Source organism: Mauremys mutica, chromosome 12 (assembly GCF_020497125.1).
Source record: "Mauremys mutica isolate MM-2020 ecotype Southern chromosome 12, ASM2049712v1, whole genome shotgun sequence".
Lineage (NCBI taxonomy): Eukaryota > Metazoa > Chordata > Testudines > Geoemydidae > Mauremys > Mauremys mutica.
This window is the reverse complement of record NC_059083.1, coordinates 9,302,311-9,444,116: the sequence shown is the minus strand read 5'-3', so window position 1 is coordinate 9,444,116 and position 141,806 is coordinate 9,302,311. Positions and strand designations below refer to the sequence as shown.

Genomic DNA, 141,806 nt, shown 5'->3' with positions numbered 1-141,806 from the left:
CCCTCAGCTTCCCTGCCCTGGTGGCAGGGGTCTGTCTGCCCTCCCCCTGCAGCTCCCTCTCCCTCCTGGCCCTGCTGTGCTCTGAGAAGGGGCTGCTGGGCAGACAGTGACCTTGCAGCTCAGTTCCTGCTACACCCAGTAGGTGCCACAGCCCCAAAAAGGAGGGTGGGGGAGGGTGAAGGGTTAATACTTATCTGATCCCTTCACCCAGTAACCATGGAAGAGGCCTCCAGAAATCCCCTGCAGCCCAAGGTGGGGGAGCAGCAGAGTCAGGGCCTAACACAGCTGATGCTTTTATTGGGTTTCTAAGGGTTCCCTGCTGCCATACGAAGGCAAACTGAACCACTGGATCGGCCTCCAGAAGGACATGGGCCAGGTCTGGAAGTGGGTCAATGGGACCGAGTTTGACCGTCGGTGAGTCTTTTTCTCTGCGTTGGTCAGAGGCGCTGGAAATGCCCCACTGGCTGCTTTGACATCCCCTCCTGACGGGAGTGGGGGCTGGGGCTGGTGCAGGGAGGGGGATCCAGAGGGGCTGAGTGCGCAGCTCCCCTCCCTGACTTGGGGTGTCACCCCCTGGTCTGTGCCTGGTACACGCTGACTCTAGCTTCAATTGCTTCTGGGTTACAGGTTTCAAATACTTGGAGCAGCAGACTGTGCGTACCTGGACGAAGACCTCACAGTCAGCAGCTCCAGCTGCAGTACACAGAGAAAACAGATCTGCAGTAGACCGGATGCCCCTATGTAGGAAGAGGAGTGTGTAGTGGGAGGGGACTTGTAAGCTCAAGGTAATTGGAGACCAGACATGGCAAAGGCTGGTTTTCATCCCCTCCATGGCCTCTAGATGCTGCAGCCTGGTTCCTTGTTTCTTAGTCTGCCTCCAGGGTGTTTGTCCAGTCCTAGTCATCAATTACCCTAATGCTGGGGTCTGTGACCCTTCTCTTGGGGGGACTGTCACAGTTTCAGGGTAACTGGATCTCTATCCCACCTCCATCAGGTCAGGTCTTGACTCTCCAGCCCAAACCCCGGTGCCCTTTACCTTGGGGTTCTGCCCCCAGCAGTATCCCCACACTCTGATCTCCCCTCCCAGGGGAACCCCCAACCCTTTGACCCATCTTGCCTCAGTGGCTACTGCCAGTCATCATCTAGCCCCCCGTCACTTGGGCAGACGCAGTCTGTAATGGCCACTCATCGTTGGCAAGGGGGTAGGACCAGCTGCCTCTGCCTATTCCCAGGCTGCACCTTCCAGCCCCAGTACCTCTCTTCAGCCTTTAACAAGGCCTCAGCCTGGGGAATTGCCAGGCTGGAGCTCCCTGGCGCCTCTTGCCTCTGCTCTGCAGCTAAGCTCTTCTCGCAATCAGCCTAGCTTTTTCCACCAGAGCAGGGTAATTCTCTTGCTCCAGGCAGTGGTTCCCAAACTTAAACAACCCATTAACCCCTTTCATGAAAATATCAAATCTCGTGAACCCCCTCCTAAAAATAAATATTTCTAGGGATGTTCTCCCTTCCTAAGCACAAATTATAGAAGTAGTGATCTTGGAAATAATTTGGATTTTTTTGACATGCTTATTACACACTATTTATTAGTGCATTACTATTTATCGTTACATTATTAATTTTATTACATTATGAAAATGGCAACACTCTTCCAAGATTTCACTTATGTAGCTCATATCACTTTGATTAAACCTCCTACATGTTTCATCAAGGAGCACCAGATGTGAAACAGCAGGAAGGTATTTAAGAAGCCAGCTCAAATACAGAATTCCTCCCACAAGCATTTGGGTCTTGAGCAGTCCAGGCAGACAATGCAGACTACAACAAAGCTTAATCTTGTTCTTCATGCTAATTTTAAAAACAACACTAGTGAGGTGTGCAATTATATTGGTTTTAGTGCACTGATCTAGTAGCAAGTGACACTTCCAGGCCCTCCCTATGGGGTTGGGGTTGGGGTCCCCCCCCCCAACCCTGCATGGAGAGGAAGTCCTGTTTGAATCAAAATAAAGGTCATGAATCTGTTTAAACTCAGCCTTTGAGTGTCCTAAGTTCTTTCTCAGTCTCTGGAAAAACCCCTGTGAGCCAGTGTGTGGGAACCAAACGTTCCAGGGTGCGATCCCAGCCAGGGAGAGGCTGGGTCACCGCTTGTCCTGCGGCCTGGGGTGCCTCACAATCCTGTGCAGAAACTCCCAACCTGGGCCAAACAGCCTGCAGGTCACACCCAGAGTGGCTGTGCCTGGCCACAACCCTGGTCCAGCAGCCTGTCACCTGCGCCACACTGGGCCCACCAGCCTTGGTCAGTACTTGCAGGGTGACCCCAACACACTCCTGTTAGGATATAGATATTCAGGCCTGTCTGCAAAGGCCTATACTGTAAGAATTTAGGTGTATTCTTATCACTTAGCTAGTTATAAAAGAAAGAATAAAAAATCACTGTCTGTCTGTGTAATGGCCTTCTCGTACTGTGACAGTGTGAGGCCTGGTTCTTCAGCTAAGCAGCCATAAACTGGGAAGCGAATGGTCACATCCTCACATTCCAAACTAGTCATATTAAAATAAGGCAATCTGGGGCTGTTAGGAAGGTGATTCGATCTATCACCTCCAGAGAAAGGGAAGAGCCTAAAACATGTAAAAGGAAACTTAGTTTGATAGCATCCTGTCTGGCAAGAACTCACTTATCAATAGACACAGCTGGAGAACCCTTATGTCTGTATAGATGTAGTTGTGAAATCCTCACTTCTGTATTGCTTTGTATGTTTATTTGCATGGTCTCTGTCTGGCTCTGTGATTGTTTCTGTCTGCTGCATAATTAATTTTGCTGGGTGTAAACTAATTAAAATGGTGAGATATAATTGGTTAGCTAATCATGTTACAATACGTTAGCATTGGTTAGGTAAATTTTAGTAGAATGATTGGTTAAGGTATAGCTGAGAATATTACTATATGAATTAGGGGCAAACAGGAAGTAAGTTGGGATTTGAAAATAAGGAAAAAGGAACTTGGATTTAAGCTTGCTGGAAGTTCACCCCGATAAACATCGAATTGTTTGCACCTTCGGACTTGGAGGTATTGTTGCTCTCTGTTCATGCGAGAAGGACCAGGGAGGTGGGAGAGTGAAGGAATAAGCTCTCTAACAACTTCCAGTCCCAGACTTCCCCCCAAAAACATGTTCTGCACTGACCAGCCCTCTCCTGGACAGTCCAGATCTACTCGGCCCATTACCCCTCTCAGGGGAGCAACATACACAATCTGCTACCTTAAATGGAGTTACCCAAACAGGTCACAGCACTGGGTTAGTTAAATTAAAGACTAAAACACGTTTATTTAACTACAAAGAGAGATTTTAAGTGAGTACAAGTAATGAGGCATAAAGTCAGGAACGGCTGCAAGAGCAATAAAGATAAAACACTTTCTACGCTAAACAACTTAGACTCGGCACAAGGTGACGTCCCTCACCACAGGTTCACAGTGATGTTGCTGACCAAACTCTCAAGCCAGGATCTGCTCCCAAAGTCCAACAGCTTTTTCTTTTGTCATCTTAGGTGAAAAGAGAGAGCTGGGTAGGGAGAGGGAACATGGGGTGTTTTGCCCCTCACTTTTATAGTCCAGTCACTGTTTGAGCTGCTGTTTCCTGAAGGACACCCCTCAAAGCAAAGTTTATTCACAGTAAAGATGGTGACATGATGTCTGGTGGTGAAAAGTTCTGTGCTGTTTCTTCTCACCTCTGTTTCCTGAAATGCAGATTTCTCCTTGTCTCCTGTCTTCTCTCTCTCACTATCTGAGGACTGTTTACAACTTGTCTGTAAACTCAGTGGTGGATTTAGAGTTAGTGGGGCCCTGTGCTCAGCTTCATTTTTGGCGCACACACCCCGGACACAGCCAAGAAAAACAACATTCTCTCTTATCTCCCCCATCCCTGTTTTTCATTCTGTTTTTCTTCATCCTCCTCCTATATTATAAGTAATAAGCAGTAAATGAAAATAAAGTGAAGTACCTTGATTGTTTTTATAGTCTAACTTTTTTTTTTCACAGACCAGTTGAAAATTGCTATGGGTCTTGGCGGACCACTTAATGATCTTTCCAAATATTATTTGTACCGTTAGCGAACTATTGTAAAGCACTTTGGATGAGAGTGCTTTATGAAAAAAATGTAAACAAAATTGTGGTGCGGGGTCTGGCCAGGAGTTAGGGTGCGGGAGGGGGCTCGGGGTTGGGATGTGGGGTCTGGGAGGGAGATAGGGTGCAGGAGCGGGCTGGGGGTGCAGGATCTGGCCAGGAATTAGGGTGTGGGAGGGGGCTCAGGGCTGGGGCAGAGGGTTCGGGTACAGACCGCTTACCTGGGGCAGCTTCTGTTTGGTGCAAGGGGTGCAGGTGGGGATGGGGGGGCAGGAGCTCCCATTTGGTGTTCAGGGTGGGGATAGGGGGTGCAGGAGTCAGGGCTGGGGTTGTATGGGGGTGCAGGAGTCAGGACAGGCGGTTGGGTGTGTGGGCGCCACCCCAGTCCCCTGCCCTGAGCAGCTCAGGGGCTTGGGTGTGTGTGTGCAAGGGACAGTGCACAGAGCGGGGGGGAAAGCTCCGGGTTGGGGAAATCCCAGTCGCAGCCACCGGGTTACCTTACCTGGCTGGCTGGTGGACGCGTCCCTGCCCCGCCGCTGCTCCTGTTCGCTGCCAAAGGGAGCTGTAGCGGCAGCAGCACGTGAGAGCTGAGACCCCCCCGGCCTGCCGCTCCCTTCCCCTGGCCTTTTTCCAGGGGCCGCCAGCAGCAGTGCACGCCCGGAACTGCACCTGTGCTGCCAGGCATCCAGAGGAGCAGGGCAGCAGGACAGGCCCAGGCGGACACCCCAACAGGGGAGCGCGCCCACCTCCCCTACAGCACTCCCCCAGCCAGCCCCTCACCTCACCTGGCCACCAGCGCCGGCCTGCAGCAGGAGTCCTGGGAGAGCGCACTGCACACCGCACCTCCTGCACGGCTCTTAAACGGCTCCCTCCCTGCTCTCCCCCACAGCTCCTGCACCCCCCCACCCTGCAATGCAGGGGGTGCTGGATGGTGCTGGGCTGCCCGGCCCTGGGGCCCCCTGTGTGTTTCATTGTAAATCCGCCTCTGACATTAGAAATGAACTCTAGGGTAAGAATGGGGAGGTGAACAAAAGTGCTGAAATTCAGTGACACGAAACGGCCACACGGTGGTACCAGAGCTTTGGAGGTGGCCATGCTGGCAACTAACCGATAGAATTCTGTCTACTTTATTTACAAGAGCCAGTTGTCTCTCCAAATGCAGCAGCATTGCAAGGGTTAAATGGGAGACATGCCCCAAAGCACCCCCGGAAATGTAATGCTGTCATTGCCCCGAGGGAGCACCCGTCGGGGAGTTACCCAGAAATTATTTATTCTTCATATTCAGGGGCGGCTCTATGTATTTTGCTGCCCCAAGCGCGTGCCCGGGGCGGCAAGCCACGGGAGGTCTGGCTGGTAACACGAATTCGGCAGCATGCCCGCGGGAGGTCTGGCTGGTAACACGGATTCGGCGGCATGCCCGCGGGAGGTCTGGCTGGTAACACGGATTCGGCGGCATGCCCGCGGGAGGTCTGGCTGGTAACACGGATTCGGCGGCATGCCCGCGGGAGGTCTGGCTGGTAACACGGATTCGGCGGCATGCCTGCGGGACGTCCGCCGGTCCCACGGCTTTGGCGTACCCACTGCTGAATTGCCGCCAAATCCGCGTTACCAACCAGAGCTCCTGCAGGCATGCTGCTGAAGGTAGCCTGACTGCCAACCTCACAGCGACTGGCAGGCTGCCCCCCCCCCTGTGGCTTGCCGCCCCAGGCATGTGCTTGGATCACTGGTGCCTGGAGCAGCCCCTGTCCATATTACAATAGCACCTAGACCTCCCTCCCTGCCCCCATCAACCAAGATCACCTCCCCTTTCCGATTATGGCAGACAGCACACAGACCCACACCCTTCCCTGCACTCAAGATGAAGGACCTGTTGTGCCGGGTGCTGCCCAGACACACAGGGAGAGACAGTCCCTGCCCCAGCTGAGATCAGGGCCCCGTTGTGCCAGGCGCTGCCCAGACACACAGGGAGAGACAGTCCCTGCCCCGGCTGAGATCAGGGCTCAGGTTATCTGGCCCCACTGCCTGTAAAATCTTCCACAAACTTGTCAGCGTGTTGCAGGTTGGGGTTGAGTTTTTCGTTTCTTGTCCCAGTTCCTCTCCATGAGCTGCGTCGGAGGGCGGAGACGAAGGACTCGTGAGATGTAATCTATCCGATTGGCGCTGACAAGGGTGTAAAACAAGGGTGTAATCCCCCTTCCTGGGTGGGGCCTGGGGATTTCAGCCCAGTGCCAGAGGGATGTTCGTGCTGAGAGCAATGGCGAGGGTGACAATGGCAGGAAGTTCACTGTTGCGTCGCAGTGCCTCTCAGGCGGGCACGGACAGAGCCCAGCAATCAATGTGATTGGAAGCAAAGTCATTTATTTCTCTCCAGCATGCTCTTATATACAATTATGACAGGCAATCATGCAATTGCTAATTGGTTAATAAGATACACACAGGCACAGCTGTAACTTCATAGGGTAATTATCATCCTGTACTACTTTCTAATTTATTATCCTGTTTACTGCCTAGTTGGCAGATAAGAACCAGCCCAAGGTCAGCGTCCTTGAAGCCTAAACAACTCAGCTTCTAACATACCCATCTGCCAAATTCCCACAATTCCCCCCTTTTGTTAAAATCAAAAAGAAAAGGAGAGAAGGCATTAGCAGGACATTCCCAGCTTATAAAATCAATACTACAATCTACACAAGCCAAAGCTAAAAGGCAAATAAAAACACCAACTGCCTAACTAAACCGTAACAATATCTTCCGCAATGCCCTGCTTTGACCTAATACATCCCTCCTCCAGGTAATGGAAGTGGCCCAAGGGGCCAGGAGGGTTCTGCCAATGTGCGTGCCACACAACAGCAACGGCGGCCACACAAATAGCAAAAATACAAAAGGCAAGCAGCAAGGTTTACTGGTTGTCTCCTTCAACCCTTCTCTTGCGAACCAAATCATTATTTTTTGTGATAGCTGCAGCTGTCCTGGTTCGCGGTCCCTGTTGTGTGAAATGGTATCCAAATTTAAGGATATTTGTGTTCTCCTCAAGCATTTTGGCAATTTCCGTTTCTACAGGTGTTCCCAACTGCTGCCTCTGGTTATCGATTCTGACCTCTGACAGGGTTTCATTCTCTTTTAGTGCATCAACCAGTGCCATAATGCCAACCCCAGTGATGAAATTTGATTCTATATTTAGACTTTTCAATTTTTTGTTCACTCTCAGCATATCTGCAAAAGCAACAGCAACAGGGTCATTGCTTCGAGTGGCTGCAAGGCTGAAACTCTTCACATGGGTGTTGGTTTCCAAAGCTTTAGCAAATTCTTTCAATGTTGGAATCGGGATGTTCTTTATATTATTCAAATTAACTTCAACAAGACGAGAGTCATTATCTTTAATCCTTTGCAAACTCTCCTCTACATGTGTGGGATTTGGTGGTTCATCTGAAAATGGTATCGTCCTTTCACCTTTTACTATGTCTGTGAAGCTTTCATTGCTGACACCATTACTACTTCCTACTATGTCACAGAACTGAGTGTTTGTTATCAAGTTGTGCATTCCCAGGATAGCTGCAAGGTCACACAGTTCTGTATCTGTGGCACTTGTCAAAGCTTCCTCCAGTTCTGGATCAAGAAACACTTTTTCTTCCATGAAAGACTGTACAGGCTTCTGCTTGGGGATAAATATTTTCCCTTTCTTTTCCCCTGTAAAAGGAACAAAATCCTCCCTGTCTTCCTGTTCCAGTGCTTCCTTCTCCAAATAAGCAAGGAGTTTCTTTCTGTCAAAAGTGCCCGAGGCCTTTTTAGCAGTCTGGTCTTTCTGTCGGAAGCCTGCTGGCAAAAGTGCATTCTCAGGGTCAAGGTCATCCAGAACAGTTTCCAGTTATTTCAGTTCTTCTTCTGATAGCTTGCCAAGAATTTCATCCTCATCAAGATCCTTGTACTTGTCCAAATCTTTTCGGAATGGAAGCGTCATGTCTTAATAGTAGAAAGTCACTAAATTTTCAAACTTCCAATAAAGACTGATTTCTGTTCTTAAATGAAACTCCCGGCACCGGCAGGCACCCAGCGTCCTCCACCTCTCCTCAGCAAAACTGTCCCTCTCCCCCCCCACACACAAAAAAGGGCATGCAAAACAAAGCAAAAAAAAAATTAATAACAGGGCTCATCTATAACCATGCAATTCATAACATACAACACCAACAACATCAAACACAACAAACATAAATTAACAAAAATAAAACAAAAAAATGGTGTAAATTCTGCAGGATTCCCCCCTTCTCTAGTGTACACCAACCTGTAACAAATTTCTATTACCAATCCATCCCTCATGTGTCAGGTGATCAAACTGACACTGAGGGGGGGGGGGTCCTAGCAGGAAAAACACAACATAAACCACATAAACATTTTAACAACACCACAACAATTCTGGCCAGAAAACAAACACCACAAAACAAAACATAAAACACAAAACATAAATTACACTCTATAAATAAATGCATGGTACATTAAATGCTATGCAGCTAGCAACAATTTTCTATAATATCTAAAAAACAAAAACAAATCTACCCCTACTGGGCAATCAATCATTAAATAAAATATACAAATACCCTTATTAATATCAGGCAAAACAGGGGAAAATACTTCATCAGTAAATCATTTACATTAATACAATTGCTTCTGGCTTGCTTCTGGATTCAAAGCTATTCACAGCTTAAGGGTTCTTACTATTAACTTCTGCTTTTAAACACTAAAAAAAAAAAAAACCCATCACCACTTATATGCCCTTAAGCCTAATACAATTACAATTACATAGCACTATATACATTCTTCAGCTAATACAACAAAATTATTCATAGCCAAACAATTACAAACTAATATCTTTGCCTAAATTTATACACAAACATTTCAAAAATACCAAAACTTTTCTCTTAGCATCTTTACAAAATTCAACTGCTGTTCCCTCTAGCAACCACAAAATTAACTTTGTACTCTCCTTAAAAATTACTAGCTTGTCTTCCAACAGCCACCTTTCTCAACTAAATCACCATTCCAAGTATCCCCCGAATATTTGAAATTCCTAAGCTTGTGCTTAATTACCTGTTCTGTCCCCAACACCCTCAAAAATTTCCAACCAGTTTTCTAAATTCTTTGTCTCTTGCCTGCCGCCTGGGCCCGATCCTTTTTTCTTCTCCAAATTCTTTGTCTCTTGCCTGCCGCCTGGGCCCGATCCTTTTTTCCTCATCAAGTTCTCCGTCTATGGCCTGGCCGCTCGGGCCCGATCCTTTTTTCCTCTCCAAATTCTTTGTCTATTGCCTGCCGCTTGGGCCCGATCCTTTTTTCCTTGCAGAAACGTTCCGTCCATGGACACTAGCTTATCCCACCATCAATTTAGCTAGGAAGGTGTACTTCTTAACTAGCCCCTACCCTTCTGGTCTCTTCTGTGAACAATTATCTGTACTTTCCCACCGTGGGGGCTACATTCTCAAGAATATAACTTTAATTACAACATCTACTTTCAATCTATCTATTTCAATATAGGCTACATCTAGTAACAAGCAATCTTACAACTACCAATAATCAGCACATAACACAAAATTTACAAAAATCTAAAAAGGCTAACAAAAGCACTTTACATAAAGGTACTTTGGGTCACATAAATTCAAAGCCATTCTACCAAATTACCTAAATTTATGACTAGTAACCTACAACTCCCCCCTGTGAGAATACTCAACAAACCTTTTGGCCGAGTTTTCTCAAACTCTAAAAACAAAAAACAATTAGGCTCTAGAAAACTGGGGTTAGTAATGGGGGGGGGGGGTAATATCATTTACAATCCAGTTGGGGGGGGGGCAATACATGCTAAAATTTTTATCCAAAACACAGGGCGCAGCCTGTAGAATAAATCCCAGAATCCAATTAATATCACATTTCTTAGCAGGAGTCCCAAATTTCTTCCTGCCAGTGTACAATTCTTTGTTTCTTCACCAGGGTCAATTCTCAATGTCCTTTTAGTCAGGAATTTCTGGACTTTGGCAATATCAATGATGTGAGTATTTTTTCTTCTTTTCCAGCACCATCGTGGTTCAGCTTCTACGGGGGAAATTATCAGGACATTATTCTGTAGTGGTTTTGCTTCTTTCAAAAAAAAAATCCAATAACACAATGGGGGCTGCAGCGGACAAGGGAGAGGTTTGCTAGTACGTCACCTTGTCCTTTTTTCCTGCTGTTTAAAAGCACAATGGAGCTAAAAATATATATATATATATAGGCCAATCATCAGTAGCAGAATTCTCCTGATGTAAAGGGGTCTCTTTGCAGTAAGAAGCATGGATCCAGGCAGTCAGTCTCCTGGTTCCAAGGAGTGGGGGGGGGGGGGGGCTGCTAGGATCTTTGGGCAGCTCTTCCATACCTGTGAGAAGAGACAGCCAACACATTCCGTTAGTGCCTGGCAGGGTTTTTCAGCTCTCATTAGCTTTTTGGGCGGTTTTTCAGCTCTCATTAGTCTTAGCTGTGAGCAATATAACTCCACCAGAGAGGTCCTTTGGGGCCATCTGCCTGTCCCAAGTCAGGGTAAAGGAGGAGGGTTGGGCGTGGGGCTAGCAACTCCACCCCGTAAAAATCAGCTTGCTACAGAAACGCCAACAATAGAGTTAACAGAGACTTTTAGACTGGAAAAAGAAGGGTCTTCAACTCGAAGACGCATGACGCTGGGTGGTGAAAGCCGCGAGGAAGCCACTAAGCCGATCACCCTTCTTACAACCAGGAGGATTACCATCGGCACATGGAACGTGAGGACCATGTACGAGTCAGGAAAGACGGCGCAGGTTGCAGACATACACTACGCAAGCAGCCAACCAACATCACCAGACAGGCACTGCGGTGGAACCCCCAAGGCAAGCGGAAAAGAGGCCGCCCAAGAAATACCTGGCGACGCGACCTTCAGGTTGATAGAAAAAAAATGGGCTATACCTGGAACCAGCTAGAGCGAATGGCCCAGGATAGAAGACTCTGGAGATCTGTGGTTGGCAGCCCATACCCCAGTTGGGGTGACGGGCATGAATGAATGAATGAATGTGAGCAATATGTCCTTGACCGGGGCCAGAAAAGGATGAGCTGTCTCCTGTTAGCTCATTCTGTTCCTTTTCTTTCCCTGCTTGGCTTCTTTTAAACTGTAAATCCTGTGTCAGAACACCCAGCTGTTGCTGCTCATACCGGAGAAGCATAACGGCTTTCCCGGCACTGTCCCAGGCTCAGACCAGCCAGCGTAGGACGCCTTCTCCGGGCTCCTGCCAAAACAACTTACTTGCTTGTAGGTCCGAACGACCTCCGGGGCCACGGCACGAGCCTCTGCCTGCGCCGTGCACTCCAAAGTCTTCCCGTCCAGGGCTCGCTTCCAGCGGAGCACCTCCTCTTCGTATGCCCAAAGGGCGGTCCGGAGCCTCTCCAGCTCCCCCTCTTTCCACGATGATGCTGGAAGACCTTGCATTTGATCTAACTTATTATTAATGGCCTGCAGCTGTTGACACCGGCGCTCCATTTTCTTATAAAAGGCATTAAACTGGGTAAACTGAATAGGCGTAGTCAAATTGGGATAGACCTGTGATGGCACGTGTCTCACTTGAGCCTTCTTTATTTCCCCGCATTCGTGACACCCCCAGGTCCCGTGGACACGGCATGGCTTGGGAGGGGGTGCATACGGCAAAGCTGTTTTTGTAGGCTCGGGCGTATCGGGGGGTAGCGGGACCGTAGCCGGATTAGTTATATCGGGGCCGAGGGCCACATTGGAGGGTAATGGAACCATAACAGGGGCAACATTATCCAGGTCGGAAGCCAAAGGTATCACCGTGTCCTCGCCCCTGAAAAACTCCCTGGCTCCAACCAGCAACACAGAAGGCATTTCGGGCGTTGGGCGGAAAAGCTTAGAAAGGGCCGCCTGCACTCCTGCCTCGGCCGTGAGAGTTTTTACTATCTTCTTTGTCTTATTCCATACTGGACTCAGGGAAAAGGCTTCCTCATCGCCCTGAGCCACTGACTTCCAAAGCTTGGAGCCTAGCCGCTCCCACACAGTTTTATTAAAAATTGTACTCGGGTTAACAAAAAGTTCCCTTCTCTGTCCCCACCGCAGCAGGCGGGATAACGTATCAGAGGGGAGCTTTTCTCCCTGCCGCTTCATAATGTGCAATAAAGGCTTCTGTGTTATCTTTTCTTCCGCTGATGCAGCGGTTCCCATGTTAGCTGCTCTGCCCTTCTCCTCCGCGGCTTATAGCTGCCGCTTTCCTCCGCGGCTTATAGCCGCCCTTCTCCTCCGCGGCTTATAGCCACCGCTTTTCTCCGTGACTTATAGCCGCCCTTCTCCGCCGCGGCTTATAGCCGCTCTCCTCAGGGCTCAGGTGCGCCTCTCTTTTCGGACGCCCGGGGGCTTCTCCAGCACTCCCCGCCGCAGCTCCTCCGCCTGGAACAGGCCACCGACTCTAGGCCTCCGACACTATCATCATTCGATTCGAATCACGTCGGGGTCACCATTTGTTGCGTCGCAGTGCCTCTCAGGCGGGCACGGACAGAGCTCAGCAATCTATGTGATTGGAAGCAAAGTCATTTATTTCTCTCCAGCATGCTCTTATATACAATTATGACAGGCAATCATGCAATTGCTAATTGGTTAATAAGATACACACAGGCACAGCTGTAACTTCATAGGGTAATTATCATCCTGTACTACTTTCTAATTTATTATCCTGTTTACTGCCTAGTTGGCAGATAAGAACCAGCCCAAGGTCAGCGTCCTTGAAGCCTAAACAACTCAGCTTCTAACATACCCATCTGCCAAATTCCCACAGTTCACTAGCCCCACTACCGGTTTGCAGCAGCTGCTGTCAGAGCTCCGTGGCATGGATCTGTTTCCGGTGCTGGTCCCGCTGCTGCCTGGGACTCGGCGCTGGGACCCACCCACGAGACTGGTAAATTTCCACTGCTGCTTATGGCGGCACTCGGGCAGGGACCCCCCAATTCTTCCCCACCCGCTGCACGGCTTGGCCCCTGCAGTGCTGTCCCCCCTCCAAGGCTCTCCCTCCTCTCTGCCCCCCTCGCTGCCAGGGCCGAGCCTCCTCCCTGCGGGGGCCACTGTCCCCCAGTCTCTGCCCCCTTGCTGGGTCTCCCCCAGTCCCTGCTAGGGCAGAGCGCATCTCCCTGCCCCTCCCTCTGCTGGGTCTCTCCCCCCCCAACTGTTCCAGGCACTAGCTGACCAAGCACGTGCTTGGGGTGGCACCTTGGGGCAGGGGAGGCGCAGGGTTTGGGGGTTTTTTTGGTTCCTCGGAGCCAGGGCCGGCTCCAGGCACCAGCATTCTAAGCTGGTGCTTGGGGCGGCATTCTGCAAGGGGCGGCAGTCCCTGTTGTTTGTCCCCAAGCAGCGCGCGGAGCCCGGGTGTGGGGAGGGGGAGCAGTCCCTGTGCCCTTAGGGCGGGAGGCGCGTTTCCCGGCAATTCTGCAGCAGCTTCTATGTTTAGCTGTCCTGGCGGCTTCAGCTAAATATAGAAGCTGCCGCCAAATTGCTACAGCTGCGGAAATGCGCCTGCCGCTGTACCATCACATTTCGAAACCCTCCCGTTTTGCTACTAGTAGCAGTTTCTGCCGCACAACGTAACCATCTGGGTTCCTGCTCAGGACTTGCTGCCGCCTGATCCATGGGGTTGCAAATCAGGAGGGACAGAGTTTTTGGTCAAAAACACTCACATTCTGCTTCCTCCTGGCTAATGTGCCAAATGGGGTTGCAAATCAGGAGGGACAGAGTTTTTGGTCAAAAACACTCACATTCTGCTTCCTCCTGGCTAATGTGCAAAATTGACCTATTGCAGGGTTCTGGGGGTTTCTGCATTTTAATTTTATTTTAAATGAAGCGTTTTAAGCATGTTAAAAAACTTGTATACTTTATATACAACAACAGTTTAGTTATATATTATAGCCATAAAAAGAGACCTTCTAAAAATATTACAATGTATTACTGGCATGAGAAACCTTAAATCAGAGAGACTAAATGAAGACTCGGCACAGCTCTTCTGAAAGGTTGCCGAACCCTGATCTTTTGGATGCTTGAGGCATGCTCTTTCACTTTTTTGTGTGTGAATATATGAAAAGGGAGGTAAGGTTTGTGGGTACAGAGCACTCCCCTGACCCCAAGGTAATAACCAGAGTGGCCCCATTCATTTTCTCCACTGGTTTCCTCCATGATTATTTCTATTGACTTGGCTGCCTACACACCTGTCACTGGTCCGGGGTTGGCTGTGCTCCTGTCACTGGTCCAGGGATGGTTGCAAATCTGGAGAGATGGGGTTTGCGGTCGAAAACGCTCACGATTTGCTTCCTCCTGGCTAATGTGCCAAATTGACCTATTGGATGAGTGAGGCGCGCACTCCCACTTTTTTGAGTGTGAATACGTGAAAAGGGAGGTAACGTTTGTGGGTACAGCGCACTCCCCTGACCCAAGGTGGTAACCAGAGTGGCCCCATTCATTTTCTCCACTGGTTTCCTCCATGATTATTTCTATTGACTTGGCTCCCTATGCACCTGTCACTGGTCCAGGGATGGTTGCAAATCTGGAGAGAAGGTGTTTGCGGTCGAAAACGCTCACGATTTGCTTCCTCCTGGCTAATGTGCCAAATTGATCTATTGGATGAGTGAGGCGCGCACTTCCACTTTTTTGAGTGTGAATACGTGAAAAGGGAGGTAACGTTTGTGGGTACAGCGCACTCCCCTGACCCAAGGTGGTAACCAGAGTGGCCCCATTCATTTTCTCCACTGGCTTCCTCCATGATTATTTCTATTGACTTGGCTCCCTATGCACCTGTCACTGGTCCAGGGATGGTTGCAAATCTGGAGGGAAGGTGTTTGCGGTCGAAAACGCTCACGATTTGCTTCCTCCTGGCTAATGTGACAAATTGATCTATTGGATGAGTGAGGCGCGCACTTCCACTTTTTTGAGTGTGAATACGTGAAAAGGGAGGTAATGTTTGTGGGTACAGCGCACTCCCCTGACCCAAGGTGGTAGCCAGAGTGGCCCCATTCATTTTCTCCACTGGCTTCCTCCTTGATTATTTCCAATGACTTGGCTGCCTACGCACCTGTCACTGGTCCAGGGATGGTTGCAAATCTGGAGGGATGGGGTTTGTGGTCGAAAACGCTCACGATTTGCTTCCTCCTGGCTAATGTGACAAATTGATCTATTGGATGAGTGAGGCGCGCACTTCCACTTTTTTGAGTGTGAATACGTGAAAAGGGAGGTAACGTTTGTGGGTACAGCGCACTCCCCTGACCCAAGGTGGTAGCCAGAGTGGCCCCATTCATTTTCTCCACTGGCTTCCTCCTTGATTATTTCCAATGACTTGGCTGCTTACGCACCTGTCACTGGTCCAGGGATGGTTGTGCATGTGTCACTGGTCCAGGGTTGGTTGCAAATCTGGAGGGATGGGGTTTGTGGTCGAAAACGCTCACGATTTGCTTCCTCCTGGCTAATATGACAAATTGACCTATTGGATGAATGAGGCGCGCACTTTCACTTTTTTGAGTGTGAATATGTGAAAAGGGGAGGTAAGGTTTGTGGGTACAGCACACTCCCCTGACCCCAAGGTGGTAACCAGAGTGGCCCCATTCATTTTTTCCACTGGCTTCCTCCATGATTATTTCCATTGACTTGGCTCCCTATGCACCTGTCACTGGTCCAGAAATGGTTGCAAATCTGGAGGGATGGGGTTTGTGGTCAAAAACACTCACATTCTGCTTCCTCCTGGCTAATGTGCCAAATGGGGTTGCAAATCAGGAGGGACAGGGTTTGTGGTCAAAAACACTCACATTCTGCTTCCTCCTGGCTAATGTGCCAAATTGACCTATTGGATGATTGAGGCACGCGCTTCCACTCATTTGTGTGTGAATACGTGAAAAGGGGAGGTAAGGTTTGTGGGTACAGAGCACGCCCCAAACCCCAAGGTGATAACCAGAGTGGCCCCATTCATTTTTTCCACTGGCTTCCTCCTTGATTATTTCCAATGACTTGGCTGCCTATGTCCCTGTCACTGGTCCGGGGATGGTTGTGCCCCTGTCACTGGTCCAGTGATGGTTGCAAATCTGGAGAGATGGGGTTTGTGGTTGAAAACGCTCACGATTTGCTTCCTCCTGGCTAATGTGACAAATTGACCTATTGGATGATTGAGGTGCGCTCTTTCACTGTTTTGTGTGTGAATACGTGAAAAGGGGAGGTAAGGTTTGGGGGTACAGAGCACACCCCAGACCCCAAGGTGATAACCACAGTGGCCCCATTCATTTTTTCCACTGGCTTCCTCCTTGATTATTTCCAGTGACTTGGCTGCCTATGCACCTGTCACTGGTCCAGGGATGGTTATGCATGTGTCACTGGTCCAGGGATGGCTGTGCCCCTGTCACTGGTCCAGTGATGGTTGCAAATCTGGAGAGATGGGGTTTGCGGTCGAAAATGCTCACGATTTGCTTCCTCCTGGTTAATGTGCCAAATTGACCTATTGGATGAATGAGGCGCGCACTTTCACTTTTTTGAGTGTGAATATGTGAAAAGGGGAGGTAAGGTTTGGGGGTACAGTGCACTCCCCTGACCCCAAGGTGATAACCAGAGTGGCCCCTTTCATGTCCTCCACTGGCTTCCTCCTTGATTATTTCCAATGACTTGGCTGCCTATGCACCTGTCACCGGTCCAGGGATGGTTGCAAATCTGGAGGGATGGGGTTTGCGGTCGAAAACGCTCACGATTTGCTTCCTCCTGGCTAATGTGACAAATTGACCTATTGGATGAATGACGCGCACGCTTCCACTCATTTGTGTGTGTGTGACATTATTGATATAAACTGGGACCATATAGAACATGGTTTGCAACCAAGGTCCTGTAGTGGCACCAAATCTTAGGTAAAGGTGGTCATATACGGTGGCTAAGACCAGGTTATGGGTTGGTGGTTATGATTATGCTGTCTGTATGTCTGTGTATCACTCCCTCCTCTAGCCTTTGTATCTCTTCTGGACAAGGAGGCCACCTGATCTCTTTGTCCCCAACACCTTCAGTTGGCACCTTGCAGGGGAAACTGAGGCATCCACACAGTATTCAGAGAAAACATTAAGAACATTCCCAATTTGGCACAACAGGTGTAACAAAATTTAATACCGTATATTGAAGCAGGCAAGTGCTGCTTCTCACTTTCCACTTTTAAATGACCCTTGTAATCGTGTGTTTCTGATGCGTTGTAGCTTAATTTTATATCGGCTTACAGAGCGAGAGCGGGGAGATAGACCACCATTTTGGGCACCACCAAAAATTATACAAACCTGCCGTCTATGGGATTACAGTCAGTATCGACTTTACAATGGTGCCATGGCACCAGGGCCACCCTGCATCTCACTGCAGACACAGTGCTCAGAATTAAGCAATGTTCTCAAGGCTATTGTACTCAGTACTAGTTTTCAGTTGGCAGCTACATGCTTCAGCCAGGCCACTTTCTCACTAGGCTATATCCTGAATATTGTGACTGGGAATGAGGCGGGGGCGGGGAGTGTAGCAGATGCAAATTCGAGGTGAATATTATCTTGTCAATACTGTCCTGGGTTTATGATGCTTTATGCCATGGACTGAAGCAAAGTGGCTGGTGAATAACCAGGAATCTGGTTAATAATTATCTAAATTCAGCTTTCTTCTTTCTCTCTCTGTGAATTATCACTACTTCAAAATAGTGTGCAAGTTGACTGGATAATGGTAATAGAATAATCTCTTGTTAAAACATTGTAAACCATACTACCTGGTTTTTATATTAAACACCTACTATACATAATACAATAAATCTGACAAACAAAACCTAGGAAAATTTTATTCTTTCTATGTCTTATTTACAGTTTTACAGTAATCTCTTGCTTCAGAATGCCTCAAGGGTCACCCATACAGTTTGCAATAGGAATCCACATGTGGCTTGGCAGCTGACTCTTGACTGATTCCTGAACAGCTGGTAACTCAATATTAATCTGACATAGATACTATATGCAGAAGCACAACTCTGTATATATGGGGAGGGGGTGATTATTGACCTTTCTGCATATGTAATAATAGTTTTTGGTGTTTGTAAGACAAGGCATAATAATGAACTTTGTAAAAGTTCCTGTTTGGTGTGAGAGATGTTACTTATACCTAAATTCACTCCCCTTCCCCACACCCAGCCCTATGCATGCTGGCTAGGGAATATCACTACTGTAGTGTCAGCTTTTAAGAGAGCTTCACATGCAGAGCCGTCAGTAGGGATTTTTGGCACATAAGGCAAGGAACAGAGGCAGCATGTCTGGCTCTTCCCTATTAGAGGGAAGGATCCACCGACGAATTTCTGCAAAAGAGCCGTATGCACTGCCCCTCTCCATTGAAGACGACCAGCGGCACTTTGGCAACGAGTACCACAGTCCCTCTCAGAGGGAAGGACTTGCTGCCGAATTGCCGCTGAAGGAGAGACTTTCTGAGCCCCTCACTTTCCGTGCCCGAGGCAAATGCCTCACTCGCCTTGCCCTCGTTACGGCAATGTTCACATGCACCACTTCTAGTATTACGGTAAGTTAAAACAAGCTACAGTACATTGGGACATTAATGCTCTATTACAGTATTTGCAGTAGCATATTAAAAGCTATAACACTGAACAGACTAGTTAGGGCCGGCTTTAGGAAGTTTGGGGCCCACCCAATTCAAACATTTTCGGCGGGGCCCCAGCAGGGATGACTTTAAAAAAAAGGAAAAAAAGGTGGGGAAAAAAAAGCCTTTCCTTTCTTAGCAACCGGTTCCCTATAAAAAGTTCTGATTTAAGGGATGTGCCAGAACATGTATTTCTGGTACCAATAGGGTTACTATATTTCCAGATTTAAAAATTCCTCCCGAACAGGAATTTAAAAACCAAAAAGTCTGACATGTCCAGGAAAATATGGCTGTATGTTAACACTACCTACAGTTCTTTTTTAAAAAGATGGGCCTGAACTAGAAATGAACTCCGCTTCACATGTGTGGGTCCCCGCCAGGGGCGGCTCTAGAAATCAGGCTGCCCCAAGCAGCGCGGTGCGCTGCGCCGCCCTTCCCCGGTCCCGCGGCGGGTCCCCTCTTCCCGCGGCTCCGGTTGAGCTCCCGCAGGCCTGCCTGCGGCAGGTCCACCGCCGGAGCCAAATGCCGCCCCCCCGGGAAAGGGCCGCCCCACGTGCCTGCTTGGCGCGCTGGGGTATAGAGCCGCCCCTGGTCCACGCCACTCCCTGGGAGTGTGCTAGGGTGACCAGATGTCCCGATTTTATAGAGACAATCCCAATCTTGGGGTCTTTTTCTTATATAGGATCCTATTAACCTCCACCCCATCCTGATTTTTCACACTTGCTGTCTGGTCACCCTAGGGTGTGCACATGTGTGTGGGTACCAGCTGCTCTCTTCTCCCATCATTGAAGCAGGTATGCAGGGTTACCGCCCAGGGAATTGCAGGGCACCAGTGGACATGGGGCTGGCTGCAGGCAGGGCAAGGGGTGCAGCAATGGCTGGAGACAGGGGTGTGTGGGGTGGGGTGGGGTGGGCTGGCTGGCTTCAAGCAGGGCCATAGGGGGGTGTGGCATAGATTGGCAGTGCGGCATAGATTGGCAGTGCTGAAGACAGAGGAGTGCAGGAATGGCTGGCTTCAGGCAGGGGGGGTGCAGCAGGGGTTGGCTGGAGACAGGGCAGGGGGTGCAGGTACAGGGGGTACAGACCACCCGGTATGGTAAGTGCTCCCTCCTCCTCCTCCCTCCCCCACCAGAGTAACAGCAGCCACCTGGGGCTCCCCTGCTTCCACAGCCCTGGCCATGTACACAGCTGCCGGAGCCCTGGGGGAGCGGCGGGGCTCCAGTGGCTATTTAAAGGGCTGGGGCGATAGAAGCAACGGGAGCCACAGACTTTTTAAGTAGCCCACAGATCCCAACAGCCCTACCCCATGGCTCCAGCAGTGTGGCAGTGGTGGCAATTTAAAGGGCACCCAAGCCCTTTAAATTGTCCCCTGGAGAAGCCGGGCCACCCCGGTACAGTGCACTGACTCTTGCCAATACACCGAACCAGGGCTTGGGCACGGGACCCTCTTAGGGGCAGGGCCCGATTCAGGGGAATTAGTTGAATTAGCCTAAAGCCGGCCCTGCCAGTATATCCAGGACATTAGTAGCACACTTTTCCCCCACCAATACCTAGTAGTTGCACTGTCATCTCCCATAGCTACTTAGGTTGCAGCTTTATTGTTAAACCTAAATTGGGAAGAAAGACGACTGATTCAGAACTTCTTTAATGGTTACTTTATCGCTAAAGGGTGTAGTGGGGTATAGACTTGGAGAGAGGAAGGTTTCTATGATGTAGGCAAGATCAACTATTTTATCCAAAACCAGAATACGAATGGCGCTGGTCTTCTGGGTGTCTGACCTTGAGCTATTGTCAAAAGTTTGAGGGTGACTCGTCTCCTTCCTCATATTTTGGTTGAGGATTGTATTGATAAAGGGATTGGCCTCAAAGACCTGGTTGTAGGACTCTGCCACGGTGTAGTTTTCATCTTGGATTGCCTGGTCCTAATTATAGTAAAGCATGCACTTTAGTCTTTGTAATTATATGTTATAACTCTGTTGCTTTTTATGAAGACAGGAGTAAAAGAAAAGTAGCTGCAATATTTTCATACTAAACTAATGCTGAAAATGTACATAATTTCAATCAGACTCCTAATCTTAATTTTTGGTTAATTTTCTTATGGATTTATTTATTATGGTGGGAAACTGCTATAGGGAAGTACACTTCTCCTATATAGGTCATAAGGATCCTATCTGTCTGAAACTGGCTGCTCTTTCTTTCTTTGATTTGCAGAGTGACTGATGCTTTTCAGACATCAGTTGTGGGTACAGAAGGGTTTCATTGCATCTTCTCTCTTGGCACCAGCTACTGTTCTCCCTTCTTGTTGTATTGATAGTGGGTGTGTGTGTCTCTCCTTTCTTTAAAATCATATATGCTAGGGACAGTCTTGTCCTCTTCTCCTCTCCTGATGTCAGTGTAGATGCAGGCGGTGCAAAATGTACTACAGTCATATAGTATCTCAAATGCAAAGCTACATTTCAATGATCTGAGGTTTGAAGAACAATGTGGAACTAGCTGTTTTATGGGATGTCTCAATTTCATTCCTGTAGTAACATAACTGGTGATAGGAAAGCAGGGAGAGAGAGAGGTGTGTGCTCTGCAAGGCTGCTTGCCACGGGGCCAATGGGTGTGGGTGGGCTGGGTAGGATCGCGGGAGTCACATCTCAGGGATCTGCCCCGCTACCCAGCACTGCTCCAGCTATGAGCTGTCTCCACTGCCTGGGACCTGTGGGGCCCCACCTGCCTCCCCGGGGGAAGAGCCACCTGGGACTGGTGCAGAGGCTGCGCCAGTCTCAGCCACTCACAGGGAACAGTTGGGGAGGGGGAAGGCTCAGCTGGGTCCTGAGAGAGCCTGGCCCCGGTAGGCTCTGCTCCTGCTCCAGCCTGGCTGCTTCCACCACTCCCAAGAGGCCAGAGTTCTCCTGCCCCAGGACCAGTTCTGGCTGCGCTGCCATCTCAGCCTCGCAGCCACAGTCACCTCCCATCAGGGCCGGCTACTGTGGCTGGGGGCTAGGGTTTGGGAGAGTAGGTCTCTAGGGGGTCTGGGTAGGTGCTGGGCACTGGGGGGGGGGGAGATCTATGTGTTGGGGGCCTGTCAGTGGGGGAGATCTGTGTGTGTGTGGGTGCTGGGAAGTGTGGGGGGTCTGTGCGGGTCACTGCAGTTGTGGTGGTGGGGGGCACTGGACAGTGAGGGGATCTGTAGGGGGGCTCTGGGTGGGAAGGTGTGGGGCACTGTGCAGTTGTGGGAGGGCTGTGGGGGGTCTTCAGCTGGGGGGCACTGGTCAGTGAGAGGATCTGTGGGGGGGTTCTGAGTGGGTGGGGGAGTGATCTGGGAGTGCACTGGGCAGGGGGGTTTGTGGGGGTCTCTAGATGGTGCAGCACTGGGTGAAGGGAGTCAGAGGGGTTCAGGGCAGGGGATTTGTGGGGGTCTCTGGGTGGTGTGGCACTGGGCATAGGGAGTCGGAGGGGTGCTGAGCAGGGGGTTTGTGGGGGTCTCTGGGTGGTGTGGCACTGCGCGTAGGGAGCCAGAGGGGTGCTGAGCAGGGGGTAGCATGGTGCAGCATGGGCCCACACCCAAGGGGAAGAAGCACAATGGCAGTGCAGGGCTGGGCTGGACAGCATGGGTCTGGCAGCTCCTGGTTTGTAAACAGTGCCCTTGTACTGGGCTGGGTGGAGTGGGGCTGTCCCTGCCGTACCATGACTCATATCCCATTGCCCCAAGTCAGCCCCTCGCTCTGAGGACTCTACCCCCCTGCCCTATGTCCCCATTTCCCCCATGGGGACCCACAAATATGTTTAGCACCGGGCCCACAACAGGTTAATCCAGCCCTGTTTGGGGTGCAGGCTCTGGGATGGAGTTGGGGGTGCAGGAGGGTTGCAGGCTATGGGGAGTTTGAGTGACGGGTGCAGGCTCTGACCTGGGGCAGGGGATTGGGGTGCAGGCGGGGGTACAGACATGTGGGCTCTGGGAGGGAGTTACCAAATCAGCACGTTGTATAAGAGAAAGGAGCTGCAGGGATTTCATATAAACATAGAAAATGATAGAAGAGACTTTTACATAGTCAAAATGTGAGAGGCAGAGTTTGAGGGAGGGAGGGAGGGGGCGTCTGTACAATATTTCCCCACATTCAGTCTCCTGGCTGGAGCAGTAACAGCCCCGCAGCACTTATATAAGATAGAGGAGCTGCGCTGTCTACGCTTTGACAGTGTAGGAATCGGGCTGCCTGTGCCTTTAAGACCCAGCCCCAGGAACCCGCCCCCTGCTCCAGGGCTGACACGGGGCACAACTGAAAACAGCCTGTGCCCCCCCCCCACAACCCCGACACCCCCAGATCTGCGAGCCCAGCAGGTGGCTCATCCCGAGGGGCCACTGTTCCCCCCCACCCCCTCCCTAAACGGGGGTTTTGTCCCCGCACAGGGTCTGGCAGCGTCTCCCCCCCTGGGCTTAACCGCGGCTCCCACCCCCCACCCCCGATTTTTCCCCTTCAGCCTCTCTCCTGCCGCTGCCTACAGCAGCTTGAACCCTTCTGTCCAGTAAATTTGTGTCCCCCGCTCAGACCCTGCCAGCCCCCCCCGCTGCGATTTGCCCCCTTGAGCATTTTAAACGCCCCCAAAGAGGCGGCAGCAAATCGTGAGTAGAAGTGAGGGCAGAGAGAGGGCAGTGGCGACAGCGCAGGTTACTGGGCATGGTCAGTTCGGCTGCGCATGCTCAGTGCAGCCAAAGTAGCAAATCGGGATAGGTTCATGTTTCTGATGGTACACCGGCAAGTACAGCTCTGGCTGTGGGTCAGGAGGGGGGATTATGGCAACACCCTGTCTCTGGGGATGAACACAAGAGCTTTGGAAAAGCTCCATCTGATCGTGGGTGGGGCCAGCCAGCCCCCCCAGCAACCGCATGGAAAGGGGACCCTTTCAGCCCTGCTGCTCCAAGCCCTTCACTGGTGGCTCCCACTCCTTGGCTGTCTATGGGGCCAAGTCTCTCATCTCAATCCCTCCACCCGACCTCAGCTTTTCTCATCTGCACCCCAGATCCCCTGCCCCAGGGGTCTCTCGAGGGCTGAGTCCTTCACTTCTAACCCTCGCACTCCCAGCTACATCTCTGCCCCTCTATGGGGGTGGGGCGGGGGAGGAGTGGAATTTCTTCCTTTTGAGCCCAGTAACTGGTGTTTGGCTGAGGCACGTCTCCACTCTATTTGCAATGGGCGCTGAGCTCTTTTCACACCCTGGCCCCTGTAATGGGTGCTGGGCCGGTCTGAAAATCCAGGCTGAGGTGCGGTGTGGAGAAACCAGCCTGGAAATCACCCAGCAGCAGCGACCCCAAACTCCCTGTCCCAAGGGTTTGCATTGGGAGGAACCAGCTAAGCAAGAAACTCCCTCCCCGCTGCACATCCCCGTCCCCGGGCCAGCGAGGAGGAAGGGCCCTGACCCAGTTCTTGGGAAAACAGCAGCAGGGAAGCCAGGGGCAGCGGGAGAAATCCCCAGGGAGCTGCGGACCGAGCAGGCTGCAGGAGCTGAGGCGGGGAACAGGGTGGGTGAGACAATTCCTGCTGGTGGGGAAGCGGCTCCAGTCTTGACTACAACCCGCTCCTGCCTGACACATTGTTTCCAGCTGTGGTTGTGAACAGACGCTCTATAGCCCCAGGCCAGGTGAGAGGGGACGGGACGAGGGATCCGAGCTTCTTCCCGCTCCGGGCTGGGCGGGAATGTATTTGTTTGGGGGGGACCAGGCTGGGGCAGGTGGATATTTTGTGGGGGCTATAACCAGGCTGGCGGGGTTTGTTTTCGGGAGTCGAATGGGGGGGGGCAGGTCCGATCTTTTGAGGGTGATGGGGGGGCACAGCGAGCTATGTAGAAACGGAGCATGCGCAGTGTGGCTCCTATTGATTTCCCAGCCAAGCCAGTAGGTCAGGGGCTCTCAAACTGTGGGTCGGGACCCCTCAAGGAGTCGTTAGGTTATTACATAGGGGTGGGGGTGTGAGCTGTCAGCTGCCACTGCAAAGCCTGCTTTGCCTCCAGCATTTAGAATGGTGTTAAATATATAAAAGTGTTTTTAATTGATAAGGGGGCTCATGCTCTGAGGTTTGCTGTGTGAAGGGGGGTCACCAGTACAAAAGTTTAAGAGCCGCTGCAGTAGGTGGTGCCTTGGTTCTTTGCTAGCCCTGCCCTGTGGCTGTGGCCTGGCGGGAGTGAAGGCGAGACCCCTCCCCCCAATCCCTGCTAAGCTGCGTGGGAAATGACAGGGCTCCGCACTTTCTGATCTCTACAGTTCTCATCTCCTCTTGTGTTTAAAGAACAGGAGATCTTGCTGCACCTTAGACTAACAAATTTATTTGAGCATAAGCTTTCGTGGGCTCCAGCCCACTTCATCGGATGCATGTAGTGGAAAATACAGTAGGAAGAGAGAGATACAGAGAACATGAAACAATGGGTGTTACCATACACACTATAAGGAGAAGAGGAGTACTTGTGGCACCTTAGAGACTAACAAATGTATTTGAGCCAGGGGGAGCTATTATCAGCAGGAGAGAAAAAGAACAGTTTATAGTAGTAATAAAAATGGCCCGTTGCCAGCAATTGGTAAGGAACTGTGTGTGTGGGGAGGGGGTTGGGGTTGAGGGTGGGAAATAAGCATGGGGAGATAGTTTTACTTTGTGTAATGGCCCATCCACTCCCAGTCTTTATTCAAGCCTAGTTTGATGGTGTCCAATTTGCAAATTAATTCCAGTTCAGCCGTCTCTTGTTGGAGTCTGTTTTTTGAAGGGTTTTTTTGGTTGTAATATTGTGACTTTTAGGTCTGTAATGGAGTGGCCAGGGAGATCGAAGTGTTCTTCTACTGGTTTTTTGATGTTATAATTCTTGATGTCTGATTTGTGTCCAGGCCAGGCCTTGCTTATAGACAACCCCCAAACTTGAATCAAATACTCACCAGCAACCACACAACAAAAATACTAACCCAGGAACCAATCCCTGCAACAACCCCCGTTGGCAGCTGTGTCCACATATCTATTCAGGGGACACCATCATAGGACCTAATCACATCAGCCACACTATCAGAGGCTTGTTCACCTGCACATCTACCAATGTGATTTATACCATCACTGCCCCTCTGCCGTGTACATTGGCCAAACCAGACAGTCTCTAATGTAAAAGAATAACTGGACACTGAGTTAGTATTAATGAGCAATGGAAAGGTTCAGCCTACCAATCTGTGCTTCTCCAAACTATTAGTAATTTGGGGGATAAAATTACTTCATGATCAACACCTTAAAACAGCCCTTTCATTGCATCCAAAAACACCACGGAACTCCTTCCAATGGATTATTGACTTGATCCTCAGGAGATGGGTCTATCACAGGAGTGGGTGGGTGAGGTTCTGTGGCCTGCAATGGGCAGGAGGTCAGACTAGATGATCATGATGGTCCCTTCTGGCCTTAATGTCTGAGCTTTGCTTAATAACTTTCTGTTACTTCCTTTGCAGGAACGTTCCTGGGGCCTATGGACAGACTCTCACTGAGCACTGACTGATCAGATAAGTATTGTCCAGTCGCTCTCCTCTGCTCAAACTCTGTTCCCAGTCTTGGTTCTCTGTAGGTACCATGGATTCTTGAGAGGATCTTTCTGCTCTCTCCCCTCAGGTTCAGCTCAGAGACCAGCTCATCATTCGTCCCAGTAAATGACAGTCAGTTTCACTACTGGGGAGGATTAGGCTGCCCATCGTCTGCTGGGACATCTGATAGCTTAGGAAGGGGTCAGGAATCACAGAAACAGACGGGAATCAGGTGAGTGGCTTCCCTTCGGAATGACCCCAGGGATTCAGGCCTGGCTGCTCTGGTGAAGGTTACAAACCAGTTCGCTCTGTAGCTCCCCTGTTCTCCCGAGTGTGTTGATTTCCCAGAGCTGGGAGGGAGCAAGGCCTAGATCTTCAACGGTATTTAGGCGTTTAACCCAAAACCTGGAGGGGTGTTTCAGTTTGAGCCCAGCAGTGAGCCTGCCTAGTAGATGGAGAGGGCCCCCCAGCTGGAAGGAGGTTCTCTGGCTGTGGGCTCCTCTCTCCATGAGTAGCTGTGAGCACGATGTGAAGATACAGCTGGTCATAGGGTTCAGGTGTTCTCAGCCTAGGAGGGTTGTGAACGGCTGTCAAACAGCTGCATTGGTACCTCCCTACTTGAGAGCGGGGTCCCAGCTAGACAGCAGGTCTCAAGGGTTGGGGCCCCTGGTATGGAAAAAGGTTATAAACCTGTCATGGTGATAACCCTGCATCTGTCCAAGTAATGAGAGAGCAGGAGCGAGTCTGTTTGTGAGTGGGATTGATCAGGGCCACATTATCGACTCAGACTAGACCCCTGGCTCCTGGAGTCATGTGATTACCTCAGACTGTCGTTTTGTTTTGTTTTTTTGCATCTCAAAGGGGTGTTAACCCCAAAACCTGCTGTTGGGGAGGCCCCCCCATCAAGACCACTCAAGTAAAGAACTCTGCATGTGGCAGGAGGGGAAGAGTGCACCATCTCCTTGCCCTCTTCATTCCCCTGCATCATGGGAAGAAAGTGGTGCACAGACCCTGGACTGGGAATTATGGCCTTTTGTGAACCCTGCAACCAAGGGGAGATGCTGGGAAGAGGACTGTGGCCCAGGAAGGGCGAAGGGCTTGTGTTGTTTTGTTTGGATTCTCACTTATCCCAGAAGAGGGAGGACACTTGTTGCCATGGTGACTGTGGAGAGCTACATGGAATTTATTACCCAACTGCTGAGGGGAAACTGAAGCATGGCCATAGTTCAACTGAGGAACAGGCTCACCGGATGCCAGGCCAGGTAAGGGCCTCTTCCAGAACCCATTCACTGAGAACTTGTGGCTGTGTGGATTATTTTGATGCAGAGTTTTATGGTGCTTTGCAAGGTGGTGGCATCAAAGTGTGATTTCATATGTGGTTGTTCAGTTTATTGTACCCACCATCCCTGTGGGATCTGTGTGCTGGCTAAGTGGTGTGACTAGCACCTGTCTGTGCTGCCCATCCTCCGCAGTATCGGAGCATCCTCCGTGGAAATCAGTGTTTTCCTTTGTCTCTGTTTCCCTCCCCGGAAGGAGAACTGCCTGTCTCACTTTACTGTTCTGTATTGACACTCTTCACTGTGGTGTCTATGCACCTCCCATGTAAAATCAATAGTTAGACCCTTAGTGGTCTTCATGGAGTCTCCTGCACTCTTCCCTTTTGAGGTAAAAACTCTATGTGGGGTACGTTTTGGCTTTTTTTGAACTGGTTGGCTGGCTTGTTTCAGAGTTTTTTGTTCTGTTATTGGGGGGGTGTCAGTGTTGGGTGTCATCATTGTTACAGGGCTTCCCCTCTGCTTGTTGGGGAATCTGTGGCTGGGCACTACTGCGCCTGGACCTTCCTCAGTCTCTGCTAGTGAATTGACACCTTTAGTTTCTTTGGCTTTAGTTGAAATGTAGCAGCCTGGTACAGGGAGACTCCGTGCTCCTTGTGCTGAGTTTGCTGCTGAACGTAAGAATGGCCAAACTGGGTCAGACCAACGGTCCACACAGCCCTGTATCCTGTCTTCAGACTGTGGCTGTTGCTAGATGCTTCAGAGGGAATGAACAGAACAGGGCAATTATTGAATGACCTGTCCAGTCCCAGTATCTGGCAGTCAGAGGCTTAGGGACACCCAGCATGGGTGATGGCCCATTGATAGATACATTCATGGAGGATGGGTCCAACTCTTTTCTGAACCCAGTTATAGTCTTGGCCTTCACAATATCCCCTGGCAATGAGTTCCACAGGTTGACTATGTGTTGTTGTGTGAAGCAGTTCCATAGGTTTGTTTTTAACCTGCTGCCTGTAGCGTCATTGCGTGACCCCTGGTTCTTGTATTATGCAAAGGGGTAAATAATATGTTTTCTCTAACATTCAGGATTTTATAGACCTCTGTCATATTTCCCCCCCCCCCCAACTGAACAATCCTAGTCTTCTTAATCTCGGTGTGTATGGAAGCTGTTCCACACCCCAGTCATTTTTGTCACCCTTCTCTGTACCATTTCCAATTCTAAAATATCACTTTTGAGATGGAGCTGCCAGAATTGCATGTAGTATGGAAGGTGTGGGGGAGCCCTGGATTTGTATAGTGGCATTATGATAAGAAGACAGAAAATATCTCTCCCGTTCTTAAGTCTGTTAGCTGTTTTTGACAGCCGCTGCACAGTGTAGCTAGTTCTTTGAAAACATCTGCTTAGTGCAGGGGTCTCAAACTCAAATGACCACGAGGGCCACATGAGGACTAGTGCATTGAACCAAGGGCTGCATCACTAACACCCCCCACTTGCTGCCTCTGGCCCCATCCCCACTCCACCCCTTCCATTAGGCACTGTACCTGGCCCACGTCTTCCCACCCCAACACTGCCCCCAGGGGGTGCAGAAAGAGTGCAGGGTGTGGCAGGGGCTCAGGGCAGGGCATTGGTGGGTGGGATGCAAGAGGGTGAGGGGTGCGGCAGCTGGCTCAGGACAGGGAGTGCAGGAGGGGCGTGGGATGTCACGGGGTTCAGGACAGGTGGTCAGGGTGTGGGATGTGGCAGGGGGCTCAGGGCAGGGGTTGGGGTGCAGGATGCGAGCTCCAGCCCAGCGCCGCTTACCTAGCGCAGTCTACCCTGGCCCCCCAGCTGCTCCGTTCCAGGAAGCAGCTGGAACCCTGTCCCTGCAGTTGCAGCCGTGTATTTGAGACCCCTGGTTTAGTGACTCCAAGATCTTTCCTGAGCGATAACAGCCCATTTTACCCCCCCCCCCCCGTCATTAGCTCTGTGTAGCTGGGATTGTTTTCCAACCTGCCTCCTTTCCCCAGCGCGCACAGACAGCGGGGGGGGGGGGGGCGGGAAGGCGGGTTCTGCACCCCGCAGTGCGGGCCCTGGCTTGTCCCTGGGTCAGGTTCTCCCTGGTAGGGAGGAGACCGGGACGCCCTTCCTAGGCGCGGGGTCCCCGCTACTAGCGCCGATTGGCTCCGCTCTGACTTGGAGCCAATCAGAAATGGGACGAGAGGGTCTGGCCTCACTTTGGGGCACATCACTTCCTTGGGTGCTGCGCACGCAGGCGGTGGTGGTTCTGCGCAGGGCTCTGGGTCTGCTCGCTCGGGTCTCAGGTGAGGGCCGGGCAGCGCATGTCTCTGAGCCGGGTCAGGGACACGCTGAGTCAGCTCCAGGGACGCAGCTACCCCCAGGCACCCCCACTCCCCCCCGCTGAACCTTGGGCTCCGTCTGCTGCCTATTCCCGGAACCCGCGGTGGGGGGACGCGGCGCAGCCGGCCGGAGAGAGCGGGGCTGGGGCCGCAGGAGCTGGTTTCCCTGACGTTGCGGGGGAGCAGGGCCCAGCTGGAGGCTGAAGGGGGGGCAGTGGCTTTGCTCCCCCACATCATGGCGGCGGTGGGAGGGGCGGCGAGGCAGAGAAAAGCGGAATCCGGCGCCGCGTGGGGCGGCGGAACTTCCGGAGCGATGGCGGCCCTTGGTGCGGGAGGGGAAGCGCCCCGAGCTCCCCGCGGAGGAACACGGGCCCGGCCCAGTGACCCCTGCGGCGGCCGCGGGGAGCTCAGCCCGGGACTGCGGGGAGAAGCAGGTGAGCGCAGGGCAGGACGTGCAGCTGTAGCCCTGGGTGTGTGTAACCGGGAGCCCAAACCCTCCCCCCACCCCGCCTGGTCCCAGAGCTGTCAGTGCGGGAAGGGGGAGTCTGCCCCCCCAACCCACGCAGAGTCCCCCCCACACCTCGCCCCCAGAGCTGTCAGTGCGTGGGGGTGGGCTGATGTCCCTCCAAGCCCTACACCGGGATAATCAATAGGTGAACCACAGGCCAATCCGGACCACCAGAAACTTTTGAATGGACTGTGAAATCTTTTTATTTACTTATTATCATTACAGTTGGTGTTTTGTGGGGGGTTTTTCAGTTTTTTTTTTGTATTATTTTCTCTAGTGTCTGGATCTTTACTACACCTTGACCAGGAACTGTGGACCTTGACAAAAAATGACAGACCACCCCTGCCCTAGTCAGAGCTCCCCCGCCCCACTTCCCGAGTTGTCAGTGCAGGGGGGAAGGGAAACCCCCCAGCCCCAGGCAGATCCCCCCCCCCCCCCCCTCAGAGCTGTCAGTGTTTGGGTGGGAGGGATGAAGGCAGATTGACTTAAATTAACCAGATTTTATATTTCCACTGTTAATCATGATTTAAAGCAGCAAGCAGGTACCTCCACTTAAACTGACAGTTTTCATCTAATTTGCCATTTTTACTTTTTAGTTACTTTTTCCTAAAGGGAGGCTGATTCTCAAACTGATAACCACTAAAACCTGTAGATCTACATCTAAATAAAGCTTTTACAGTAAATTTGGTATTTTTTCTTAACCAGGAGGATACGCTATATCTACACACATTAATTGCTTAAATAATATAGCTACATGTACAAATATTCAGATTTTCAACTTTTTAATTTTTGGGCATTTTTTTGGTTTTGGTCAAGCTTTATTTGGATGGGACTCAGATTTCAATTAAACTTAAATTCAGCATTTTATTTTTTTTTAAATAAAAATACCTTAAATATGCTGGATACGTTAGGGGGGAAAGGGTTCTCAAAACATGTTTTGCGTTTAAAACTGATTACTTAAAGTCATGTACCCTGGCCATGAGCAGGGATCATAGCTGCTATGACAATATAAATAAATAAATAAATAAGGTAATAAATACCTGTAGTTAGTGAATTGAACTAATTGCTTTTAGTCACCATGGGTGGGATCAGCAAAAGTACTTAGATGCCTAAATCCCAGTTTTGGCTCCGCTGCAATCCACAAAACTTCTGATAGGCCCCTAAACTCACTTGGCACTTAAGTTTATGAGACTAAAAGTTCTCTAGGTGTCTGTTTTAGCCTTTGAGGATGTGCATTGTTGCCTCATGTGACTCATCTGGACGTCTCATGTGATGACCTAACCACTGGACTAGAAGTTATAATGTGGCATCTCCTCTTTCTCTGGCTTTTGTAGTCAATAGCCTCCCTGTGGTCTGGATTTAGGTGCCTATCTCTAAGAGGGGCAGAGGTTAGGACACACCCCACTGGTCAGCATCTCCCATTGGTTGGCTTAAGTGGCTCCCCAGCTAACGTGTTGGCTCCCCATTCATTTGATAGGAGCCTATGGGCCTAAATCAGCTTTGTGGATCACAATGGTGTTTCTTGGATTTTCTATCCACCTACAAGCTAGGAGCTGTGGGGCAATGCCTGAGTCCTTCATGGCTCCCACTCCATGTTCGTTAAGACTTTCGAGCAGTGGTTCTCAGCCCATGTACCATTGTGGGCAGCATCCAATACTACCTGTATGGCCCTGAGGATGTCACATGGGCCGCAGCCGTGTGCTGATTGGCCTGCAGGTTGAGAACCATGGCTCCAAAGCTCCCCTTCTCACACCTAGTTTTCATCCATGGATTGGAAGAGCAAAACAAGCTTTGCTGCTTTTTCAGCTCCCAATCGGTTTCTTAACTTTTGAATAAACTGAAATGAAGAGAATGGTCTCTCTGTACCTGCGCAAGAGGCTACTGCTGTCCAAAGCTGCTTTAACAAACTGTCACCGGTGCGTAGCCAGTGACTGGCACCACTTCAGTGGCCTGACTTTCTTCAAGACTTCACCAGCAAATATGTTCTGCTGGAATATCATTCCTTTTAATTTAAGTTATTTTAATGGATTATAATAATTTTAGGCCATAACATAGTGTTATTTCAAGTTTAATTTTAAATTGGTTTCTTTTAAAACCATATTTATTTAAATAAAAAAATCAAAATTTAAACCACTGATTTTTTTTTATCCAACCAAGGGGGTGGGGAAGCCTGTGTCCCTGAGAGTCCTTCCAAGGTGCTGTGTCTGTGCCCCTCCCAAAGCTACATCTCAAACTCACCCCCCTCCAACTTCCCAGAGTTGCCAGTGCACGGGGAGGCACTACGCACAGCTCTGCATTGTGTACCAGGGCACACCAGACATAAAAGGCATGTGCACATCCCTGCCTGCACCCCACATCCAGTGTTCTCCCTCTCCTGCCCAGCTCCGAATTGAGGAGTGAGAGGAAATGGGGAATCTTCAATGAGGGGCCTGATGGCACAGGAGGGGGTTGGTTACTGCACTAGTCTTAGCTCTGGGCTTTTGTTCTGATGAATGGGGGATGGGACACCACAAACAAACCCACCGACCCTTATGCTGTCCTGACTGTGTCATTGCAGATTCTAGGTCAGCTGGGAGAGGAGCCAAAGCCGGGGACACTGCACTGGCTGGAGCTGACTCTGCCATGGCTGCTTGAGCCATTTCTTGCAACTGGCTCCAAGCTGATCAGAGTCCAGCACCCACCGCTGCCTCCCTGAGAAGAGAGATGGGGAACTGGGCGGAAGCAGATCCCCCTGGACAGCTTCTTAACAGCTCCATAGACTTGAAGAGTGGAGAAGAACCAGGTAACGGAGCTTCCCTGCCTAGGAACAGGCTGGAGGGAGGAGATGCCTTTCAGGGGTGGGTGTAGCTGTCTTTCCTCCTCCTCATTCCCCCACCCCTGCCCCATGCAGCAGAGGCTGTATTGCTTCAATGGACTCGGATTGTGCAGCACATGCTCTCTTGTGTGGCAGTTGCACGTATGGTTTTTAGGACTGTACGTGTTCTATCCTCTTGAAAACGTTTGGCTCACGTCTCCCTGGGTCGCTCCTGTCACTGCTCTTTCCTTTTGGTTGTTTGTCCTTCCAGTGTGTGAGCTGAGGTGTTTGCACTCATAACCCATGCAGAGCCCTGCCTCCGAGCATGGCCAGGAGCAGGTGTAGCTACCAGTGGCCACAGCACATTCATTTGTGTTTTGCCAGTGAATGTATCATGCCCTCAGATGTGTCTCTGGGCACTAGGGAAGAGGATTTGCTAAGACTGAACTCCAGCAGGGGTTCCCTGGATTTACACTCCCTGGGATGGAGGAGGCTCTTCCAATGTTTCTGCCAACCTTTGGTTGTTAATTATGGCAACTCTGGATATTTCATGTTAACCATATAAATGCTCCAACCCTTTAACTTTCCTAAATTCTTTTTATCTATTTCCTGTGACAGTGAGTTCCGCAGTCTAATTATACATTGGCTGGAAAAAATAGTTCCTTTCCCAACCCTTTAATCTAATTGAATATCCCTGTCACGTGGTCTGCACAGGTTTTCACTCTATGCCTGGGCCCTGTGTTGGCTTTCTTCGGTGCTTCACCTAGCTGCAGGGCCCAGGTCACCCACTCCCAGCCAGCCACCATAGCCACCCATTCGAAAGTCCCCAGGGATGCATCTGGGTCACCTGTGGGGCCCATCTTGCAGAGTCCCACCCCGGCATCCCCCAGTGCCAGATTCACCATCTTTTGGAGGATCTGTTGGGTCGCTGACTGTTCCCTGATAAACTCCTGGAGTATCTGCTTTTGGCCGGCCTGCCATATCATCAGGGCCTGTCGTTCTGACTGTTGGGACTGTTGCATTTCTTGCACCGTGGTCACCAGCCACTTTAGGGTCTCCTCCACGCTGGCAGCCACTATTAATGATGGCTAGGGGGATCCTGGACGAGCCCCCAGTGTCACAGGGTCTACACAAGTTTCCACTCTCTCATGCCTGGGCCCTGTGTTGGCTGGTTAAAATAGAGTCCCCACATCACCTTCGGTGCTTCACCCTTGTGTCTTTATTTACAGTGCGACAGTGTTATCTTCCCTTCCCCCCCCCCCTCCCCAAACAGCTATCCCCAGTCAGACCCTCCCAGGGTCTCCTGGCCCACGAGGCTCCTTTCTTTTGGTGAGGGGACAGAGATGTAACCCTCCCAGGCTAGTCTCCTGTCTGAGCTTTCCTCAGGGCTTTTATAGCCCTCCTCAGCCCAGCTGTCGCTACTTAGCTCATAGCAGTGAGCCAGCCCTCATCTAGGCCTGCAGCTGGGCTCTCTGCTGACTGCCTGGCTTCCCTACCAGACATTAGGGCTTTAGCCAGCATTTTAGCAGGGCACTCAAGGGATTTACCCCTGCCCTGCCACAATCCCCTTGTGACGTTACTGACATAACCTGTGACCATATAGATCATTGTTGCAACCACTGTTACATATTTGCAGCCAATATTGTACAAAGGGTGTCATGTCAGGTGTCTATAGAAAGCATGATCATAACCAGCAAATCATAACCCATCTGTGTGTGTGAATTTTTGTAGTTGAAGTTATAAATATTGGCTACATACTTGTATATCAAGGTGTTTTGATTCTAAGAAGCCTCAGTAAAACATTTGGTCAGCTAATTCTTGAGAAGGGGCTATTCTCAGTAAGTGCCCAATCAAGAAACACTTAAGAGACAGTGAACCTTGGGCGATGCCAATCCACATCTGAGCTTTCCTGAAAAGGTTCAAACTAGCACGTAAACCAGGGCTAGGCAACCTATTGCACGTGTGCCAAAGGCGGCACGTGAGCTGATTTTCCGTGGCACTCACACTGCCCGGGTCCTGGCCACCAGTCCAGGGGGCTCTGCGTTTTAAATTAATTTTAAATGAAGCTTCTTAAACATTTTTAAAACGTTATATACTTTACATGCAACAATAGTTTAGTTATATATTATAGACTTATAGAAAGAGACTTTCTAAAAACATTAATGTATTTCTGGCACGGGAAACCGTACATTAGTGTGAATAAATGAAGACTCAGCCCACTACTTCCGAAAGGTTGCCAACCCCTAATGTAAACAATGGCTTCAGCCTGCAAAGAATTGTGCAGGGACATGTGACTTGCCCATGTGACTCCAGATGCCATCTTGCTGCTGGAATTTTCCACAGTAAGAACAAAGAGATGTCCTCCAAGGCAGAGAGTATTAAAAGCCCTGGAAACTCCTCTATCTTGTCTTCCCTCCTGCTTCATACCTCTGGAGGGACTTTGTACAAACTGAAGCTCTGAACAAAGGACTGAATGACCCATCCCAGCTGTGGATGTTCTCCAGAGACTTGATTTGAACCTGCAGTTTACTCCATCACTGCTACAAGCCTGAACCAAGAACGTTGCCATTACTGTATGTAATTGATTCCATTTAACCAATTCTAGCTCTCATCTATATTTCTTTTATGAATAAACCTTCAGATTTTAGATGCTAAAGGATGGTAACAGTGATTTGTGGGTAAGATCTGATTTGTATATTGACCTGGGTCTGGGGCTTGGTCCTTTGGGATCAGGAGAACCTTTTTTCTTTTACTGGGATATTGGTTTTCATAATCATTTGTCCCCATAACGAGTGGCACTGGTGGTGATACAGGGAAACTGGAGTGTCTAAGGGAATTGCCTGTGTGACTTGTGGTTAGCCAGTGGGGTGAGACCAAAGTCCTCTCTGTTTGGCTGGTTTGGTTTGCCTTGGTGTGCAAAGGAACCTCAGCCTGGGGCTGTAACTGCCCTGTTCTGAGCAATTTGTCATGAATTGACACACTCAGTTGGGTCCCACCAAAGGGCATCATTGTTACACCCCTTGCTCTTGTGTTACGAGACAGGGAGAACAAAGGGAAAGTGATAACTACCCCTTTAAGGGACAGGCAGGAGGCTACATCTGCCTCAGATGTAATCAAGGCAGGCCCATGCCATTAAGCATACTGCTGCCAATCCAGGGAAATTAAAGAGGGGTGCACCCACAGTACCACACCAGGCCACAAGGGGGCCTGCAGGGACTGTTCACAGCTTTATCACCAGAAGCTCCCAGTCTGCCTTCTGTCCCATCTGTTATTGCCTAGACTGTTTATCCTGTCCCCTCTCAGTCACCTCCTCTCCATGGCGAACAATCCCAGGCTTTTCCTCAAACTCTTGTCATGGATTTTCCAGGCCCCGGGTCATCCTCCATCCTCCTCTGAATTCTGCAGGGTACTTTCTGGGGATTAATTGAACTGGTGATTTGGGGAGTGATGTTCTCCTTTGCAGTCTGAATGGGAGTTCGAGTTAATATTTGTGTCCAGAACTGAGACAGAACCATTTATGTCAAAATAAATATCTGGTGTGTGTCAGATCAGAGCCTGATGGCAAACAATTCTGATTTGAGTCAGGATAGCTCAGTGGTTTGAGCATTGGCCTGCTAAACCCAGGGTTGTGAGCTCAATCCTTGAAGGGGCCATTTAGGGAACTGGAATTTAAAAAAATAATTAGCAGGGGGTTGGAGTAGATGATCTCCTGAGATCCCTTCCAACCCTGATATTCTGTGATTAACAGGTTTTGATCTTCCAGGTCATCCAGCTAATTCCAGCTCCAGGAAACCTGCAGTATGGGATCGTCCAGTTGCCCTCAGAGCCATAACCGTGGTTACAATGGTCGTCATCGTCGCTCTATTAGTAGCTTTGATAGGTAAGTTCCCAACCCCTGATGATTCAGTCTCTGGGTGTGGAGCTTTCTTCCTTCCTGGCTCACAGCTCCACCTCATCTCTCCCCTGGCCGCTCTGCTTTAGCAGTCAGGTCAGACAGGAGCCTCTCTAGGCTCTTTCATGGCTCCCCACCCCTCATCACTGTCATACCCGAGAGTATCACAGACACTAACGGATTTCTCCGCACACCCCTGTGAGGCAGGGTTGTGTCCTTGTCCTTGTTTTGTGGTGGGGGAGCCAAGACATCTGGGCTGGTTCCACAAAGGGCATTAAAGGGTCGAAGTCTCCGTTTCAGGCACCCTGTGATCTGCCAACCCCCTGCCCGGCTGCCACTGAACCTGGAGGCGCCTGAGCTCACCTGGGGACGACACTTTTGCTGTAGAAGTTCCCTCAGCGCTTCATGTTCTGCTTCTGGGCGTGTGCTGCTGCTTGGCCCTTGGCACCCAGAGGCCTGTCGTACCCGTGGGGCGGGATCTGGCAGGTGTGCTTAGGCTGCTGGCCTCTGTGAAACAGGTGGAGGACAAGGAGACACCGCCACGCTTAACCCTGCCCCAGTGGTAGGGCCCTTTCCTGGGATGTGAGACCCCAGTTCCAGTCCCCTCTGTCTGAGGGGAGACAGAATCTGAATTGGGGTTGCCCACCCCCACAGGAGTGCCCAGCCACTGAGCTGTGGGACAGTCTGATGCGGGGGGTCCCTTGATATTTCCTGATGAAGTTGTTCCACTTTGATTGAATAATTAAATATTAATTGGGCCAGAGAGTTAGAATCCCTCTGACCTAGTGAGTAGGGCGCCCACCTGAGCCGTGGGACCCCCTGTTCTCCAATCCCTGCTCACCAGGAGAGGAGACTGAAGCAGGGTCTCACGTCGGGGTGAGAGCCCTGCCAGTGGGTTAAAGGTGATCAGGGAGGTCGTCTTCTCTCCCCACCCTCCCCCCAGCCAGTTTCACTGGATTTAGGAGCCTGCTGCTGCACTCGCTCTCCCAAGAAGTGACTTAGGTACCTGACTCCAGGGCGGGGGGGTCCCCACTGCAGGTTGTTAGCAGGGCTGGGCCCCTCCCTGCAGCCAGGGCTGAGGGGCTGAGCTCTGAGAGGGGTGGGGTGTAGGGCACAGGCCTTGTCACTGTCTCCTATTGTCTGGCTTGGGCAGCCCCTGTCTAGCGAGCTGGCTGTTGTGGAGCCCGTTCTTAGGCACCGCTCCCTCCCCCTTCACTGTGTGGGGCACCCAGGCACCCAGCTCAGGCCCTGTGGGTCCCGTTGTTGTTGTTCCAGGGGTTTCCTAGGCGACTAAAAGTTCAGTGTTGGCAAACGCCTCCGTCCCTTTGTGGATCCGGCCTCAGGGACTCGCTCTGGGTCAGGCAGGGAGTCTGGCAGAGCTTGGAACTGAATCCAGATCTCCTGAGCCCCAGTTGTCCAGGGCAGCGAACACAAGACAGTCGCTCTTTTCCCGATTCCAGCCCCTCTGTTTCTCCCTTTTACACTCGGGGACTTTCTCTTCACAGCTGTTTGCATTGATGGACTGACACGGATCCAGTGTCCGATCGTCACTGAGCAGCGTAACTTGTCTGCAGCTCAGGGCTTTGAGGAGCCTGGCCTGGCCTGGCCTCATCTTCCTGCTGCCCCTCCCCTGGCTGTCCCCACAGCAGGGCTGGCAGGGGCTACAGCATCGCTGGTGTGAGATTTATTCAGCTGTGGGGGGGAGCCCCCATCACTGCAGAGGTGCTGCTGAGAATTTAACCCCCGGGGTCAGGGATCTCCAAAGGGAAGGCTCCCCAGGGGCGTTAAACTTGGCCAGTTGGTGCGTACGGGATGTGCGATTACAGGCTATTTCCATTCAGTGCGAGAGTCACTCTATTGTGCGGCAAGGTGTGGGGCTGTGGGGTTATCAGTGGGGCGCTGGAGGGTTTAGCAGCTGGGCGAGGGGTCTGGGTGCTGCTCGCTGGGTGATTAGAAGATGCTCTCACTGCCCCCACATTCCTCTCAGTGTAGTCACACGTTGCAGGCTGCGTTCCAGGGGATCTGAGGCTTTGATACACGAGATGGGTGAGGAGGGAAACCCGCTCAGAGAGGCTGTTGGATCTGACGGACCCTCATCTTTGTTATATCCTTGGGGCAGCCGGTGTAGGAAGCAATCACTTGAGGCCAGAGAGCAGGCAGCTAACCAAAACCTCCATTTTATTTACATATATACAGAGAGCTCCTCAACCGGTTGGAACCGGTTGAGCTAACCCATAATAATCTAACTCAGTTGCCATAGCAACAAAACCATGACAACCAAATACACAACAATCTTCAAGGCGTCCTTGTCTGGGGCCCAGCAGGTCTGGGAGCTTCTCTGCTTCCGCCTGCTGGTGGTTTGGGGGCTCTGAACTTGTAACATTCTGCCGCTGCGTATTGTACCTGCTCCCGTGAGATCAGTCACAGAAGTGACCCGCTCGGTGTTCACCCTGCGCTGCCTCCTGGACTGAGCTGCCCAGCTCTGTAGATGTGGCTGTGGAAGGTGTGAGCACATGACACTGCCGTTAGCCCTGTACGAGAATCCATGTGCTGGGCAGCAAGAGCGTGGGACCTGCTGGGGGGGTGGGGGGAGGCAGAGCACCGGTGCAGGAACTGTGGCCCCTCCCCCACTCCTTTCCCCCCAGGGCCGGTGGAATGTCTGGGGCTCCCCACAGCAGCCCAGGTTCCCTGGGTGGCTCTTACTGTTGTGTATTTGGTTGTCATGGTTTTGTTGCTATGGCAACTGAGTTAGATTATTATGGGTTATCTCAACCAGTTCCAACCGGTTGAGGAGCTCTCTGTATATATGTAAATAAAATGGAGGTTTTGGTTAGCTGCCTGCTCTCTGGCCTCAAGTGATTGCTTCCTACACCGGCTGCCCCAAGGATATAACACTGGCGACGAGGGTGAGACTCTGGTGCTGCTCCAGTAACAGAAGGAAGTAGAAGTCAAGGTAAAGACCAAACAAAGGAAAAAAGCTGCTTCTTTGCACTGACTGTGAAAGTGAAACTAAAAATCATGGCTACTCTGACCAGGCCCCTGGAGCCTTTTGATGAGAATACAGAGCAGTGGCATGTGTATACTGAGCGTTTTGAGCTTTTTGGTATTGCAAATGACATTACAGAAGCGAAGAAGGTGCCAATATTCTTAACTGTTGTAGGGGCTAAAACCTACTCTCTGCTACGCAGCTTACTACACCCTGTTAAGCCTGAGACTAAATCTTACAGTGACATTGTGGAAATCCTGGGGTCTCATTTCTCCCCAAAACCACTGGTAATTGCTGAAAGATATAGGTTCCACAAAAGAGACCAAAAGGAAGATGAAACAGTTGTACAATTTGTAGCCATTTTAAAAAAAGCTAGCAGAACACTGTGAATTTAAAGAAATGTTACATGATGCCCTGCGTGACAGGTTAGTGTGTGGCCTGTACAGTGAAGCTATACGGAAGCGCCTACTGACAGAGGCTCAGCTTACCTTACAGAAGGCTGTTGATATTGCTGTCTCCATGGAACTGGCTACAAGGGAGGCACAATACATCGGTGCACCCCCTAGGGTGCAAAAAGTGTCACAAGAACCGACCCACAAAACTGTGCAGAGTCAAGAATGTTACCGGTGTGGTAAGCTGGGTCACCAGGCATCAGAATGCTGGTGTAAGGACCTGGTGTGTCGACACTGTGGCAAAAAGGGACACATTGAGTGTGCCTGTAAACAAAAGAAAAAGAGGCCTGTGGTCTGGCCGACAAAAAGAGGAACCCTACATACCCTAGAGCAGACCCAGGATGATCAAGGTGACACCTCATCGCAAGAGGAAGTGCCACTGCATGTTTTGTCTTTGGCAATGGGCTCACATGAATACTGGGTAACCCCGTTATTGGATGGCAAATGTATACGCATGGAACTGGACACCGGTGCAGCCGTCTCACTGATCTCCGAGACTGTGTATAAAGAAAAGCTACAGCATCTTCCGCTTAAGGCAACAAAAACTGTTCTGAAGACGTATACGGGAGAAGCTGTGCCTATGCTGGGCACTATTGATGTTAAGGTGGAGCTCAATGGACAGGTGGCTAAATTGCCACTGTTTGTGGTGAGAGGTAACTACCCAGCCTTAATGGGTAGGTCTTGGCTTGGGAAGATTCAACTGAACTGGGCAGAAGTGCACCGGATGACTAAAGAAGAAACCAGTCTAACCCCTATACTAAGGAAACATGCTGCTGTTTTTGGAGATGATTTGGGAAGTATGAAGGGAATCACTGTGACATTGAACATTAAACCTGGCAGTCCACCAAAATATCTGAAAGCCCGAACTGTGCCATATGCCATCAGGCCAAAAGTTGAAGCAGACCTGGAGCGCCTGGTCACCAATGGAGTCCTAATACCAGTTACCCATAGTTCATGGGCCACTCCTATCGTTCCAATCGTGAAGAAAGATGGCTCTCTCCGGATTTGCGGTGATTTTAAAGTCACTGTCAACCCAGTGTTGTGTGCAGAGCAATACCCACTTCCCCGCATCGATGACCTCTTTGCAGGCCTGGCTGGGGGACAAAAGTTCAGTAAGATTGATCTGAGTCAAGCATATTTACAGATGCACGTCGATGAAAAGTCCCAAGAGCTGTTGACTATTGTGACTCATAAGGGGCTTTATCGATACTGTCGTCTACCCTTCGGAATAACATCTGCTCCCGCCCTGTTCCAGAGGGCTATGGCCCAGATCTTGTGTGGCTTGTCAGGAGTTCAGTGCTATCTGGATGATATCCTGGTCACTGGAAGAAATGAAGAGGATCACTTAAAGAATTTAGAGGCTACCCTACAAAGACTGGAAGAGTATGGCCTACGAGTTCGCAAAGACAAGTGTGAATTCTTCAAGCCCTCTGTTGAATATTTGGGACACATCATTGATTCTGCAGGTCTTCATAAGGCCCCTGCAAAAGTTAAAGCTATTGTGGAGGCTCCCCCACCTCGAAATGTAAGCCAGCTGCGCTCGTTTCTAGGACTCCTGAACTATTATGGAAAGTTCATCTCACAGTTAGCCACACTGCTAAAACCACTTCATGAGCTCCTTGGGCAGAACAAGGCCTGGAAGTGGACTGAAGCCTGTGATGTTGCGTTTAACAAAGCTAAGGATGCATTGCTAAATTCTGAAGTTCTAACGCACTTTGATCCATCCTTACCACTGCAATTGGCCTGCGATGCCTCCCCTTATGGAGTGGGAGCAGTCGTGTCACATATTATGCCTTCAGGAGAAGAGAGACCTATTGCTTTTGCTTCACGCACTCTAAGCAAAGCAGAAACTAACTACGCCCAAATCGAACGTGAGGCATTAGGAATTGTTTTTGGAATTCGGAAGTTTCATCAGTACCTGTTTGGGCGAAAATTTACTCTTCTCACAGACCATCGACCTCTGACATCAATTTTTGGACCTTACACAGGCATTCCCCCATTAGCTGCTAGTCGTATGCAACGTTGGGCATTGTTACTTTCAGCACACACACATGAAATCAAATATCGGAAATCCACTCTACACGGCAATGCAGATGGCCTCTCAAGGTTGCCTTTGCCGGTCAAACACCACGATAGTGCCCACAAGGAAATCTTCTACTTTGAACAGGTAGAGAATACACCCATCACTGCTACTCAGATAAAGAAGGCAACTCGCGTTGACCCAGTATTGTCCCACGTTATGGACCTGGTGATGCATGGAACATCTCGACAAACCTCTCCGGTCTCATCCGACCTTGTTCCCTACATGTCCAAGCGGACGGAGTTATCGGTCCAATCTGGTTGTTTGTTGTGGGGGAGACGTGTCATTATTCCACCACCACTGAGATCACAGATGTTAGAACAGCTACATTCCGGTCACTGTGGAATAGTGCGCATGAAGGAAATTGCACGAAGCTATTTTTGGTGGCCTGGACTGGACAGCGCTATTGAAGAGAAGGCAAAAGCTTGTATGTCATGTCAGGGTGTGAGGAATGCACCCCAGTGGGCACCCCTACACCCATGGGACTGGCCTGAAAACCCGTGGCAACGTATTCACGTTGACTTTGCTGGCCCCCTTGAAGGAAGCATGTTCTTGGTGGCAATAGATGCCCATTCTAAATGGCCAGAAGTCTCTATAATGCAGTCCACTTCTGCAGAGAGTACTATCCAAAAACTACGAGGACTCTTTAGTCGTTTTGGTCTGCCAGAACAACTTGTGAGCGACAACGGACCGCAGTTCGTTTCTCAGGAGTTTCAAAATTTTATGAAAGCAAATGGGATACACCACATCACGTCAGCACCATATCATCCGTCCACCAACGGATTAGCTGAAAGATTTGTGCAGACAATGAAAAACGCTTTGAAATCAGCAAGGGGACATCACTCCATTCAAAAGCGTCTGGATACCTTTTTACTTTCCTACAGAAACACACCTCATGCTACGACCCACGCATCTCCGGCCTTTCTAATGATGGGACGACAGCTGCGCACTTGCTTTGATCTGCTGAAACCTTCTGAACCCCGACAAATTGTGCAACATCAGCAGCAATATCAAGTCATCAGACGGGCACCCAGAGCAAAAGACCGAACCTTTAGCCCGGGACAGCCAGTTTTGGCTCGGAATTATACTTCCAGAGCTAAATGGGTTCCGGCCACAGTCATCACTCAAACAGGACCTGTTTCCTACACAGTCCGGACTGCAGAGAATCTTACCTGGCGGCGACATGTAGATCAGCTGTTGCCAGGTCATGCCAGTCCTCAGGACCCATCTGCAGTTGAGGGGTCTGACTTCACCTCTTCTGGTGAGGGATCGAATCACGAGTCACCTGTTTCTGACTGTTCTCCTCCATTACTGCCGGCGGCTGAGATACCCCTTTGCCCAGCACGAGCTGATACCCCCTCCTCACCTGTTCGTGCTGCGGACCCTGAGCCCCTAGTGCTTTCGGGTGCAACAACACCAGTAGTTCGCCGTAATCCACCTAGAGACAGAAGACCTCCTCATCGGCTGGATCTTTAGCTAGGGCGAACCCACGGTTATGGGGCAAAATAATCCCCAGGGTTTAGCCGGGAATGGAGGCAGTCTACCCTCCTTCTCTAGTCTAGTGTGTGTTTTATTTAGGGGATGTTCTTATTAGGGGGGGAGGAATATGTTGTGTATTTGGTTGTCATGGTTTTGTTGCTATGGCAACTGAGTTAGATTATTATGGGTTAGCTCAACCGGTTCCAACCGGTTGAGGAGCTCTCTGTATATATGTAAATAAAATGGAGGTTTTGGTTAGCTGCCTGCTCTCTGGCCTCAAGTGATTGCTTCCTACACCGGCTGCCCCAAGGATATAACACTTACCACACCCCGGCTCTGGCTTCTGGCCTGGGCAGGTTTCGGGGCCTCGGAAGGGAAGAGGAGCAGGGGGTGGGGCCCCATGGTGGGGGGAGGGGAGCTAAGGCCCAGCTCAGCACCCTGCCAGGAAGAGGCTGGTGCTGCTAGCAGGGGCTGCGCTTCATGGCAGGGGAGCTGATTCCCCTCTCAGGTCCCCGGCCGTGAAGCGCAGCCCCTGCCGCCGCCGCCAGCACCGTGCCTGCCCGAGGCTCTACGCCCAGGTTAACAAGTGGGCAGGCCCGGGCCCCCCATGTTAAAACATGGGGGGGGGGCATGGCCCCCCCCCTTACCAACGCATTCCAGCGCCCCTGCCAGACACACTCCGCCCTTGCTCTCACCTTCCCCACTCCTTTCGCTGCACACTCTGTACATCCCCAGCCCGATGGGGGCTGTGGCCTGGTTGGCCTCTGGCACTGCCGCAGTGTGTGTGTCATAACAAACTCCAGCCACGCTGCGTGTCGGATTGCTGGGCCGTGGCCTCTGAAGCAGCTGCTGCTGGCCACTCTCGGACTGGCCCGTCTCTCCCATCAGTCTGATCCCATCAGGCAGTTCTTGTTTCTGTCCCTGCCCGTTCTCCACAGAGATGAGATGGGATGAGCTCTCCCCTTGTGTTTTGTGTTTTCTAGTGGTAACATCTAAGCAGCCTCCTCCATGCCCCCCTGCTGCCTCCTGGTGCCCGGACGGCTGGATCCGGATCCAAAGGAAATGTTACTATTTTTCTAAGGCTGAGGAGAACTGGACCTACAGCCAGAACTTCTGCTTGTCACATGCTGCCTCCCTGGCCGGGATTGAGAGTCCGCAGGAGCTGGTGAGAAGCCGGTTAGATGCTTTGTGCCAAGACCAGCGATCGCTGGCACCACTGACAGGGCTGGAGTCAGGCTGGGCTCAGCCCCTGTAGGGCCGAGAGGAGCCTGGGTGCCTCCCAGGCTGGGCAGCCAGAGTCAGTGCGGTTCTGGCAGCTGAATCCTGGCTGGACCTGGGGCTCCAGCCCCTCGACCCTGCGTCTGCCAGAGCGCAGGTGGGAGACTCGTTGAGTGCAGAGCAGGGCCGGCTCAGTCAGCTCCTGGCCAATGGGCTGCCTGGGGCTGGAGCAGGTGAGAACCTGCCCCCCCAGCTCCAGGGTTTCCCATGGGTGGGGCGGGGGGGAATCCAGCTGCAGGTGAGGTCTGTTTTATGCCTCTTCCCCTCAGCTTCCCTGCCCTGGTGCCAGGGGTCTGTCTGCCCTTCCCCTGCAGCCCCCTCTCCCTCCTGGCCCTGCTGTGCTCTGAGAAGGGGCTGCTGGGCAGATAGTGACCTTGCAGCTCAATCCCTGCTACATGCAGTAGGTGCCACAGCCCCAAAAAAGAGGCCGGGGAGGGTGAAGGGTTAATACTTATCTGCCCCCTTCACCCAGTAACCATGGAAGAGGCCTCTAGAAATCCCCTGCTGCCCAAGGTGGGGGAGCAGCACGGAGTCAGGGTCTAACACAGCTGATGCTTTTATTGGGTTTCTAAGGGTTCCCTGCTGCCATACGAAGGCAAACTGGACCACTGGATCGGCCTCCGGAAGGACACGGGCCAGGTCTGGAAATGGACCGACGGGACCGAGTTTGACCATTGGTGAGTTTTGTTCCCACCCCCCATTGATCAGAGGCTCTGGAAATGCCCCACTAGCTGCTTTAACGTCCCTTCCTGCCCAAGTGGGGCCTTGTGCTGGTGCAGGAAGGAGGATCCTGAGGGACTGAGTGCGCAGCTCCCTTCCCTGACTTGGGGTGTCTCCCCTGGTCTGTGCCTGGCACGCACTGACTCTAGCTCCGATTGCTTCTGGGTTTCAGGTTTGAAATACGTGGAGGAGCAGATTGTGCACAGCTGGATGAAGATTTCACTGTTGTCACATCAAGCTGCAGCACACCAAGAAAATGGATCTGCAGTAAATCTGATACCCCTGGGAAGGGAGAGGAGGGAGCTGTGGGAGGGGATTCGTGAACTCAAGGGAATTAGTGACCAGCTGTGACAAAGCCTGGTTCTAGTCCCCTCCATGGTCCCTCCATGCTGCAGCCTGATTCCTTGTTTCTTAGTCAGTCTGTCTCCAGGATTTTATCCAGTCCTAGTCATCAATTACCCTAATGCTGCCGTTTGTGACCCTTCTCTCAGGGAGACTGGTGCAGTTTCAGGGTAACTGGATCTCTATCGCACCTCCATCAGGTCTCGAGTCTCCAGCCCAAACCCCAGTGCCCTTTACCTTGGGGTTCTGCCCCCAGCAGTATCCCCACACTCTGATCTCCCTTCCCAGGGGAACCCCCAACCCTTTGACCCACCTTGCCTCAGTGGCTACTGCCAGTCATCATCTAGCCCCCTCGTCACTGGGGAAGACGCAGTCTGTAATGGCCAATCATTGGCAAGGGGGTAGGTCCAGCTGCCTCTGCCTATTCCCAGGCTGCACCTCTGCGGCCCCAGTGCCTCTCTTCAGCCTTTAACAAGGCCTCAGGCTGGCACTCCCCAGCTCCTGTCGCCTCTGCTCTGCTCACTCCAGTACTAGAGTGAGACTGACTTAGCTCCCGGCTCACAGCCCTTGTATAGGGCAAGCTGTGGCCTGATGGGGCCCGGCCCCAGCTGTGGCTGCTTCCCCAGTCAGCGTAGCTTTTTCCACCGGAGCGGGATAACGGCCCTGCTACAGGCAGTGGTTCCCGAACGTTAACAACCCGTGAACCCTTTTCATGAAAATTATCAAATCACGCGAACCCCTTCTAAAAATAAATATTTCCAGGGATTTTCTCCCTTACCTGAGCACAAATTACACTGGTCTACAATTTTTGAGAAGTCGTCTGCTTCAGAGATAAAATGTGCTATTTATTATGTATTTTGATGTGCTGAATTCAAATATGACAATTAAAACAACTGATTGGCTACTGTTTCTAAGATATTTAAGTTTTTACATTTTATGTCTATGTATATTGTGTAGATAGTAGAGTTTTAATCATAAATTGTAAACCTAGGTCTTTTCGTGTGTTTATGGTTGCTTTGCATGATGATATTTCACCTGTCCTGTTTATGTAACACTTTAGATAACCCTTTTGCTGATTTTTAACTAAAATTTATTATGAAACAAAAGCCAAAAAACTATTATGTACATGGTTTAGTCCTATTCAGTGTCTACTCGGCGCTTCTTGGCTTGTCTCTTGTATTCATTAAATGGAGCATCTCTTCTCACTATCCAGCAATAGTCTGCAAGCATTGATGGGCTCCATTTGCCCTGATAGCGTTTCTCCATTGTTGCAATGTCCTGGTGAAATCGCTCGTCGCTCACTGCTCTGCAGTTCGGTGGAAAAAAAATCTAGATGAGAGTGCAAAAAATGTATCTTTAGTGACATGTTGCAACCAAGGCTTTTGTATGCCTCGAGGAGGTTTTCCACCAACAACCTGTAGTTGTCTGCCTTGTTGTTTCTGAGAAAATTTATTGCCACTAACTGGAAGGCTTTCCATGCCGTCTTTTCCTTGCCACGCAGTGCATGGTCAAATGCATCATCTCAAAGAAGTTCACGAATCTGAGGACTAACAAAGACACCTTCCTTTATCTTAGCTTCACTTCCTCCGTGGAAAATTTCCAAGGTTTACTTGAAAGCTGCTTGTGTTTTGTCAATGGCCTTGACAAAGTTCTTCATCAGACCCAGCTTGATGTGTAAGGGTGGTAACAAAATCTTCCTTGATTCAACAAGTGGTGGATGCTGAACACTTTTCCTCCCAGGCTCCAATGACTGTCAGAGTGGCCAATCTTTCTTGATGTAGTGGGAATCTCTTGCACGACTATCCCATTCGCAGAGAAAACAGCAGTACTTTGTGTATCCAGTCTGCAGACCAAGCAAGAGAGCAACAACCTTCAAATCGCCACAAAGCTGCCACTGATGTTGGTCATAGTTCATGCACCTCAAAAGTTGTTTCATGTTGTCATAGGTTTCCTTCATATGGACTGCATGACCAACTGGAATTGATGGCAAAACATTGCCATTATGCAGTAAAACAGCTTTAAGACTCGTCTTCGATGAATCAATGAACAGTCTCCACTCATCTGGATCGTGAACGATGTTGAGGGCTGCCATCACACCATCGATGTTGTTGCAGGCTACAAGATCTCCTTCCATGAAGAAGAATGGGACAAGATCCTTTTGACGGTCACGGAACATGGAAACCCTAACATCACCTGCCAGGAGATTCCACTGCTGTAGTCTGGAGCCCAACAGCTCTGCCTTACTCTTGGGTAGTTCCAAATCCCTGACAAGGTCATTCAGTTCACCTTGTGTTATGAGGTGTGGTTCAGAGGAGGAGGATGGGAGAAAATGTGGGTCCTGTGACATTGATGGTTCAGGACCAGAAGTTTCATCCTGTTCCTCTTCCTCGTCTGACTCAAGTGAGAATGATTCTGGTGCATCAGGAACCGGCAGTCCTTCTCCGTGGGGTACTGGGCGTATAGCTGATGGAATGTTTGGATAATGCACAGTCCACTTTTCCTTCTTCGACACACCTTTCCCAGCTGGAGGCATCATGCAGAAGTAACAATTGCTGGTGTGATCTGTTGGCTCTCTCCAAATCATTGGCACTGCAAAAGGCATAGATTTCCTTTTCCTGTTCAACCACTGGTGAAGATTTGTTGCGCAAATGTTGCAGCATATGTGTGGGGCCCACCTCTTGTCCTGATCTCCAATTTTGCAGCCAAAATAAAGGTGATAGGCTTTCTTAACCATAGTGGTTATACTGCGCTTTTGTGATGCAAAAGTCACTTAACTTCTGCTACGTTTGAGGTGATCTGCACTGTTCACACAAGTACGAGGCATTTCTGCTCACTTTGGCTAAACAGAAATGTGTCCCTTTGCAAAATCAAACACTGACAAATAAGAGAGCACGACACTGTATGATTTCTAGAGCTGATATAGGGCAATTTGTTCAGCAGAGTGATGTAAGCTTCGTTATGATTGCATCATCCATGACTTCTAGGAATAACATGATGCAATTCATATCATGTATGACACAATACCAGCTTCAGATTGCATCATTCATTGTTTTGCCTAAAAAGCAAGTACTGTCCAAACCCAGTCATAGATTTATTCATAGATCCAGTCAAAGATGTATTTTAGTCATTTCTGGTTTAAATTAAGATCCCTTCCCTTTATAACTCACTTATCCTCTGCTGTTCCCAAGTCAAGGGTCGTATATACTGACCCAATAGCATAACTTGAAAACTAGAGCCAATCAACAATTTTAAGCATCATTTTCGTTCTCAGTGACCCAGAATTAGTAACGTTTGACTACATTTATTTCAGAAGCATTTTGCCTGTAGAGCAGTGTAATAGAAGTGGTGATCTTGGAAATAATTTGGATTTTTTTATGACATGCTTATTACACACTATTTATTATTGCATTATTTATCATTACATTATTTATTTTATTACATTATGAAAATGGCAACACTCTTCCAAGATTTCACTTTTTTAGCTCATATCACTTTGATTAAACCTCCTACATGTTTCATCAAGGAGCACCAGATGTGAAACCAGCAGGAAGCTATTTAAGAAGCCAGCTCAAATACAGAATTCCTCCCACAAGCATTTGGGTCTTGAGCAGTCCAGGCAAACCATGCAGACTACAACAAAGCTTAAACTTGTTCTTCATGCTAATTTAAAAAACAACACTAGATGGATCAGTGCACTAAAACCAATATAACTGCACAACTGAACATAAGAACATAAGAAAGGCCGTACCGGGTCAGACCAAAGGTCCATCTAGCCCAGTATCTGTCTACCGACAGTGGCCAATGCCAGGTGCCCCTGAGGGAGTGAACCTAAAAGGCAACGATCAAGTGATCTCTCTCCTGCCATCCATCTCCATCCTCTGACGAACAGAGGCTAGGGACACCATTCTTACCCATCCTGGCTAATAGCCATTTATGGACTTAGCCACCATGAATTTATCCAGTCCCCTTTTAAACATTGTTATAGTCCTAGCCTTCACAACCTCCTCAGGTAAGGAGTTCCACAAGTTGACTGTGCGCTGCGTGAAGAAGAACTTCCTTTTATTTGTTTTAAACCTGCTGCCTATTAATTTCATTTGGTGACCCCTAGTTCTTGTATTATGGGAATAAGTAAATAACTTTTCCTTATCCACTTTCTCAACATCACTCATGATTTTATATACCTCTATCATGTCCCCCCTTAGTCTTCTCTTTTCCAAACTGAAGAGTCCTAGCCTCTTTAATCTTTCCTCATATGGGACCCTCTCTAAACCCCTAATCATTTTAGTTGCTCTTTTCTGAACCTTTTCTAGTGCTAGAATATCTTTTTTGAGGTGAGGAGACCACATCTGTACACAGTATTCGAGATGTGGGCGTACCATGGATTTATATAAGGGCAATAATATATTCTCAGTCTTATTCTCTATCCCCTTTTTAATGATTCCTAACATCCTGTTTGCTTTTTTGACCGCCTCTGCACACTGCGTGGACATCTTCAGAGAACTATCCACGATAACTCCAAGATCTTTTTCCTGACTCGTTGTAGCTAAATTAGCCCCCATCATGTTGTATGTATAGTTGGGATTATTCTTTCCAATGTGCATTACTTTACATTTATCCACATTAAATTTCATTTGCCATTTTGTTGCCCAATCACTTAGTTTTGTGAGATCTTTTTGAAGTTCTTCACAATCTGCTTTGGTCTTAACTATCTTGAGTAGTTTAGTATCATCTGCAAACTTTGCCACCTCACTGTTTACCCCTTTCTCCAGATCATTTATGAATAAATTGAATAGGATTGGTCCTAGGACTGACCCTTGGGGAACACCACTAGTTACCCCTCTCCATTCTGAGAATTTACCATTAATTCCTACCCTTTGTTCCCTGTCCATTAACCAGTTCTCAATCCATGAAAGGACCTTTCCTTTTATCCCATGACAGCTTAATTTACGTAAGAGCCTTTGGTGAGGGACCTTGTCAAAGGCTTTCTGGAAATCTAAGTACACTATGTCCACCGGATCCCTCTTGTCCACATGTTTGTTGACCCCTTCAAAGAACTCTAATAGATTAGTAAGACACGATTTCCCTTTACAGAAACCATGTTGACTATTGCTCAAGAGTTTATGTTTTTCTATGTGTCTGACAATTTTATTCTTTACTATTGTTTCAACTAATTTGCCCGGTACCGACGTTAGACTTACCGGTCTGTAATTGCCGGGATCACCCCTAGAGCCCTTTTTAAATATTGGCGTTACATTAGCTAACTTCCAGTCATTGGGTACCGAAGCCGATTTAAAGGACAGGTTACAAACCTTAGTTAATAGTTCCGCAACTTCACATTTGAGTTCTTTCAGAACTCTTGGGTGAATGCCATCTGGTCCCGGTGACTTGTTAATGTTGAGTTTATCAATTAATTCCAAAACCTCCTCTAGTGACACTTCAATCTGTGACAGTTCCTCAGATTTGTCACCTACAAAAGCCAGCTCAGGTTTGGGAATCTCCCTAACATCCTCAGCCGTGAAGACTGAAGCAAAGAATCCATTTAGTTTCTCCGCAATGACTTTATCATCTTTAAGCGCTCCTTTTGAATTTTGATCATCAAGGGGCCCCACTGGTTGTTTAGCAGGCTTCCTGCTTCTGATGTACTTAAAAACATTTTGTTATTACCTTTGGAGTTTTTGGCTAGCCGTTCTTCAATCTCCTCTTTGGCTTTTCTTATTACACTCTTGCACTTAAGTTGGCAGTGTTTGTGCTCCTTTCTATTTGCCTCACTGGGATTTGACTTCCACTTTTTAAAGGAAGTCTTTTTATCTCTCATTGCTTGTTTTATGTTCTGCCAGGAAGACATGGTCGCAGGGCTCGGGCTACTGGCCCCCTCGCCTGGGGTCCCTAGGGACGGCTCTGTCTGCCATTACAGAATTTTTTCCAAGAACCCCACTGTTTTAGGGCAAAAGCATTATGGAGAAAATGTACAAAAATCACTAAAAGTTCCCCCTCACTAAACCCACCAGAAATCATCCCTCTCCCAGAGGGGAGTCAAGTAGTAAATGACACTTCCAGGCCCTCCCTATGGGGTTGGGGTCCCCTCCCCCCCCCGGATGGAGAGGAAGTCCTGTTTGAATCAAAATGGAGGTTGTGAATCTGTTTAAACTCAGCCTCTGAGTGTCCTAAGTTCTGTCTCAGTCTCTGGAAAACTCCCTGTGAGCCAGTGTGGGGGAACCAAACGTTCCAGGGTGTGATCCCAGCCAGGGAGCGGCTGGGTCACCGCTTGCCTGCGGCCTGGGGTGTCTCACAGTCCTGTGCAGAAGCTCCCAACCTGGGCCAAACAGCCTGCAGCCCACGTCCTGAGTGTCTGTGCCTGGCCACAGCCCTGGTCCAGCAGCCTGTCACCTGTGCCACACTGGGTCCACCAGCCTTGGTCACTACGTGCAGGGTGACCCCAACACACTCCCAGTCCCAGACTTCCCCCTAAAACATGTTCTGCCCTGTCCAGCCCTCTCCTGGACAGTCCAGATCTACTCGGCCCATTACCCCTCTCAGGGGAGCAACATACACAGTCTGCTACCTTAAATGGAGTTACCCAAACCGGTCACAGCACTGGGTTAGTTGTAATTAAAAACTAAAACACATTTATTTAACTACAAAGAGAGATTTTTAAGTGAGTACAAGTAATGGGGCATAAAGTCAGGAACGGCTGCAAGAGCAATAAAGATAAAACACTTTCTACGCTAAACAACTTAGACTCGGCACAAGGTGCCGTCCCTCACCACAGGTTCACAGTGACGTTGCTGACCAAACTCTCAAGCCAGGATCTGCTCCCAAAGTCCAACAGCTTTTTCTTTTGTCATCTTAGGTGAAAAGAGAGAGCTGGGTAGGGAGAGGGAACATGGGGTGTTTTGCCCCTCACTTTTATAGTCCAGTCACTGTTTGAGATGCAGTTTCCTGAAGGTCACCCCTCAAAGCAAAGTTTATTCACAGTAAAGATGGTGACATGATGTCTGGTGGTGAAAAGTTCTGTGCTGTTTCTTCTCACCTCTGTTTCCTGAAATGCAGATTTCTCCTTGTCTTCTCTCTCTCGCTGTCTGAGGACTGTTTACAACTTGTATGTAAACTCAGTGGTGGATTTAGAGTTAGTGGGGCCCTGTGCTCAGCTTCATTTTTGGCACCACCCCCCACCCCAGACCTAGCCAAGAAAAAACATTCTCTCTTATCTCCCCCATCCCTGTTTTTCATTCTGTTTTCCTTCATCCTCCTCCTATATAATAAGTAATAAGAACTAAATGAAAATAAAGTGAAGTACTTTGTTTTTATAGTCTAACTTTTTTTTCCCCACAGACCAGTTGAAAATTGCTATGGGTCTTGGTGGACCACTTAATGATCTTTCCAAATATTATTTGTACCATTAGCGAACTATTGTAAAGCATTTTGGATGAGAGCTCCGGGTTGGGGAAGTCCCAGTCGCAGCCACTGGGTTACCTTACCTGGCTGGCTGGTGGACGCGTCCCTGCCCCGCCGCTGCTCCTGTTCGCTGCCAAAGGGAGCTGTGGTGGCAGCAGCATGTGAGAGCTGAGACCTCCCTGGCCTTTTTCCAGGGGCCACCAGCAGCAGTGCACGCCCGGGACTGCACCTGCGCTGCCAGGCAGCTAGAGGAGCAGGGCAGCAGAACAGGCCCAGGCAGACACCCCAACAGGGGAGTGCACCCACCTCCCCTACAGCGCTCCCCCAGCCAGCCCCTCACCTCACCTGGCCGCCAGCGCCGGCCTGCAGCAGGAGTCCCGGGAGAGCGCACTGCACGCCGCACCTCCTGTACGGCTCTTAAACGGCTCCCTCCCTGCTCTCCCCCACAGCTCCTGCACCCACCCCCTCTGCGCTGCACGGGGTGCTGGACGGTGCTGGGCTGCCCGGCCCTGGGGCCCCCTGTGTGTTTCATTGTAAATCCGCCTCTGACATTAGAAATGAACTCTAGGGTAAGAATGGGGAGGTGAACAAAAGTGCTGAAATTCAGTGACACGAAACGGCCACACGGTGGTACCAGAGCTTTGGAGGTGGCCATGCTGGCAAGTGACCGATAGAATTCTGTCTACTTTGTTTACAAGAGCCAGTTGTCTCTCCAAATGCAGCAACATTGCAAGGGTTAAATGGAAGACATGCCCCAAAGCACCCCCGGAAATGTAATGCTGTCATTGCCCCGAGGGAGCACCCGTCGGGGAGTTACCCAGAAATTATTTATTATTCATATTCAGGGGTGGCTCTATGTATTTCGCTGCCCCAAGCGCGTGCCTGGGGCGGCAAGCCGTGGGAGGTCTGGCTGGTAACACGGATTCGGCGGCATGCCTGCAGGAGGTCTGGCTGGTAACACGGATTCGGCGGCATGCCTGCAGGAGGTCTGGCTGGTAACACGGATTCGGCGGCATGCCTGCGGGAGGTCTGGCTGGTAACGCAGATTCGGCGGTATGCCCGCGGGAGGTTTGGCTGGTAACGCGTATTCGGCGGCATGCCTGCGGGAGGTCTGGCTGGTAACACGGATTCGGCGGCATGCCTGCAGGAGGTCTGGCTGGTAACACGGATTTGGCGGCATGCCCACGGGAGGTTTGGCTGGTAACGCGGATTCGGTGGCATGCCTGCGGGACGTCCGCCGGTCCCACGGCTTTGGCGTACCCACTGCCGAATTGCTGCCAAATCTGCGTTACCAACCAGAGCTCCTGCAGGCATGCGGCTGAAGGCAGCCTGACTGCCAACCTCACAGCGACTGGCAGGCTGTCCCCCCCCCCACCCCACCCCATGGCTTGCCGCCCCAGGCATGTGCTTGGATCACTGGTGCCTGGAGCAGCCCCTGTCCATATTACAATAGCACCTAGACCGACTTCCCTCCCTGCCCCCATCAACCAAGATCCCCTCCCCTTTCCTATTATGGCAGACAGCACACAGACCCGCACCCTTCCCTGCAGTTAAGATGAAGGACTTGTTGTGCCAGGCGCTGCACAGACACACAGCGACAGACTGTCCCTGCCCCGGCTGAGATCAGGGCCCCGTTGTGCTGGGCGCTGCACAGACACACAGGGAGAGACAGTCCCTGCCCCAGCTGAGATCAGGGCTCAGGTTATCTGGCCCCACTGCCTCTAAAATCTTCCACAAGCTTGTCAGCGTGTTGCGGGTTGGGGTTGAGTTTTTCATTTCTTGTCTCAGTTCCTGTCCTGTGAGCTGTGGGGAAGGGCGGAGATGAAGGACTCATGAGATGTAATCTATCCGACTGGCGCTGACAAGGGTGTAATCCCCCTTTCTGGGGATTTCAGCCCAGTGCCAGAGGAGCAGGAAGGGGCTGGGGATATTCGTGCTGAGAGCAATGGCGAGGGCGACAATGGCAGGAAGTTCACTAGCCACCCTACCGGTTTGCAAGGCTGGTTTTCAGCAGTTGCTGTCAGAGCTCCGTGGTGCGGATCTGTTTCCGGTGCTGGTCCTGCTGCTGCCTGGGACTCGGTGCTAGGACCCACCCACCGAGCAGGGCCGTCCTTAGGGTTTATGGTGCCCTACGCAGGATTATTAAACTGGTGCCCCTGTGCCTGACTTGCTCTGAGCAACACAAACATAAGCTTACAGTACTGGAAAACTTGCCACATGCACATTATTAAAACCAGTTTAACTTAATGAAGCACACTGTAATGCTGATGCACTAGCACTAAAGAAGTAGCACTATAGAAAAAATTCTGATTTGACAGAATGATGCAAATAATATAATTTTTTTAATTTGTCAACATTTTATTGGAAATTTACATGAAGAGGCCTTGAAACAAGGATTTGTTTTTAATTAAAAGCAATCTTTCTGGCTCTTTTGGCTGCAAAATCAGTAACATCATCGTATGACAAGGACAACGTGATGTCTTGTTCGATTGCAAGAATAGCAAGACCAGTCAAGTGTTCCTGACTCATTGTAGAGCGGAGATAGTTTTTAATGAGCTTTAGTTTTGAGAAACTCTGTTCTCCTGATGCTGCTGTTACAGGAATTGTCAGTAGAATATGAGTGGCAACGTACACATTAGGATATATATATATCAACAAGTTTGCTGGTATGAATAAACTGTACAATGTCCATCATTGATTTTGCATGTGGCAACACTGATGACAGTGTACTCAATTCTTCGTACAGTTCAAGTCCATTTAAATCAAAACTATCACCGTGCTTCAGGAGGCTCTCTGAGTTCTTTCACTTTCATCATTAGTTGCTCTTGTTTTCCTATTTCGTTGAATTTATTCCTGCTCAGCCTGCTGCCAGCTGAGTGAATGGAACCCCAGGCCGACAGTGGGTTGAGTGGCTCAGCCGGGGTCTCAGCCGCCGGCCTGCTTAGCCCACTGCGAGCCTGGGGTTCCTTGGGGGTCCTCAGGCCAGCAGCGCATGCTGAGTGGGGCCGGTGGCTGGGACACCGGCTGGCAATGGGGCAGCAGCCGGAACCCCAGAGCAGCAGCGGGCTGAGATGCTCAGCCCGCTGCTGTGTGCCATCAAAAATCAGCTGGCATGCCACCTTTGGCATGTGTGCCGTAGGTTGCCGACCCCTGCTCTATACCAGTGATTCACAAACTGGGGTTCGCAAACCCTTGGGGGGTTGCAGAACGTTACAGGGGGTTCGCCAGAAAAAAAATCACTAATGGTGGCCAGAGGACCCCGGGCATTGGAGACAGCAGATGGGACCCGGTTGCAGGGCAGACACCCTGAGCCCCAGGGAGAGCGGGGCCAGGCAGTTGGGGCTGGCAGCCCGAGTTCCAGCGGTCAGTGCGGGAGCCGGCAGCCTGAATCCCAGTGCTCTGTGTGGGGCTGGCAGCTCGAGTAACAGGAAGAGTGGGGCTGGGCAGTTGGGGCTGGCAGCCTGAGCCCTGCCCCCATCAGCAGGGGAGCCGGCAGCCTGAACCCCAGCCTGAGCCCCAGGAAGAGTGGGGTGGGCAATTGGGGCATCCATCACACTGAGGAAATTTAAACTTAAATCCCTGAAAATATTCATTTTTAGGAGGGGGTTCTTGACATTTCACAATTTAGTGAAAGGGGTTCGCGGGCTGTTAAAGTTTGGGAACCCCTGCTCTATACACTAGTAAGGAGATGAGCATTTTACAGTTGCTGGAGGGCTCTATTTAGCAGTAACAGGGCTACAGGAAAGTCAGTCAACATTTCTTGTTTCTCTGATGAAAAGTGGCCCACTCCCTTCCCCACACCAAACTTGTCACAAATAATTGTCAACAACTTCATTTTCTGGTTTTGGCTAAATTGGCTAAATGACAAGCTAAATGGCAACACAGTCCTGCTTTCATGCTTGGCTCACCCCCCAGCCTGCTGGTCCAACAGCTGCAGTAGAGGAGGAGATAGGTGGAAAACGGCAGGACCCCAAAAATCCACCTCTTGGGGTGCAGAGTGGCAACAGCAGCAGCAGCAGCAAACCCTCAGGTCTGATCACATGCCAATGGGCACCACCGCTGGCCCAACGGACCATGGTGAAGTTAGCACAGCATCTGATCTCAGGGATGGGGCACCCATGGAGCCACAGCCGCTCATCCTGCCCTGTGCAGCTCCCCCCGGATGAGATGAATCACTGCCAGCCCGGGGGAGAGACGCGCGCCCCAGCTAGGGTGACCAGATCCAGATGTCCCGATTTTATAGGGCCAGTCCCGATATTTGGGGCTTTGTCTTATATAGGCACCAGGAGCCTATATCAGAAAAAGACCCCAAAATTGGGACTGTCCCTATAAAAGTGGGACATCTGCTCACCCCAACCCCCTGTCCTGATTTTTTGCACATGATATCTGGTGATGAGTTTGCCTTGATGGCCTGTTTTGCTTAGCAATAACACAGCAAGGCCTACTGAAGAAAAACATATACTAGCTGAAACAGTCAGGCGCTTGCCTGGTTGCTGACTGTATGACCTTGTTAAATAAGACGGTGCTTGCAGAGTCTGGGAAAAATGCTTGAAGAAGCTTTTTGAAGCAACATGTACTTTTTTGTACTAGCTATGAAGATAATGAAGAAATAACAGTTGTTCTTTGTTTTGTATGCTGGGAAAGTGTAATTGGGAAGGTGCAGTGATGACGCGACAGAGCAGCTAATAAAACAGTTTGAATCTGCAGAAGGGGGGCTGGTTCTGTGTTGTTGATGTGTGAGTGCATCAATGAAGAACTTGGTATTTGGACTCTGCTGGTGTTGCCTGCCTCTCTTGCGCTCAGACAACAAACCTGAAGAGTCTGGGATAGAGAGAACCCGACACTGGCTATCCCCAGCCCAGCCCTGTGCTGCCTGCCAAGGAAATCAGTTACTTTCACTTTCATTCCTCAGCAGGCAGCCAGGGAGGGGAGGGGAGTGGGGAGAGAGGGGTGCTCTGTGGGGGGAGGGAGGAAGGTGGGGTGCTCCGTGGGGGGAGGGAGGAGAAGAATGGATGTTACGGGGGACAACAAAGGATACGGCCAGAGCCAGCGAGCTGCCTCACCTTCCCCGAGACCCCAGCAGCCAATCCCCTCCCTCAGCCTGTGCTGCATCCGGCTCTCTCTAGGACCCAGCAGCCCTGCTCTTACTGCGCCACTGCTCCGTCTGCCTGGGCTCCCAGCAGAACGGTGCTCCCAGCCCTAGCGGTGCCCCCGGCGGCTGCTCGTTCTGCCTATGGCTAAGGGCGGCCCTGCCACTAAGGCGGGTAAGTTTCCACTGCAGCTTATGGCGGCCCTCAGGCGGGGACCCCCCAATTCTTCCCCACCCGCTGCACGGCTTGGCCCCTGCAGTGCTGCCCCCCCCCTCCGCGGCGCTCCCTCCTCTCTGCCCCCCCTCGCTGCCAGGGCCGAGCCCCCTCCCTGCGGGGGCCACTGTCCCCCAGTCTCTGCCCCCCTTGCAGGGTCTCCCCCGGTCCCTGCCTGGGCAGAGCCCGGCTCCCTGCTCCCCGGTGGGGCTTCTCCCCCTCCCTGCCGCCCAGTCCCTGCCCGGGCAGAGTCCCCCAGCTGAGGCTGGGTTGGCTGGGGGGCCTGGGGTGCACGTCATTTTGTTGACTTTGGGGGAGGTCGGGGAGGGGGGGGAGAAACGCCAGAGCAATTCTTCACTCCCGCTTTGCAGCCAATCAGAGCACACGCCGGCGTCAGGTGGCGGCCGGGAAGCCCCTGTAAACATCCCCTGGGGCAGGCAGAAGGGATCAGTCCGGAGGGCTGGGGGTGAGGGCTCGGAAGGGACCCGCAGTGCTGGCCCCAGTGCGGAAGAGAATCAGGGATGCAGGGCTGGGCCCTGGCTGGGCGCCTGATCGCAGGGGTCATTACGTCCTGAGATCTGACCCCAGCAAGGGAGAAGAGCCAGAGACTCCACTAGGGACTGGGCCACTGCAATTGATGTTATGTAGGAGGCGCCTAGATATTGGTGTCCCTCAGCCGGATAAAACCCTAAGGCCGAGGGACAGATCGCTGGGCAGGGCTGGGTGTAGAGGGGAAGCGGGTGGGGTTGGATGTGGGGCATTGAGAGGAAGGAGCCAGTTGTGGAGAGGAAGCGGCAGCTGGACACAAACCCTGCAGGCCGGATGCCAACTGGCCCTCCCCCCTGCAGCGCGCTGGCGAGGCCAGGCTGGGCGGGGACGGGGGTGAGGTGGGGGGACTCTGCCTGCTGGAGGCCAATGGGAGCAGCTAAATCAGGCTCAGGCGCCCAATCAGCCGTGCCGCACTCTGTGTGAATGGAAGGAAGGGAAGGGAGGAAAAATCCCGGACGCCCCCCCCCCAACCACTTGGCGCCCTAGGCGACCGCTTAGTTTGCCTAGTGGTTGCACCCGCCCTGTTTGCAGTGTTTACACTCAACTGCATCCTTTTCTCCTGTTTTGGTTTTTGAAAAACTTTCGAATACGTCCTTGTGTTCTGAACCGTGTTCTGAGACAGATTTTCATTTTCTTCCCATTTTAGTGTGTCAGATCTTTAAACCGTTGTCTGCTAACAGCTTGAAATGTGTACACGATGGGCCTGAGATTCATACTGTCAGATACGCACACACTTCAGCGCTTGCATGCATGCCTGTTTGTCTGTTGTGTGTATCTTGTTGACTAATACATGACCTTACTTCAACGGGCTGCTTTGCATATACAGTGGAGTTGCATTATACGTGCAGTTAACTTATGCAAATTCAGCTATACATGATCCGCAAAAAAAAAAAGAAAAATAATGATTCCGCCCACTATTCCACTCAAGTATCAGAGGGGTAGCCGTGTTAGTCTGGTTCTGTAGAAGCAGCAAAGAATCCTATGGCACCTTATAGACTAACAGACGTTTTGCAGCATGATGCATCCGAAGAAGTGGGTATTCACCCACGAAAGCTCATGCTGCAAAACGTCTGTTAGTCTATAAGGTGCCACAGGATTCTTTGCTATTCCACTCAGTGAGCGTATGCTCCGGAGTGAGCGTGAGATGGGAGATGTGAATCTGCTGTTCCCCCAGTTGGTCTCAGTTCCCGCGTGCCTCTCATAGTGTGAACATCTCGCCGCGCTGCATATCAGTGGTGGGTGTAGCTATAGGTCTGACTCATCTGTATAGCACTTTGGGCTGAGGGGATGGGATTTGATTATCACAGCACCCACTGACAATTTTAAAAACAAGAGCGGATGTTTTTCTAAACGATCCGCCCTAGGAAATATGTGTGGACATTCTATGGCCTGTGTTGTACAGATCACAATGGTCCCTTCTGGTCTCAGAGTCTATGAATCTTTTACAGCATGGATTCCCTCTCATCCAGAAAAACTACCAAAGAAGATGGAGGCAGAACTGAGAATCTGCTGCTGATCAGAACCGACTTTGTTTTGAGGCCGTGTGTACCCACACTTGAACCGCTTCAGCTGAACTGGTGCAAGCGCGTGTGTGGACACTCTTATTTCAGTTTAGCTTAAACCTCTTCCTAGAGGACTTGGAGCTAAATCGCAATCAGTCTGGTTAAAATGGGAACACACGCACACGCTTTTCACTGGCTGAGCATCACGCCTTTAAACTAAACTGGTGCACAACTGAATGTACATGGATCCTGAATCGCAGAGAGTTGTAGCCAGTGAGATTGAGCTGCTCAGAGTCCAGCATGCCCCCCAGGGACTCCAAGAGAGAGGCGAGACGGAGGAGCACTTTAACTGCAGTGGAGGTGTGGAGAAAGGTAATTGGAGCCTCCATGCAAGGGGCTTGGATGGGCAGAGAGAACGAGACTGACTCAGACGGGGCTGCATTTTCAGTGGCAGCTGCAATTTGTCCGACCTCCTGTGTGCATGAGCAGCAGGAAGCTGATCACCCCAAGGGGCTCCTATGGCCCAGGGACCCAGTTTGCTCCCACTGCTGGTACTTTGTGTTCCTGGGTGGACCCAAGTGGCGTGGTAGTGGATTCAGAGACAATTTTGAAGGGGGGGGGGGAAATGTTCACCCGTCTGAAATGCTGGCCCAGGTCTCCATTCATTTTTCCTCTTCCCTTCTCTTTCTCTCTCCTTATCCAAAGGCCAGGCTTTGAAACAGGAGAGCAGTAGGCAGGCTCGGCTGCGTGCATGTACCCAGGGCCCTGGTCTGTGTGAGTAACAAGCAAGTGTCAGGGGACAGCAGGTGACTCATGTTGTGGGCGCACGCCACGCCAGTGCATTCACCTTTCCCTGCCAGTGCCGCTGGCATAGGGTGACCAGACAGCAAGTGTGGAAAATTGGGACAGAAACCCCTTGTTTCTCAGACTCAGTGGCAGCAGTCTGGGCTGAAGCTGCCTTCAGACAGCATTGTCACCATGCAGACTTTGCATGAGCTTCCCTTCAGGGAGGGGTGTCACCGGACCTCCGTGGGTCACAAATTCAGGACAAACTGCTGAGGAATAGGGCAGACACAGCCCAGACTGGTGGTTAGTCTACCATTAGATATACCAAGCCAGTAATAAAAGTAAACTTCTGTCTCACCTCACCGGCTAACAAGAAGTCAGAAAAGCAGTTTCCTTAGTCATTCCAGTTCTTATATTACCACCAAAACTACCAAACGTAATGATGTGTGATTATTTAAAACCAGTTTAATCAAACAAAGGGTTCTTCTGCTCTCAAAAGATCATTCGCAGACCCAGGTCAATACATAGCTCAGATCTTACCCAATAATCATGCTGTTGCCAATCCTTTAGTATCTAAGGGCTGGTCCACACTAAGAAGCGGGGTCGAACTAGGGTACGCAAATTCAGCTACGTGAATAGCGTAGCTGAATTCGAAGTACCCTAGTTCGAACTACTCACCCGTCCAGACGCCGTGGAATCGAAGTCCGCGGCTCCAAGGTCGACTCCGCCACCGCCGTTTGCAGTGGTGGAGTACCGGAGTCGACCACGGCGCTTCCGGAGTTCGAACTATCGCGTCCAGATTAGACGCGATAGTTCGAACTCCGAGAAGTCGAACTCACCGCGTCGACCCGGCTGGTAAGTGTAGACTAGCCCTAATATCTAAAGGTTTATTTAGAAGAGAAGAGAAGGAGAAAGATAAAGTGGTTAAGGAAATCGAATGCATACGCTCAGTGCAAAGTTCTTGGATCAGGTTTGTAGCAGTGATGAAATGAACTGCAAGTTTGCAAAAGTCTCCCTGGAAATGACCCAAACAGGTTGGGGGTCATCAGTCCCATTTAGAGCTTCCTTGTTAAAAATCCAGACCAGAGAAATGTAGCAGGAAATGAAGACAAACTGGAGATATTTCCAAGGTCTTTTATCTCTTCTCCCGTGTGGATGGAATGTCACTGTCCCAAAACAAAGCCCCAGCACAGTGTGTGGAAAAGTACAGGCACAAGATGGAGGCCAGGGTCACATGAGCAAGTCACATGCTCACGCATGCTTTGCTGACTCTCAGGAGCAGCCATTGCCCAAATTCTGTCTAAAGCGTCCTCAGTAAGGCTCACGGGTGGGGGACAAGTTTCTTCTATGACGCAATGGAAAAGTTAAGTTTTCTTCAGGGCCGGCTTTAGGGCAATTCAGCCAATACCCCGGAATTGGGCCCTGCGCCCCTAAGAGGGCCCCGCAACGTCCCAAAGGAGCTGCCGCCGAAGTCCCGCCACTGTCTTTGGCAGCAGCTCAGTCGCTGCCACGGAGGAAGGTCCCTCCGCCGAAATGCCACCAAAGACACCGGCAGCCGATTGAGCTGCTGCCAAAGTCCCAGCAGTGTCGGCGGCAGCAGCTCAATCATTGCTGCTGTCTTCGGCGGCATTTTGGCAGAGGGACCTTCCTCTGCGGCAGCGATTGAGCTGCCGCCGCCGACACTGCTGGGACTTCGGCAGCAGCTCCTTCGAATCAGGCCCCGTGGTGCCTAAAGCCGGCCCTGGTTTTCTTTAACGAGCCACCAACTTGAATAGCTTATTCACAATGTGTTGACCAGACTGGATGTAAATAAACTACCTTGTAGGTGTTTCTCCAGGAGCAAACCCATTTGAAATATTGGTACATAAGTCAATATTCATAACTTCAGATACAAAGATGATACATGTTCATGCACAGGTTAATTACGTTGAGCAAATCCTAACTTTTCCATTGACACCTGCCATGACGTATGTTGTACAAGGCTTGTTGCAATTATCTAACAGTGGCAATATCAGTGATATCAATGGTACATTTCAATCATACACCATTGACACCAAAGAGACTTTGCATGAGCTTCCCGTAGGGGGAGGGGAAGGAGTTGAGGGTCCAGTCACAGGCTGTGGGGTGGGGGTGGATGCAGCTGGAGTTGGCAGGCTCAGTGGCTGGGTGTGGAGGGGGAAGTCTGATTCCTTCAGGCAGAGGGCAAAGGCCGAGCATGGGGCAGAGTAAAGGTGAGTGAGAGACATGTTCCCATCCCTCACCCCTCTGGGCAACTGTGAGCCAAGAGCCAGTCTGGGCAGCGTCTCTGAGAGAGTCTGTGGGAGGAGCAAGGGGAGAGATTAAATAAGTATTGGTATTGGGCCACCCTGGTCGGGTGAACGTGGGGTCATTTGGGACTGGGGCGAGTTTATCAGTGTGTTTAGCCTCTGACTGGGGGCTGTAGTTAATGTCTGTACCCAGAGGGGGAAGGGCAGCACCCTGGGAATCACAGTAGATACTTGCTCCACAGTGGCTCAGGCACGGATACCGTTAATGAGTCTGCTCCCCAGCAGCACTCATGGCTTTGTCACTTTCAGGCCCTGGGTCTAACCACACACTCAGGGAATGTGCTTCCCGTCAAGTCCTAGTCCCAGCTGTCGTCCTAGCTGCAGCCGCAGTTTTTATGTTGATCGCCCTCATCACTATCGCTGCTCTAGCAGAACTTTTAAGAGGTAAGTGCATGGCCCAGCCAGTCTCTGCTCCCCCTGGAGCTGTCACAGCCACAGAATCTCTCCTCCGTGTCCCCTTTGGCTTCAGCAGTCAGGAGAGAAAGGAGTTTGTCTAAAGGCCTATGCAGCCCCGTCACCTTAGTAGTTGGAGATCTGTGAGGCACAGAGCGCTTGTTATCTCTTGTTTTCTGGATGGGGAAACCGAGGCCCAGGAAGGCTCACGGGTGGGGGCGTTTTCAAGGTGCTAAATCTTCCTACACCTCAGAGCTTCCCAGCTCCCCATACGCATATTGCGTGTCTAGGGTAAAGTGCACGTGGAACTGTAGGATCAGCATCACTAAAAGGGCACATTATTGACAGACCTTATTGTTGACTTCTATACCTGCCATCTCACCGTTGCTAAGCAGCACGTCCCGTCTGCAGCACTGAGCTGCTCTGCCGTTATCGGGCTGGCCTTTCTGCAGCCCCTTTTCAGGGCCGGTGGGTGCTCCTGTGTCACTGACTCAGACCGTATCATTCAGTATCAAAACCCTCCTTGAGGCTGAGAGGTTCAACCCACAGACGAAGGAAATCGGAAGAGAAGGTCCCCCAGAGGCACCAACTGGCCCAGTCGGTGCCGTTTGAGGGCTGCTGTTTATACTGTTCCGGGCGCACTGTACCTTATGGTCGCTATTGCCGAGCAGTTCAGCTACATTCACCTCTTGGACCAGATCCTCTGCACCACTTAGGACTAACTCAAGAATTGCCTCTCCTCTGGTGGGTTCCAAGACTAGCTGCTCCAAGAAGCACCTGGGTTGGTTCCCTGTTGTGAGTCTAATCCCATCTTCATCTCAAGGCATCTCTAAAGCAAAGAGCCCGGGAAGGGGAGCCAGGCAGCTGGGGCAGCAGGACGTCCCTGGGTTAGCAGACCCAGCATCTCATGTAGTTATATTGAACTCTGGTATCAATATTGGTCTGTGCCAAGCATCAGGTATCGTTCCCCCTACCTACGATGACCAGATGTCCCGTTTTTAAAAGGACAGTCCCGTATTTAAGCCCTCCTGCAGGTCTCCCGACTTTTTCTTAAAAATGGGGAAATTGTCCCAAATTTTCTGTCTCCTTCCCACCAGTACTGGCGGGTCCTGCTCTGGCCGGATCCCTGCTCACCAGCTCCCACCTGTGAGCAGTGAGGGCTTTGAGGGCTGCTGTTTATATAGTTCCAGGTGCACTGTACATTATGGGTGCTGTTGCCGAGCAGTTCAGGCGCCCACCCACCAGCGGGGAGTGCGGGGCAATGGCCAGTGATGGGAGTGGTGGTGGGGCGAAGATGCAGCGCACGGGGCTGTCAGCTCCCCCTGCTGGTCCATCAGCACAACCCCTGCTGCGTGCCGGCTCTCAGCCAGCAGGGCCCTGCTTCCCCCCCCCCCATCCTGTTTCCAGCCAGCCAGCGCTGGCTGCGAGCTGCGGTGGCTGGTGAGTGCAGTGTCCAGGTAAGTTACATGTCTCCCAGGCTGCCCACCCATTGGCCCTTTATATGCTCCCTGTCTCCCTGCTTTGCCCCTTCACCCTCCCTAGCCCAGCTGCTCCTCCATATCCCCCCTCCCCCGGCAGGGCCTGTCACTCTCCCAGCGCCGTGCAGAGAAGCAGCCCCTGGTCGGAGCGCTCAGCACACCAACAGCCTGGCCGGCAGGCTCCTTCCTTCCCCCACAGGGGCTCAGTCAAGGTGATGTTAATTTAAATGATTGCACTGCCTAGTTCTGATCGATTGCCATTGAACTCGCTTGACTATGAGTAATTTTACCAGCTGTCCTGTATTGAGCGTAGGGAAATATAGTCGCCCTACCCCTACCTGCCTGCTCCACGCCTTCACGGTGACTCTGGTGCTGCTGCACTCTGCTCTGGGTTGCTCGTCAGCTGCACTTCCTGTGATTGTGACCCCCCAGAGACTGAAGCACTAAAGAAGATGGCGGGGGGGAGGCGGTCATCCATTTCTTGTTCCAAGTAGTCTCGTTCCTCCCTTGGCACAGCTACCGGGGTTTAAGCTTGGATCTGAAGCGATTCTCTTCCCACATTCACTCAGCTTCAGGATCAGGCTGAGGGGAACAGTGTCTCTGACCCTGTGTTACTTGTCTCACTTTCAGTGGAAAAATCCAAACCTCTGGCTGCTCCGGGCCCCCCTGCTGCGCCCTGCTGCCCAGAGGACTGGATCGGGTACCGAGGGAAATGCTACTATTTCTCAGAGACTGACGGGAACTGGACCTACAGCCAGAGCCAGTGCTCTGCACTCAACGCCTCCCTGGCTGCGATCGAGAGTGAGCAGGAAAAGGTGAGAGAGCGGCAGATGCTTTATCCCAGCAGACTGGGCCTGGCAGGGCTGAAAACGGGCTGGGCTCAGCCCCAGAGGTCCAGAAATTGACCTGTTGCCTCTCATGCTAGGAAAGCTGAGTGTGTTTCTGGTGGCCGAATCCCAGCCCTGGCTAGAGCTGGGTTTGCAGTCAGGGATCACTCCCAGCCCACCCTCCTCTTTCCCAGAGCCCCACATGGGAGGATCCCCCTCTGTAAGGCTGGGCCAGCCCGGTCAGCTCCTGACCAATGGGCTGCCTGTTGAGAAAAAAGTTACCTACCTCTCGTAACTGTTGTTCTTCAAGACGTGTTGCTTATGTCAATTCCAAGTAGGTGTGTGCGCTGCGTGCTCGGGTGTCGGAAGGTTTTTCCCCTAGTGGTACCTGTCGCATCAGCTGTGGAGCCCCCTGGAGTGGTGCTTTCATGGCAGTCTATAAAGGTTCTTTCTTGCCGGATACGCCGACATAGAGGAGGTGGGTGGGTCTTGGAATGGACGTGCGCAACATCTCAAAGAACAACAATTACGAAAGGTAGGTAACTGTGTTTTTTTGTCTTAAAAACCTCCAGGGCCTCTGCTAATCTGCCCTGGAGGAAAATGCCTTCCTGACCCCAAATATGGCGATCAGTTAAACCCTGAGCGTGTGGGCAAGACTCACCAGCCAGCACCCAGGAAAGAATTCTCTGTAGTAACTCAGATCCCACCCCAGCACCCCTGTTCATTGGGTGAGCACTGGTCCTTGTGAAGGGGTAAATAACACTTCCTTCTTCACTTTCTCCACACCAGTCACGACAGGAGGTCAGACTAGATGATCATAAGGTTCCTTCTGACCTTAAAGTCTATGAGTCTATGAGTGCTTGCTCATGTCGCTTCCAAGTCGGTGACTCCCAAGCATCTCCTAAGAGGAGGGGTCAGAGTTCAGCAAGTCGCAGACTGCAGCACTGCTCTGCCGAATGCTGCATTGTCTCTAGCCTGCTGAGTCATGGCGTAATGCAATGTAAAGGTGTAGATTGACGACCACGTCGCTACCCTGCAGATGTCCTGAATGGGGACCTGCACCAGGAATGCTGCCGAGGAGGCCTGTGCGCTGTTAAAGCTGGGGCAGGTATCTTTGCTGGGTGGTAGCGCGCTCTGCTACAGGCTGTGATCCATGACGAGATCCTTTGGGACCACACCGGGAGTCCCCTCATCCGCTCAGCACTTGCAACAAAGAGCTGTGTCGAATTTCAAAATGGCTCTGTCCTTTCCATGTAAAAAGCTAAGTTTTCGACTATTTACAGGTACAACAAAAAAAGTCCACTAGGGGATCGTTTGCCATGGCAAGAGAAGAGCTGCTCCAGTGACTGTCACTGGCGGTAAGAAGGAACTGAGGAGGCGGCTGGTTGGCAGGGACCTACATACACCGCCAGGAAGGCATGATTCCAGGGGGCTCCACAGCCGACCCGATGGGTACCGCTAGGGGAAAAACCTTCCGACGACTGTGCACACACACCTACTTGGAGTTGACATGAGCAAGCACTGGAAGGACCTGCCTCTCCAGCACACCACAGCCAGTGACCCCATGGGTGCCAGGGAAAACACTCTTGGGCTGTGCAGGGAGTGAGCTCTGCCCTTCTGCAGAGCAGTTCCTGCGTGTCTGGCTGGGAGGAGGGGGGGTGCTATGTGCTGCGCTGCTGGGAGGGAGCCTGGCAAGGAGGGCAGAGGTGCCTGCAAAACACAAGAGATGCCCAGCCCCGGAGGGGAGTGGAGAAGGATGGGGCAAGGGCAGGTCTGTCCATGTAACGTGGATGTGGAGATGGAGACAGACAGGGGTAAAATGGCCTCTGAGCAGCCCCAAGCTCCTGCACGTGTCCCCAGGCTCCCAGCTGAGCAGGCCCCAGTCTGATGGGACGTCCAGCAAACCGGGATTCTCAGCCAGCGATCGGTTCACCGACTGAAGCTGCTGTCAGAGAAGGGAGCTTCCAGCTGCTCTCCTGATGGCCCTTCCCTTGCCAGCTCTGACTCCTTCCAAACGTAGAGCGGGGCTGGTGGAGGGGAGAACTGCTGCTGTCACTGAGTCCTGTCTTCATGACCCACAGCTGGTTGGTTAAACTGTGACGTGTTCTCAGCCCCCCTGTGGCACGGGCTGAGCTGGTGTCATCGGACCTGGGGCTCTCAGCTGGCAAACTACAGGTGGCCCAACCAGAACTTCTGACTGGGTACCACACAGAGCCACAGGGGCAGGTGAGCACCAGAGCCAGGGGCCTGAAAGTAATCTGCCTTGTCTTATTTTTCAGGATTTCCTGCTGCGCTATAAGGGCTTCCTCGACCGTTGGATCGGCCTCCAGAGGGAGCCAGGCCAGCCCTGGAGATGGCCCAACGGCACCGAATTCGACAACCGGTGAGTCCCTTTCCCTCTAATAACGTTCTCCATGTTAGATCACGAGTGTCTGCCATGCTGCCAAAAAATGAAGAATATATTCAACTGAGGTTGTTTGGGCTCTTCTTGGTATTTGGTTTTCATGGACTAAAACCAATATTCCACCAGCATTTGTGGCCCCTGCGCAGCGTTATCATAATTTGTAGTAACGTAGCACCTCAGTGTCCTAGACCAGGGCCCCATTGTGCCAGGCGCTGTACGATCACAGAACAGAAAGATGGTCCCTGCCCCACGGGGTTTACAATACACCGCAGTTCTGGGCCCAAGGGTGGTTGCTGGAGGAGACACTAACTGAGCTCCCCCTTCCCCACTGGGCTGTCCGGGTGGAAGTTAGACTCCCTAAGTCCACTCTGAGGAGTGGTGTGCGGAGAAGAACAGGGTCCTTTACTGTTGGGGTAATTTGAGGCTGTAGGGAGACATCTCATTTCACTACTAACAGTCTGTCCTGACAGCCCATCAGGTTCGAAACAGGCCCGCGGCCTCTCTGACAGTCCCCCAGCTGCCCGGGGAGGATCGTATCAAACTCTTCTTCACAGAGAGCTGCTGCTGCTCGCTGCCTTGTGAGAGGCCTGTGGATTCTCTCCCCTCCGCGCCGAATGGGCCTGGAGAGAAGGTTGGGGCTAGGGGAGAGCGTCAGGCAAAGCTGAGTAGTGGGCAAGTCGTGCCTAATATCTACCAGCATAAAGACTCTTCCGGAAGCCCCAGCTGTCGTCTTTCAGCCCCACCCCCTTTCTCCTCTCCCTGCCCTGCAATGGCCACTACAGTCACTCCTCACTCAACGCTGTAGTTATGTTCCTGAAAAATACGACTCTAAGCGAAACGATGTTAAGCAAATCCAATTTCCCCATAAGAATTAATGTAAATGGGGGGTTAAGTTCCAGGGAATTTTTTTTCACTAGACAAAAGACTATATTATATATATACACACACACAGAGTATAAGTTTTAAACAAACAGTTTAATACTGGTGCACAGTGATGATGATTGTGAAGCTTGGTTGAGGTGTAGGAGTCAGAGGGTGGGATATGTCCCAGGGATGCCTTACTGCTAAATGATGAACTAGCACTCAGCTGAGCCCTCAAGGGTTAACTCACACTCTACAAGGCAGCAGGAATGGAGGGAGAGGAGACAGCATCGCAGACAGAGACAGACACACGCAGAGACAGACACACGCACGATGTGTGTGTGTGAGAGAGAGATGCGCATTGCCCCTTTAAGTACACTGCCTTGTTAATTAGATCAGCTTGCTGAGACCGCAGCAGCTGCCAGCAAACTCCCTTGGTCCTGAGCCCTGTTGTGTGTCCCCCTGCTCTATGGAAGATGGAGTAAGAGGGGTGCAGGAGCAGGGGGGAGGGAGACACCCTGACATTAGCCCCTCCCCTTTCTTCCCTCCCCCCGCACAGCAAGCAGGAGTCTCGGGGAGCAGCTCCAAGGCAGAGGGCAGGAGCAGCACATGGCAATGGGGGGAGGGACAGCTGCAATTGCCAGCCTACTGGGCAGCTGCTGCAGAGGGAACTTAGGGGAGCAGGGAGCTGATGGGGGGGCTGCCGGCTCACCCTGGTTCCAAGCCCCCACCAGGCAGCTGCAACGGGCTGCTCTTCCTGCAAGCAGTGGGCAAAGCAGGCGGTTGCCAAACGACATTAGAAGGGAGCATTGCACAACTTTAAATGAGCGCGTTCCCTGATTGATCAGCAATGTAACAACGAAACAGTGTTAACTGGGACAACTTTAAGTGAGGAGTTACTGTTCTTGTTGCCTACATCTGCCAGGGAGGAGTCTGAAATGGGGCCGATGCCTCTGGGTGCCGCCCTGTCCGTGAGTGACGGGCAATGCCCCGCCCCTCCCTGACTCCCACCCCTGGTGTGTCTGTTGCAGATTTCCAATAAGAGGAGGCGGCGACTGTGTTTTTCTGATGGATGAGGGCTGGTTCGGCAGCTCGCGGTGCAGAACATGGAGACGCTGGATCTGCAGCAAACCCGATGCCCGTACAATGGGGAAGGGATGTGCTGTGGAGTCAAAACTTTGAGACTCTTAGGAACTAGGCTTGGAAAAGCTGTATTGGGGAGACACCTTCCATTACCTGTAGATGAAGGAAGCTGCGTCTTTATTCCTTACAGACTCTCCCCAGGGCTTCCCTAGTTTTTATTCACCCATTGGAAGGAGTGGGGGGAAGCAGAAAAGCTTTTCCATCTCTTAACTTTGAACGAACCATTCACCGAACTGAACTTGTTGAATCAATTGAAAAGAAGAAAATATTCTCTCTACACCTGCAGAAGAGGTTACTGTTCTTCAAAAGCTGGTTTAGCACTTCAGCAAACTCCGGTCAGATCCTCAGTGATTCAGGAGCCAAATTAGAGATCCGTGTGACCCAAAAGAACCACACTCATGTGAATCCATTGTTTCATTTCCTATTATATATCTGATATATACACCGCCATGTAGTCTCACAGCAACTGACCAAGTATTCTTTTATTTTATGACTGTCCAGATATTATTTTATCAACTACAATTGGTTAATAACATAGTAAAATCATCCTGATTGGTTAATAACTTAGCTTAGTTAATATTTAAATCGCAGTGTTTTAATATCAAGTGCTTCAGGAGACACATTAGAGAGCAACACTGCTATAGGTTGGTGATACAGGAAAGGCTGAAGGCAAGGGCATGGCAGAGGGATTTACCCGCTGATGTCCCCATGCTGGAGCCAGAGGGAGCTGAGGGCCAGGGGAGCAGTGGCAGGGCCGATCTGCTAGAGATGAAAGGTAACAGAACAGAGCGAGTGCTGGATATTTCTTGGGTGAGGATGAACTCCTCGGGGAGAGGCTGCTGGGAAGACTGGGTTTGCACTCCAGCTGGGGTGTCTGACATGGCAGAAGGACAGGAGCAGATCAGAGAAGAGCCCTGGGGTGGTGAAAGACATTGATGAACCAGATCTCATGGGATTTTGAGGACTATATGCATGGGGGCTGATAAATGGACTATGTTTTGGAACCTGTTGTTATGGAGTATTTGCACAAGGTTTTCATAATAAACTGATCCCAGGGATGGGGCTGATCAGGGTGGATATGCTGTGACTTTAAAAATCAAAATTGGATTTTTTTCAGATTTTTTAATTTAAATTAAAACAAGTTTATTTTTTTTACATGTAAGCAGAGTCAAGATGAGCTCTACCCTGACATCTGGTGGTGAATTATGGCAAGTGTGGAAAAGAACTTCAGGGAGTGATCTTGTTTGCACAGGCACACCCACCCTGCCTAGCATAGCCCATGGCAGCCTAAAATGATCACTTTGGCAGCTGTGGGATCCTCAATTTCTGTTATTGGGGCAGGAGGAATAAAGTGTTGGCATCCTGATTATGTGAATCAAGGACAATGAAACTGTTTTATGACAGAGGGACTCACCATCACCTAAGTAGCACTCGCTAGACAAGGGACATGGGTTCCAAAACCCAGTGAATAAAGAGAGGTTGAGATTTGTACTTTGTGTTGTGGGTCTGCTTTATGAGCCTGATACACCAATTGCTGCAGCTGCATGTCAGAGCTAACATTGAGTCTATTAAGAGTCTAATTACAAGCTACTGAGCTGAATTCACTTTGGCCCAATGGTGCACCAGCACTGGGACTTCCCTGCTAGAAGCTGAAATTACTGAGTGCTGTGTTAACTAGTGGGGGAGCCTGAAGATCTATTGCTAAGCGGCTAGTGGAGTGGAGCAGTTTGTGGGAGGGTTGGAGGAGCAGCATGGCTGGTAGAGCAGAGCAGAGCAGTTTGTGGGACAGCAGGAGCGGCTCATGTTGAAGGCTGCAGTGGAACACCATGGAGAGGTCGGAAATTGGCCTCACACCACGTAAGGTGCCCCTTAATACCCTGCATGTCCCCCTTTTTCCCCCCATTTCCACCCAGGCTGCGAGGGGTAAAACCCTGCAGATAAACTTTTGAACTCTGGAGCTGCACTGACCAGGGACAGAGACTTTTGGGACTTTGGGTGACTCTTGAGTTGCCGGACTCAAGAGATTTTTGGGGTGTTGGACTTTGGGGGATTTTTGGGTTGCTGAAGTCAAGAACCAAAGAGAGAGGACATGGCCCAATTTTCTGGGGTGGGTCTTTGCTCATGGTTTGGTCTATGAACCCTAGTTGTGGTGTTTTCCCAATTTAATGCTGATGTCGTTTACCTCATGTTATTAAACATTTTCTGCTACACCGAGACTCTGTGCTTGCGAGAGGGGAAGTATTGCCTCTTCGAGGCACCCAGGAGTGTGTGTAAGATTTTCCCAGGTCACTGGGTGGGGGCTCAAGCTGGTTTTGCTTTACGTTGTTGGGAGGAGACCCCTCTGTATTGAACCCAGCCCTTGCTGCTATCAACTCGGCCTGGCAGAAGGGTTACGTACACATAAACCTGGGTTGAAGCCTAAACATGTCTCTTGGAATAATTTAAGCTCTGTATTGCAGGTGACTGATGAATTGGTACCTTATGTTGAAAAGGCTGCCTGGGGTCGCTGCAGATACTCACTGAGGTTACAGTCTGGCTGTTGCAGAACAGTGGGGATCCTTGGGGTCCAGGACACTAAAATAGTTACTAGCAGGAGACTGATGGAAGGTTTGGGCATAGCACAGACCCTGTGTGTCAGTGACACTGCCCTGCCCTGCCCCCACCACCAGAAAAGCTGAAAAACTGGGGCTAGCTGAGCAGTTTATGGACAGCGGGTGACTCTCAGTGGCTAGCAAGTGCAGGCGCTGAATCCTGTGGATTCCCAGAGCAGTGTCTGCAAAGATTTTAGGATCAGATTTTCCAAGGGGAGGTCTCATAGCACGCTCATAACTGTACATTCAAGGATATTTGGGGCGAAGAGGGAGGGAATCACAGACAAAGTGGGCATTTTATGTAATATTTTTCACATGTGCCTCAGTTTCTCTCTGCATTGCTACCCAGGGGTGCAAAAGGGTTAAACCTGCTCTTGGAGGAAGATTATGGAGTGGTGGAGTCACACATCTGTCAGGGGAGGTATGAAGGGGTCATTAAAGGACTGGTAGAAACCAACCCAGATCAAAGGAGAATTTGGAAAGGCAATTGGGAACCTCAGTGACCATGATGTTCAAACAAAGGAGATTTCCCTGCCACCTCTCAGAAGGGAAGCGGCAAACAGGCCCCAGCTAGAGAGCAACGGGTGATGACTCGGAGAAGGGCTGGACTCTGAAGAGACAGAATTTTGCACTTGGGACTCATAAGAACATGGAGCAAAAATGGATTCCATACCAGCTCAGCTGCCTGATTGCACTGGCTTGGCCACTGGGGACCAGGCCTTAACCTTTGCCTCTCATTGCTGCCCTAAGAACTTACACATTCTGTAGGCAGGTGACATAAATTGTTACCTTGTTTTGAAAAGGCTGCCTGGTGTTGCTGCAAATACTCCCTGGGAGCAGTGTGTGCTGCAGGGGTCCAGTGTACAGAAGCCTCCCGTAGGAGTCTGGATTTGCTGCAGGGAGCCACAGAGAGAAACAGGGATCATTGGTGCCGAAGGCCCAGACTTGGAGGCCACGGGCCAGGCCCAGCCCACTAAAGGCTGGACATAGACCAGACCCTGTGGATCTGTGACAAGAACTATTGTGCGCTCAGATTTGGGTGCGTAAATGGTAAGCAACTACCAGATGTGGGAATACAAACTGGTGCTTCTTCCCCTAAATCTCCCACAGAATTAGAGGCTATGGCTGAAAGTGGGGCCGGGTGGAAGAATGTTCCAAACTCTGCCTTTGAGAGGTGACCAAATGGCACGGAGATCTCCAGCGGTGACATTGGGGCTTTATGACTTTTAATTTTCAAACTGTTCCTAAGAGCCAAGAGTGTCTGCTCCCACACGATGCCCAAGAGGCAGCCAGCTCCTCATGAAATCAGACCCAGCTCCTGAGGAACAAGTGAATGGATCTGGCAGAACAAGGAGCAATGATCTCAAGTTGCAGTGCGGGAGGTCTAGGTTGGATATTAGGAAAAACTGTTTCACTAGGAGGGTGGTGAAGCACTGGAATGGGTTACCTAGGGAGGTGGTGGAATCTTCTTTCTTAGAGGTTTTTAAGGTCAAGCTTGACAAAGCCCTGGCTGGGATGATTTAGTTGGGGATTGTTCCTGCTTTGAGTAGGGGGTTGGACTAGATGACCTCCTGAGATCCCTTCCAACCCTGTATCTTCTATGATTCCTTGGAAAATGGGTTTGTCTGAGACTTTTCTTTTAGGAGGAAAAAAAAAAACCAAGGGTACTTGCTATTTCAGTTACGCAAGTGCAGCTCATTGGTCTGACTGATTCACTGGTCTACAATTTTTGAGAAGTCGTCTGCTTCAGAGATAAAATGTGCTATTTATTATGTATTTTGATGTGCTGAATTCAAATATGACAGTTAAAACAACTGATTGGCTACTGTTTCTAAGATATTTAAGTTTTTACATTTTATGTCTATGTATATTGTGTAGATAGTAGAGTTTTAATCATAAATTGTAAACCTAGGTCTTTTCATGTGTTTATGGTTGCTTTACATGATAATATTTCACCTGTCCTGTTTATGCAACACTTTAAAAATCAGCAAAAGGGTTATATAAATAAAATTTATTATGAAACAAAAGGGAAAAAACTATTATGTACATAGTTTAGTCCTATTCAGTATCTACTCGGCGCTTCTTGGCTTGTCTCTTGTATTCATTAAATGGAGCATCTCCTGCCAGGAGATTCCACTGCTGTAGTCTGGAGCCCAACAGCTCTGCCTTACTCTTGGGTAGTTCCAAATCCCTGACAAGGTCATTCAGTTCACCTTGTGTTATGAGGTGTGGTTCAGAGGAGGAGGATGGGAGAAAATGTGGGTCCTGTGACATTGATGGTTCAGGACCAGAAGTTTCATCCTCTTCCTCATCTGACTCAAGTGAGAATGATTCTGGTGCATCAGGAACCGGTAGTCCTTCTCCATGGGGTACTGGGCGTATAGCTGATGGAATGTTTGGATAAAGCACAGTCCACTTTTTCTTCTTTGACACACCCTTCCCAACTGGAGGCATCATGCAGAAGTAACAATTGCTGGTATGATCTGTTGGCTCTCTCCAAATCATTGGCACTGCAAAAGGCATAGATTTCCTTTTCCTGTTCAACCACTGGCGAAGAGTTGTTGCACAAGTGTTGCAGCATATGTGTGGGGCCCACCTCTTGTCCTGATCTCCAATTTTGCAGCCAAAATAAAGGTGATAGGCTTTCTTAACCATAGTGGTTATACTGCGCTTTTGTGATGCAAAAGTCACTTCACCACAAACATAGCAGAAGTTATCTGCACTGTTCACACAAGTACGAGGCATCTCTGCTCACTTTGGCTAAACAGAAATGTGTCCCTTTGCAAAATCAAACACTGACAAATAAGAGAGCACGACACTGTATGATTTCTAGAGCTGATATAGGGCAATTTGTTCAGCAGAGTGATGTAAGCTTCGTTATAATTGCATCATCCATGACTTCTAGGAATAACATGATGCAATTCATATCATGTATGACGCAATACCAGCTTCAGATTGCATCATTCATTGTTTTGCCTAAAAAGCAAGTACTGTCCAAACCCAGTCATAGATTTATTCATAGATCCAGTCAAAGATGTATTTTAGTTATTTCTGGTTTAAATTGAGATCCCTTCCCTTTATTACTCACTTATCCTCTGCCATTCCCAAGGCAAGGGTCGTATATACTGACCCAATAGCATACCTTGAAAACTAGAGCCAATCAACAATTTTAAGCATCATTTTCGTTCTCAGTGACCCAGAATTAGTGAAGTTTGACTACATTTATTTCAGAAGCATTTTGCCTGTAGAGCAGTGAATTATTTCAGTGCAACTTTCTCACAAATCCATTTAGCTATGGCCGTGCAGGTTTCCGAAATAGCGCGGTTCCCTTTGATCATCCCACAGCTCTCCCTGTCAGCAGCGCCTGTGAGCTGGAACCTGGGGAACGAAGAGCAGGAGTCACTGGGTGTTTAGCTTTACTGAGCACGATCTTTAGCAGCTATCCCTCGTTCGGAGCGGTGGCCTGTCTCCAAACTAGCTTCCTTCATCCCTACTTTTCTACTGCGCCCTAGTTAGTAACGTGCCTCCCAGAGTGGGAAAGGAGCTGGGGACAGGGCCGGCTCTAGGCACCAGCACTTCAGGCATGTGCTTGGGTGGCACTTTCCAAGGGGCGGCACTTCTGCTCCCCCCCCCCTTTTTTTCCCCTTGGGGAGCATAAAGCCGGGAGCTGGCCCTGAACCAAGATGTTCCCGGTCGGCTGAGGCTTTCAGGCTGAGCTGGAAGTGACACTGCAGTTCTGGATTCAGTCGCTAGATGGCGCTCACGGCAGCCTGAGTGTCACAGGCTGCACCGCAGTTCAGGCTGCCCTGCGGCTGCAGAGCCCGAGCATCATCCCCGGAGCTGAGCCCGGACTGCGGCGGGCGGCGAGAGGGGCTCAGCTCCGGGGGATGATGCTCTGGCTCTCCAGTGGCAGGGCAGCCTGAACTGCAGCCCAGCCTGGGTGTGAGGAGCTGGGGACGGAGGGAAGCAGGGCCTGGGATGCAGGGAGGGGTCCTGCTGCCTCGACCGCTGCTCCTGCTCTGAGTCTCCCCAGGGCGGGCGGCGTTTCCCCGCGGCAGTGGGCTGTGCAGGGCGCCGCCGGGCTGGGCAGGGGGCGCGGATCCCGGCTCGCGCTGACAAGGCGAGTGGCTGGGCAGCCCGAGCTGCCAGGGAGCTGCCCCCTGCTGTCCCCGGACCCAGCCCGGCGTGCACCTCCCCCGCCTCAGCCCCGCGCTGCCTGCCCTGGCCGGGGAGAGGCAGAGCCCGGCTCCGAGCAGGGCTGCGGGGGATACTGCCCTGCCGGGGGACCCCCACAGCTTGGGCACCTGGGGGTCAGTGTCCGTCCTCTCAGCTCTGCCTGCAGGGGGCTGGGGAAGCAGCTGTCAGCGCCTGCCCCTCTCAGCCCTGGCACCCCCACATCCCGCTCCCAGCTCCTCCACTTGTACCTCCCCCCATCGCTCCTTCGCCGCACCCCTTCCCCTTGTACCCTCCCTTCCCCCGCACCTCTCCCCTTGTACCCACCCCCAGCCCTCTCCTCCCACACCTCCCCCTTCCCCGGCACCTCTTCTCCCACAACCCTCCCGATACCCCCTCTCCTCCTCCACCCTCCTCTGCGAGTACATCACACCCTGCTTCTCTGCCAGTGTAGAGCCCCCAAGCGCCCTCACACCTGCTCCGCTGCCTGACCCCTCTTTACTAGAGCCCCATCCCTTTCTGGGTACAAGGTTTGAGGGTTAGTCCCTATGGCTTCCATGTGCATTTGGAGCACTAAAGATGGAGTTGCGGGGGATGGTGGAGCAAGATTTATACTAAAGTTAAATAAAAATAGGAGAAACGGTTTGATCCCCACTGCAACTGTAAACGGGGATTGCTGTGGTGAACGAGGAGGTCACGTTTGTCGGTGGGGAGCCCAGGGCTGGGGCGGCAGGGGGTGGGGATATTAATACAGAAAATTGAGTAATTCATTTAAATTACAATACAGAACTATATTCCCTGCCCCCATCAGACAGGGTGACCAGATGTCCTGATTTCATAGGAACAGTCCCACTTTTGGGGTCTTTTTCTCATATAGACTTCTATTACCCCCCACCCCCGGTCCTGATTTGTCACACTTGCTGTCTGGTCACTCTACCACCCCAAGCAGCTGAGGGGGAGGGGAGGAGCCTGAACCTGGAAGGTGTTGCGGATGGGAGAAGTATGGAACAGAGTTTTTTGGGGGGCAGGGCAGGGAGTTGTTAGGGAGTTGGGGAGCCCTGGCTGACCCCAGGCCTCTCCCAGTCAGTCTGGCACATCTGCCCCTGTCTCTCTAGCGCCCTCCCCCATCCCAACGCTGGCACCCCACTAGTTACTGAGCCCATGCCCGAGTCTGTCCCCCCACGAGCCCTTCTGAACCCCAGCCTGCAACCCCCCAGCAGCCCCCTGCGCCCCACCCTGTCCCCCCCCAAGTGTCTCTTCTCTCCCCCAGCTCCGTCCACCCCCACCCCATTTCCCCCACCCCCCGGGCTGGGGCTCTGCCTGCCCCTCCCCCAGCATCCCCCCGCCCCCGGGTGTCGCTGGGGCTCTGCCTGCCCCCAATAAGCCCCCCGCCCGGGGCTCTCCCCTCAGACCCCGCGCCCTGCCCCGGCCCGGGGAACAGACACTCACCGGGGAGGCGGAGCAGGACACGCAGAACCTCGCGGGCTCAGGAGCAAAACCAAATGGCGACTCACTCCGAGCTCTGCAGGCGGGGGCGGGGCCGCAATATGCAAATTGTATTCCGTCGCCGCCTGGGATTGGGTGACATACCCTGCGCGGGGCGGGGCCGGGCCGGCGGCAGCGTCTGGACAGGAGGTGAAGCCCGCTCCGCTCTCTCGCCGGGCCGGGGCGGGGGAGTTCCCCAGAGTCGCCCCTCGGCCGCCCCAGCACGGACCCTTCAGCGCAGGGCGGGCGCCCCGGGGACACCGGGCAGCCTGGCCTGGGGAGGGGAATAGAAACGGGGGGAGCCAGGCCCGGCCCGCAGCCCAGGTTGCATTAACACAGCACAAGGCTTGTGTAGCTGTGGCGGTGGGTAACCAAGTGCTTCTGGCAACGGGGCCAGCCCCAGCCTGCTTGTTTGCGAGTGACACAGATGGTTTCTCACAAGCCCTGCGCGAGCTGATCTGCCCACAGATGCTCTGTTTCCTGTGCTGCATCTTCCCCGTCCAGCTTACTCAGGCTTGGCCAACAACACACACTATTTTACCAGTCACATTGCACTGACAGCGTTGTGGGGGACGCTCTTCCTTCAGCTTAGCCCTGGCTTAGAGGCTTTAGCTGTTGTCAGTAACTGTACAGCTCTCCCCTGGTGGCACTAGCTACACCAGTACAAGGACCTACTATAGCGGTGTAACTGGGGGGTTGTATGTATGGCTTTGGCTATACCGGGGTAGCTAAAGCGTTTGATTTTTGTGTGGGGACAAGCCCTGAGGAAGTGGTAATGGTTGTGCAGGAACTGAGAGGAAGCAGAGCCAGCGCTAGGCATAAGAAGCCTGAGCAATTGCTACGTTTCCTCCTATTGTCAGCCCAGGTGACACAGTGATATTCTGTTGCTCATTCTGCTTCCTTGGAGGCAGTTTCAAGATCACCTGTCATGAGCCGTATCCTCCCAGATCATTACGTCCAGCCCGGCAGCTTGTATGTGCCGCTTGATGGAATCCTTGCAGCGGAATTTGGGACGGCCAACCTTCCTACTGCCTTTTTAAATTCGCTGTACAGAGCTCTGGTAGATAAATCTCTGATCATTTTCATATGACTTTACATTGTGCCTCTTCATATAACCTTCTAGTGGGTCTACCCACGTGTGACCTCTGTTTTCATGAGACTTTGTATCAAAGCCTCATATAGAAACCTTGTACTGATGAGCCTTGGTATATGGAAACTTTGTATCGGAGCCTCATGTAGAAACTTTGTGTTAAGCCTTGGTATAATATTATAGCCCCTAAGGATAGTTAAAGTAGAAGAAATATGTCTTTTTGCTAGGAGTAAAATAAGATCTTCCCCGCCCCCACTCCCTTAATCAATTGCCCTGTTGAATGAACGAGGTGTGAATGAGGAAGGCATGGAAGACAGCACCTCCAGACAGCCTCAACCCTTGGAGAGGGGGTGGACGCCAGACCCAAGGACAATAAAACTTGTCAAGTGGAGCAGACATATTGACAGTCTGGGGGGTTAGATGCAAGCACCTTCTTTTGAAAGCATTGGGACAACACCCAGAGGGAAGCAGCACAAAGGACCAATGGACACAGACACAAATTTTGAACCTGGTACAAATTTGCATGAGAGGGAAGCTGCTATAAATGTGAGGTGTCTTGCACAGGACCCCGGGTCTCCTCTTGTCAACATCGGAGCATCGATCCGGACCGGCAGAAGCCCGGCTCCACCCCCTCCCCCATCTAACTCACCCGGCCAGTGCAGTTCAGGGGAGCAACTAATTGGTAACAACAAAATGGAGTGTGCTTGTGTGTGTGTATGTGAGTGCATGAGTGTAATATATATTTATCATATGCATATGATAGTGTTAATTAATACATGTATTACTAATAAATGTGGCATTTTGCCTTATTCCCCCTGAAAAGATCCTGTGCAGGACTTTAAGTACAACACTCTCTTAGTCAGCTGCTTGTTTTCCATACATATGACAGGGCCGACCTAGGTGGAACTCCTTGCCAGAGGATGTTATGAGGGCCAATACTTTAACAGGGTTCAAGAAAGAACTAGATAAGTTCATGGAGGACAGGTCCATCAATGGCTATCAGCCAGGATGGGCAGGGATGGTGCCCCTAGCCTCTGTTTGCCAGAAGCTGGGAATGGGCGACAGGGGATGGATCACTTGATGATTCCCTGTTCTGTTCATTCCCTCTGAAGCACCTGGCATTGGCCACTGTCAGAAGACAGGATACTGGGCTAGATGGACCTTTGGTCTGACCCAGTAAGGCCGTTCTTAGGTCATTTGCCTCCTATGTTAGGTCATGGCTGCCAGCCATAGCATTTCACTTGTGGTGATTTTGTCAGGCCATTTGATTCCTATTCCGCTGTGCATGTGGCATTGTTGCAGGCAGTTATTTTTTTCATATGGTGACGATGAAGGAGGCAGGTCCCTAATGAGTGTAGAAGACAAGGGAACATAGCAGCTGTGTAAACTTGGCATTTTGTGGACACTTTACCACCCCCTCATCTTTACCATAGTCTTTTTTTTTAGACTTTTGCTTATTATTAGTAGTAGTAATATCCAGAGGGGCAGTGCAGTGAGGGTGCTAAGAAAGAAGTCCCTTATTTTTTAAATACAAAGTTGGCAACTCTACGAGTGCAGAATAATGGGCAGTTCTCTTTAGTCTGAGGGCTGGTCTACACTAAGGGGAAAAATCGATATAAGATACGCAACTTCAGCTACGTGAATAACGTAGCTGAAGTCGAAGTATCTTATATCGATAACTTACCCGTCCTCACGGCGCGGGATCGATGTCCAGGGCTCTCCATGTCGACGCCGCCACCGCCGTTCGCGGCGGTGGAGTTCCGGAATCGATAGAAGCGCGTTCGGGGATCGATATATCAGGTCTAGATGAGACGCGATATATCGATCCCTGAAAAATCGATCGCTACCCGCCGATACGGCGGGTAGTGTAGACGTAGCCAGAGTCAACTGTTGTATGAAGAGAGCTACTTTGTACTGTGCCTTGTACTAAAGTAATAAACAGGAAGAGCCTGACAGCCGGGATCAGACAACAAAGCCCTGAGCAGCTCCTGAGCTGCTGATTTAGCCGAAGTGGGCGGGTTGTGGTTATTTTCCACCCCAACTGCCTGGACTTTGTAACGCTGGGGGAGCACTGCCAAGGCACAGCAAATTGAAGGCAGAGCTGGATTTGCATTTCTCTTACCTTGTAAGAACTAGGCTTGATTTCCCACTCCCTGTGCGCCATGGTAGTGCCCCTGCTGCGATGTACATGTGTAAGGGATGACATAAGGCACAGGGCAGCGGGTGAGACTCAGACCCATGGATCATCTGGAGCAAACGGGGCCTTTTGCTTCAGTTGGAACCCACCAACACTTTCGTTGGTGTCAGTGTTATGCTCCCGCTGCCGAAAAGCAGCTATGGGAACCAGGGCAGGCCAAGCTGGAGGGGTCAAATGTGGGTCACAGAGGCCTGAATCTCTCCCCCCTCTCTCCAGTTCCCCCCTCACGCGTCTGCCTCCCTGGGTGTCTACAGGGCCTGTCACTTTCTCCAACTGCCTCCAAATCTCTCACTCAGGCCCTGTCACAGAGCCACAGGCTATGCCCCAGCTTTTGAACAGTCTCTTGCACAAACCCTGTCAGTGGGCCAGGCCCCCACGGGTCTCACTCTCCCTTCTGGGTAGACTCCTGTATTGGGGGACCAGGGAGAACCTGGGCTGGGAGGAGACTCCTCCATTGGTGGTGTTCAAGGAGGATCTGGGGATCCTACACACTCTGCTTTGGGGGCCTCTCCAACTTCATCCTCCCTCTCCGCCGCACCTCAGTATGGTGCCCAAATGAATGGTTCTGGGCTGGGCTGGGCACTGTTGGGTGCTGAGTGCCCAAAAGGTGGGACAGGGTTCACTCTCTGCAGGGACAGGGGAGCTGTGGTGGTCAGTGATTACACTGTCCCAGATCCTCACAGGTATCTAGGCACCTAATGCCCCCATTTTGGAAGTGAGGCACCTAAATACCTTTGGGGATCTGGGCCTCGGGGCTTATGGTGCTTGCAAGAGTCAGGCTTTATTCTGGGTCTGAGACCTGGCCATGCTGAGCCACAAGAGCGGCCCAGCATTCTGCCCAGACTCTGTCTGGGAAGCTCAGCCCTTAAAGGTGTAGTGCTCAGTGCCACGGGAGGAACGGGGAGGGATCTCTGCTCCATAGCTCTGTGCCAGCGACTCTGGAACCTCAGTGACTGCAGTGAGGGTCCTTTTCTGCAGCTCTGGGCACTTGGCCAATCATATTGCTTGAGTCACAGGGTGGAATATTTTCCCTCCACCACAGGAAGCCAAAGCAGAACAGTTCTGAGGGTGTGAGAAGGGAACCTAAGTTGGGTGGGAAGTTCTTGTGCTTAGGGTGCAGGGGGCGATCTGGAAGTGGGGAGGGAGGGAAACTCCTCCACTGCATGTGTGTGTGTGTGTGTGGGGGGAATTCTTGCAACACACTGTAGCGTGGAAGGAACATGAAAGTTTCCCAGCCCAGGCCAAGGCAGTCCAGTCCCCTAAGCTCCCCAGGAAAAGGGAGCCCATCAGCCCCTGGAAGCCTTCAAGCTCCTCCAGAACTGGGACCAGGCTAGTATTGTGAGGGTCCCTCTCCCTGGGTATCTATACAGCTAAATCTCTCCTTTCAGCCCCCTCCTCTCTCTCTGTACACTAAATCCCCTGCCCTATGGGTGTCTATACATCTGAGTTCTCCTTTTAATTCCTTCACCCCCATTTTGCCTCTCCTGACCTTTGTCTCCCTGAGTGTTGATGGGGGCAGGTCTCTCATCTCCCCCAGACCCCCATTTCCCCTCCCACAGCCCTCGTTGCTCTCCTGCTCTGCTGGGCTGAGTCTCCCCTGATCCCCAGTGTAAAAGGTCCCCAAAGCAACATGGTCAGTGCAGAGACAGAGAAATCAAACCCACATTTTTCATCACTCACTAGGAAAACATGAGCATAGCCAAGCTCAGCACCTGAGCTGGGCTGAAACCCTCTTACGGGCTGTGCTAAGCACAGATCCATCTGAGGGCTTTACAAGAACAGAATCTATTGTGGTTAGACTGTGTTTTGAAAGTCACATGTAGTTTCAAAATATCTCATCCCCTCCTGCCCCCCATAACAGAAAGCAGAGCCACCTTCCAGACAGGCAACCTACAGACCTTCTACAGGAACTTGTGAAATGTACAGAAACTTAAACTGGGGAGATCAGAGGGGAGAGCTGTGTGACTTCATAACTACACGTAGCTCCATAACTCCAGGGCTGTTTTCTCCATGCGGCAGTAAGATTGGAATTTCCAGAAGGGCCCAGTGCCCACAACCAAGCGCTCAGCTCCCCTTGAAGACAATGGTGAACCCCCCCCCCTTTTCCTTCATCCCTTTTGAAAAGCTGACCCCCTATGTAGGGGGCTAAGTGAAAACAGAGCCCTTTGGGAAACCTGGTCCCAGTGGTGGGTGCTGCATCCACCTCTAAAATCTGGCCCTAGCTGAGGGCGCCCCTGGCTTGCTGGGAGCTGCTGCTGAGACAGGGCAGGGACACCCGCTGCTCCCAGGAGCTGAGCTCTGGTTTTTTATCTCACACAAAAGTTGCCCACACTGAACGCCTGAGCTCTTTGCCAGGCGAGGGGGAGTCTTGGAAGAGCAAACGAAGGCAGCTGGAATTGGTATAAAACCTCCATTTCTTGAGCTGCCTGCGCCCTGGGCAGTTCCCCCCTGGAGCTGAGCCAAAGCCCCGGCAGTGCAAACGCCGGACCTCCCCTGTTACTGCGGGGCGGGGACGTGACTGCTCCGGTCGCGGGGGTTCGAAGTCCAGCCGAGGCGCAGCAACAAACGCGCCTGACACTGTTTGGGGAGGCGAAGAACTTCTCCGGGGCTGAGAAATCACCGCCGGCAGCTGCCCAGTGTGAACACACCCCAACGGCCCGCTCTGCCCGGGGCCCCACCCTGCGCGGGGCAGCCCGGCGCTGAGGGGTCCGTGCTGGGGCGGGCGAGGGGTGACTCCGGGGTACTGGCGGGAGCCAGGAACCCTCCCCCGGCCCGGCGAGGGAGCGGAGCGGCCGGTCTCCAGCTCCTGTCCAGACGCGCCCAGCTCTGGGTCTGTGCCGAGCAGACCCGGCGCAAGCCGCCCCCTGCCCGGCCCCGCCCCGCGCAGGGTCTGTCACCCAATCCCAGGTTGCCACTGAATACAATTTGCATATTGCGGCCCCGCCCCCGCCCGCAATGCTCGGAGTGAGTCGCCATTTGGTTTTGCTCCTGAGCCCGCGAGGTTCTGCGTGTCCTGCTCCGCCTCCCCGGTGAGTGTCTGTTCCCCGGGCCGGGGCCGGGCGCGGGGTCTGAGGGCAGAGCCCCGGGCGGGGAGGTTATTGGGGGCAGGCAGAGCCCCAGGGACACCCGGGGGCGGGGGATGTTGGGGGAGGGGCAGCGGGGAGGGAACGACCCTGCCCAGCACGTAGCACAGCCCGTGGCACAACGAACGGCACCTCAGGTCATTCATCGCACGGCCCGTAGCACAACGAATGACACAGCCCATAGCACGCTGAACAGCGGGCAGTGTCGTTTCTAGCAGAGCCCGTAGCACACTGAACGTTGGGCCGTGTGGTTTCGAGCAGAGCCTGTAGCACACTGAACGTTGGGCCGTGTCGTTTTGAGCACGGCCTGTAGCATGCTGAACGTTGGGCCGTGTGGTTTCTAGCAGAGCCCGTAGCACACTGAACGTTGGGCCGTGTTGTTTCTAGCAGACCCCGTGGCACACTGAACGTTGGGCAGTGTTGTTTGGAGCACGGCCCGTAGCACGCTGAACGTTGGGCCGTGTCGTTTCTAGCAGAGCCCGTAGCACACTGAACGTTGGGCCGTGTTGTTTCTAGCAGACCCCGTGGCACACTGAACGTTGGGCAGTGTCGTTTCGAACACGGTCCATAGCACGCTGAACAGCGGGCAGTGTCGTTTCTAGGAGAGCCCGTAGCACACTGAACATTGGGCCGTGTCGTTTCTATCAGAGCCCGTAGCATACTGAACGTTGGGCCGTGTCGTTTCTAGCAGAGCCCGTAGCATACTGAACGTTGGGCCGTGTCGTTTCGAGCATGGCCCGTCGCACGCTGAACGTTGGGCAGTGTGGTTTCTAGCAGAGCCCGTAGCACACTGAACGTTCGGCAGTGTCGTTTCGAGCACGGCTCGTAGCACACAACGGCGTGCAGTGTCGTTTCGAGCACGGCCCGTAGCACACTGAACGTTGGGCCATGTCGTTTCTAGCAGACCCCGTAGCACACTGAACGTTGGGCCGTGTCGTTTCTAGCACAGCCCGTAGCACAGAACGGCGTGCAGTGTCGTTCCTAGCACTGCCCGTAGCACACTGAACGTTGGGCCATGTCGTTTCTAGCACACCCCGTAGCACACAACGGCGTGCAGTGTCGTTTCTAGCAGAGCCCGTAGCACACTGAACGTTGGGCCATATCGTTTCTAGCACAGCCCATAGCACACAACGGCGTGCAGTGTTGTTCCTAGCACAGCCCGTAGCACGCTGAACGGCATGCAGTGTCGTTTCGAGCACGGCCGGTAGCACACAACATCGTGCAGTTTTCTTTCAAGCACGGCCCGTAGCACGCTGAACGTTGAGCCTTATTGTTTCTAGCACACCCTTTAGCACACAACGGCGTGCAGTGTCGTTTCGAGCATGGCCGGTAGCACACAACGGCGTGCAGTGTCGTTTCGAGCACGGCCCGTAGCACACAACGGCATGCAGTGTCGTTTCGAGCACGGCCCGTAGCACACAACGACGTGCAGTGTCGTTTCGAGCACGGCCCGTAGCACACAATGGCGTGCAGTGTCATTTCTAGCACAGCCTGTATCACACTACGGCGTGCAGTGGTGTTCCTAGCACAGCCCGTAGCACTCTGAACCTTGGGCCGTGTCGTTCCTAGCACAGCCCGTAGCACACAACGGCATGCAGTGTCGTTCCTAGCACAGCCCGTAGCACGCTGAACGGTGTGCAGTGTCGTTTCGAGCACGGCCCATAGCACACAACAGCGTGCAGTGTCGTTTCTAGCACGGCCCGTAGCACGCTGAATGGCGTGCAGTGTCGTTTCGAGCACGGCCCGTAGCACACAACGGCGTGCAGTGTCATTTCTAGCACAGCCTGTATCACACTACGGCGTGCAGTGGTGTTCCTAGCACAGCCCGTAGCACTCTGAACCGTGGGCCATGTCGTTCCTAGCACAGCCCGTAGCACTCAACGGCATGCAGTGTCGTTCCTAGCACAGCCCGTAGCACGCTGAACGGCGGGCAGTGACGTTTCGATCACGGCCTGTAGCACGCTGAACGGCGTGCAGTGTCGTTTCTAGCACGGCCTGTAGCACGCTGAACGGCGGGCAGTGTCGTTTCGAGCACGGCCTGTAGCACGCTGAACGGCGGGCAGTGTCGTTTCGAGCACGGCCCGTAGCACACAATGGCGTGCAGTGTCGTTTCGAGCACGGGCCGTATCACGCTTAACAGCGTGCAGTGTCGTTTCTAGCAGTGCCCGTAGCACACAACGGCGTGCAGTGTCGTTTCGAGCACAGCCCGTAGCACACTGAACGTTGGGCCCTGTCGTTTTGAGCACGGCCCGTAGCACGCTGACCAGCGTGCAGTGTCGTTTCTAGCATGCCCACAGAACCGGTTCCCGGCTTGGCTCGGCCCATGGGCGGGGCGGAGCCCTGCAATGGATAAATACAGGCTGCACCGTTCCCTGTTCTTAATGAATGGGGCTGATTTGATTGTGGGAGCGACTCCTAGGGAAGTGGAGGCTTCGTTGTCGATCGCGCTGGGCTCCTTGACCCAAGTGAGCCAGGGAACGGGCGGCTGTGAGAACAGCCCAGTGCGCTTCAGCCGAAGCCGGGCTCTTGGCCGGGCTCGTTTTTAGCCCACTTTGAGGGCTCCAATCCTGGGCGAGCCGGGCTCTCTTGTTCTGGGCTCGGGCTGCTTCGGGGACTCCAGCGGCAGATGGAGCCGTCAGCTTCTCCCCCTGCCCAGGCAACACAGCCCGCGGGGCATCCAGATGGCAGCGGAGCCAGGCACAGTGTCACTGGTTGGACCTTTACGCCTTCATGCCCCTGCCTGTGCGAGCAGCACAAGCCACCGTGCGCTATGGCCTCTCCCCTGGCTGTGCTCTGCGTTTGGATTGCACCTGCGGTGCTAACGGGAGGTGCTCCTGGGGGACAATGTGGGGCGGTAGGGGGTCAAGAGGCCTGTGCCCCGGTGAAGCCCCAGCTCCAGGACGACCCCAGCAGCAGCGATGTGGAGGAGATGGAGGTGGAGGAGATGGGGGAACGGGAGGAGGAGAAGATGGAGGTGGAGGAGATGGGGGAACGGGTGGAGGAGAAGATTCACTTGTGAGGGATTTCTGACCCGACAGATCCCACGGGGCCTCCTCAACTTGGTCCCGAGAGGGCTGGCAGAATCCGCCAGCTGTTCTAGCGTTCCAGAACAGATGCCATCAGTCAATATGTAGTGAGCAAACCTGTGAGAAAGGAAGGCAAGAAACTCTGGACCAAGGTTCCTAAGATCCAACCATTGCGAATTCCCCGAGTGCTGCCGGAGAGACTCATACTTATGCTCTCAAGAAGCAACGCACTGAGAAGGACGAGGAGAAAGCAGCAGAATATGCAAACCTCTTCCCCAAGCAACTGAAGAAGACCAACAAAAACCACTAGAAGCAGAGAGCCAAGATACATTGACTGTCCTCATTGAGAGCCTCAGTATCTACACCGGAGTCAAGGAAAAATTAGAAATAATCAATAAAAATATAAACACTTCATGCTGTGTAACTGGTTTTCTGGTCGGGACCCCCTTTGGACTGTCACTTGGTGTGCTGAGATCCCACTGAGCCTAAACATTCTGGCAACGAGGGCACCCCTTAAGTCCGTGCTGCTGAGCTAAACTGTCCTGGTGTCCCGAAGAACAGACCCAGGGATGGGGCCACACCTCTCTGCACAACAGACAGTGAGAGCTGCTCAGCCCTGGGGAGACTCAGGTAAAAAGGGACTTGCCCCAGCACCCAGTTCGCAGCCTTCCTGGGAGCCTCCACCCCGGATACATTTGTCACAGTCCATAGCACCGCACGGCCTGTAGCACAGGGAACGGCATTGCACACCGTTCCTCGCACGGCCTGTAGCACACTGAACAGCACCGCATGCCGTTCATTGCACATCCCGTAGCACATTGAACAGCGTGCAGTGCCGTTTCGATCGCAGCCCGTAGCACACAACGGCATGCAGTGTCGTTCCTAGCACAGCCCGTAGCACGCTGAATGGCGGGCCATGTGGTTTCTAGCAGACCCCGTAGCATACTGAACGTTTGGCCGTGTCTTTTCTAGCACAGCCCGTAGCACACAACGGTGTGCAGTGTCGTTTCTAGCATAGCCTGTAGCACACTGAACCTTGGGCCGTGTCGTTTCTAGCAGAGCCCGTAGCACACTGAACGTTGGGCCATATCGTTTCTAGCACAGCCCGTAGCACACAACGGCGTGCAGTGTCATTCCTAGCATAGCCCGTAGCACGCTGAACGGCGTGCAGTGTCATTTCGAGCACGGCCCGTAGCACACAACGGCGTGCAGTGTCGTTTCGAGCATGGCCCGTAGCACACAACGGCGTGCAGTGTTGTTTCGAGCACGGCCCGTAGCACACAACGGTGTGCAGTGTTTTTTCGAGCACGGCCCATAGCACGCTGAACAGCGGACAGTGTCCTTTCTAGCACAGCCCGTAGCACACAACGGTGTGCAGTGTCGTTTCGAGCACGGCCTGTAGCACGCCGAACAGCGGGCAGTGTCGTTTCTAGCAGAGCCCGTAGCACACTGAACGTTGGGCCATATCGTTTCTAGCACAGCCCGTAGCACACAATGGCGTGCAGTGTCGTTCCTAGCACAGCCCCTAGCACGCTGATTGGCGTGCAGTATCGTTTCGAGCACGGGCCGTAGCACGCTGAACGGCGCGCCGTGACGTTCCTAGGACGCCCACAGAACAGGTTCCCTGCCTGGCTCCGCCCATGGGCGGGGCAGAGCCCAGCAGTGGATAAATACAGGCTGCGCCGTTCCCTGTTCGTAATGAATGGGGCTGATTTGATTGTGGCAGCGACTCCTAGGGAAGTGGAGGCTTCGTTGTTGATCGCGCTGGGCTCCTTGACCCAAGTGAGCCAGGGAACGGGCGGCTGCGAGAACAGCTCAGCCGAAGCCAGGCTCCTGGCAGGGCTCGTTTTTAGCCCGCTTTGAGGGCCCCGATCCTTGGCGAGCCGGGTTCTCTTGTTCTAGCCTCGGGCTGCTTCGGGGACTCCAGCGGCAGATGGAGCCATCAGCTTCTCCCCCTGCCCAGGCAACACAGCCCGCGGGGCATCCACATGGCAGCGGAGCCAGGCACAGTGTCACTGCTTGGACCATTACACCTTCATGCCCCTGCCTGTGCGAGCAGCACAAGCCACCGTGCGCTCTGGCCTCTCCCCTGGCTGTGCTCTGCGTTTGGATTGCACCTGCGGTGCTAACGGGAGGTGCTGCTGGGGGACAATGTGGGGCGGTAGGGGGTCAAGAGGCCTGTGCCCGGGTGAAGCCCCAGCTCCAGGACGACCCCAGCAGCAGCGATGTGGAGGAGATGGAGGTGGAGGAGATGGGGGAACGGGAGGAGGAGAAGATGGAGGTGGAGGAGATGGGGAACGGGAGGAGGAGGAGAAGATTCACACGTGGGGGATTTCTGACCCGACAGATCCCACGGGGCCTCCTCGACTTGGTCCCCAGAGGGCTGGCAGAATCTGCCAGCTGTTCTAGCGTTACAGAACAGATGCCATCCGTCAATATGTAGTGAGCAAACCTGTGAGAAAGGAAGGCAAGAAACTCTGGACCAAGGTTCCTAAGATCCAACCATTGTGAATTCCCCGAGTGCTTCCAGAGAGACTCATACTTATGCTCTCAAGAAGCAACGCACTGAGAAGGACGCGAAGAAAGCTGCAGAATATGCAGACCTCTTCCCCAAGCGACTGAAGAAGACCAACAAAAACCACTAGGAGCAGAGAGCCAAGATACATTGACTGTCCTCATTGAGAGCCTCAGTATCTACACCGGAGTCAAGGAAAAATTAGAAATAATCAATAAAAATATAAACACTTCATGCTGTGTGTCAGAGTCTACCCTCACTTGAAACTGGGCGGTTTCAAAGTGAGGACCCGCATGTCTTCCCCCCACCCCAAAATCCTAGGGTAGGTCTCCCCTTCGGCTGCCACCACCCGGTCAATTCCGTGGGCCGGGACACCCCTGTTTCCCCCCTTGGGAACACAGATCAATTCACAGAGGAGGAACCTTCCCCCTCCCCCCTGATTCAACTCCTTGAATCTCACACACACAGGGAAGCAGCCCACTTCCCCCTCCCCTTCCCCTGAATTTCCCCAAGGGAAGGAATTAACCAAGTCCAAAGAAAAGAAAAGAATTTATTAAGAGAACAAAAGAAAATACAGAATCTCTATGAATCCAAGCTGGGCACTCATAGGGTATAACCTTGCTAAGTTCTGGAGAGAATCCTCTCTCTTTCTCAGTACAACCAGTACAAGCAGAATTAAGAATAATCAATAACAAACACACAGAATTGCAAACATAGGATTATTAGATAAGGACACAAAGTATCTTTCTAATACTCACTATCTTGACTAGAAGAAATTAGTTCAGAAAGGTGGAACTTGTAGGGACTTGATTAACTCGTCTGGTCTCTTGAACTCCAATCGGCCAAAGACAAAGACCCCCCCAAACAGAGGGAAAAGTTCCCTCCTAGGAGTTTCAAATTCTCTTCCCTGATTGGTCCTCAGGTCAGGTGCCCACCAGGTACTATGCTTTAACCCTTTACTAACTATTCATGACACTGTGTAACTGGTTTTCTGGTCGGGACCCCCTTGGGACTGTCACTTGGTATGCTGAGATCCCACTGAGCCTAAACCTTCTGGGAACAAGGGCACCCCTTAAGTCCGTGCTGCTAAGATAAACTGTCCTGGTGTCCCGAAGAACAAACCCAGGGATGGGGCCACACCTCTCTGCACAACAGACAGTGAGAGCTGCTCAGCCCTGGGGAGACTCAGGTAAAAAGGGACTTGCCCCAGCACCCAGTTCGCAGCCTTCCTGGGAGCCTCCACCCCGGATACATTTGTCACAGTCCATAGCACCGCACGGCCTGTAGCACAGGGAACGGCATCGCACACCGTTCCTCGCACGGCCTGTAGCACACTGAACAGCACCGCATGCCGTTCATTGCACATCCCGTAGCACATTGAACAGTGTGCAGTGCCGTTTCTATCACAGCCCGTAGCACACAACGGCGTGCAATGTGTCATTTCGAGCACGGCTCGTAGCACGCTGAACAGCGGGCAGTGTCTTTTCTAGCAGAGCCCGTAGCGCACTGAACCTTGGGCCATATCGTTTCTAGCACAGCCCGTAGCACACTGAACGTTTGGCCGTGTCGTTTCTAGCAGAGCCCGTAGCACACTGAACGTTGGGCCATATCGTTTCTAGCACAGCCCGTAGCACACTGAACGGCGTGCAGTATCGTTTCGAGCACAGCCCGTAGCATGCTGAACGGCGGGCCATGTCGTTTCTAGCAGACCCCGTAGCACACTGAACGTTGGGCCGTGTCGTTTCGAACACGGCCCGTAGCACGGTGAACGGCGGGCAGTGTCGTTTCTAGCAGAGCCAGTAGCACAGTGAACGTTGGGCCGTGTCATTTCGAGCACGGCCCGTAGCACACAACGGCCTGCAGTGTCGTTTCGAGCACAGCCTTTAGCACGCTGAGCAGTGGGCAGTGTCGTTTCTAGCTGAGCCCGTTGCACGCTGAACCTTGGACTGTGTCATTTCTAGCAGAGCCCGTAGCACACTGAATGTTGGTCCATATCGTTCCTAGCACAGGCCGTAGCACACAACAGCGTGCAGTGTCGTTCCTAGCACAGCCCATAGCATGCTGAACGGCATGCAGTGTCGTTTCAAGCACGGCCTGCAGCACGCTGAACGGCGGGCCATGTCATTTCTCGCAGACCCCGTAGCACATTGAACGTTGGGCAGTGTCGTTTCGAGCACGGCCCGTAGCACGCTGTACGGCGGGCAGTGTCGTTTCTAGCAGAGCCCGTAGCACGCTGAACCTTGGACTGTGTCATTTCTAGCAGAGCCCGTAGCACACTGAACGGCGTGCAGTATCGTTTCGAGCACGGCCCGTAGCACGGTGAACGGCAGGCAGTGTCGTTTCTAGCAGAGCCAGTAGCACAGTGAACGTTGGGCCGTGTCGTTTCGAGCACCGCCCGTAGCACACAACGGCGTGCAGTGTTGTTCCTAGCACAACCTGTAGCATGCTGAACGGCGTGCAGTGTCGTTTCGAGCACAGCCCATAGCACACAACGGCGTGCAGTGTCGTTTCTAGCACAGCCCGTAGCACTCTGAACGGCGTGCAGTGTCGTTCCTAGCACAGCCCGTACCACGCTGAACGGCGTGCAGTGTCGTTCCTAGCACAGCCCATAGCACGTTGAACAGCGTCCAGTGTGGTTTCTAGCACAGCCCGCAGCATGCTGAACGGCGGGCAGTGTCGTTTCTAGCAGACCCCGTAGCACACTGAACCTTGGGCCGTGTCGTTTCTAGCGGAGCCCGTAGCACACTGAACGTTGGGCCATATTGTTTCTAGCACAGCCCGTAGCACGCTGAACGGCGTGCAGTGTCGTTCCTAGCACAGCCCGTAACACGCTGAACGGCGTCCAGTGTGGTTTCTAGCACAGCCTGTGGCACACTGAACGGCGGGCCATGTCGTTTCGAGCACGGCCCGTAGCACGCAGAACGGCGGGCCATGTCGTTTCTACCACGGGCCATAGCACACTGAACGGCGGGCCATGTCGTTTCTACCATGGGCCGTAGCACACTGAACGGCGTGCAGTGTCGTTTCTAGCACAGCCCGTAGCACGCTGAACGGCGTGCAGTGTCGTTTCGAGCACGGGCCGTATCACGCTGACTAGCGTGCAATGTTGTTTTTAGCAGTGCCCGTAGCACACAACGGCGTGCAGTGTCGTTCCTAGCACGGCCCGTAGCACGCTGAACGGCGGGCAGTGTCATTTCTAGCAGACCCCATAGCATTCTGAACGTTGGGTCGTGTCGAATCTAGCAGAGCCCGTAGCACACTGAACGTTCGGCCATATCGTTTCTAGCACAACCCGTAGCACACAACGGCGTGCAGTGTCGTTTCTAGCACACCCCGTAGCACACAACGGCATGCAGTGTCGTTTCTAGCACACCCCGTAGCATACAACGGCGTGCAGTGTCGTTTCTAGTACACCCCGTAGCACACAACGGCGTGCAGTGTCGTTTCTAGCACACCTCGTAGTACACAAAGGCGTGCAGTTTCGTTTCGAGCACGGCCCGTAGCACACAACGGCGTGCAGTGTCGTTTCTAGCACACGCCATAGCACACAACGGCGTGCAGTGTCGTTTCTAACATGGCCCGTAGCAAGCAGAACAGTGGGCAGTGTCGTTTCTAGCAGACCCCATAGCATACTGAACCTTGTACCGTGTCGTTTCTAGCAGAGCCCCTAGCACACTGAACATTGGGCCATATCGTTTCTAGCACAGCCCATAGCACACAACGGCGTGCAGTGTCGTTCCTAGCATTGCCCGTACCACGCTGAACGGCGTGCTGTGTCGTTCCTAGCACAGCCCGTAGCACGCTGAACAGCGTCCAGTGTGGTTTCTAGCACAGCCCCTAGCACACCCCCTAGCAGACCCCATAGCATACTGAACCTTGTACCTTGTCGTTTCTAGCAGAGCCCGTAGCACACTGAACATTGGGCCATATCGTTTCTAGCAGAGCCCATAGCACACAACGGCGTGCAGTGTCGTTCCTAGCATTGCCCGTACCACGCTGAACGGCGGGCAGTGTCGTTTCTAGCAGACCCCGTAGCACACAACGGCGTGCAGTGTCGTTTCTAACATGGCCCGTAGCAAGCAGAACAGTGGGCAGTGTCGTTTCTAGCAGACCCCATAGCATACTGAACCTTGTACCGTGTCGTTTCTAGCAGAGCCCGTAGCACACTGAACATTGGGCCATATCGTTTCTAGCACAACCCGTAGCACACAACGGCGTGCAGTGTCATTTCTAGCACACCCCGTAGCACACAACGGCGTGCAGTGTCGTTTCTAGCACACCCCGTAGCACACAACGGCGTGCAGTGTCGTTTCTAGCACACCTCGTAGCACACAACGGCGTGCAGTGTCGTTTCTAGCACACCCCGTAGCACACAACGGCGTGCAGTGTCGTTTCTAGCACACCTCGTAGCACACAACGGCGTGCAGTGTCGTTTCTAGCACACCTCGTAGCACACAACGGCGTGCAGTGTCGTTTCTAGCACACCCCGTAGCACACAACGGCGTGCAGTGTCGTTTCTAGCACACCTCGTAGCACACAACGGCGTGCAGTGTCGTTTCGAGCACGGCCCGTAGCACGCTGAACGGCGGGCCGTGTCGTTTTGAGCACGGCCCGTAGCACGCTGACCAGCGTGCAGTGTCGTTTCTAGCATGCCCACAGAACCGGTTCCCGGCCTGGCTCGGCCCATGGGCGGGGCGGAGCCCAGCAATGGATAAATACAGGCTGCGCTGTTCCCTGTTCGTAATGAATGGGGCTGATTTGATTGTGGGAGCGACTCCTAGGGAAGTGGAGGCTTCGTTGTCGATCGCGCTGGGCTCCTTGACCCAAGTGAGCCAGGGAACGGGCGGCTGTGAGAACAGCCCAGTGGGCTTCAGCCGAAGCCGGGCTCTTGGCCGGGCTCGTTTTTAGCCCACTTTAAGGGCCCCGATCCTGGGCGAGCCAGGCTCTCTTGTTCTAGGCTCGGGCTGCTTCGGGGACTCCAGCGGCAGATGGAGCCGTCAGCTTCTCCCCCTGCCCAGGCAACACAGCCCGCGGGGCATCCACATGGCAGCGGAGCCAGGCGCAGTGTCACTGGTTGGACCTTTACGCCTTCATGCCCCTGCCTGTGCGAGCAGCACAAGCCACCGTGCGCTCTGGCCTCTCCCCTGGCTGTGCTCTGCGTTTGGATTGCACCTGCGGTGCTAACGGGAGGTGCTCCTGGGGGACAATGTGGGGCGGTAGGGGGTCAAGAGGCCTGTGCCCCGGTGAAGCCCCAGCTCCAGGACGACCCCAGCAGCAGCGATGTGGAGGAGATGGAGGTGGAGGAGATGGGGGAACGGGAGGAGGAGGAGATGGAGGTGGAGGAGATGGGGAACGGGAGGAGGAGGAGAAGATTCACACGTGGGGGATTTCTGACCCGACAGATCCCACGGGGCCTCCTCGACTTGGTCCCCAGAGGGCTGGCAGAATCTGCCAGCTGTTCTAGCGTTACAGAACAGATGCCATCCGTCAATATGTAGTGAGCAAACCTGTGAGAAAGGAAGGCAAGAAACTCTGGACCAAGGTTCCTAAGATCCAACCATTGCGAATTCCCCGAGTGCTGCCAGAGAGACTCATACTTATGCTCTCAAGAAGCAACGCACTGAGAAGGACGAGGAGAAAGCAGCAGAATATGCAAACCTCTTCCCCAAGCAACTGAAGAAGACCAACAATAACCACTAGGAACAGAGAGCCAAGATACATTGACTGTCCTCATTGAGAGCCTCAGTATCTACACCGGAGTCAAGGAAAAATTAGAAATAATCAATAAAAATATAAACACTTCATGCTGTGTAACTGGTTTTCTGGTCGGGACCCCCTTGGGACTGTCACTTGGTGTGCTGAGATCCCACTGAGCCTAAACCTTCTGGCAACGAGGGCACCCCTTAAGTCCGTGCTGCTGAGCTAAACTGTCCTGGTGTCCCGAAGAACAGACCCAGGGATGGGGCCACACCTCTCTGCACAACAGACAGCGAGACCTGCTCAGCCCTGGGGAGACTCAGGTAAAAAGGGACTTGCCCCAGCACCCAGTTCGCAGCCTTCCTGGAAGCCTCCACCCCAGATCCATTTGTCACAGTCCATAACACCGCACGGCCTGTAGCACAGGGAACGTCATCACACACCGTTCCTCGCACGGCCTGTAGCACACTGAACAGCACCGCATGCCGTTCATTGCACATCCTGTAGCACATTGAACAGCGTGCAGTGCCGTTTCTAGCACAGCCCGTAGCACAGCAAACGGCAACGAACATTGCTCCTGAAATGGCGCATAGCACAGCAAACGGCACCGCAAGTCGTTCCTTGCACGGCCCGTAGCACAACGAACAGCACAGCACATCGCTCCTCACACGGCCCATAGCAAAGGGAATGGCATCAAACACTGTTTCTCGCACAGCCTGTAGCACAGCGAATGGTGCTGCACGCCGTTCATCGCACAGCCCGTAGCACAGCGAACGGCGACGCAAGCCGCTCCTCGCATGGCTCATAGCACAGCGAACAGCATCGCACAGCCCATAACACAGTGGAACCCCTGTTCAGATCCCCGCTTCTCATCAGGCAGAGGGAGGGCTTGAACCTGGGTCTCCCACATCCTGGGTGAGTGCCCTAAACCCTGGGGTAACAGTCACATGGAAGGGAGCAGGGCCCATGCTCAGAGGCAGGAACTTAGCAACTGGAGGACATTGACAGGGACAATATAGGCACTGAGTAAGCGTAGGCGCCTACAGGGTGAGGTGACAGCTGAGCAGGGGTTTGTGGATCACAGTTGTGCATAAATCTGGACTTTAGACACCCAAGTCCATTTGCGGCTCTGGACCTTGGTGCCCAAGTTCCCTTTATCCCTACTAGGTACATCCGGAAACACCCCGGCCGTCTCCTTCCAACAGACTTTGTGAGTGGTTTTGTTTAGTAACATTCTGCTACTTCCTTTGTAGGAAGGTCCCTGGGTCATATGGGCGAACTCTCCCTGAGCGCTGGCCTATCAGATAAGTATCATTAGTCTTCAGTCTCGTCTAAGTCAAATGAACTGAAACACTGAGCCAAGTCCTGGCTCTGTAGCCGATTGATTCTTTAGAGGATCTCTCTTCTCTCCCCCTTCAGGTTCAGTTCAGAGACCAGCTCGTTCCAGCAGATGGTGTCTGGCTCGGGTGACCACTGGTGGGTCCCATCCCTGAACCAGTCAGGGATCGGGTGAGTTCCTGTCAGAATAACCCCTGGGGTCTCGGGTGCTGCAGCAGGAGCAGCTGCTCTGGGGAAGGTTACAAACCAGCCAACGTTGTAGCTCCCCTGATCCCAGATGCTCCCTGAGTTTGTAAGTTTCCCAGAGCTGTGAAGTGTTTTCATTTTAGTTTGATCTTGAGTCTGTCTCTCATCAGGAGCCCTGCAGTGTGATTCTAGGCTGGGGCACTGGGAAGTGCCAGAAGACCAGAAGAAAGTACCAGTGTTTCAGTGGGAGGACTGGGGCCCTACCAAATTTACTGCCATGGAAAAAGCATCAGGGACTGTGAAATCTGGTCTCCCCCATGAAATCTGGTGTCTTCTGTGAGCTTTTACTGTATACTATAAAAGGTGCCCTACACGGTAGGGTGAAGGTATACAGCAGTCCACAGCGTGTCTCAGACTGGGGGTCCTGACCCAAAAGGGGGTCACAGAGCTATTGTAGGGGGCTCACTGTATTGCCACCCTTACTTCTGTGCTGCTGCTGGGGGCGACGCGGCCTTCAGAGCTGGGCTCCTGGCCAGCAGCCGCTGCTCTCCGTTCGCCCAGCTCTGAAGGCAGCACAGGAGTGAGGGTGACGATGCCTTGACCCCGAGCAGGGTCCTTAAACCCCGCAGTGAAGACAGCGTGACCCAGAGGCATGTCTGTCCCCAGCTCATCTCCCAGAAAGCAAAGGGAAAAGGCTGCGGTCGCAGGTGAGGCTGCTGGCCCCTCGGAGGCTGTGATTACAGACTACAAGCAGGTGCAAACTTGCTCCTCACCCCTGCACCGTCAGCCCAGTGGTAACCACCAATGTGCCCCTTCTCTCCATGGCTTTCAGGGGAGGCAGCATGGTGCAGTGGTTAAGGCACTGAACTGGGATACGGGGGAACTGGGGTCTAGTCCTGGCTCTACCACTGCCCTTCTAGGTGACCATGGGCAGTCACTGCCCTGCTCTGTGCTTCGGTTTCCCCTCCCACTCTTTGCCTGTCTTGTCTGTTTAGACTGATCTCAGCTGGGGCAGGGACTGTCTCTCCCTGTGTGTCTGTGCAGCACCCGGCGCAACAGGGCCCCGATCTCAGCTGGGGCCTCTGGGTGCTACCACTATGTTGTAGGCAATGATACCGGTAGCTCAAGTCTCCCAACGCTTCCTGTTACAATACCCTGTTTTCAGTGCTTATAATTTTCCCAGATTTTAATCATTCAGTATGAAATTTCCCTGCCTGAGGATGTTTTTTGTAAGTTTCACTTAAACAGGTGAGCCGCTTACAAGAAGGACATTAGGCAAAACATTCTTCTTTGCCCAGGTTAAAAAATAAAGCTTCTTCCAAGGTTTTTGATGGAAAGCTCTGGCATCTCTGTGCTTTCTTGATATTTGGCCAGGGGTTGCCCTGATAACAGGCATGTGCCCCATCCATCCCCATGGAAATCGGCCCAAATTTAACCAAAATTATAAGCCTCTGAAAACGTCAGTTCACGCATATTCAGTGAAGACTCAGCTGCTGAACTCAACTCTCCAAAGATTTCATCTGTGCTAGGCGTGCGCCATCCCCTCACAGCTCCTGCATGGGACCATGCACCATCCCTGCACGGCAACTGAGCCTTCTTCAGCCCAGGGCTTCCCCGGTCCTGGCTGCTCCCGGCAGCAGGTGCTTCAGGCAGCCTTAGTTCTGGTCATTCCTGACTTCTGGGTGCTCGACTTGCAGCCTCCACATTGCTTTGGCACAGTTCTTTGGATGCAGTAAATGATCTGGGGAGAGGCTCAGGCCCTGGCTCACAGACTGAATGAACGGACTGGCTGAAAGCCCAACAGGCAGATGGGCTTGGTGCAGAAATTAGAGTAAAATTCTCTGGCCTGAGCTCCTCACCGAAGTCTGCTCTCCGTGTCACTCACCTCCTCCCAGGTCCCACTTCCTGCCAGCCTCCTGCCCAGCAGGGACCCTGCCATGGGACCAGACATGGCAGTAAGTGCTAAGGGAGCTCTCCCAGGCTGGGGGTCTTGCATTTGGGGAGGGCGCTGGGAAATCTTTAGGACAGAAGTATTTTGCTTCCATCCCCTCCCGACCTCCAGGGCACTGCATTGTCTGTGGGGAAGGGCCAGGTCTGGGGGATAACACTGGGCAAGCTGGTGAAATGGGGGGTCTAGTCCCACGTGTTCTGGGGCTCTGAGAGATGCAGGAGGAAAGGGACACAACTGCATCAGCTCCTCAGCAGAATCTTCTCTGTTCTCGAGAGCATGTCACCCCCCGCACTGTCAGGGCCGGCTCTAGGCACCAGCACTCCAAGCATGTGTGTAGGGTGGCACTTTCCAAGGGGCGGCATTTCAGCCCCCTCCCTTTTTTTCCCCCCTGGGGGAGCAAAAAGCCAGGGGCCAGCCCTGAACCAAGATGTTCCCCATCAGCTGAGGCTTTCAGGCTGAGCCGGAACTGACACTGCAGTTCTGGTTGCAGTCGCTAGATGGTGTCATGGCAGCCTGAGTTGCACAGGCTGGACAGCAGTTCAGGCTGCCCTGCCGCTGCAGAGCCCGAGCATCATCCCCGGAGCTGGGCCCGGGCTGCGGCGGGCGGCGAGAGGGGCTCAGCTCCGGGGGTTGATGCTCTGGCTCTCCAGTGGCAGGGCAGCCTGAACTGCAGCCCAGCCTGGGTGTGAGGAGCCGGGGAGGGAGGGAAGGGGGGCCTGGGATGCAGGGAGGGGGGAGGGGTCCTGCTGCTCTGCTCTGAGTCTCCCCAGGGCGGCGCAGCGTTTCCCCGCGGCAGTGGGCTGTGCAGGGCGCCGCCGGGCTGGGCAGGGGGCGCGGATCCCGGCTCGTGAGGTGACAGGGCGAGTGGCTGGGCAGCCCGAGCTGCCAGGGAGCTGCCCCCTCCTGCCTCTGGACCCAGCCTGCCGCGCACCTCCCCCGCCTCAGCCCCGCGCTGCCTGCCCTGGGTGGGGAGAGGCAGAGCCCGGCTCCGAGCGGGGCTGCGGGGGATACTGCCCCACCGGGGGACCCCCGCGGCTCGGGCACCTGGGGGGCAGTGTCCGTCCTCTCTGCCCTGCCTGCATGGGGCTGGGGAAGCAGCTGTCAGCGCCTGCCCCTCTCAGCCCTTGCACCCCCCATCCCGCTCGCAGCCCCTCCGTGTGTACCTCCCCCCATCGCTCCTTCACCGCACCCCTTCCCCTTGTACTCTCCCTTCCCCCGCACCTCTCCCCTTGTACCCTCCCCCAGGCCTCTCCTCCCGCACCTCCCCCTTCCCCTGCCCCTCTTCTCCCACACCCCTCCTGATACCCCCTCTCCTCCTCCGCGAGTACATCACACCCTGCTTCTCTGCCAGTGTAGCGCCCCCAAGCACCCCCACACCCGCTCCGCTGCCTGCACCCTCTTTACTAGATCCCCATCCCTTTCCGGGTACAAGGTTTGAGGGTTAGTCCCTATGGCTTCCATGTGCATTTGGAGCACTAAAGATGGAGTTGGGGTGGGGGGTGAGATTTATGCTAAAGTGAAATAAAAATAGGAGAAACGGTTTGATCCCCACTGCAAGTGTAAACGGGGATTGCTGTGGTGAACGAGGAGGTCACGTTTGTGGGTGGGGAGCCCAGGGCTGGGGCGGCAGGGGGTGGGGGAGGGCACTGGTGTGGGGGGAGGGAGAGCCCAGGGCTGGGGTGGGGGGCAGCCAACATTTTTTTTCTTGGGGTGGTAAAAAACCTAGAGCCAGCCCTGCTGTTACTGCAGCAAATCCACCCCGCTGTACAGCAAATCCTAATGACTACAGCACTGCATAAAGAAGGCAAAACAATCTTTTGATCTGCCAACATCCATGCAGCAGAATCATGGTCAACGGAGCTATTTTGCACGGTGAACTGGCTAAGCAATCCAGGCTGCATAGCCCAGACATCAGACCCAGGCGTCAACTGCTATGAAGAGCTGTCAACATGCTTCACTGATATGATCAACCAAATATGTATGAATGGAGCTGACTGGGAAAGAAAATTCCATTGCTCACCAGATTGTATTATTCACCCCATCAGTCCTGAGTTTTCCCCCAGCATACGTACTGAACCTCAAGAAACCTTGAGAAATTTCAGAGATACAACCTGTGGAACAGATCCATGCCCCTCCTCGCTGTTAAAGTCAGGTAGGAACAGCTATGCCCACTATTCATAGGAATAAACACCACCTCCTTCGGAGGAGCACACCTGCCAAATTCCTTGAAAAATGCAACTGAGACAATTTGGGGAATCTGTCTCTGTACAACTTATGAATTCTGGTTAATTTTATGAAATTCCTGTATCACTGAATCACTCAGCGTGTCTGGCAGGATCCCGGAGATGTACAGCACCCCCTTCTTCCTTTCCTAACATGGTCTGGAAGAACCTGTTGAACAAATAAAATAAATCATTAACCTTAATACAGGATCTCTGGCCAAACAGTGGGTATGCTAAGGAGGGTGTCTGATCTGGGAGAACCAGTTTGACCCAGATGGTCTGAAGGGAGGGGTTTTTGGAAAATGGAAAGTCCACAAACAGGAAAACAAAGAAACCAGGTGGTGATTTTCACCAAAGACTCAGGGGGACTCTGAGACAGAGGAAGGTTGAGCAGGAGAGAGGACTAGAGAGACATCCTTTTGTAGCAGAGGGGACCTTCTTTGACTGTGGGACCAACCAAGGTGAAAGGACGCAGGCAGGAGGAAAGAGCAGCCTGCACATTGCAGAGACGTCATGAGGCGAGAGGCGCCTGGGAGGGGACTTGGAACCCTGAAAGGATACTGCCCCAATCCTGATGAACACTCCAGTGTGGTGAGGAACGTGAAACAGGAACAGCGTATAGATGTTTTAGTGTTTTGACAAGAGCTGTACATCTCTTGAGCTGTCTAAAATGAACAGTGATTGGTTTGGGAGCAAAGTCTCTGTGTTACATTCTTCAACTATCACGCTTCCCTGGAAAGGTCAACTGTAACCCCCAAATTTGTGTCACAGCTGGAGCAGTTAGTGGGGAGGCTCAGACTGGCAGTTACTCAAGGGTATTGCAGGGTCAGATAGTTTGTGGCAGAGCTGAGGGCTGGGCAGACAGACTGGCACCTTAGTTCAGCCCCTTCCACTCGCTGTGAGAGGTTCCCTCCACCTCTCAGCCCAGCACATAAATCCCAGTTACCTCCCTCGGACCAGGGATGCCCTTCAGACTATGGTGACCCTTCCTCCCTTCCCCTCTACCAGCTCTGCATTGTTAGGAGACCTCAGTCTGCCCCCTGCAGTACGTGCACGACCCAGCCAAGAGACTTGCATCTGAAGAAGTGGGTATTCACCCACGAAAGCTCATGCTGCAAAGCGTCTGTTAGTCTATAAGGTGCCACAGGATTCTTTGCTGCTTTTCCAGCCAAGAGAGGCAGCTGAAGAGCAGCTCTCCAAACGGTGAGTGGGGAAGGCAGATGGGAACTGACTTTTGGCTGTGGGGTCAGATCGGGGTTGGGATCAGGAATAGTGCTCGGACTGGCGAGCTGGGTGTGCAGTGCAGAGTCCTTGAGAAAGCAGAGGGAAGTGACTGTGTGCAGCTATGTAGGTCACCACTGAGGCCCAGTCAGGAATATCAGAAAGAGTGAGGGAAGGGCCAGGAAAAGGGTGGCAGCTAGTCAGCCAGGGCCCATCTACACTGCACCCAAGGCCGGCTCCAGGCACCAGCTAAGGAAGCAGGTGCTTGGGGCGGCCAATACAAAGGGGCGGCACTCCGTCCGCTATTGGGGCAGCACGTCCGTGTCTTGGACGGGAATTCAGCAGTTGGTCCCTCAGTCTCTCTTCCTCTTTGAGCTGCCGCAAAGTGCCGCCGAAGAGGAAGGAGTGAAGGACCCGCCACCAAACTGCCGTGGAAGAATGGAGCGGCGCGATTGAGCTGCCGCCAAAGTGCCGCCGATTGGCCACTTGGGGCAGCAGAAAAGCTAGAGCCGGTTCCGACTGCACCTTCCACCATGCTTGTGCTGGTATTTTACGTATGAGTTAATGAGGTAATTATGGTGCTTTGTGTATGAACTTCTAGTGTGGGGGAGAATGGGGGAGCCTGGTATGGGGAGAGGGGGGAAATGGCAGTATGGGAACAGGATAATGAGGGGCATAGTGTCCCCCATTCTCCTGCCATGGCATGGGCTCTATGGTATGGGGGAGGGGGTATGGGAGACACTGAATCTGTGGCATGGGGGAAGGAGAGAGTGGGGGGATATACGGGGCTCCTAGCACAAGGGAGAGTAGAGTGGTTGTAGTCCCTGAAATAGAGGGGATGGGAGCGGGGCACACAGGGAGCTTGTGGGGGCAATGGAGGGGTGGAAGGAGCCCTTGGTTTGTGCAGTGATCTTAGACTACAGAAGCTAAGTGTGTGACCCTCTAGTTTACCATTTCTTCCTAATCCTCGGTCACTAGGATTTGTGAATTCTTTGCTGAACATCTTAGCTTTGACTGCAAGTCTTACTCTCTTCAGAAAGCCGGTAGCACTTATTCCTATATGGAAACCAGTCCTATTGGCAGAGTTTGCATCCAGATCCCTCTGAAGGAAAAGTGAGTGTGGGGGTGTCACTAATTGTTCTTGGTTTACTGAATAACAACAATCACTTTACAGTAACATGAGGAGCAGTCACACAGATTAACTTGAACTCGGTGAAGTTCCATGGCCTGCGTTATGTAGGAAATCAGATTAGGTGATCAAAGTGGTCACTTTTGGCTTTAAAAATCCACAAAGCATAAATATTCTAAACAGGATGGTTCACTATTATTTATTTGCTGTAGAAAGGCTGCATATGAAGAATAGGTGTGAGAGCAACCATGGGTACAGAGATTTTCTGTTTATGGAAATTGTAGAGTGTTCTGAGATCCATAAAGACAAAATATATGTAAATACATTTCCATAGTGGTGTATGTATTCTATGCTATTTTTCACACCTGTGATGATACAGAAATAATAAAAGTAATTCCATACTAAAACCTATTGCCACCCATGCTTACCCTGTCTGGCCATGAGATGTCGTTGCTGCTTCTCCAGACAGTCGCTGCTCAGTGTATTTATGTAGTGACCCAAACGGGATTGACAGGGCAGAGAGATGGTGACCTATTAGCCATTAGAAATTAGCTAGTTTCGAGGTGGTCCATCCCTGGGTAGCTAACTGTGTGCTGTGGTGTTCAGGAGCTCCCTTGGGAGGAAGCTTGTTAATAGAGAAGTTTTACAGCAGCTGGAAGGCACCAGTAGCCTGAGATACTTGGCTAGAGTAACTCTTGGCCTGTCCCACTTCCATGCGGTCCCAAAACCATCTCTGATCCCTGGCATATGCTCCCCACGTGACCTACCTTCACACTGCCAGAAACCGCCATTCCCTGCTGCCAGAAACCCTCACTGATCTGTTATACACCCAATGTGAGCTATCTCTGTGCTAGCCGGTTATCTGGTAGCACCCATGGGAGTCACATGGGAATAACTGGCAGACAGCCAGACTGCAGGCCGGCAGCACTGGGAAGAGTGGGAGAGAAGGAGGGAATCTGCTGTCAGGTTGTCAGTTTCTACATCTGTAAACTGGAGATACCTGCCCACCTCATAGGGACATTGAGGATTAATTCGTTTATATAAAATACTTTATGTTCCTCAGATGGAATATATGTACTGAGTATTAAAATATTTATCAATATTCAGTGCTTCAAAAAATCAGAAGTACTAAGTATTATAATTCTACCTTGGAGTGGGTATTGAGGGTCTCATCTTGGGCTGGAGATTTAATCATGTAACTGCTTCATCTTGCATCTTCTAGTTTTGGGTTTTATCTTCTGGCAAGTGATTAGAAGCACTAGCAGGATGTGTAGGGAGAGCGTGCAGGCCTATGCCCTAAATTGGACAGCGGAAGTGATGACGCCTCCGTAAGGGTCTGCAGAGAGAAACCACACAGGAAACTTAGATGCTGTCATGGACACAAATAGAAAGGCAATAATAATCAATGCGTTAAGTAGACGAGACCTCTCAGAACTTTAAGTTGTAGGAAAATGATATTGTTATCATAGTGCCTAGGAGTCCTGGTCACGAACCAGGACCCCATGGGGCGAGGTGCTGCACAATCACAGTATAAGACTCTCATGGATCCATAGGATAAGTGTTGTATCCCCTGCTTTTGAACAGTCTCTTGGAGGAATCCCTTTAGTATGCCAGACTCCCAAGGGGTCGCACTCTTCCTTCACAGTAGGCCACATGCTGCCTCACAGCCTTCTAAGACTGAATTTCTGGGGCGTCCCACCATGAGCTCTGCTCATAGGTGCAAACTCCATGGGTGCTCCACAGCAGGAGCACCCATGGAAAAAAAATAGCAGTTGCTTAGCACACACTGGTAGCCAAGCTCCTCCTCTCCCCCCAGCGCCTCCTGCCCGCCCGCAGCCCTGCTGATCAACTCCTCCCCGTCCCTCCCAGTGCCTCTTGCACGCTGTGGAACAGCTGTTCTGTGGTGTGCAGGAGGTGCTAGGAAGGAGGAGGAGCGGAGAGGGAGTGCGCTCAGGGGAGGGGGGTGGGAAGAGGGAGGTGGGGGTGGGGCCTTGGGGGAAGGAATGGAGTGGGGGCGGGGGTGGAGCAGGGTGGAAAGATGTAGGACGGGGATCGGGGGAGCCCTGGGGCGGGAGTGGGGGGGATTCAGGCCTTAAGAATTCAACTCCCTTCTCTGAAGTTGGTGGTGGTTGTGCAGGCTGGACAGTAGTAAAATCTTGTTTTAATCCCTGTTGTCAGCAACTGTGACTGATACACGAAGGGAGCAGATGTTGCTGATGGTCAAGGGGCCATTCTACATTACAGCACAGCTCTGCCCTGAAAAGTGACTCTAAGGGTATCTCTGCACTTGGAGTTAGGGGTGTGATTCCCAGCTCAAGGAGACATATTTGCACCAGCTCTCATTGGGCAAGTGTACTAAAATTAATGTAACTGCTGAAATGTGAGCTGCAGGATGGGCTCGCAAACCCAAGTAGGTGCCCAGCATTTCTGACAGGCATGTTCTCGGTGTGACTAGCCCATTCTGCAGGTCACACTGCTGTGGATACATTCTAGCACTAGTCTGAGTATGTCTGCTACAGCTGGGAATCTCACCCCTAGCACCATGTGAAGATATAGCCTAAAAATGGCCCCTTTTCTGCTGCACAGACCTGATTCTTTTGTGTGATTCCTGTCTTTTTAATTCCTCAAGTGGAAGGTTCTGGGTATGATTAAAATTTGAACTTTACAATCTTAGAGTGGGATTTCCAAAAGCGTCTGGGCTTTGTCTACACTACACAGCTTTTAGCCACACGGCCGTGTCGACACAGCCATGTCGCTAAAAGTCAGGCAGTGTAGCCGCTCCTTGATGGCACTTTTGCCAGCAAAATACTTCCACCCCTAATGAGTGGTGTTCGCGTTGTCGACAGGAGAGTGCTCCTGCCGAGAACGCGCTATTCAGACTGACACTTGCTGTGGCAAAACTTTTGCCTTCCGGGGGCGTGGGGGGTAGGGCAGGGTTTAGCACCTCTGAACAACAAAAGTTTTGTCGCTCAATTGCCAGTGTAGACATAGCCTTTAAGTGACTTAGCACCACAAGGCCCATTGAAAGCATTTGTGCTCCTAAGGCTTTGTCTGAACACAAATTTTACTGTTTTAACTATAGTTAAGCAATACAACCCCTGTGGTGTAGATGCCATTATATTGGTATTAAAGGTGCTTATATATGTATAGCTTATTCTTATACAGGAAGGGGAATAAGCTATGCCATTTTAAAGCACTTTTTCCTGGTAATACTGCCTCCAAACTAGGGTTACACTGGTACATCTAAATTGGTTAAATATATATATATATATATATATATATACCCCAAACCGAAATAGTTATACCGATACAAAAACTGCAGAACAGGCCTTATTATGGGACACTGATGCACTTATGAAAATCCCACCCCAATTAGTACTAAGTGATTTGAAAAATGTAATGTGCTAAGTACAATCATTATTCTACCTTGGATGTGGGCAGCTGGTGTTTCTCCTGTGTAACTGGAGGTTTAGTACTGTGTAATCATCTTCAGCCTGCACCTTCTGTTTTGGGTTTTGTCTCCTAGCAAATGATTAGAAGATAAGAGAAATGCTCGGTGCTCCGGAGATGGTCCAAGTTAGGGCATAGGCCTGCAGCAGAGATGATGACACCTCCTCAGGAGAAACTACACTAGACACAAATAGAAGGGCAACAATTCAAGTGTTAATGAGACTGGACATCTCAGAACTTTAGCAGGGCCGCCCAGAGGATTCAGGGGGCCTTGGGAAAAGCAGGGGAGCTGCGGCACTTGTACTCACCCAGCGGCGGTCCGGGTCTTCGGCAGCATTTCGGCGGCAGGGGGGCCCTTCAGTCGCCCTGCGTCTTCAGCAGCACTGAAGGACCCGCCGCTGAAATGCCACCGAAGACCCAGACCGCCGCCGGGCCAGGGCTCACGGGGCCCCTGCAGGTCCGGGGGCAAATTGCCCCACTTGTCCCCCCGCCCGGGCAGCCCTGAACTTTAGGATGAGGAAGATTATATTGTGTGGCCAGAAAACAAAGTTAAACCACGGAATCATAGATGCAGACCATGCACTGAAACAAACTATGGCCTCATCTTTTATTCAGTTTTAAATGTGGGTATCTTAGGACCACTTCTCTTAGTTCCCCATCTGTAAAATGGGGATAATTGTCCTTTCTCTCACCTATTTGTCTATTCATATTGTAAAAACTGTGGGAGAAAAGCTGCCTTTTACTTTGTGTGTGTTGTTCAAATTTTGTCATTACATTTTTCAAGGAAACACTTCAAAAAGACATCTTTTTATTTTTGAAAAATTGTGTTCAGTTTTTGTGGGGAAAAAACATTTTTACTTTTCTTCCAGTGGAAAGAGGTGTGGTGAGGGGGGGAGACTAAAAAAGTGAGTGGGATTTTTTCCACCAAAACTAACCCAAAAAATCAATTTTTCTCAAGGAAAATTTTTTAAAAAAAGTCAACCAAAATGAACACTGTCTGGGAATATTAACGTTTTGGTTGGAAAGTCACGTTTTGTAGAGAAACCTTTCAAAGAAAATTTTTTGACCAGCTCTAATTCAAAACGGCTTTGTAAACTGGCCACTAAACTTATGTCTGCAAACTTGGCGTGTGTAACTGTGCAGAGGTAACCCATGCTTACACAGCAGCATGCGGAGCCCCGCTGGTGGCTGCACCACAGAAGTTTGAGTTCGCTACCTCTGAACTAGCAGAGAAAGTTCTTTCAGCTCAGGCCGTAGTGGCTCATGTATTTAGATCAAGAAGCTGTAGGTTTGATTTCTCCTGCCAGTAAATCCATCCAGAAGAATTGTTTTACAATTACGAACCACATCTGTGTGTACAAACTGCCATTTTGTACACGGTACATTTGTTAACAACTGCAGATGCCTTTTGCACACTATGCGTTTCTTGTGCATAAATAGTTACATATAAAAAAGTAAGTTTAGACGTTTGAAATAGTGGCTCTACATTTACTTCTCTATGAGTTTTATCTGAATAATTATTGCAGATTCAGGCCATCTGGTGTGTTGTTTCATCTGCCACCGAAATGCAGCTGCTTTGGGATGAACCATATCTGCTGTTTAATAGCAAGACTTTAGAACAAGAACTACAGAAGACTACTATAACTACAGTGCTAGAGATAGGTGACGTTTGTTTTTGTTCCAGTGCTAATCAGACAACAAAATAAGGTAGGTCCTACTTTCTTCCAGTAATGGCATCTTTTAAAGGTGACTAAGAGCTGGATAATTATTTGAGTAACATTTAAAATTCTTTATCTGACCACAATAACTTCAACCCCTGACTTCCACTTGAACTTCTTGACTTTGTCTCTCTATTCCTCTTCTTTCATTCAGTATTTTCCATTAGAGAGTGTTACAGCCCACGCTGAGTTAAATATAGCCTGGCAAAGCACGCTGCTGTGTGCGCCATTTCAAAGAAAGGAAATGGAGAGTTTCAGCAATTAAAGTGTCCACTTCAAACTGGCTCACACCTGGAGGCCCAGAGCTCCTCAGCCGAGCTGCATGTTTACAATACAAAGAGTGAGCTTGAAAACCTAGTGGAGAAAAACAAGTCATCTGAAGAACAGCCTAACACTGTTTGTTCATTGGGTTTAGTGGTTATTTGCAGAGAGGCCTTTGCTATATGTTAACTGCATAGCCCTGTTACCACTTGTTAACCAGTATTACAGCACCCGTGTTGGCTGCATGTTTTTGCAAAGCCAGCAGACCATCGTTTTTCATTAACTGCTCTGCTCAAGTTCACAAAATACATCTTCACAGACTAAATAGCTCTTTGGGACATCTGTTCCTCCAACAGTCATTCCTCCTATAGTAGTATCTCCCCTGATATATAAAATCAGACATGAATGTGTATGTGATGATACACTGATAGTTTGTCACACAAGTTGTGGAAGTCATGGATCCTGTGACTTTCTGGGACCTCCAGAAGGGGTTTAGCTATCTAATGTTTTACATCAGTCTGTACGTGTGACTCGGCCAGAGGGCTGAGTTGCTGAAGACTCACCGCAAGGCAGAGTGAAAGTGCAGCACACATGCTCTGCCAAGGGGGGGAGGTGCTCATGGGAGGTGAGCGCCACCCTGTTACAGCGTATTTTGTGGTAGCATTTTGGAATTGTTATGGAAGCAGGTGCTAATGTTATACACGTTATGGGTTGTCACATATAAGCACTCCGAGTCGGGGCGGCTCTAGGGTTTTTGCCGCCCTGAGCAGGCTGCCTTCGGCGATTTGCCTGCGAAGGGTCCGCTGGACCCGCGGCTTCGGTGGGCCTCCCGCAGACGTGCCTGCGAAGGGTCCGCTGGACCCGCGGCTTCGGTGGACCTCCCGCAGATGTGCCTGCGGAGGGTCCACTGGTCCCACGGCTACTGCCGAAGCCGCGGGACGAGCGGACTCTCTGCAGGCATGCCGCCGAGGGCAGTCTGCCTGCCGGCCTCGCGGCGCCGGCAGAGCGCCCCCCACGGCTTGCCGCCCCAAGCAGGCACTTGGCGTGCTGGGGCCTGGAGCCGCCCCTGCTCTGAGTGGAACTCTCCATTTAAAGTGTTCTACTTCAAGTCAGTGTGCACAGATACATTCCATTGTGGGTGTATCTGAATGCAATGCACTCAAATTGGAGACTTTTGCCTGCAGTCCACTAGTCAGCGCATGTGCCCTTGCTATCTGTGTGCCGATGGTGTACAGAGGCACAGCCGCCGCCACCCCCTGAGTTCCTGCCTACTGCCCACAGCAAGAGTTGCAGCTCTCCGTCGCTCACGAGCTTGTGGTAGCTAGCTTTAAGAAAGAGAGTTTCTCTTATGGTATATAGCTCATTTTAGTGTTACTTCTAGTATAGTTTAGTTAGTCAGCTAACTGTTTTGGGGTGGAGAGATTTGCCATGCAGAAATCACCAGGATTCCAACAACATGCCACATGCAGGACTGCTATCGCTCTCAGCGGCAGGCACAGAAGCTGCCTAATTTGCTTAGGTGAGGGACATGTGAGGGGCAAATGTCCCATTTGCACCTCATTTCCAATGAGGATGAAGAAGCAGAGGATTTCTGCCTTCAAATTCATCTTCTTGAAAAGGTGATGTGTCCCTCCTCAGAGCCTGACCCTGACCCTGAAAGCGTGGAGAGGGCCTCCACCACTCAGTACCGGGCTGTGACAGGGTGCTAAGCAGAAGACTGCTTAGCCAACCCTCTGTCGCTCCAGCTCCAATTAAGGGAGGTGAATTGGGGCTGGGCAGACCACCTGGCCCTGACTGGGGAAGCTTGAACAGCTGCTGCCTCCTCAGGCTGGTGCTGGATAAGAGCCCCAGGAGAAGGAAGCTGTGGGAGCTGCTGGAAAGACGAAAGCTGCAGTAGAGGAAAGGCAGTGAGGGGAAGCACAGAGAGATAGCTTGCCCCCTCTCTCCCCCCGGGGGACTGCAAGAAGGGGACTGCTTGTATGGTGGAAAGGTGGTGGGAGCAGATCCTGTAAATAGAAGCACCGGGTGGGCACTGAACCTAAAGGTCTCCGTGTGACTTTCTCAGCCCAGCAGGGGCAGGAGCCAGGAGGGCCCTGCAGGGACAGTGTTACCTGGGTTTACAATGGTGCCAGACCCACACTCAGAAGGGGCTTATAATGGCTCCTTCCAAGTGATGGGCCCAGTGTGGACACTTGGGCAGGGGGCATGCAGAGTCAAGTGCCCCCCCCATTTCTGCTTGGCCTGCCATGGGGGAGGGAAAGGAACTCTGTCCTTCTCCCGCTGCTCCTGCTCCCCAGCATGCTCCCTGCATGTAACTCTGGTGGGGCAGAGTGACTGCAGCAGCCCTGGGCTGGGCGCAGGGAGAGGGGTCGCTGGGGAAGGTGCTGGGAGCAGGTTCCCTGACCTCTGATCAGCCAGATGTAGAGACATTGTTGTGCCCTGCACCTCCCCGTCTGAGGTGTCCACAAGCTCTGGGGAGACACTGGTACAGTGAGTCTCCCTGAGCCGGGGCTGGGGGAGGTTCTGGCACTCCTGCTGTAGTGTCCCATGGGGGCCCACAAATATGTTTGGCGCCAGCCCCACAAAAGGTTAATCCAGCCCTGCCTCCACATGGAGCGTCCCTGCAGCAGCCCTGGCTCTGAAACTGGATTTGGGTGAGAAATCTCACTCATCTTCCTCTCCTGTGGTCTCCTCAAAGCACTCAGAACCATCTGAGACTGAAAGACTGAAGTCTTGCTCTTCACAACAAGGCACAAAAAAAGTCCTTCAGTGCCGATTTGATGTCTGGTCATAAGCACTGATACCTCTGAGGAGGTGTCACTGAGACTGGTGCCTTCACCTTTACTGGAGAGATCTTTGACCCCCACACCGTCAGGTCTGGTACCACCACTTGGCAGCTGTGCGCTCACCTCCACTGTCAGTGCCATCAACACCACAAGGATTTGTGTCTCCCTCTGCCATTCTCACCTTTGCTGCAAGTGCATTGTCCAATACCAGTCACAGCAGCCTCAGCTATGTAGGCACTGCTGTCATTGTGTACCACTAAGGCACCATCAGTTTCTCCTGCATCCTTGATGCAGTCAGCACTGGCTCCACTGGCATTCAACATTGACTCACCTTTTTGGCCTTCCATCTGCCTCGTTCACTTCCACTGGCACTGTCAGATACCTCAATGTCTGTACCTTTTGGGCAACACCATATGTTGCCAGTGCTGAGACCTCCACGAAAGCCACGGGAAGGGCTCCCCCATTCACAGAGGAGAGTTCTATTTCCTCCTCCTCTTCAGACTCTGCACGTGATAGACTTCTATCTCCTCCAAGGTCTTTCAGGTCTCCATATAGATCATGCTCTAGAGTTGCTCAAAACATTGAGCAAGGCCAGTATTCTTATAAAGACGCCCTCCTATGGTGCCCACCACCATGGGCAGTATTGGGCTTCTTCGACTGCTTCAAGGCCCTCTGGACCTCTGTCAGCTACACAATCCAGAAGGAAACCACCTTCTCCAGCTCCAGTAGCTCCCAGAGAACATTCTTCTTTAGCATCTCAATGTCCCTTCTCACTGGAGACCACATAGTAGGAGGCAGCAAGGGAGGAATCCCTAGATATTTCTTCCTCTTCTCCAGACAAGACCATCACACTGGAGTCAACATCACCTACCCATGAAGACTTCAAGGTCTTTCAAGACCTCATGAGGCGAGTGGCTGCTTCTCTGGGACTGCCCAGAGAGCTTGTGTGAGACAATACACTGCAGCCCTTCCCATTAATGCAGCTTGGCTGGAAACTGCCACGACTCTTTGGCAGACATCAGCTTCTGTTCCACCCACTGCCAAACAGATGGATTAGACAATATGAAGTTACTCAGAAAATAGGATTATTTCTTCACCCACCCTGCCCCAGAGTCTCTAGTAGTCACGACAGAGAATGAACATTTGAGGAATTTTCACCCAAAGGCCACCCCGAAAGAAAAGGAGTTTAAGGGAATGGATTTGTACGGCACAAAGGCTTATATCACTGTGAGCCTTTAAATTAAGGTGCAAATTATCAGGTATTATTGGCCCAATATATTTTTCTTAATTGGTCAGCAGTTTCAAAACTCACATACAAGTAGCCTAAAGAATACAAAGAACAGATCTTGGCCATAGCTTCCAAAGGATGCTTCACTGCCCGGATGTCTCTCCAAGTGGCTATTGACACATCTGACATAGCTTCATGTTCTGTGGCAACAGCCATCGTAATGAGACACTCTTTTTAGTTGCAAGCCTCTGGCATCCCAAGAGAGCTACAAAATCTTTTGAGGGAACTAAGCTATTTTCTCAAAAGACCTATGATGCCAGGTGCAAATTAAGTTTCCTGTGCGACTCTGCATTTGCTGCATATCTACACCCCAGTAACAAAGAATAAACCATTCACATCACAGGTGCAATACAGACCTTATGACCAGCTGAGACCTCAGGATATCTCTAGACAGAGTTCTGAGCCTCCTAGATGTTGCCCATCAGCATCATCCACTGCAGGTCCTTCTCACCAGCCTTCATCTACTTTGGAGCAATCATTTTGACATCACACTCAAGAACAGCGTACTGACAATGTCTCTCCTCCAATTTTTAGAAACCCCCGCCCTTTGGAAATTACCAATCTTTCTTTTATAGTACATAGACAACTGGGTGCTCAGCACTGTGACAGAGGGATATGTTATCCAATTCACTTCCCCCTTCTCCAACCCACCTTCTGGTCCCGTTTCTGGGACACGAGGTGGTGTTAATGCAGGAAATAGTTTCTTTTGGGCTTGGGAGCAATAGATAATGAAGTTCCTTACCATCACAGAGGGAAAGGCTTCTCTTCCTACTACTTCCTGCTTTCCAAAAAGAGAGGTTGTCTTCATCCCTTCCTGGATTTACGAAAACTGAACAGATTTATCAAGAAAATCAAGTTCAGGATGGTTACCCTTCAGTCTATTATCAGTTCCCTCGAGAAGAAAGATCGGTATGCTGCCTTCAATCTGCAGGATGTTACTTTCTATGCTGGGATGTGTTCCACATGAAAGTATCTCTGAGTCATAGTAGCAATATGCACTACCAGTACATGATACTGCCCTTCAGCCTTGAGGATGCTCATTAAGCATATAGCAGTGGTAGCAGCCTATTTGCACTGTTCAGGAATTCAGATATTTCCTTACCTGGATGATTGGCGAGTTTGGGGAAAGTCAATGTCCTATGTCCAGAACATCATCCTGGTCATCAGACATCTGTTTTCTCATCTTGGTCTAAAATTGAATGTAGAAAAATCAACATTACAACCAACACACGGAATAAATTTTGTAGGGGGCGGATCTGGCCTCTGTGACCTATGGCTATCTTCTGATGGACAGATTCTAGTCCATAGTATCTATGTCTGAAACCCTCCAGTTGAACCCAAGGACTACCTGCCACATTTGAAATTTTCTGGTCTCTCCATTGGTTCTGTGACAGTCAATTTAGCTTCCATCCCTGTGATACATCTACCAGTAAATGAGTTATTTCTGTCTTTTCACATCCCTTGGTATCTAGATTTTTAAAGGCCCTTATTCACATGGACCCATTTGTGTTTGATCCCAGTACCTTCATGGGACTTGAATTTAGTTTTGTCTTGTTTAATGGGCTCCCCTTTCAAACTTTTAGCAACAACTTCCTTATCATTGCTATTAATGAAAGCAATTTTGGAAGCAATTACTTCTGTGAGGAAGGTATCACAGCTCCAGGCACTGCTAGCTGACCACCCTTTCATAATATTTCACCAGGACTAGGTCTGCCTTTGACCGCACCCTAAATTCATGTGTAATGTTGTATCTGTGTTCTGCCTCAATTAGACCATTCATCTTCCACTTTTCTTTCCTAACCCTCATTCTAACAAAGCAGAGGAGAAATTTCATACTTTGGATGTGTTCAGAGTGCTCTGTCCTTTTACCTGGATCACATAAAGTCTTTCAGGTCTTTGCCTGTCCTTTCTGTGGTCTTCTCTGAAAGGATTAAAGGGCAACTGATTACAGCCCAGTGTGATAGTCAGAATTGATCATCTGTGCTGTAATCTAGCAAAGGTTTCTGCTCCTCCAAGGATAACAGCCCATTCCCCTAAAGTTCGTTCCACTTTGTCAGCCTTCTTGAGCAACATATGGTAGTAGCCATTTGCAAAGCGGCAATATGGTTGTCTGTACGTAACTTTTTACAGACCTTATCACTCACAATTCCCGGGATGGTGCCAACTTTAACAAGTCAGTGCTGGTGGCTCTCTTCAAGAAATCCAAAGTCCCACCTCCTTTAAGGGAAAGTGCTTGTGAGTTACCTACAGTGTAATGTGTACAGTCACTCAAAGGAGGAAAAAATGGATGAGATCAGCTTGGATGAAGAGCAACTGGCTGAAGCTGAACCCGAGTAGGACAGAGGTGATGCTGGTGGGCAGAGGAACATATTTTGAAAAGCTTGCAGCCATGGTGCAGTCTCCCTTGGTTGAAGATACACACAGACAATTGGTCAATTCAGTCTGTAATATAGGAATACTCTTGGATTCCTCTCTGATGCTGAGCACTCGCAATGCAGCATCTGTGAGTAATGCTTTCTGCCATCTCTACTCAGTTAGGGACTCCATCTCACCCTGGCAGATGAAGACCTAGCTTCAGTTATTCACACTTTTGTTACTTCTCAGCTGGATTACAGCTATATAATATGCCTGGGCCTGAAACCTTCAGCGGGTAGGAAACTCCAACTAGTACAGAATGCCACAGTGTGTCTCCTCAGCAGCACAGGCTACCATGAATGCATCAAACTTGTCTTCCGCTGTCTACTCTGGTTTCCCATAGAATTTTGCATCAAGTTCAAAGAGTCAGTCTTTGTCTTCAAAGTGCTTCGTCACCTGGACCTAGGGTATCCAAATAATCATCTAAAGCTCTGGGATGAAGACTGGTGGACAACTCCATTCCTCTGGCTCAATGAAACTTTCAACAATAAGGGCAAAGCTTGTCTGTGAAGGAGACAGAACTTTCTCTGGAATGAACTCTCCCAAGAACTAAGGATCATCACAAACGTCACCATCTTCCACTCCGAGTGCAGAGCACATTTCTTTGACCTTGTCAGCTTTAATATAAACACATCGCAACAGGTCTATTTATATGAAAAAGGAAAACAAAAAAAACCCACACTCTACCAAACCAAGACACTCTACTGCACATTTCTCTCTAGGGAGGTGATGAGAGAACAAACGTGACGGATGTTAGTCACATTGCTTAATGCACTACTAGAAGTCTCACAGATGCTATGACGATGAGCGTGGTGTAAGATCCTGCATAGAACAGAACAGAAATATGCTACTGCAGAGAAGAGGGCAAACATACACAGGAGACTACTCTTAGGCACAGATCCTCTTCTGTACGCTCACACCTTCCTCTGTACTTGCCATGGCTGGAGAAATAATTTATTCTTATTTAAACATTCCTGGAGCCAGTTCCTCTTCAAGGCCACCGCAACGATCTCAGCATCTCAGTAAGTGCATTAGGTTTCTTATTTTTGCACCAATATGGTCAGTCTTTGGTTAGGATTCCATTTTTCTAAGATTTTTTGTTAGACTTGGAGCACAGATAATTTAGAGAAACTGTGTCCAGAGCCAAGGAGCAGCTCTGTGCTTTATGTATGGTGGGACTTAGTTAAAGTGAAATTCTTTACCACTCTCAGCATTTGGCAACTGAATTCCGTTAAGGTAATATAGTGCACTTTAGTTTGTTAGTACAGCATGTCACAGAAAACTTCAGTCACTGACAATCTAAACATGCAAATACAAGTGCAAAAACATAGCTGTACTTTCTATGACACCCTTCCTACTTATGTAATATGTATTTGTGGCATATAAGCAAACTACTGAGGTAACAATACATAGCATGGTGGGTTAGAGTTAGGGGGGCAGAGAGCAGTAGGTTGGGTGAGTCTCAAAAGAATGAGCACAGGGAATGTGGGAGGCTCATAGAATATAATGTAATTGTTAGAGACAAGGTTAAAATCCACATAGGTCTGAGAGAAGAGGTGGAATCTGAAATTCGGGAGGGAGCCAAACTATGTGCGGAGGGCCATGGAGACTGTGGCAAATGGTAGGTACTGGGGATTGAGGAGGAAGGGTCTACAAACCTCTGTGAACTGATGGAAGTAGGGAGAGGGAAGCCTGGTATCTCTGAGGAATGTAGGAACTGGGACCAGAGGAGAAAAAGAAGAAATTAGAAGAACCTGGCCATTGGGGGGTGGGGTGGGTAGGTGGGAATGATAGAGGTAATGAAAGGAATTTTTTTTTTTACTGGATTCTAAAATGGACGAAAAACCAGGAAAGCTTTCCAAGGACAGAGATGATGTGTTCTGTTTCTACGTGCAGGAGAGACAGGAAGTTATTGCACTGTAGCTCCACTGAAGTATGGACAGTCAGGAGTTAGGGACAGTCAGGAGTTAGGGGAGACTGTCAATGAAAAGACCGTGGCGGAGATGGGGACCATGAAGAGTTATCAGTGTTTTAGAAATATTGAAAATACAAGGACGCATGTATTACAACTTAAAGGATGTAAACTGAGAATCAGAACTTGTGATTCCCCTGAAAAATGATATTAAATTGGTTAAAAATCTTGATAGTTTGGAGGCTGTTTGGGGAAAAAAATTAAACATTAAATAATTATTTTAGAGCATATTTTCCATAAGTACAGTAAGGCTACAGATTTACACGAAGGGTAAAATTTTCAGAAGTTCCCAAGTGACAGGTGTTTCTAAAAATCCCACTCTAATAGCCCAGATATTTCATCAAGCTGTATATCAAGTGTGATGTGCTATAGTCAAACATACTATATGTTTGCAGTTATACTTGTATATTGCCAATGATTCTGGCTTCCTTTATCTCATATATTTTCCTTCTTTAAGTGTAGCTACAAGTGTATTATAGTTAAAACATCTTGCTGTACATTTACACGTTGTGAACATAACGGAATTATGGTACAGCTTCTGAAGGGGTTTCTTACAGAAGTGATAGAATTTTATTAGCAGGTGATATTTTCCAACAGATATTGCTTTGGTATCTGTTTACATCACAGTAGTAACTAGCATAATATGTAGCTGTCTAGTCAAATTTAATTTTTGTTGTGAGCCTTCATGAATTGTATCCATGCACTTTAGATATATTTTCAGACAGGATCTGATCTACTCTTGAAAAATATTTTAGGAGTTAGATTCTGCTTGTTACATCAGTGTAAATCCAGTGTGACTTCATAGAAGTCAATGAATTTGTTCTAAACTTTTTACACCAATGTATCCAAGAGCTGAAGTTGACTTTAAGTGACTTTTTTAGCTGCAGTTATATCATTTTTGTTATGTTGAAGACTTATGTTAATGAATGGAAACTTAGGCCCCATTCCTGATCTGATTTGATCCTTATGATTGGTCTTCATTCACACCTATACAGAATCCGATTGAAGTCAATGGGCACAAGGGTCCACCCACATGGATCCAATTGCAGGACTGGTGCCTTAATTCACAGAGTCCAAGGCCAGAAGGGACATGTGATCATTTAGTCTGACGTCCTGTATAACAGGCCGTAGAATTTCCCCAACATAATTCCTACAGCAGTGTTTCCCAAACTTGGGACGCCGCTGGTTCAGGGAAAGCCCCCGGCGGGCCAGGCCAGTTTGTTTACCTGCCGCGTCCGCAGGTTCGGCCAATCGCGGCTCCCACTGGCCAGGCCCGGCCCACCAGGGGCTTTCCCGGAACAAGCGATGTCCCAAGTTTGGGAAACACCATCCTAGAGTATCTTTTAGAAAAAAAATCTAGTCTTGATTTTAAAATTCAGTGATGAAGAATCCACCACGCCCTTGGCAATAATGTATTTGCAGTCCTACAACTAAGGGCCTTATCCTCCAAATGCTTGTGGCTAGTGTGCAGAGCTTTGTAAGGTGGCTCATCCAAAGGCCTGCAGATGGTTATGCACAAGTTTTCCTTCATTAAATGAATCATCCCAATGAAGCAGTCACTCATATGTTTAAAATAACACCTGTTCTCAGATCTTTGCAGGATCAGGGTCTAACGCTGAAATTAAAATTAACTTGTCTCATAAATTTCTGTTAAAATCTTATGACCAAATAAATCTGTTAGTCTTTAAGGTGCCACCGGACTCCTCATTGTTTTTGTGGCTACAGACTAACACGGCTACCCCCGATATTTGTTAAAATCATGACGTCACAGTATTGACTTCATATAGCGGCTAAAAGTGGAAGACCAATTCCAATATAAGGATGACTTTAACCTTCCCACTTCCTTTTCCTGAAAACCCCTCTCCTTTTAGCTTGAAATAATTTGTTAATCCAAAGCTACAAGATAATTTTCCTCAGAAACGTTAAACAAAATTCAACAAGCGATTTTAAATTGAAGACAGAAAACACAACCACCATTAATTATTCAGCATTAATTAATATGAAATTTGCAAGGTGGTGATGCTAAAAGGTTCTAGTTAGGAGCAGGGGCCTTGTTGTGTTAGGTACTGAACACGTATAGACCAGACAATATTTTTCACTTTTAAAAAATTAATTCCACTATTTTTGTCCACTCATAATTTCAGAACAATTAGTTCTCTAAAGTTCACAGTAGTGATCTGAATTAGGTCTCTGTGAAAATCCACACATAAGGATCCACTTTTATGAGCAGAAGGGTGCAATTTTTGAATTGAATAGTGGTTACAACAGGAAGGCATTTAATTCTCCTGTAGTAATTATAAACTCTGTGAGTGGCTTTAAGAGTGTCACAAGCTTCATTTGAAACCAGAAGTTAGTTTCCAACCCTTTCCCAAGGAAACATAGTTTGAAAGTATAGAGTGAGTTTGGTTTAAAGATGCTTCTGTTTACAAAAAATTACAAAAGATTGCCACTCAAAATCAAGACACTGAGTCAAATATAATAGCACTGTCACTTCTGTGTAAATTTGGATGTTACCTTAGTGGAATGTCTTTGTATTTAGAGTAAACCCGGGTAACAGAATAGACTCTGGCTCACTATCTTCATTTCACAATATAATTCCTGGGAAAATAGCAAACCACTGAAGTATTGTGGCTGGGATTTTCAAAGAAGGCTAAGGGGTTTCAGCCACCATTGAAACGCCTCTAGCCTACTTTGAAAGCACTTTGGAGCACCCACGGGGGGGAAAAAATGGTGGGTGTTTAGCACCCATTGGCAGCCCCACTATCAGTGCCTCCTGCCCATCAGTGGCCCAGCTGATCAGCGCCTCCCCCTCTCCTCCCAGTGCCTCCCACCCACCGCAATCAGGGGTGGGAGGGCAGGGCAGAGCGGGGGTGGAATGGCAGGATAGGGGTGGGGCCTTGGGGGAAGGGGTGGGGCCTGGGGTGGAGTCTTCCCCCCTCCCCCGCCGACACATTAGAAATGCGGCGTGTATGATTTGAGTGCCTCATGTCTCCATTTTCCTCTATGGGCTCAGCTCTCTGCTTGGAATACAACTCCCATGATTCATCATGGTCTCCCCTCTTGGCAAGGGTGGGCAGTCCATTTAATGGCACTTTTGTGTGAATTTTCATGGGCCCAAAGGATCAAAGGTGTTAATGTGATCCTGTCACTGCCTGACATTAAACACTGGTAAACAATGTCCAGGGTTTGACATACAAGTACCTCAGCTTGGTTAGTCCCATGGCAAACACACCATTAAAAATCATTTTAATCTTTTTCTTTCTTTCTTTTTCTGTATCTTTAATAAAGCAGTTGAAGCATTTGAAATCTAAACTATTAAGTAAGGCTTTCATTTTAACAACATTCCTTATTTCCTTTCCCTTTCGCTGGAGAAAAGCCCCCTATCTGACAGGCTTTAGATAGTATTAATGACAATAACTGTTCTTTTTAGGGAAAAGAGAAAAGGTTAGTTGAGATGGGCTGGAGCAGTTGCTTCTGTTGTTTAAAGTCTGATCCTGTTCCTCTAAAAGAGAAAACAAGACAAACAAAAAGGGAGGGAAAAGAAACAGCAAAGATAGAAAATACAGCTTCTGTTTTTGATGTTAGCTCTCAGTTGTAACCTTGCTTCTGCAGAAACACAAGCAGGACACACAATCATATCAGCCGCCCGGAGTCCTGGTAAACTTGTAGCACAGGGGTAGGCAACCTATGGCACGGGTGCCGAAGGGAGCACACAAGCTGATTTTCAGTGGCACTCACACTGCCCGGGTCCTGGCCACCAGTCCGGGGGGCTCTGCATTTTAATTTAATTTTACGTGAAGCTTCTTAAACATTTTGAAACCTTATTTACTTTACATACAACAATAGTTTAGTTCTATATTGTAGACTTACAGAAAGAGACCTTTGAAATACATTAAAATGTATGACTGGCACACGAGACCTTAAATCAGAGTGAATAAATGAAGATTCAGCACAGAACTTCTGAAAGGTTGCTGACCCCTGTTGTAGCAGAATAGGACTGTTTGGGGTATCATGGCTGGTTGTCTGTTTCTGGTCACAGGCTTCCAGCAACGTTGCAAAACGTACAGTCTTGGCTGCCTAAGCCAGACTCTCATTACACAGAAGGCAAAAGGAGAGGGATAGGAAAGAGAAGAAAAAAGGTGGAGGAAAAAAAGAACAAACAAGGGGGGAAGGGGGATGACAAGGTCTCACATCCCAGGTGGGGTTTGGAATTTAGCCAGAGCAGGTGGAAGCAGCAATGTCCTCTGGGCTCCTCTCTCTGGGCCAGGCTGGTCAGGACATCTTTCAAGATCAGAATGACGAAGGCCCAATGGTGTAGTGGTGGGTCCCAGTATATGGTAGCGGCAGCAGCCCTGATGGTAACACTTGCAGTAGCAGATGTTGGCAGACAGCTTCTTCTTGGCTTTTTTTTTTGCCCCCTTCACCCCAAAAAAGTTTTTGTTAAAGGACCCCATAAAGCAGTGATGGGTGGAAGAGCCATCCCCTCATTATTTTATTCATGAATTAACGCTGTGTGTTAGTAGTACATTGCTGCTGATGTTGTCGCAGTTCTCATCTATGGCTACACATATGACGGAAGTCTAACTCCTGATGCAGAGTCAGCCGCGCCGAGAGCATGCAAAGTTCATATCTGTGCTGTTTGATGAGGCAGCTCTTTGGCACCTTTCATGTGCAGCCTTCACCGTGCATGATCTTAACACAGGTCTTAATTTATAGCAGTCGGCCTTTGTGTTTGGATTAGTTCAGTCTTTCTGTCTCCCTTTTGTACCTTTTCCTATCAACATTTATTATTATAGGTCATTGTGACATTTAATGAACTTTCACACACTTCTCACAATGAGGGTAAATTTGTAGGCCCAGTTATCACAACAGCACTCACATGGCCACGGTGCATCACGAAAGATGAAATCTGGCGGGGGAGCCTGGTCCATCAGGGCTGCACAGAGGTTTTGGGGGGCTTGGGGCAATATTTGAAACTGAGACTCCCCACCTATCTGTGTTTCATCCAATAATCATAGTGTTCCATGGGTTTGGGGACCTGATGCCTGGGGCAAACTGCTATTTTTGGCATCCTCTCTGTGTGGCCCTGCAGCCCATAGAGGAGACTAGGGGAATAAGGCACCCAAACTACAATTCTATGAGATGTGGGTGGCATTTCAGAATCAAAATACCAAAAAAAAAATCAATTATCTGCAGAAAGCAAACACTTCTTTAGCAAAAAAAAAATTTAGTCCCGAACCCAGTTTTCTATCAAAAAAAATGTTTTGATGGAAAATTTCTCAACCAGATAATTTACAAACTAAGGCCCCAGTCCTGCTAACACTTACACAAATACTTTACAAATACTTACACTATAAGTGGTCCTTTTGAAGTCAATGGGATTACTTACGTGCTTAAAGTTAAGTGCAGGCACAAGTATTGTCACCTCTGTACTTAGTGATAGTAGACATTTGAGCCTGGTCTGTTTTCACAATGGAGAAGAATTCAGTGACACGGAGGCTGGGTATTTTCTTAGTGTAATTTGTTTATTTACACTGTGTACACCGGTCCTGGAACAGAGGTGATCACAAATGGCATGTAAACAAACCCCTCTTTCAGGAATCTCAGCCCAAACACCATGCCTGGTTCCCAGGAAGCAACTCTGCGAGAAGATGTGACTCTAGTAGAGAAATTAAGGCAGAGAGCAAACTCCCCTGCTGGTGCAATAGCTCGCCCACAAAGAACCCATACCACAAAATGAACAATAGTATAACATTTCTTCAAAGTGTTCACACATTGAGAAAAGGAATATATATGACTGTGTGTAACAGCACCACCTGGTGACTCCTGACATAACAGTATTTATAGGATTGCGGTTTAAATAGGGTCAAAACACAACCGGTGTATTTTGAACATGAAGGGAGGGCTAGAGGAGAGGAAGGAAAGGGGGGATGGTCACAGGGGCACAAGGTGATATGTATTAGCTAGGTTAACAATTTGGAGGCTTCATAGTTGTTGGTTTTAAATGAAGTAAGCTATATTAATGAATCATTAACAGGCCACTTGCCTAGCTCTTATTACTAGGCAGTTTACCATGCGTGTCAGGTTACAGGGGGACCATAGGAAAGGATCTGAAGCAGGGCAGAGCAGTGGCTGTGTAGAATGATTTCGGGGGCGGGGGGCATCCCTGCATAAGGCACAGTGTGGGGGAAAAGGTATGAAGGTGCTTCTGAGAGAAATGGGTGAAAGAAGCTGCCATTGGTAAAGCCGCCCCTAGTGTTATATGAAGAGGAGTGGAACTCCCAGGTAAGGAGGCTGATTTCTCACGCTGGGGGCTGATGATGTTTCTCCAAACATTGTCTCTTACAGGTTCCCCTCCATGTCCCCGGTGGCATCGCATCGCTGTAGGGGCCGGATGGGCTGGGAACGTCGTCCTGACAATAGCTGTGATAGCCCTGGGGGTTTGGGGTAAGTAGCACCAATCTGTTTATCCATTTGGGCTTAATGGTGGTTCCATGAATTCTCTTCTCATTCCCAAATCCCACTGATATTCCATTCCTGATTCCAGTCCGTTTATGAATGAAATCCTTGGCATTACATCACCAGCCAGGTCAAAATGTTACAGGAACAATGTGCAGTTAAGAGCTGGATGCATGAAACTCATATGATCCAGCTAAAACAGGTGCACTGTTACATGTGGATGCGAAGACAGAAATGCACCTAGACTGTGTAGTGAATGGGATTCTCTCTTCCTCTGTCCCTGTCCTAGCTGTGATTGGCACTACACTGTTCGATTTTTACACCTCCCACGATTGTTTTTCTTTAATCCCTAAATAGCTGCAATAGAAGTGATTTTTTATTGACGCTGATGCTGTTTTGAAGTTTCCCAGTTGCATGTCTCTTGTAAAGGGCAGACCAGAGGAACTCTGAATACGTCGGAGAATAATGAAACCAGAATCGTCAGTAGCACTGAATGCAGCTCCTGCCTGGAGGATTTCCGGTCTCGCTTGAAACCAATTCTATGTGAACCCCACAATGGCAGCTTGGCAGGTAACCCCAGCTCCTACCGTCCCAGAGCCATGAGTCACTCTCCCTTAAAGAGTTTGCAGCACTCTCGCTGTGACTGAAAATCCAGGCACCATGTTAAAGGGACACTGTCAGCTTGAAACACAATGGACCAGATTCTCATTCACACTGAGGCCCCTTTATAGACATTACTCCAGTGTTGCAATTCCCAAGCATTCAAAAACCATGAGTCAGACCCTAAAAATTATGAGATTGGCTTATTTTAGAAAAAATATACATTTTGGGTTCTTTATGTTTGCCTTCTGGTTTCTGAGCCTTTAGGTTGCACTTGGGTCCTGCTGTCAGGCTTTTCGCAGAATTATGAGGACTAGAAACTTTCTGTAATGAAACTGAGATTCTCACATAAGCCCCTGACTCCAGGAGCTGGGGCTTAAAAGAAAACACCAAACTTCGCAAGATGTGTGATGAAAATATGAGAGATGGCAACATTACCAAAGTGACAGTGTAAAGGGGGCTAACCATGGGAGTAAACTTTTTCATTTTTGAGTCAAAGAGTTTGGAAAGCAGAAGCTTACTTCAACAAAAACTAAAAAAATTCAAACGAAACAAGTTTCCTGTGAAGAATTTCATTTTGAAAAAAGACAATTTTTTCCCGTCAGCTCTACTCATAACTACAGCAGGGAAAACAATGTTCAGACAACAGGGTGATTTTTAAGTAAATGGAATGTTTTTTAATGTACTCTAATGCTTTAGGTGTGGTAGTGATGTACTATATACCCAAAGATCCTCTATCTTTTTTCTTTTCGTCAGTCCCAATTGGGGGGTGCAAGGTAAATGCCGTGGCTGCCTCTTTCTGTACCAGGAGGGTTATTTCATTCTCCCTGTCATCCTGCTCCTCTTTGTGTATCTCCACCTGTTTCACATCCTATGTTTAGATTGGTAGCTTGTTGAAGCAGAGTTTGTTGTACTACGTGCATGTGCAACACCTACCACAATGGGGTCCGATCCATTGTTGTGGCCTCTCTGTCCTACTGTAGTACTAATATTGATTATTATTTATTTGTATGGCAGCAGTGCCCAAAGGCTCAGCATTCAGGGCCCCATTGTGGAAGATGCTGTAAAAACATATAATAAAAAGACAGTCCCTGCCCCAGAGAATTTACAATCTAAGTAAAATTACTAATTCTCAGCTGTTTGTGCAGAGGATCAGCAGTGACATCTAGTGGTCAGAGTAACTCCCATTGCTAGAGCATAGACAGTTTTAATAATAGTGTAATAATACAATTTCTGTAGAGATTGGATCACAAAGTGTTTTTCAAACTATGTAATACTCTCAGGAATCCTTTCCCCCACTACTGAAATGCAGCCACCTCTGGGGTAAAACTCAACAGCTGTTTGTCTTAGGCAAATGACTGAAGAAGAACCTCATCGCCTGTTGGAATTGCAGGGGGCATTTTAGAGAGGCAAACTGAAGTCACCCAGGCTGGAATTTGAACAGGTTCAGACCTCCCAGTATTCAAGAAGAGCCAGATGACTGGAAGGTAGCTAATGTAACTCCAGTTTTTAAAAAAGGCTCCAGAGGTGATCCTGGCAATTACAGTCTGGGGAGCCGGACTTCAGTACTGGGCAAATTGGTAGAAACTATAGTGAAGAACAGAATTAACAGAGACACATAGATCAACATGATTTGTTGGGGAAGAGTCAACATGGCTTTTGTCAAGGGAATTCTTCAAGGGAGTCAACAAGCAGGTGGATGAGGCCGATCCAGTGGATATAGTGTAGCTGGGTATTCAGAAAGCCTTTGACAAGGTCCCTCAACAAAGACTCTTAAGGTAACTAAGTAGCTATGGTGAGGTCCTTTTGTGTATCAGTAACTGGTTGACAGATAGGAAACGAAGAGTAGGAATAAATGGCCAGTTTTCACAGTGGAGAGAGGTAAATAATAGCATCCCCCAAGGATCTGTATGGGACCAGAGCTGTTGCACATATTAATGATTTGAAAAAAGGAGGTGAACAGTGAAGTGGCAAAGTTTGCAGACGATACAAAATTATTCAAGATAGTTAAGTCCAAAGCTGAGTGTGAGGAGTTACCGAGGGCTAGGGTGACCAGATGTCCCAATTTTATAGGGGCAGACCCGATATTTGGGGCTTTTTCTTATATAGGCGCCTATTACCCCCCACCCCTTGTCCTGATTTTTCATATTTGCTGTCTGGTCACCCTACCGAGGGATCTCTCACAACTGCGTGACTTGGCAACAAAATGGCAGATGAAATTCAACATGAATAAGTGCAAGGTAATACACACTGGAAAACATAATCTCAACTGCATGTATACACTGATGGGTTCTAAATTAGCTGTTACCACCCAAAAAAGAGATCTTGGAGTCACCGTGGATAGTTCTATGAAAGCTTCCACTCAATATACATCAGTGGTCAAAAAGGCGAACGGTATGTTAGGAACTATTAGGAAAAGGATAGAAAATAAGACCGAAAACATCATAGTGCCTCTATATAAATCCGTGGTGCACCTTGGATACTGTGTACAGTTCTGGTTGCCCCAGCTCAAAACGCACATACCGGTTCAGAGAAGGGCAACAAAGATGGTCAATGGTGTGGAACAGCTTCCATAGAGAGAAACACTAAAAAAGATTAGGGCTGTTCCGCTTAGAAAAGAGGCAACTGAGGGTGGGCGGCGGGAGAATATGAGAGGACATGAGTGGTGTGGGAAGAGTGAATAGAGAAATGTTATTTACTAGGGCTGTCAAACGATTAAAACAATTGCACTGTTAACAATAGAATACCATTTATTTTAAATATTTTGGATGTTTAATACATTTTCAAATATATTAAATTCAACTTTCACAATAAAGAGATTGCACTTCAGTACTTGCATGAGGTGAATTGAAAAATACTGTTTCTTTTGTTTATCATTTTTACAGTGCATATATTTGTAATAAAAAATAATAATATAAAGCAAGCACTGTGCACCTTGTATTCTGTGTTGTAATTGAAATCAATATTGACAACGTAGAAAAACATCCAAAAATATTTAATAAATTTAAATTGGTATTCTATTGTTATAAGTGCGATTAATCGCAATTAATTTTTTTGAGTTAATTGCGTGAGTTAATGGCGATTAATTGATTATTTACCCTTCACACAATACAAAAACCAGGGGTCATCCAATGAAGTTAATAGGCAGCAGGTTTAATACAACCAGAGGAAGTACTTTTTCACACAACTAAACTGTGGAACTCATTGCCATAGGATGTTATGATGGCCAAAACTGTGACTGGGTACAAAAAAAAATAGATCCATCAATGACTATTGGCCAAGATGATCAGGGATGCAACCCCACAATCAGTGCAATGCTGAACCTCTGACTACCAGAAGCTGGGAGTGGAAGTTGGATGAATAACTCCATAATTGCCCTGTTCTGTAAATTCCCCAGGGAACTCTGGTATGGGCCGCTGTCAGAGACAGGATACTGAGCAAGATGGACAGTGGTCTGAGCCAATATGGCAGCACTTATGTTCTTAATGACCCCATGTGAACCTTGCTTTTAGTTCTCAGCTGAACCATGGCAGTAGCAGTGGTACAGCACCCCCTACTGCCAGGCTGGGGCACTGGGTTCAGTTCTGTCTTAGTAGGTGGTGTCCCTCCTTCTCAGTCTCAGTCATCAATGTTATTTGTTTGCACACAGATTTCCCCATAAGGTCTCCCATCGGAGTATAGGCCGAACCTGTCTCTGTTCAGCTTTTATGATCTCACACGACCAAACCTCAGTGAACATTTAATGCACCAATCCAGAAAATTCCACCCCGTGATTCCTGCACAGAACCTGGAACTTGTGACTGAGTTAGAGCAGATCTAATTAGAGAGCAACTCTGTGTAAAGACTTCAAATGAATTCTCTCCTCTCTGGCCTCCCAGCTCTGCCAGCACCGCTCAGTCGTGCCCTACAGCGGGCCTGCCTGTTTGCATGCTGACCTCTGAAAAAAGCCCTTGCTAGTATGTTGAGTCTGAAGACTTTTACACAGCTGCAGGGGAAACTTCAGCAATATCTAGACCTAGAGCTGGTACATTGCAAACCTAGTTCGTGAAAAATATGAAAAGAAATGACAGCTTGATGTCCTCTGATGGAAATAGAAAAGTGAAAGTCCTCCCCATCTTTTCCAGTGGGGGGAACATCCAAAACTGAATGAAATCTTCCCCCACCCCCCAAAAAATCAGTATTTCCATTTTGAGTCCCCTCCCCCATCAAAAAATGACACCAAAACTTTTATTTTGGTCAAAATGGCATTTTACCGTTAAAAAACAGCTTTGAACAAAAGTTTTCAGCCAGCTGCAGTTTGAATTTTCAGAATTGACGACACCTCTGTTCCCATCTCTCCCTCCAGAGGACTCTGGGTGCAAACTCTGCCCCAGGGACTGGCTGCTGCATGGGGACACGTGCTACTGGCTGTCTAAAAAGAGTAAAAACTGGACTGGGAGCCGTGACGACTGCTTGTGGAAGAGCGCTCAAATGCTCGTGATCCAGAACCGGGAGGAAATGGTAACATAAAATACAGGCTCATTAAACTCCAGCTGGAGAGAGACGTGTGTCACTAGTTACAATCCCAGAGCAGCAGGTTTATCCAGCCTGGCTCTATCCCTCTGCCCCATTTCTCTTTTTCCTCCATTCTGGGGCATCTGGCTGATTAACATACAGTTCTGAACAGACTGCCCAGCTGGCTCCTGCAGGCTCTGCACCCCTGAGCCCTGTCTGGGAGCTCAGCAGAGCCCTTCTGCATAGAGCTACTCACACAACCCCCCTACTCCACCAAATCTGGCCCTGCCTTGACTGACCTCGGGCTGCCCTTGTAGCCCCACCAGGCCTGGATCCTGGTCACCTGCTTCCCTCACCTGAACCTCCCAGTCCAGGGACACCTAGTCACAGGTGAGGCTGAACCCAGGACTCCCTTAAAGGGCCAGCTCACCCTGTGACACCAAGGACTAGTGCTGGCATTACCACACCTGCACAGAGAGAGCCACATTTCCCAGCACCTGCACTGGGACTCTGCCCGCCCAGGGGCGAGGGTGAACTAGCTCAGGTGCTGATGCGTTCTCCTGCTGGTGTTATGGGTAGAGCCACTGAAGCCAAGAGCAGGCATTTAACGGGAGCACTAAACAAATTCTAGCCTGTTCCAGCAGATTCACCCCACCTCCTCTGCTTTGCACTTCACAGGATTCCATACAGAATCTTACACAAGGTGCAAATGATGTCTGGATTGGACTTACAGTGACACTTCCAGGGGGGAAATGGACCTGGGTGGACGGTTCCCCGTTAGATCCAATGCTGTAAGTGCTGCCTGATGTTTAATGTTTGATAGATGTTTGGGAAAAGCACCATTGTATAAATTGCTGATGTTAAATCTCTAACTGATGTTCACTTAAAAGTTTTACTAGCATAGTTATGTCGGTTAAGGGTATTTTTGCTGTGCTAGCAAAGGCCCTAGTGTAGCTGCAGTTATACCAATGCACCTGCGCTTATTGCAGTGTAGCTTATGCCAATTGGGGGAATTGGCATAAGCTGTAGTGGTAGAAACACTGAGATCTGGTTTACACTGCGGGGTGGGGGGCAGGATTCGATTAGTTACACAACTTCAGCTACGTGAATAACATAGCTGAAGTCGACTTACTTAGATCTACTCACCACGGTGTTTTCACTGCGGTGAGTCGACTGCTGATGCTCCCCTGTCGACTCCACCTGCCTCTCAATCCAGCAGGTAATGTAGACATGCCCTTAGATATGGATATAGCTGTGTCCACACTACAGGGTTTCCAATATAACTGCACCAGAAACACCTCCTAGTGTAGACAAGGCCTAAGGTCCTAATCTGCCCCCCATTGCTATAGTATCTGAGCATCTCACAACCTTTAGGGCAGGGCAGGGCAGGGCTATTATCCCCTTGCTATAGATGGGTAAACTGAGGCACAGAGAGACCAACAGTGGGATTCATAAAGGTATTTAGATGCCTAATGCCCATTGACTTCAAGAGGAGTTAGGTGCCTCAATATTGCTGAGTCTCTCACTTTAAGTGACTTGCCCAGAGTGTCACAGGGAGCCTGGGCAGAGCAGGAAATGGAACCCAGGTCAGCGCCCTAACCCTTGAACCATCCTTCCTGTCACACATCTGCTCCTCTGGGCTGGCAGCTGGAGGCAGTGACGTGTGATCACTGGTGAGAATGTGGCTACTGCTCCTGCCAGTGCAAGGGGGACACGGCAGCCAGAGTGCCAGTCTCTGCCCCATGGTGCCAGTGGGGGGGACCTGATAAGAAGTTGTGCCTAAGGCCCTAAATGTCTTACTTCAGCCCTGTCTCTGGGCTCTGCTGGGTTCCCCTGGGCTCTGCTCCTCTCTCTGGTCTTTCTGCTGCCAGTGTTAGTGTGCGGTCAGACTGTCCACACGGCCAGTGAGCACAAGCACACCCCAGCCTGCTGTGCCGTAAGGGCTAGATTCACAAAGAGACGTACGTGGTGGGAGTCTGAGTGTAGCAGCACCTAATGTTTAGGCACCGAGAAAATCCCTGGGATTCACAAAGCCCGAGTTAGGTGCCCAGGCTCCCTTGTACAATGCATGGGGAGAGACAAGCACCTCACAATGGGATTCACAGAAACCAGCACGCTAGGTGGGGAACCGCCCGAGCTAGCGAATGGGAGATGCCAACATGAAAGGGGAAGGTGCCTGAGCCCTGGCACTCCCTGCTGGGTTAAAGCCCTGAGCCCGGGCTGAAGTTGGAGCCGAGGGGCTGAAACCCGGAGTCCTGAGCCTGTAGGGCTGAAGCCCGGAGCCCCCAGCCCCTGCGGGTCTAAAGCTTGGAGACCCAGTGCCCCTGCCGGGCTAAAGCCTAGCGCCAAAGGGCTGAAACCCAGAGCCCCGAGTCCTGCCCCCCAACATGGGGCTGCAGCCCGGAGCCACGAGCCCTGATGTCCCTGTGGGGCAGAAGCCCTGAGTTCCCTGCCCCGTGGGGCTAAAGCCAGGAGCCCTGAGTCCCAAGTCCCATGGGGCAGAAGCCCCGAGCCCTGGCAGCTGAAACCTGGAGCCTCCAGCCCTGGCCCCAAACCCCCTTTCCCCACTGCCACTCCAGCAGCTGAATCTCGACCCCCGGCCCTGGAGTTTTTATACCATGTTAGGGGATGGGGGGTGTCAGAAAGTAAAATGTTGAGAATCTCCGGACTCCATTACAAGTGCTACAGCTGCAGCACCGTAACTACATTACAGTGCCACAGTGGAGTAGGCACTTTCTGCGGCAACATTAGGGGGTTTTTCCATCGCTGTAGTAAAGCCACCCCCTCGGAAGGCTGTAGCTAGGTCAATGGACCTGATCCAATAGAAGATATTTCCTCACCCACCTTGTCTCTAATATCCTGGCACCAACACAGCTACAACAACACTGCATGTAACCACTGTCTGTCTGACAGGTTTCCTGCTTCAAATGTACTTGAAACAATTTTTTGTTAGTTTTTGCACCCTTAGCAGGTTGCTTCTCAAACTCTTCCTTGGCCTGCCTCCTTAAACATTTACAATTCACTTGCCGGAGTTTGTGCTTCGTCCTATTTTCCTCATCAGCATTTGACTTCCAAATTTTAAAGGATGCCGTTTGCCTCTAATGGCCTCCATTACTCTGCTGTTTAGCCATATCCTCCATTTTTTTGGTCCTCCAACTATCTTTTTTGATTTGAGGTACATATTTAGCCCTGGGCTACACTACAAACTTGTGTCAGTTTAACTAAGTCACTCAGGGATGTGAAAAATCCACCACCTGAGCGACACAGGTACCAACCTAACCTGGGTGTATACAGCACTATGTTAGTGGGAGGGCTTCTCCTGTCGCTATAGCTACCACTCTTGGGGAGGTGGATTGACTACACTGATGGGAGAAGCTCTCTGGTCAGAGTAGGGAGTGTCTTCACTGCAGCGCTGTAAGTGTAGACAAGCCCTTAGTCTGAGCCTCTCTGGTGGTGTTTTTAAGTAGTCTCCATGCTGCTAGGAGGCATTTTACCCTTGTGACAGCTCTGTGCTATTTCCATCCAACAAGTATCTTCTTGCTTATGTAGTTCCACTTTTGACGTTAAATGTCACTGTTTGGGGCTTTTTTGGTATTATCCACCCTACAGGGATGCTAAATTTAATTACTGTGTCACTGTTACCAGGCAGTTCAGCTCCATTCACCCCTTGGGGCAGATCCTGTCTTCCACTGAGGACTAAACCAGGAATTGCCTCTCCCCTTGTGGGTGCCAGGCCCAGCTGCTCCAAGCAGCCATCACCAATGGGGGTTAGAAATCATCTCTCTGCAGCCCATCCTGAGGTGATATTTAGTCCCTCTGCTCCAATCGCTCTTTAATTTATTTATCCCCAGTGAAACACACTGAGGGAGCCCTTAGCTCAGTGGTTAGAGGTTGCTTCTCCTCCACCTCCTAAGAGGTGGGAGACCCCTGTTCAGAATCCCCTCTCCCCTGCAGCCACAAGGGGACTTGAACTGGGGGTCTCTCACTTTTCAGGTTTGTGCCCAAACTGCTGGGCTAAAAGTTACCAAGGAGGGCTTGAGCCTCCCTGCCATTTTGTGGGAGTTCACCTGTGGGGCCCGATCTGGTAAGTGGCCTTTGAACATGCACTTCCGGCTCGGAGCCCACAGGCGCGTTAGGCGGAGGAATGTCTGTCTGCTGCTGGCTCATGCATCATGCTGCAGCTTAGGCATCCAGCAGCCTAGAGGGAGGCAGCAGCGAACAAGCTGACAGGCAGACACACAGGTGCCTAGGAAACCTTCACTATGAAAACTGAGGCACTGAAAAAGTGTAGGTGCCTCAAGGGTTTGGTTGCAGCTAAGCCAGGGCTTTGGACATGGTTCTGGGACGTAGGTGCCTAAAGTGGCTGTTAGGCTCTAGGAACGATGGAGCCTTCCCAAAAGTGTGGGGGTCAGGGGGCCCCACCCCTTCCATGGCCCAACTCCTGCCCCTCCCCTTTCCCCAAGGCCCCGCTCCGGCCAAGCTGGAAGCAGGCCAGGAAGCCCAGGTTCCTCCAACTGCCCAGGATGGAGGGGCCAAGAGCAGCCCCCGACTGGAGTCCCCACCCCCCAGACCCTCCATCCAGGGCAGGTGGAGGGTCCGTGGCTCCCCCCAGCTGCCCACGCTGCTCTTATCCTGACCTGGCTCCATCTGGGGACAGGGCCTCAGAGCCCTGGTAAGAACTGTGCGGGCAGCTGTGGGGAGTTGTGGATCCTCTACCTGCAGTGGGCGGGGAGTCCGGGGGGCGGGGGCACAGGCTGGGGGCTGCCCTCAGGCCTCTCCACCCCTGGCAGGTGACAGGTCTGTGGCTCCCCACAGCTGCCCAGGCTCAGGGCTTTGGTGGGAATAGGAGGGGCAGGGATCAGGCCCTTCCACTTTCAAAAAATGGGAGGGCCATGGCCCCCTGGTCCCCCCTGTTCTGGTGCCCCTGTTAGACTCTTAAGTCTCTTTGTGAACCCAGCCCTAACCGTTCATCTGGACAAGTCCTCAGGCTCCCTGCAGCCGTCCCATTACCCAGGTCACGTGGTGCAGGTTTCCTCTCTCCCCTGAGACTCAGATTTGGTTTTTAAAGGAAAGCTGAGATGCGGGAGCTCAAGGTGGCTCACGACCATCTGCCCTTTGAGCTCACTGACCCATGAGATTCAGCCTAGTTCATCCCTTGCCAGAGACCCCCTCGCTCATCTCACCTCCAGGGCTGTCTTCTCACCTGAAGCTCTGCAGGAAAGTTACAGAGAGGAAGGCCAACACCAGAGCCAAGCTTCCCATTAGAGTGAGGGGAAAGAAAGACTCACCCATGGGCCTTTCCTTGTTACAGGGACCACAGTGACACCGACTCTCTCTTTAATTTTGCAGCTTCTCAGGCTCTGCTGCTGGGAACAGCTGTGCGTCTGTAAAAGGCACCCAGATTCAGTCTGAGACGTGTACTGCTGAGTTCAAATGGATCTGCCAGAAAGAAGCTGCTGTGATATAAACAGTCGGGCTGAGGATCTTTATTTGTGTATCTGTAACATGAAATACTGGTGTTTAGGCTCATGGGGCCGGATTGTGGCTTTAGGTGGAGCTCTAAGCCGGGGGCAGAGCAGAACCCCAGGAGGTGCTGGGACTCAGGTGTCCCTCGCAGTCACAGTTCCTCCCCTCGGCCCTTCTCACTGGCTTGGGGTGTTGAGTTGTAATTTATAACTGTCCTAAACCTGGAAGAAATTACTAACCTGTGATGCTTCCCAGGGTGGTGAGCATCTCGCGACCAGAGGTGAAAGTAAGCCAGTACGGGCCGGTACCTCATACCGGTAAGAAAGTGGCCACTGGTACGGGCCGCTACACAGCCGTTAAAGTGCTGCCGCAGCAGTGCTTTAAGCGCCGTATCAGCAGGGCTGCTGATGGTGGGGGCAAAAGGGGCAGCTGCCCCAGGGCTCGGCAATTTAAAAGGGCCTGGGGCTCCAGGCAGCAGATCTGTAAATCGCTCCAGGGAGCCGCGGGCCCTTTAAATCGCTGCCAGGGCTCTGGGCAGTGCAGGGCGGGCAGCACTGAAGGGCTGGCTGGGGGAGTCTGGCCCCAGCACTGACCCTTCCGCCCGAGGCCCCGCCCCGTCCAGGGTCCCAGAGCCACACACACCCACCTTGCCCAGGAGCCCGGGACTTAAAGGGTAAGTCCTTTAAGTTACTTTCACCCCTGCGCATGACCATCTGCCCTTTGTATGAGAGAGCCTTGTCTGTGCCACACACACACTTGCTGCTGGGTTTGCAGACACTGCAGGGTAGCAATAGGCCCATTCTGCCCTCAGACCCTCTGATCATCCACCTTGAGCGTCCAGCCCCCGGTCCCGTGGACACCTGTGTTATTTACAGATTCGCTGCTTCCAAAGGAACAGTTCCACCTCAGATCACTGCTCCGCTTAACACACAGCACTTACGTATGTTCATAGTGAAATCAAGGATCAGTTTAACAAAGCAGCGATTCAAGTAGAAGTCTTGGAAACAAATGGTTATATATAAAATAAAATCATAACATGTTCTAGAGCCTAGACTTATTTAACAAGATATTCTCCTGTCTAACCGTGTCCTGCTCACCTGAAATCCTTGCAGCACTGTACAGCCAGGCACAGTGTACCTTTCTTTCATGAGACACCCCACTGTTTGTTTCTTCCTGTAGATTTCTATTTTTGTGGATTTTGCAATCTCTCAATTTTCACCTGGCTCAGTACTCAAATAGTATCCAGCATCAGGTACACAATACATAGATGGCCAGACAGGGAGATAACCTCAGTTACCACCTGCCTGAAAGGTTCTGAAACCTTTTGGTGACCTGCATTAACTCCAAGACCTTAAGAACTTCGAATTCAGACTGGAACAGGTGCAGAGACGAGCTACGAGGATGATTGGGGTGTGACGGATTGGACCCCCCTTTTGGGGTGACACCGGATGTCCTGGGGTCCCACTGAGCCCCCCTGTCCCACCAGCCTGGATTCCCCTTATTCTGGGCTGCTGTGCCAGGCTCTCAAGCCCCCTTCCAGCACACACACAGTTAGGGACACACCCAGCTGCAGAATCACACAGAGACTGTGATCAGCTCTCTGTGGAAGGATTCAGCTAAGGGATTGCCCAGCACACTTGTGCACTGGAGTTAATGCAGGTCAGCAGAAGGTTTCAGGACCTTTCAGGCAGGTGGTGACTGAGGTTATCTCCCTGTCTGCCCATCTGTTTACTATCTGAGTAAACCCAAAATTATATTGTCTTGCCTTGTATAGAGATCTATATAGCATAAGCTCATGAAAATCACCCCCTCCATCAATATGGAGGAAGATACGCACAGTTCTTTGCCCACCCCCCAGTTATGAATTGCACAAACTAGGTTTTAGAAAACAAAACATGTTTATTAACTACAAAGGATGAATTTTAAGGGATTATCAGAGATAACAAACAGAACAAAGCAGATTACTGAGCAAAATAAACAAACACACAACCTAAATTTAATTCACTAAAGAAACTGGTTACAAATAGTGTTTTCTCACCCTAAATATTGTTTGCGGCAGCTTGCAGAGCTTCTGAAGCTTAGCGTTCCAGATATTTCTCTATACAGGCTAGACCCCTGTCTCAGCCTGGGACCCAGACTTTTTTCCTCAGATCAGTTTTAGTCATCCTGGGTGCGGATTCAGTGAAGAACTGGTGACCTGGATTAACTCATTCTCCAGCCTTACATATCGCAGGAATCTTTTGTTTCCCTGCTTGATCTCCCTTCCGCTTGTCTCCCCCCACCACACACACACACACTTTCAGTGGAAAATTGTCCAAGATGGTATTTTATACCAGGTGACATCATCACATGTCCTTGTGGTGTTAAAGCAACCATAAGACTATTACCCAAAATTGGGGCAGCTAGTAAATTTAGGGAGGACTAATGACCCACCAGAGTTTGGCAGAAAGCAGCACGTTTATTATAGTGAGAGTTAAGCTCAAAAAAATGGGGGGTGGGGTCACACTCGCATACTCATGCTCTCAGGACAGGCACGGCACTGGAGATGTCAGGATCCTTCAAGGTAAGTGTCTCACAGCGCAGCGATGGATGGTGTGATGAAGGTAAGTCTTCCTGAGGCACGATGGAATGCAATGCGGCGAACCACTGGCCAGGAGGTCCAGGCAAAGGGCCTTCATGGGAGGTACAAGCTTGTGAGTGCACTGCTGAGCACATGGCCCCTTCCCCTTTTAAGGACCTGCTCCTCATGGCCTGCGACTAGAGATGACTTGGCCGTGTCTGGTTGGTCACACTCCACCTCGGGCAGTGTCCATGCATTGGGTGTGTGATCACTGCCTAATTAGAGTTCCAGACACCTTGTCTACCTGGGAGCTCTTCTGATCTTCCAGCTGTTCAAGCAGCCCATTCATCCCATAAGTATTCCAGGAGGGAGGGGGAAAGCAAGTCACAGGTATTCAGAGAGGGAAAGGAGTCAAAATGGGGTGTGGTGGGGGGAGTATAACAAACCTTTTGAGCTGCTCCTACAACAGAGACAAGGTTTATTTGTAATGTTCAGAGGAAGGAACTCCAGGAAGATGGGAGATCAGCATCTTCAAAGACCCACTGTCTTTCGTAATGGCCCATCCAGGCTGATTGCTTACTATCTGGTGGGCGTTTCCGATGTGTAACCAGAGTTGTAATGGTTACATCGTCAGTATTCCTGCTTTCAGATAAAGAAATGATACGTGCATACAAATTGGAGAATCACATTCAGTAAATCAAAACCTTTCCAACGATATCTCTCAAGATGCATCTTGCATAAACTACATCTTAGTTATGCCATACTCATATCATAAGCATAAGTGAGGTGTAATGTCACATGGGGAATAAAGGGCTTGTTTTATAACAGGAGACTGGAAGAGCTTGGCTGGTTTAGTCTAGAAAAACAAAGGCTGAGAGGGGATCTGATGGCTCTCTATAAGTAGGTGGGGGTGGGGGGTTATTAAACACCAGGGAGAGTGCAGAGCTGTTCTAGCTAAAAGATAATGTAGCTACAAGACCAAATGGGTCTCAGCTGGCCAAGAACAAATCCAGGCTGGAGATTAGAAGGTTTCTAACCATCAAAGGAGGGATGTTCTAGAACAGCCTCCCGGTAGGAGTTGTGTGGGGCAACCAACTTAGTTTTATGAGAGACTGGACACATTTATGAGTGTGATTGTATGAGGGGGTTGCCTGTGATGGTGGGTGTGGGCTGGACAATGTTGGGGTCTCTTCTGGTATATGTCTTATGGTCCTATGCTTCAGGGCTTCACCTGGTCACCTGCAGAGGTCAGGAAAGGATTTCCCCCTCCCCCAATGTATTCTGTTTTTGGGGGTGGGGGAGAGGTGTTTGCTTTTTGTCTCTATCCTCTGAAGCATCAGCACTGGCCATGGTTGGAGATGGGACGCTGGATGGGGTGGGCCAATGCTCTGGAGTGGTACCAAGCTTTCTCTGTCTCAGGCGCTTGGCTGACTGGTTCTTGCTCACATGCTCAGGGTCTAAGTGATCATCATATATGGGGGTCAGGAAGGAATTTTCCCCAGGTCAGATTGGCAGGGACCTTGCGGGTGTTTCATCTTTGTCTGCAGCATATGGGCAGGTTGCTTGCTAGGAGCAACTGGGTTTCTCTCTCTTCTGTTAGAGGCACCTCCTTTCTAGATCCAGAGGTCACTGGGTCAGCCCCAGCAGGCAACCCCCAGTCAGGCACTAGGAAGCTCATTTTAAAGAGGTTTTTATGAGTTGTGATGAACTAGGCATCCAGGTCCCTTAAGCAGCTCTGAAAATCTCTGCCCAGAGCCTGGCTAGTGGTGCAGAAGGAGACAAATAAAACAGGCTGCGTTTAAAAAAGTAAAACCTTTTTTGAGGGCACAAAATATAGAGTAAAACATTTCCCTGTGGCCTGCACAGCACAAGAAATAGCTCCCAGAAGTCCTGCTGGCGCCATGTATGGGTTTGGCTGGTGTGGGGTTGCAATGGTCATGTTACTTATGAAGGTTGAAGCCTCAAGTGACAGAGCTCACTCCAAGTGAGTGCCAAGGAAACCTGCACACTGCTCTGCTGTGTATCCTGTATCTGCCAAGAAGGAGTGAAGAGAATCAAGAGAGCTGGTTGGGGTAACCTAGGGCCAGAACTGCAGGGGGCTCTGGGGTGGGACTGAGGAGTATTGACAAAACTGTGGCGGAGGGAGCTGAGGCCTGGGATAGCCGGGAGCTGCTGGTCGGGGTTGAGGGACATGAGGTCTTTGTCTACATGGACACACCTCATAGCCTGACATGGATGTCAATAGCAGTTCCCTTCATCCCGCTGCCTCTGTGGACTTGGCCTCTAACCCAGCTGCGGGCTCTGTGCTTGGATTGTAGATGCGAACCGTACCTTGTGCTTTGCTGTGAACATCACATTGCAGTTGCCATTGGGAGGTGCTGCTGGGGATCTCTGTGGAGCAGCAGATGGCAAAACAGCCAATGCTCTGACGGAGCCACAGGCCCAGGACAACTCTGCCCGTGCGCAGCCAGGGTCCGCAGTGGGCGTGGTGCGTTGCTTTCTGTTAGCATGTGCTGTATGTGAGCAACCTGCCTCCCTGTCCCCCCATGTATTCAGATGGCCGGGCATCTTCCCCACCCCCTTCCTCCCCGTGTGCCGTGGTGGGAAACAGGGCAGCTAGTGGCTGGGCATTGAGCTTCCCCCCTCCGGTGTTTGCCGGGCTGCTGCAGGATGAAATCAAATCACACATTAATTCTCAGAGTACAATTATAAAATCCTGCTCCTACGAGAGAGGGGGCTGGGGCTTGGGTGGAGTAGGGGCAGAGCCGGGGCGGAGCAGGGGTGGGAAGAGGCGGGACGGGGGCTGGGGCTTGGGGGAAGGAGTGGAGTGGGGGTCAAGCAAAGGGGAAGTCGGTTCCTATGCCGGGAGCCGCAGTAAGTGCTGCTTGGACCCCGAACCACCTGCAGCACCCCAACCCTCTGCCCCAGCCCTGAACCCCCTCCTCCACTCCAACCCCCTCATCCCCAGCCCCACACCCCTAGCTGGAGCCTGCCCCCCCTCCCGCACCCTAGTCCCCTGCCCCAGCCCTGAGCCC

At 50.8% G+C, this 141,806-nt stretch overlaps 3 protein-coding genes and 2 pseudogenes across 5 annotated transcripts; 4 read left to right on the top strand and 1 right to left on the bottom strand.

Moving 5' to 3' along the window:
- The window catches only part of LOC123345871, a 14,379-nt pseudogene extending 13,274 nt beyond the window's left edge, over positions 1–1,105 (top strand).
- A 5,901-nt stretch (positions 1,106–7,006) lies between these two features.
- Positions 7,007–8,139, bottom strand: LOC123345614 (annotated as a pseudogene).
- A 24,971-nt stretch (positions 8,140–33,110) lies between these two features.
- On the top strand, positions 33,111–46,478 carry LOC123345643 (C-type lectin domain family 2 member D-like). The gene is made up of 5 exons (XM_044982638.1): positions 33,111–33,189; positions 36,965–37,081; positions 45,074–45,255; positions 45,942–46,045; positions 46,261–46,478. Exons 1-5 carry the CDS (start codon positions 33,111–33,113, stop codon positions 46,409–46,411), a joined length of 633 nt encoding a protein of 210 aa, XP_044838573.1. The 3' UTR covers positions 46,412–46,478.
- Positions 46,479–59,036: 12,558 nt separating this feature from the next.
- LOC123345622 (C-type lectin domain family 2 member D-like) lies at positions 59,037–72,299 on the top strand. 3 transcript variants are annotated; one of them, XM_044982613.1, is made up of 5 exons: positions 59,037–59,089; positions 64,542–64,676; positions 66,794–66,978; positions 69,270–69,373; positions 71,287–72,299. In XM_044982613.1, exons 1-5 carry the CDS (start codon positions 59,059–59,061, stop codon positions 71,435–71,437), a joined length of 606 nt encoding a protein of 201 aa, XP_044838548.1. In that variant the 5' UTR covers positions 59,037–59,058; the 3' UTR covers positions 71,438–72,299. The 3 variants fall into 3 exon arrangements, with proteins under 3 accessions (XP_044838548.1, XP_044838546.1, XP_044838547.1); XM_044982611.1 differs by lacking the exon at positions 59,037–59,089 and adding an exon at positions 61,295–61,551 and having other exon boundaries at positions 71,287–72,297; XM_044982612.1 differs by lacking the exon at positions 59,037–59,089 and adding an exon at positions 61,295–61,551 and having other exon boundaries at positions 71,181–71,295.
- A 45,480-nt stretch (positions 72,300–117,779) lies between these two features.
- Positions 117,780–136,222, top strand: LOC123345655 (killer cell lectin-like receptor subfamily B member 1B allele C). The gene is made up of 6 exons (XM_044982658.1): positions 117,780–118,242; positions 125,541–125,639; positions 126,081–126,221; positions 130,597–130,751; positions 131,424–131,536; positions 136,095–136,222. Exons 1-6 carry the CDS (start codon positions 118,158–118,160, stop codon positions 136,210–136,212), a joined length of 711 nt encoding a protein of 236 aa, XP_044838593.1. The 5' UTR covers positions 117,780–118,157; the 3' UTR covers positions 136,213–136,222.
- Positions 136,223–141,806: the final 5,584 nt, after the last annotated feature.

Bases quoted from the DNA above. Each gene is read 5' to 3' on its own strand.
- LOC123345643 (XM_044982638.1), top strand. From the start codon at position 33,111: ATGGGGAACTGGGCGGAAGCAGATCCCCCTGGACAGCTTCTTAACAGC. The intron at 33,190-36,964 runs GTAACGGAGCTT...TTGATCTTCCAG, and splicing joins GAAGAGTGGAGAAGAACCAG to GTCATCCAGCTAATTCCAGC. The intron at 45,256-45,941 runs GTGAGAAGCCGG...TGGGTTTCTAAG, and splicing joins TTGAGAGTCCGCAGGAGCTG to GGTTCCCTGCTGCCATACGA.
- LOC123345622 (XM_044982611.1), top strand. From the start codon at position 61,416: ATGTACATGGATCCTGAATCGCAGAGAGTTGTAGCCAGTGAGATTGAG. The intron at 61,552-64,541 runs GTAATTGGAGCC...TGTCACTTTCAG, and splicing joins CAGTGGAGGTGTGGAGAAAG to GCCCTGGGTCTAACCACACA. The intron at 64,677-66,793 runs GTAAGTGCATGG...TCTCACTTTCAG, and splicing joins TCTAGCAGAACTTTTAAGAG to TGGAAAAATCCAAACCTCTG.
- LOC123345655 (XM_044982658.1), top strand. From the start codon at position 118,158: ATGGCTGGAGAAATAATTTATTCTTATTTAAACATTCCTGGAGCCAGT. The intron at 118,243-125,540 runs GTAAGTGCATTA...TGTCTCTTACAG, and splicing joins GCAACGATCTCAGCATCTCA to GTTCCCCTCCATGTCCCCGG. The intron at 125,640-126,080 runs GTAAGTAGCACC...TCTCTTGTAAAG, and splicing joins GATAGCCCTGGGGGTTTGGG to GGCAGACCAGAGGAACTCTG.